Here is a 133162-nt window from a genome sequence, read left to right on the forward strand (position 1 = left end):
AGCAGTGAACTTGTTTTCAGCTGTTTGCATATGTAAACGAACCTGAGCTAAACAAAGAAAGTACCACGTATAATGTGTGTTATTTGATAAATCTACCAATATAATAACACCATGGTACAAGTGTATTGTTTTTAAAAGAACCTATGGTAGTCTGACTACTTTACTGCATGTCACCCTCAAATCAAACCATTGATTACTTTGGAGAATGAATATAGTCCTTTTTGAAGTATATGCATGTGATGCTGTATATATTTTTCACCTAATCCATGATATCTAATCCATGAGTCATGATAAAACTCTTTTGTATCAGGCGTAAAATCAATGATTTGACAACGGAAAAGAGGGAACTGGTTGGTGTCTTTGGTAAAACAGGGGCTGGAAAGAGCACTTTGATCAATGCCATCATTGGAGAGAAGAATCTTCTACCGACTGGAAGCGGCACTGCGTGCACCACAGTCATGATTAAAGTGGAGGCCAGTGACTCGCCAAAGTATGAAGCATACATTGAGTTCATTACACCAAAGGTGAAAATGTTTATCTTTTATTTTTGACTACTTGAAATGTTATATTGTTGCATTGAATGTATGGTTGTCACACATCACAGGCCATTTTATTCAACTCATGTCATTTTATTTTTAGGAGTGGAAAGACGAATTGTGGTCCTTTGAAAAATGTCAGGATGATGATGATGATGATGATGATGATGATGATGATGATGACGTTGATGATGATGATGATAATGATGATGATGATGATGAAGACATGGAAGAAAAGCTTACAGCCTTGTATGGACAAGATTGGAAAGGCAAAATAACCCACGAAAACTGCAATGAGAAAAAGCATTTCAAAGAAATTCCACATTTTCTAAAGTCAGATACGATGTGTTTGACATGTGACTCAGTAAGTAAAATGAACAAAAGATATTAGGCACTTACCTCCAAATATTACAGCCCCAAGACAAAGATTTTGGGACATAAGGCACAGAAATAGGGCCCTCATCATACTGTTACCTTGATTCTTCAGTGTGGGTGTTCATATTTAAATATCCACAGTAAAAAAGGCACCATGCACATGGACAATTTATAAAACAGAGAATATGTTTTAGAATAGAATAGAATAGCCTTTTATTGTCATTGTATTGTGTACAACGAAATTGGAGCGCAACTCCCTTTGGTGCAATTTACAGTCAGCAGTATAACATTTTAAAATTTTGTTAAAATTCAATTATAAAAAAAACTGTCCAGGAAGAAAAACTATACATAAATATATATACACCATTGCAGCAAACATATGTAAACAATTCCAGTGCCAACAAGAAAAACGGCAAATCAGGAAGTGTAAACATGAGCATAGAAGTGTAAACATGACCATAGATCAGCAGCGAGAGCTGGCAATGTCCTCCAGGCTGGGCAGAGAGCACCCAGTGATCTTCTGGGTTGTGCTAATGACCCTCTGCAGCGCTCTCCTGTCTGCTGCAGAGCACCCTGCGTACGACGCTGTTATACAATACGCCAGGATGCTCTCTATGGTGACTACAGGCGTAAGTGCAACAGGCCTGTAGTCATTAAGATAGTCATACTAAGATAATACTTGAATGACTAAGATAACTGCCAAATTATAACAATGCCAACAGTATTTAAAGTCAGACTTTCATCTCCACCTTCACTCTGCTACTTGGAATCATTTTTTTCCCCCTGTTTCTTTCAATGATAGTGTTTCTTGAGTGCTCTTTTATGTGCTATGTATGCCATTCTGTTTTTTATGCTATTACAATACATACATAATTTAATTCCATTTCATTTTTTTATTTTTTTCCCACAGGCTAAGGAGCTATCTGCAGAAATGGCCAAATATACTAGAAATAGTAGTAGAGCAGTGAAGAAGCAATACTGGCCATTAGTGAAGTGTGTGACTCTCAAGTTACCTAATAGAAATGACTTTCTCCAACATGTCACGATTGTGGACTTACCAGGAAATGGGGACCGCAATAAGAGCAGAGACAAAATGTGGAAAGAGGTAACTTATTCACATGCACTTCTGATTATTGTATATTTAGTATGATGTGTATACTATATTAGTTTCTGATTAACATTATAATCAATTATTCAAAATGAACTAGCTATTTTATTTCAACAGCTTGTTGGAAAATGTTCCACTGTGTGGATTGTGAGTGAGGCCAGTCGCTCAGCGGCAGAGAGTGAGGCCTGGGAAATCCTGAAAAAGTGCTGTAACTTCATGGGAAATGGTGGCGAGTGTCATCAAATTCACTTCATCTGCACAAAGTGTGATGACCCTGGTAACCTAGATAGGTAAGTGGTTTATGACACAAGTGTTTGTTGATCTGTTCAAAGCCTTTGAATGGGTTATTTAAGGTATGGTTCAGCTGTCCATTGAAGTTAATGATGATATGTTTTAAGGTTAGGTTGAGGTTAGGGTTAGGGTAATAGGCCAGTAGTAATTATGGTTAAGGTTTGAGTAAGTCACCAGGAAATGAATGTAAGTCAATGCAATGTCCCCTCAAGTCTTGTAAACCTAACATGCGTGTGTGTGTGCACAACAGAGGGAGAGAAGGAGCAAGAAAGAGAGAGAGTCACCTTCCTGATGTGTAGGTTGTTGTGTGTCATGTCCTGCTGTTCTCTCCCCCACTCTGCCTGGCCTGGTTGTCTGTCCCATAGACCCTCCTTGGCTTAATGTCTATGCTGTCTGTTATGTCCACAAATTCACAGACAGAATTCTGTGACACAGAATTCTGAGGACGTAGGCGATCCAGGGGAAGCAGCATTTCTGAGCCCATTCTTGAGGGTCTGGTTGAACCGCTCCACGCCACCATTAGCCTGGGGGTGGTAAAAGGCCATCTTAATGTGTTTAATTCCCCTCCCTGCCAGGAAGGGAGAGAAATCAGCCGAGATGAACTGGGGCCCATTATCAGTTGTGACGTATCGGGCACACCCCAACGGGCAAACAGAGAAGAGAGGAAACCAGTGACCACACTGGTAAGTGACGGAACCGGTGGGCAGCACCTCAGGCCACTTAGAGTGAAGGTCGTAGGAAGCGTTGGTGCTGAGGTACGCCATGAAGTTCACCGCAGATGTTCACCTGGATGTGGGTCCACGGTGTTGGTGGCCACCTCAGGGGCTGTGGAGGCGGGGGCAGGCCTGTCTTACCGCTGGTGAGGCAAGCTGTACAGTCTTTCACCACAGTCTCCACGTCCCTGTTGATGCCTGGCCACCAGACCAAGCCCCTGCAGCGTTGATTGTTTCTAACAACACCCAGGTGACCCTCATGCACCATGGCAAGGATGCACGCCCTCAAGGCGCTTAGGACCACTGTGCACAGCCCCCTTGCCACACACACATCATTCCAGCACGAGAGATCGTCCTTGACACGGTGAAAGGGCGCCTGTTCCTCCGAAACTTTTCTGGGCCAGCCCTCTCAAATGAAAGTGCAGAGCTGATTGAGGACGGAATTCTGTGGAGACGCGTCTTGGAGCTCCCACAGGGAAACAGCTCCTTGGAGTAGCGTGTGCAGCATGAGGACAAGCTCCGGCTGTAGGGTCCTGGGCAACATTTCCAACAGACTTAAGCTTGACTCTGGAGAGCAGGTCCGCCACAACGTTGTCCCGACCAGGCGTGAACTGTGTGGTGAAATTGTATGCCTGCAACCTCTCAGACCACCGGTAGAGGCGCAGTGGCTTGTGTCCCGATCCCGTCGTGGCCAGCAGGGCTGTAAGGGCCTGGTGGTCTGTCCGCAGCGTGAAGTGACATCCGTACAGGTACATATGCCACCGTTCACATGCCCAGACACAAGCCAGCGATTCCCTCTCACCGACAGAGTACTTCTGCTCAGCTGGAGTAAGTGACCTTGAAACAAACGGCACTGGGCGTTTGCCCCCTTGCTGAAGTTGAGACAGAACAGCGCCAACTGCGGCATTAGAGGCGTCACAGGTCACAAATGTGGGGCTCTGTAGATCAAAGTGGGCGAGCACCATTGGGGAAGTGAGCTGCGATTTGAGCCTAGAGACTGCGGTGCAGCAAGCAGGGGTCCAAGACCAAGCTGCATCCTGCTTGAGGAGGGCGCGCAGCGGTGCAGTGGTTTCGGAGTAGCGGGGAATGAAGCGCAGATAGATGCAGTCATCCCCAGGAATGATGATAGCTGTGCAGGGCAGGAGGGCTCAGGCAGGCTCAGGATGGCATCGACGTTTGAGTGGAGTGGGCTGAGGCCAGAAGCAGTTAGACGGAACCCCGCAAACTCGATGACAGGCACTGCAAAGATGCACTTCTCCCCGTTCACCGTGAGGTTGTGGCGAGCAAGCACATTAAGCACTCTGGAAAGGTGGTCGTCATGTGTTGCAGCTGTCTCCCCATGCACCACGATGTCATCCAGGTTCACGACCACACCCGAGATGCCAGCGAAGATGGTGGCCATGATCTTCTGAAAGCAGCTGGGGGCGGAGCTGAGACCGAAGGGCATGCGGGTGTAGTGGAAGACCCCCATGTGCGACACAAAGGCAGTGAAGTTGCGGCTGTCAGGGTGTAGGGTAACCTGCAAGTAGCCCTGGCGAAGATCAAGTTTGGAGAACGCCGTGGAGCCATGGAACTGAGCAGACAGCTCCTCCATCGTAGGCAGTGGGTAATTGTCTGGGATCACAGCTCTGTTTACCTGTCTGAGGACGACACAGGGGCGCAGGCAGCCTGACTTCTTTTTGCCACCACCAGGTTGGAAATCCACGGCGAAGCATCAATCCACTCAATAATGCCCGCTTCCAGCAGCTTCTGCAGCTCAGCTGTGACATCGTCACGTAGGGCGAGGGGTAGCTGACATAGAGGTTGAATGACAGGGGACACTGCTGGGTCAATGAGTGGCTGATGGTTGAACGTGGTGAGACAGCCCAGGCCAGCGAAGAGCGATGGCCAGTGTTGCTGCCAGGGCGTGGTCACCGTCAGTATGGTGGCGCGTGTGTTGTTCGTGATGGAGAAGCCCAAGGCGCAGAACAAATCAAACCCAAAGAGGTTGGCACCATGGCGGGACACCTGGAAGGTGAATGCAGGCAGGGACTTCGAGCCGTAGCGCACAGAGAAGGTAACGGTGCCCACCATGCCGATCTTAGTGTGGCCATAACCGTACAGCTCCTCTGCGCCCGCCCTGATAGTTTGTTGGGGGAAGAGCTGCCGGACTGTGGACTCGCTGAGCAGAGTGTTTCTAGGCCTCGCTGAGCAGAGGCCTAGAAACACACAATCGTAAATGAGGTTTAGCTCTTCTCAGGGAGGAGGGGTATGTTCAAAGCAGGAGTAAGTTGGTATTGATTGGGTCAAGTTTTTTTTTTTTACTGTTCTTCCACACGAGACAACCGCATAAATGATCATGACTGGCTTCATTGTAAGCCAATCAGAGGCAGAGTTGGGCAGGTGATGTTGACACACAACGACACAGGAGAGTAAACTATCAACAACAGGAATGGCGAGCCCAGTTAATCCTAAAGCTACCATCTTGAACTGGAAGTTTAGCCATTATTTTTCCGTATATAAAATTAAAGGAAAAAATTCATAGATTAAATGCACATTATGCCCTGGACAAAAGTGCTTTACCATGTCCGGGTCAAGCAATTCCGACCTAATAAAACATCTTTCAACGTCACACGCTTACACGAAATGAGTGGCCATTAACACCAGAGGAGATGAAGACAGTGCCACGCAATCAAAACAACTGAAGCTTGATTTTTTTTGGTCTCAGTCAAAGTTTAACAAACTGGTAGCCAGGTATGTTAGAGTCACTTCGTCCCACAGCAACATTAGAATAGTTTAGATTTAAGTACACTGTTTCTGTGAGTAGTTTATTGTATTAAGTGTTTTTTCATTATAATATTCAGATTTATCGTAAATAATTGAATGTGCACATTCATTTTAATTTCTGTTAAAGAGGGGGTGGAGGTGGGGTCCAAATTCTTTTAGCATTTAAAATGTACTTGATCGATCACTACCAAACCCTAACAAACAAACATACCCTGTCCTACAATTATCCAAAAGCACACCGTGTCTTACTGTGAATATTTATGATTCATAGTCAGACACAGTGTGCTTTTCAAATATAAAACACTATTCACAAACTATTCCATTTAATTTTTCAAATGTCAAACTTCCATATCGTACAAATGTACACAGCAAATTGCAGATATTACTGTTCAAAAACTATTAAAATCTCTTGTAGGGTAACTGGAACAGCACGTGAAAAGTTGCTTAAAAAAAACCAAGAAACCAAGAAACTAATGAATAGTAAAATATTGAAGCTCTTTGAAAAGGGAGAAAAGGTTAAGGTGAGTTATACACTGTAAAACCCCACTAGATTATCAAAGTCTTTACTTAACAGAATAATAAAAGTCTGAACTATCCCTTTCAACCCACACATCACCTGTTTTCAGAAACACTTCAATAACGACTGTTTCAAAGTGTTCACAGTGTGCGCCAGAACTTTTCGGAAAAAAACATACAAAAAGGTAGAAGACACAGGTAGGTTTAATTTAGAAGATGTCACAGTTGTCATGTCCAGATATGTTATACATAGTGTATATACTTGTGTATATAAGTGTGTAACAATAAAAACGTAACCTATTTCTAGAAATTCCAGCTCTTCAAGAGTTTCTGAAAAATCTTGATGACCGTCACTCAGAGACACTAAACTATGTGTCAAGAGCACATGGCATTCTCTCTCTGATCCAAGGGGCAAGAAACAGGAAATCAGTAAGTCATAAAAATCTTTGTTGTTTGTTGTATTTATTGGTTTTTATGCAGTTCATATTTCCAGAAATACATGGCATATATGAATACATATATATATTTATATATATATATATATATACACACAGTAGCTTACCGTGGGGTTTCAGTCAGGGCCTTCAGTAAAACAAAAAAAAACATGCACAAACACCGACTATATTCACGGGACAGTTGATCTGCAACAACCATAGCGCACACGCACACCACTGCGCATCTATAGGCTACTGCATCATTACCACCACATCTTCCGTTAAGTCACTCAGCAAATGCAATTTCCCAAGCCACTATATGACACAAAAACAAGCTTCCACATAAGCTACGCAGGGAACACGTGCCCGGCACTATTTATGATCAACAGTTTTGTCCTCACCACTTCTAAAAAATATTAAATTATAAATTTATCATTAACACTCGAACTACCGGAAATGATGTACCTCTTCGGTGTAGGTCTTCCTCTTGAAATAATTTCCTACTTTGCTCCAAACGATCGCCGTGAAAAGTGCACACGAAGGAGATCAGAAACATGATGGATCGGTGGTGTTACTGCAGTCATCATAGCTTACTTCAAAACCCACCAAAGGTTCAAACGTCGTTGATGACAACAGCGGGGGCTAGCGCCAGACACATCGCTGGGCCTGGGGCGTTCTGTCACTATGCATCACATTTTGATTGGCTGACAACACACGTCAGTCAAAGTTATAACCAAATAGGAAATGGCAGCTTCAACGAAAGGCCAGCAATACTACTAGAGCAGGTCCACGGAGCTATGATGCGTTTAATGACATCCAGGAAAATCCAGCTCAGCTTCACAAAAAATAACCATATTCTTTCTGGAAATATAATCATAACATACTAAAAAAGTAATTGAATTCAGACACGTTCAGATACACATTAATTTGATTATTAAAAAATAAAAATAATAATAATAATTAAAAAAAATACTTTTTTGATATTGTCAAAAAAATATATACCACTGTATATAGATATATATAGGTAAAGAATGTTCAAATGCTATTTAAATATTCAAATGACTGACCAACCTCTGGGGTAACTTCATTTTAATGCTATTTAAATACTGAAATAATCTTTTGTAATGGCAGCTCTAACTCACCCCTCGTGAATTGTGTTTCTTTTAGAAAGGCTACAATTCTGTTATTGAAGAATGATCAAACAACATGGATAAATGAGTTTGTTTGTTTACAGAAAAAGGACGTGTACAAAGACCTTGAACAAAAACTAAAGTCTAAACTTGGTAGAGTCAGCAAACCGATGGAAGAGGCTTATGCAGCGTTTGAAACTGGCCTTGAGGAGGGTGTGAAGAAGTCATGCAGCTCATGGAGAAAATCTGTGAAGAAAGCAATATGCCCTGTATGTAAAACTTTGATTAAAACAGCTTATTTTGCACTTCATGGACAATTTTAAATACATGTTTCTATTTTGATCCAGAAACCCGGTAAGGGTAGAGGTTTTCACAAGACACTGAAGTGTGTTGTAAACAACAGTGGTGCCTTTACATCAAAGAAAAAGGTCGCAACAAACTTAAACGTGATATTAAGTTCTTGGTTGACTTGCAGCATTGATGAGAAATTCAAGGAGACCTTCCCGTAAGAAATAACATAATTATTTGTACACTGTTTGGTCATATACATTTTTTCTTTTTCTTTTTTTTCATCAATGATGCATTATAATGTACAGTAAATATTTCATCTTTTCAGAAATGAAAGGAAAAGTGGACCATTCAAGAATGCCCTTAACGTGTTTACACTGGGCACAGAGAAGCTGATTCAAAAGTACAAAGATGATGAACTGCAGCTTATGTTTCTCAAGACAGAGGTAAAACAGTTGTGTTTGTGTATCTATGAGGAAGACTCGGGAAAGAATTTGGCATCAATGACTATTTATTGCTAAGATGAATAGACATTTGAGAGATTAGTGTTGCAATCATTAGGCTCTGGTCCACAGAAATGGTCATACGATAAGATAGATCTTCCTTTGCCACCATAGAAGGAGTGCATGTCAGGTGTTGTGCAGGCTTAAATGCTTGACTGCTACACTGAGGGGACACTGGTTGTGCTGCTGTCATGTAGGGGAATTGAGGTGTAATTTGGTCCACTTGTCACCATCGAGGAAGGAGTCACTTTATCCTTGCATTTATCAATAGATGTTGGTTTGTAGCTTTATAGACATGTTGTTCAAGTTCATCTACAATGTGATAATGTGTTGATCTTCCTGTCCTCTGTTTAGGAAGAAAAAGTCAAGCATAAACTCAACAAAACCATCCGGTATCACAAGAAGACAATCTACAACATTCTGACAGACACAATAGAGGAAAACATGCAAACATGTTATGATGGTAATAATGATGATCACAATATGTAGAGACTGTGATTGTAGTAAAACTATTTTACATTAATCCTGACTTTGTAGAAACATATGCCTGACAAGTCTCCTGTTGTAGCTGCAAAGGAGGAAGAAGGAACCGGTTCAATGAAAAGAATGCAGGACATTATCCTGGACCATATCAAGGATAATGAAGACACCATGTTTGAGGAGGCTAAAAGTGAAATGTTAGAACAACTGTTTAACTTGAAGGTTTGTAACATTTTAACACATTATACAAAATAACACTGGGCTGCACACCTCAATATTCAACCATTATATTAGGTAATTGTAACCATAAGCAAGTGGACTTTGTATGACTGCAACCACACACATTCTATTTGGTAAGATGTTGCAGTCAAACATTTCTGAACCAAAAGTGTTATAGTCATATCTTACAAGATGGTTTGGTGCAGCCTCATGGTTTGACAGCTTGGTCTTCTCAGGGGCCAAACACTGGCAACAGAGAGCCCTGAGTCAATGCTCAGCCCATGAATCTACAGTTCCTGCAAAGGCTATTGCATATACAGGTGTTGATATCCTTGATGTTGAGTTCCTTGATGATGTGACCAACTTTGTGTTGTAATTCCCAAGGCTGGCTAGGGGATGTGTTAGTCATCATTGTTGTTATATGTTTCCCAACCTATGATTTGAAGTTATTCTTATAATCTCTGGAAAGCTGGAAAACTGGTCACTGGCTGTCACTCAAAACAGCATTTTTGTTGTCAGAAATATCTGTAAGGAGGGCAGGGGGAAAAGTCCTCATGTTACACACCACCACTCCACCTCTGTGTAATTAACATATATTAAAAAAACACATTTACTCTAGACAATGCTCAAATGCAACATTTCCCATTTGCAGAAAAGTAAAACAGCAGCATTTGCTCACTTAGGTCAATTCCAGGAATATGTCAGTATATTTGCACCTAAATGCTAATGACGCCATTGAGACTTTTGGCTAATTTAAATACACATCTAAACAGTTGTTGCCAGTGTGACTCATTAAATCTTTATCACATTTTTTTGGTTAGTAATTAGTGGTTTTGACACTTAATTAGAGCCACATCCTGGTGGAACTGGAGGAAACCTTGAGGGAATCAATGGAGCTGGCACTCAAGACAGATTCAGACCCATTGCCAGGTATGAAAAATACCATGATAAAATAATTCACAGTATATTAGGCTAATTGAAAATGTTCATATTTTTAAGGTTTTCTGTTTGTGTTTTTCTTCAGATGTTTCATCAGAGCTTGACTCTGTGAAGATGTTCCTCAGTGAACTAAAAGGCAGCCCAAGTGAATAAACTGAGCAATCTAAAATGATGCTAAAGGTTCTACTGGTTGGCATCAGTCGACTTCTTGAAACTTTGAAAGGTAAAATATGGCTCAAGGATTAGTCCATTAACTTTTGGAGAGGATCTGATTATGGGGGTGGATACATACTTATTTTTACTTTTATCCTTGTGAGTTGTTGTTTTTTTCCAGCATCTTCATTTACTAAATGACTTTTGTTAAGTGTGTGCAGAATGATTTTTATATTTGTGTGGATGGACATTCTTGCCATGGTCTGATATAGAGGCAGGGGGCAGAAAGATTCTGTCTCATTCAATCCAAGTACATGTGGCTTATTAGTCTTTGCCACTGGGCCACTATTATGCCCTCAAAATGCTTTGTCTTTTTAAGGATTCTTAATGATTTAATGATTTATATAATACATTTAGATAAGGTGATTGATATATGAGTGCCCTTGTATATGTTATGGATGAACTTGAATACAAGCTTTAGGCTGAACTTAGTAGTTCAGCTAAGTTCTGTCAGGCCAAGCATGTGATCATGTCAAACAATTATTCTGGCTTTCATTTTCTCTTGGTCAACCCTTAATATTTTTGATTGATTATGTAGTTGTTTATGTGCTCTGAATAAAGACATAAAATGAATTGATTTGTTTGTTGATTAGGGAGGTCAGAGAATAATGAACAAACCAGTTGTCACAGCCACAAACCTTGATTTGGTCATGTTGTAGGAGGTACATGATGGGCCCATGGATCGTCCACACTTGAGCATTAAAGCATTAAAGTCTAGGTCTATAGCAGCATAACTAAGAGATGGTTCAGGTACAGTAAAGTTTTAAGTCTAACTTTAAATACAGAGAGCGTGTCCACCTCCCGAACAGACCAGACAGCCATACCTATATATGTATCATAATATGTATATTTTATCAAATGGAGGGGAAACAGTTTATATACAAACAAATCAATATGTAGGCCATAGGCTACACTTTATTCTAAATATTAGTATTGACCCTTTATTTTAATAAAATGTTTCAGTCCAGTGTACAGTATCACCTCCATTAGTTCAGTTCTACTATATGAAATAATATAAGGTCTCGTAAGGTTACTGCTCGTGTTACTTGGGCGTGCCTCTGGGAAATGATAGAGGTCAGCAAGTGTCTTCTGTCTTGTCTGTAAGTTTCACTTAACAATTAATTGCAATTTTTAATAAGCCTCTTTGTTTTGCATGTGTACAAAGTGTGCACATCACAGATACGCCTGTCATTGTGTGCTGCACCTGTACTTCTTGTATCTGTCACACACCAAGGCTCAGGACAAGCATGTGATGTGTCATACGATTCTCCTGGCTTTCATTTTCTCTTTCGCCTAAATATTTTCTCACGGAAAGATGTCTTGTATTAGTTAAGGTCAGTGATCTTTCATAGATGACAAGCATTTCCTCCTGTAGTCACCAAAGCATCACATTCAAAAGGTACACTTTGTCTTGGCAACATTTAATACACCATTATACAGCTGGCAGTTTATAGCAAAGTATATCACATTGAAAATGAGTTGTGAAGTAGTAAGTGTAATATTAAAAGTCATCTCATGTCATTGCTGACTAAATAACTAATGACTTCTAAAGAACAGAAAAAGAATTGCACTTAAAAACTGAGAACCTCTTCAGTGAATAAAAGTGTTTACATGTGACAGTGGACTGCTTGACTTAATTACTAAAACCATGTACAAGGCTCCCAACCTTTAACAAAATGAAGTTCACACACTGTTGTTGTTGTTGTTGTCACATTGTGTCCATCTCTGAAACAGTCCTTCAACATTGACATTCTTAGAACACAGAGCATTTAGGCTGCTTTTTTCCATTACTATGTTAAAATATATATACAGAGGCTATAAGAATATGTAATATTCTTAAACGTTATTCATCATCAGCACAACAGATGATGAATAACATTTTTTTTTTTCATTTTCACCAACGAAACACACACAAAATGTACTACATTTTTTATAAATCGGATTGAATTTGTGAAAAAAAAGGGTTGCCACCTGGATTTAACTAAGCAAATAGGTAAGGAGTTGCTGCAGTTGGTCAGGTCTCGGTTCAGCAACATTATGTGCCCAAAGAATGAGGTCAGCTGACTACCTGAATATAACGAATGACCAGATTATTCCATCAATGCATTTTTTTCTTCCCTGATGACATAGGCATATTCCAAGATGACAATGCCAGGATTCATCAGGCTCAAATTGTGAAATGAGACATCATTTTCACACATGGATTGGCCACCACAGAGTCCAGACCTTAACTCCATTGAGAATCTTTGGGATGTGCTGGAGAAGGCTTTGCTCAGTGGCCCGACTCTCCCATCATCAATACAAGATCTTGGTGAAAAATGAATGCATCACTGGACGGAAATAAATCTTGTGACATTGCAGTAGCTTATGGAAACAAGGCCACAGTGACTGAGTGCCGTTATCAAAGCAAAAGGCGGTCAAACGGGTGGCAACTTTTTTATTTTCATTTATTTAAATATGCAATTTAAAATTGATCCTAACTTTGACTGAACAACACATACAAAGACGTTATTTTGTAAAGCCTGAAGATGTGAGCTATAAACACACACCCCATTTAAGGAGTTGTGCATTATTCCCGTGGCAATTTACCAAGAGTGCACCACTAATCTGTGCCACGTGAGCACTAAGGGTTAATGCATTAGTCTGACTTGTTTTATTGTCAGATTGTGTTTTTTTTCTTTCCATTGAAGGGACAGCGCTCTGTCTATCCTGTGATTGGTCAAAGTCTCCCTTCACTCGTATTGTTTTTCTAAGGCTGGAAGCAGAGCCGAGGACAGGTGCAGAAGTCTAAATCTCTCTCAAATTACTTTTATTATATTATGCTGAAAGCGTTTTCTGCAATTATTGCTCAGTAATGCGAAAATATGCTGCCTGTCCAGATTTAAATGAAATAATGAGGTTTTGGGCTTTTGGGCTTATACTATCTGTATATATGTGTGTGTGTGTGTGTTAATCGTTTATTCTACTTTATTACTAGCAAACTAAACACCCAATTCTTGCCGTCTCTATTTCTATGGTTTAATTTACAATGCAGCTTCCCAGTGTGTAAACAAATACATTTCTTTATATTCTTTAAAGAAAAAAAAGAAGAGGTTTTCAAAGCCCTTGAACAAAAATACTCAAAATGTAAGAATTACACACACTTACATTTCATAAGCGTTGACATGAACCTGACATTTGTAAATTCACTTACAGTTATAAGTACTACAGTAGAGGCTCATAAACTCATACCGATAGATACAGACATGCTGAAAATGGAAACTGCGCCTACTTAATTACTCGAGCGACATGTACACTATAGCGATCAGTTGTTGGCACTAAAAGCTACAGCAGCTAAAACAATGGTACTGTGATCATGTTTACAATCATTTGAATTTCAGAAGGCAGATTAAACAACATCATACTATTAGCAGCGCTCCCTGGAGTTCAGAGGAGGATGCCCAACTGTTGACATCTCCTTGTTCATGTTTGGCATTATCTCAGCGCTCCTCAGATCTGAGCTGTCTTCAATAAAGAACTTTGTACAGAATTTGTACAGATTGTTTATAATAGTCGGCGCACTACTGCTAATAACCATAGGTTTTTGCAACACTAACCCGTTTCAGCTTTGAATTATATGAGCCAGCGCTCCGGCTAATGCAAGCTGCATGTCTGGCTCCTGAGGCAGCATGACAACCTGTTTACATCTGTTTACATGGCTCCCAATGAAAGCCTTTCTGGGCAAATATTTTCATGTCATGCACATCCAGAGTCAAGGTGACCATTAATCTGTTTTTCTGGATTTTTTTTTTTGTCATTTAAAAATAAATCTGTCAACAGGAAAACCCCAGACTGACAAGCATGGCTACAAATACAGACCAGGGAAATGAGGGGAAATGAAGTAAAGTGAGGTAAACACATGGTAAATAGAAGTGTTGTTTTGTCAGAATGAGCAGGGCACACCTGGGTGACTGGGACTGAGGCAGGTCCTGTCTCTCTTAAGGTCTTGAAGGAGTCATTGTTTGGCAGATTCTGGGTGGTGTTCCTTAAAGACCGGGTGCAGCTGTCACCATTAAGCAGGGTCATGGAAAGGTCTGGTCAGCTGGGCTTGAAGATGGAGGCAGGTGAACTGCGGCACTAATTTGTCACACAAATATACCGTAGTGCTAGTGGATGAGTTAACGTTAACCCCTGCAATCCGGCAACTTGGAAAGAAATACTAACTTTATGATTTTTTATATATATATATATATGGGGCAAAAATTCCATAAACTTTATGGTATTTATGTGGTGTCTTCCAACTGCTTTCAGCATATTGAAATATGTTTCAAATATTGTGACTGTTTTTTATTCATCTCAAGCAAAGAGGAACACAATTTGACCTTGGGTTGAAGTGCCTTGGTTGCGGTATCTGTGCTTAACTAGTCTTAAGATTCTAATTCTATCATCTTTAACAATAAAACAACAAAGATCGTAGCAAAGTAAGTGCAATAAGAAATCTAGCAGGATTCCTGTTAATATTCTGTTTCTATGTTGCTAAGTGACAAAACCAGCAGGGACAAAGCAACTGAGCATTCCCTTCAGTTTTGGTCTTCAATGAGACTCTGGTTGCAGCACAGTCTTCCATATTCCCATATCCCCAAAGTCATTTGGTGCTGCTACCCTGTTGTTACAGAAACAGAGGTGCTGTGGTCCATAATAACAAAATGAGAATGAAGAGTGGACCAACACTGCCCAGAAGACCAATGAGCTGGAAGACAGTATGTGAAGCTCAATGCTTATATGTTAACATTTATGTTAAGGTAGGCTTCCATAGCAATACAGTAACAGGAAGGTCTGCATGCTGAGAAAAGCCTGCTTGTCAAAAGACCAATGTGTCAAGATTATTGAGAAGTAGTGACATCTAATGGTGAAGCTGCAGAGTGCTACAAATGGAGGACAACTGGTCACCTATAGATTGTGTAAGGGAACTTGCCAGAAAGGGGAACTTACACACACACTTGCTACTATATATAATATACCCTGTTGTCAATGCTCTTGTTCTTCACCTCTTAGAATTAGTACAGGAATCAGCGCGCTACCTCTTTGTCTCTTCTCTCACCCGGGTAACATGTGGAAAATGTGGGATACACACGCAACCTCTGCAGCATTCACACCAGAATCAGTTTGAGGCGAATTTGCGAAAATCGCCAAGAAGTGGTTAAGCTTCCACTTCAAAATGTGAAAAAGTAAGTCCATTTGGATAAGATTAGTTCATTCAGATTATGCCTATAATGTCCCAACATGGCAGTTGGGACTGGTTTTATTGATGATTATTGTATATTTTAATATTGTATTTTTTAAGAGTTTTGCATGGTTTTATTCATCAGTGTGTTTTTTCAGTTTTTATTGCATGTTTTAGAAGTATCCCACTGCCTGTGAACGCACCTTAGATTGAGAATGTTTTGCACCTGGAGGTTTTGCCCCTCTCCTCAACAGGAACCAAGAGAGAGAGAGAGAGAGAGAGAGAGAGAGAGATTGATTTTTAAACTTCTTTATTTGCTCAGAAACATGAACAATAACAAAAATTAGTTGTGTTCTGCACTTAAACTTAGACCATGGAGAAATAAAGTAAAAAATACGAAAGAAAAGAAAAAGACTCCATTTAACTCAGACTGTTGCAGAAAGACAATTTTCCATCATTCACACAACACAACACGTCTTTCACTCCCCATGTTTCTAAAAAATCTTCCGTGTTGTTCTTTGAGCGGAAGAAAACAAAGTCAGTCTTTATCCTGGTTTTTAACATCCTAACATAAATCTGCTGACAGTCAACATCAAGTGAGTTTTCCACTTTGTTCCTCCTTGAAACATAAATAGCCAGTTTTGCTTGACCAATTAAAAAGTTCAGCAGTTGACATTTGGCCTTGTTTTTCCTCGTGTATTTAAAACCAAAAATAAAAACACAAGAGGAAAAAGTCTCAGTGAATAACGAGAACAAGTGAGACAGGAAGTGGAACAAAGGAGTTAGTCTGACACAGTGCAAGAAACAGTGGAAGACAGTTTCTCTCTGTGGACAGAAAGGACAAGTGTCTGTGACATTAGGGTTGACAATGGAGATGAAGGCGTTCACTGCTACAGCAGCGTGAAGAACCCTCCACTGTAAGTCTGCTGCTTTTTTAGTTAACGGTGGTTTGTAGAGTGAGCTCCACTCTGGCCTTAGATCCTCTGTGAGGGACAGGTGGTGTCTCCATGGAGTGTCCACTCTGTCTCTCAGTCTACTCTGGTTTAAAACCTTCACCATCACATAGTACATGACCTTCCCTGTTACACTGCACAGATTGTAATTGTTGGATTTGTTCATCTGCAGCAGAATGTTTACATCACACTTAAAAACAGGTGAGATGGTGAGTTCAGGGAAAGGGTCTGTAGAGTCCGGTTGCGTTTGTCCATTGCAGTAGTCCGAGATCAGACAGAGTTCAGAATCAGTCAACTGCTGCCTCCAGTCCTTCAGCAGGAGACTGACCACCCTGACTGACCTGGTTTCGAGACGCTGGGCCAGACCGATCTCATTGTCCAACCGCGGGCCGCAAACCTCCGCCACTTGACCCAGTGTCAGGATTTTTGCCGCGCATAGTCTCTGTAGCAGGGACGGACCCACTACACCACGGAACCGTGTTCCCAGAGTCACCGGTTCCTTTAAAAGCCAAAACAGAGAGTTAGCTCCTCCTCCTGCTCGCCTCTCTTTGTTGAGGAGGCCCCACACTTTAAAAAGTCCTTTATAAAAGGTGGGGAAGTTGTTCAGCTTAAAATCCCGTAGATCCATTAAAAACAGGGTCTCAGCCAGGCCTAGTCCACTGCACCGCTCCAGTAGGGTGCGAGCCACCGGTCTCCAGACTAAGTCCGTGGGTCCTGTTAAAAAACGCTGGATGTGTTGGAGTCTGAAAGCAGCTCTCCGACTCGCCACATGGACCAGGTTGTGACCCCCCTCTTCTTTGGGTAGGAAGAGGACGCTCTGTGGGACCCAGTGAAGACGGTCCCAGACGAAATCCACCAGAGCGGCCTGTACTCTGGAGAGCACATCCTCAGGGGGGTCCAAACACATCAGGCGGTGCCACAGCATGGAGGAAACCAGGTTGTTGATGACAAGAATCCGACCTTTAAAAGACATTTTTGGACGAATCCATCTCCACCTGTTAAAACGCCCTCGACCCTTTCGATAAAATTCTCCCAGTTCTTGGAGGTGTTGGTGACGTCACCAAGGTGAACCCCGAGGTATTTAAAACCTCCTCTCTGCCACGTTAGTCCTCCTGGTAAAAGCAGCTCCCTCTCAGGTCCATCTCCAACTGCCAAGGCCTCGCTCTTCTCCCAGTTGACCTTAGCAGAGGAGATTTTCTGGAAGTCATGAGCAGCTTTGCTCAGAACTTCGATGTCCTGTTGGTTATTTATAAAAACAATGACATCGTCGGCATAAGCAGAGATTTTAAAACAATGATCACAACCAGGGAAATAAAAACCACACAAGCGAGATCTCAGTTTCCGTAAAAAAGGTTCTAAGGCCAGAGAATAGAGCATGCCTGACAGGGAGCAGCCCTGTCTGACACCTCTGTGAACTTTAAAAGGAGCTCCCAAACCACCGTTAACCTTCAGCACACTCTCAATGTCATTGTACAAGACCCTGATCTTAGCTATGAAACCTGAGCTGAAGCCAAAAGCCTGCAGTGTCTGCCACAGGTAAAGGTGTTCAACTCTGTCAAAAGCTTTTTCTTGGTCTAGAGAAATCAGCCCAAGCTTTGAGCCTAATGAACCAGAGAGGTCCAGAACATCCCGAATTAAGGTGATATTATCAGATATCAGCCTGCCGGGCACACAGTAGGTCTGGTCTACGTGAATGACCTGGTCCATCACTCTCCGGAGCCTCGTTGCCAGGACTTTTGACAGCAGTTTGTAATCGGCACACAGTAGTGACACAGGACGCCAGTTCTTCACTTCCTGCAGGTCTCCTTTCTTCGGGAGGAGGGTGAGGACAGCCCTCCTGCAGCTCAGAGGCAGCCGTCCCTTGTCCAGGCTGTCCTGTAGGACACACAGTACATCCTCCCCGAGTATAGTCCAGAAAGTCTTATAAAATTCTGCAGGGAGACCGTCTATGCCGGCAGCCTTCCCGCTCTGTAGACTCTGCAGTGCCTCCTGCAGTTCCTGTGCAGAGAGCTGTGCCTCTAGCTGCTCCTTGTCTCCTTCGAGCACTCCGGGCAAGTTCTCCAGAAAAGACAGCGCCACCTCCGGATCCTCCAGGAGCTCTGTCTTGTAGAGATCTTGGTAGAAGGAGGAGGCGCACTGTCGAATCTCCCCGTCCTCCTGCAGCAGTTGTCTGTCAGCAGATCTCAGCGAGTGTATCAGCCTCCTCTGTCCACTCTTACGCTCCAACCCAAAGAAAAAGTGGGACGGAGCGTCCATCCTGGCAACTTTGTTAAAGCGAGACCGCACGAGAGCACCTTGAGCGTGAACGCCCAGCAGGTCTGACAGAGCTGATCGTTTTTCTTTGAGAACTCTAAACTGTTCTCGATCTCCTGTGGAGTCTGCTGAACCCTGCAGCTCCACCACTTCTCTCTCCAGATCTTTCATAGACCTGGTCAAGTCTCTGGTGACATTGAGAGTGAACTGTAAGCAGAGCTGTTTGATTTTGACTTTACCAATGTCCCACCACTGCTGCAACGAGCTGTACTCGGACTTGGTTTGTCTAAAATAAAACCAAAAATACGAGAGTGCATTTCTAAAACTGTTGTCTGACAGCAGTGCGGTGTTAAAATGCCAGTATGCACTCTTACATTTGATGTTTTTAATAAAAACCTTACAGTGCACAAGGGAGTGGTCAGAGAAACCGACAGGACAGATAAAACAACTCTTAAAAACACTGACATGGTGTTCATAACAATAAAAACGATCGAGTCTGGCCAACGACAGCAGGTTGTCTCTGCAGCGAGCCCAGGTGTACTGACGCTGGTTCTTGTGGATCGACCTCCACACGTCACAGAGCTCAAAGGTCTCTATTATTTTTGTTAGACACTTTTTTGAAGCAGCATTTGGTTCCAAGTGATTCCTGTCTAAAGCAGGGTTCACTGTACAATTAAAATCACCTCCTAAAAACAGATGTGTGTCATCATGACAGTTAAAAAGAGACGATTTTAAAGTATCTAAAAACACCAGTCTTTCTCCTGCAAGAACAGGAGCATATACATTCATAAAAACCATTTTAGTCCTCTCGAACTCTGCTGTGACTTTTAAAAGTCGTCCAGGGACGATTTCATCTGCAGAGTACGAAGAGGGGGTGAAATCTCTAGAAAAGAGAATCCCGACCCCCCCACTGTTGCTGTCCTTGTGGCTTAAGACCACCTCCCCATTCCACTCCCTCCTCCAGTCACACTCATTGTCTGAGGTGCTGTGCGTTTCTTGGAGGAAAATAACATTTAGCTTCTTAGTCCGGATGAGCGTGAAAAGTGAAGCTCTCTTCACGTCTTCACGTGCACCGTTAATGTTTAATGATCCCAGCTTTAACTCACACATCCTTCTATAAAAGCTGCATCCAGACAAAAACACACTCAGCAAAGTAAAGAAAGAAAAAGCAAACGCACTCATTCATTCTTCTCTTTCTCTAACTGGATCCGTATTTTACTTAAAATCTTTTTTAATCTAAAAATCTCAGTGTCCATAAAAGATGGCTGACCAAGATCTCCTCTGTTTTTCATCAGAGTTCTGACCGACTGATGGAAGAGTTTTAGGTCGGGGAAGAACTCTTCCACCATCACTCCCTTCTCTCCTTTAGTGTCGGCCAGAAACTTCCTGACACGAGAGAACGAGTATTCACTACCCACCTCAGTGTCTTCTTCACCACCCAGTGTGCTCTGTGTGTCTCCCAGTGTGTCCTCTAGTGTGTCTTCCTGTGTGTCACCCACTGGGTCTTCCTGTGTGTCCTCCAATGTGTCACCCAGTGTGTCTTCCCGTGTGTTGTCCTCTGACCCCTCAGAGGACACCTGTGAATTAACTTTCGACATTTTCTTGTTTTTTTTGGTGGTTACTTTAGTTTCAGGGTTTTTTCGTTTGATCGAACACTTCATTATTTCACCCATTGAGTCGTCAACAATGTCATCGTTATACTCCAGAGCAGCCTCTGCCACTCTGGTGACTGTCTGTCCTCTGGCTGCAGAGGACTCTGTCTGGACACTCTGTCCATCTGGGCTTTCCCCTGTCTGTGTGTGTGCTGCGTCACTCTGTGCCTCCGTGTGTGTCTGTGGTGTGTGTGTGTGCGGTGTCTGTGTCTCAGGTGTGAGTGTCTGTGTGTGCGGTGTCTGTGTGTGTGGTGTGTGCGTCTGCGTCTGTGGTGTGTGTGTCTGTGTGTGTGGTGTCTGTGTCTGTGGTGTGTGTGTCTGCGTCTGTGGTGTGTGTGTCTGTGGTGTGTGTGTCTGTGTTGCGCGGGGACCGTCGGCTCTGAGCGGCGGCTCCGCTGTAGCGACAGCAGCAGCAGCGTCAGGCCGGCGATCACCTGCTCTTCTCGGGCATGAGCGGACCAAGTGTCCCTCTGCCCCGCAACCAAAGCACCGGAGAGAATCTGACGTGACGTGAACTGTATAATCGTAATCATCTACTCTGAACTTCAGAGCCAGATTTAACTCGGATCTGTTGTCCTTGAGTATCATAAATACCTGTCTCCTGAAAGACATGACGTGCTTCAGGAGAGCAGATTTACAGCCCAGCGGAATCATCTTTATCGCGGACACGAGTTTCCCGTGCCGCGACAGTTCCTTCATTAGAGCCTCATTGCTCAAAAACGGCGGTGCGTTTGAAATAATAATCTTTTTTGCAGGTGTTACCAGAGGCAACACCTGCACCAGAGAGCCGTCCACCACCACGCCGCTCTCAACCAGCTCATTCACTTTATCAGTGCTGTCCAAAAAAATGACGACAGCACTGTTCATCCTTGAGGCGGATTTTACTCTGCTGTAGCCCACGACTGCGCCCACAGCCAGGCCACACGCCTCCACTGACACGCCGACATCCGGACACAGTCTTACGGCATGTCGGCGAGTCAGTTTCTCCAGCCCGGAGACTCCAGGTGCTGCCATTACCTGCCCGGCTGCAGCGCCGGCGGCAGCCACCGTCAAACACAAAAAAACTTTAAAACTATAAACTATTAACAACTCAAAATCAGTGGTCACAAAAGAAAAATTAAATATCAACAAAAAACCACCAAGCAGCAAAAAGAAGATTATAGGAAAAGTCAGAAAAGTTTGAAAAAACACTCACCCTGACCACGCTCTCAGCCACGCTCACTCCCAACATTCACTCAGAGAGAGAGAGAGAGAGAGAGAGAGAGAAACTTCTCTTTTAATGGACATTAATGCATTACCTGGTTTTACCGAGTTTTATTCTTGCATTGTTGACTCCTGTAAAAAATAACTTTCATTAAATGATTGTGTGCACCGGCATCTAACAAAAAAAGTGCTGACAAAATAAAACATGTAAACACCTAATGTGTCAGTCAAAAATACAGTAACTGTAATTCATTACTTTCCACTTCTGGTAAAAGCACAGGTGTTAGTGATAACATTAACGATGACTTAACGATGACATCATCATCAGGCAAGTGTGTCAGTGAGCCGTTAATTTGATTATCTGCACCTGTGCTTTTCCTTCAGTGACCTGCATGTCAACATGTCTGCCATACAAAAGGCCCAAGAAGATTATAGTTTTATTTATTTATTTAAGAAACTGTATTTGTATGAGATATATGTGGCAGCTGTTGAAGTGTATTGCATTGAGGGAAGAGGTGTATTCTTTGAACCTCTTTAAAATAACAGAAATATCTGGAAACAGCCGAGGCCCTGTCTGGTGAGTGAAATGGAAAATGACACTTGTTTCATGACTTGTTGCAAAACTTAGGTTAGACATTCACACAAACTGATTTAGTCCCTGTTTGAGAATCTTCCTGACTTTCTCTGTTGAAGAAGCATGTAATAAGCATATCTATGTGTATGTGTAAAGTAAGAAAAACAAACTAACTTTTTGGGATAATAAGTCCTTGTTTCAGCATGTTTTCTTTATCCAAAGCTATAGAACCATGTACAATATTTCCATTTTTTATTCAGTGTATTTATTTCAAAGTCATGTTGCCTGATAGTTCTCCTCATGGGGATTGGCTAAAATTGGACACTCTAAATTGACCGTAGGCGTGAGTGTGAGAGTGAATGGTTGTTTGTCTCTATGTGTTGTCCAGGGTGAACCCCTCGCCCTATGTCAGCCGAGATTGTGCACAGCTGCCCCCGTGTGTAGGATAAAGCAGTAGAAGATGGATGGATGGATGTTGCCTGATAATGTTTCCACAGAAAATACTAAAAATTCATATGATGTAAAAAACTTTTAAAGGCAAGTATATCAGTGAGCGAAACTTGATCAAATGAACATGAACAAGTATTTTATAACCAAATATCAACTATATGTTCTGGTTTGAAACTTTTATTTTTTTACATTTTTTATTTACTACATAATTCCATATATGTTCCTTCATAGATTGGATGTTTTCATTATAGATTTACAGTGTAGAAAATGAATGAGAAGGTGTGTACAGGTGTTTTGAATGGTAGTGTATATACTGTATATCTTTTGGTTCGAGTGGATGAGATGTTAAGCGTTAACATCTCAGAACAGAGCACAAAGTTCAAGAACACAACAGAATACATTTTGCCCTGATATGTACCTAATAGCTGACTTTACCCTTTTATAACAAAGTTGAACCCTTATTGAGAGTACAACTTATTGCAGGACTTGTGAATTTGCAATTCAAATAATCTTGATGAAAAACAACATAATTTAAATGGCAGAACGGGACATGACATGAACCTGCCCTGTGGGCAGGGAGTGGTTTCTGTAAAGGGCAGAGTCACAATAAAAGGAAATGCGCGATGTAGATCGAGCATTGGTGAGGTGCTGTTTGAACATTAAAGAGGAACTGACAGAATGTAAGTATTGCAACTAAAATACATATTTTCCTACTTAACTACTAGAAACATTGTGGAATAACCATCTTCTGTGCTATTTTTGCTTTGACGGTCCAGTCATAAATATGCTTAACATTGATTCAAATCTTTAAGTCACACATTTTTCACAGTGTAGAATCTGAGTGCGCCTCAAAAACCCAACCTATCTGTTTGATGAGTGGGGTTTTGATACTTTGATACTGGACATGTCTTATTTCAAACCACAATGTTGATTCAAACGGTGACAATAATTTAAAGCTTCCTAAAGTTCTGTGGAATTGTTATGGGACCATTACAATTCTTTACATTAACTCACAATCACAGTCACCAGCCCTGTAGGGGTTGCAGTTTTTGTCCTCTATTCAGAACCAACGTTTTTCTAGCCTTGTGCCTCGTAGCAGGAACTAATCCGTGATACACGGATTGAAACTGAAACCAATTTTTCTGATGCACAGTGAATGAATATGTTTGCACACTTGTTCCAGTTATTCAGCACTTACCTTAATCTATCCCCAACATTTTTTGGCTAATGTGTGGTAGGGAATATCAATTTAAAGATGTTCCAACCACACATTGCGTTGTTTATTTACAAAACACTATAAATTGTTTGTTTTATGTATTGATTATTCATGTTAGTGTACATTTCACTGGATTTTATTTCACTGGAATATTATGGTTTTTATACATGATATTTTCTGAACCGTTTTACTAAAATCAAGAATAAAATTGAATTAAATGAACTTATTTATTTGTCACTCAGTTGCTGCCGTTGGACATGGATGACTTTGTTTGTGATATATTAAAAGAATGGGGTCTCAGCAAATACATTGAGAAATTTAAAGGTAAAGTATTGTATTTCTTTGGGGAGCACTGGCACAATATGATTGAAACATCTTAATACACAACCTCATACAACTACGCTTTTAACTCTGTGAGCCTGGCCTCTTTGTTTGAATTTAACTAACATTTGCATCTTTATGCAAATGAATCTATAGCTTTCTATGTGACAGAAAACAGGTGGTAAAAATTATTTCTATTTGCTAAATGCCAGAATAATGAGAGAAGGATTTTTTAAGACAATTTTCTATTACTTTCTTCAAAGTCAGAAGTTTGCATACATTTCATTAGTATTTGGTACCATTGCCTTTAAACTGTATGACTTGGGTCAAACGTTTTGGATATCCTTCCACAAGCTTCTCACAATAGTTGGCAGGAATTTTGGCCTATTCCTCCTGACAGAACTGGTGTAACTGAGCCAAGTTTCTAGGCCGGCTTACTCGCACATGTCTTTTGCCATCTTCTGCCACCCCCGTATTTCACAGTTGCTTCTCCCTTTTTCCTCCAAATGTAACAATGGTCATTATGGCCAAACAGTTTGATTTTAGTTTTGTCAGACCACAGGAGATGTCTCCAAAAATTATGATCTTTGTCCCTGTGTGCATTTGCTAACTGTAATTTGGCTTTGTTATGTTTCTTTTGGAGTAATGGCTTCTTCCTGGCAGAGTGGCCTTTCAGCCCATGTCGGTACAGTACTCGTTTCACTGTGGATAATGACACACTCTTACCAGCTTCAGCCAGCATCTTCACAATGTCTTTTGCTTTTGTTCTTGAGTTGATTTGCACATTTCGGACCAAAGCACGTTCTTCTCTGGGACACAGAACCCGTCTCCTTCCTGAGCGGTATGATGGCTGGACATTCCCATGGTGTTTATACTTGTGTATAATTGTTTGAACAGATGAACGTGGCACCTTCAGGCATCTGGAAATTGCCCCCTGATATCGTGGCTGATTTCTTTTGACTTTCACATGATTTACACAAAGAAGCAGTGTGTTTCAGGTGTGCCTTAAAATACATCCACAGGTGTGTCTCTAATTAACTCAAATGTTGTCAATAAACCAGAAGAACCAGAATAAATCGGAAGCTTCCAAAGACATGACATCATCAGGTGGGCTTTCCCAAATTGTATAAAGGCATAGTAATCTTAGTGTATGTAAACTTCTGACTTTGAAGAAAGTAATAAAAAATTGTCTAAAAAAATCCTTCTCTCATTATTCTGGCATTAAGCAAATAGAAATAATTTTGGTAATCCTAACGGCCCTAAAACAGGAAAAGTGATTGTCTGATTTCATGTCAGACAGTGAGAAAAAAAAGTCAATGTGTCATGGGAATAAACTTCTTGAACTCTTGAATATTTTCAATTACAGATCATGAGGTTGACAAGGAAAGTCTTTACTGTCTTACTGATAAGTTGATTGATGAACTGATCCCAAAGGTGGGGCCAAAGGGAAAATTCATCAAGAAATTAAAACTGTTAAAGGTAACACTCTTCACACAAGTGCTGACTTACATACATGCTATGACATATAAGGTGTAACAGGAACAGCAGAATTGGCTCCTGGTCCTTCATTGATGGCAATTTTTATGAAATGCTTTAGCTATTATGGATGAGGAAGTTTTGGATGGTATGGATTATGAATGTTTCTGTCGTCACTATAGAAACAACAAGACTCAGCAACAAACCAGGAGGCAGTTCCAGTAAGTTGAATAGAGTTTTATGCACTTATGTGTAGGGGAGACCAGGGACAGTTGTAACAGGGGACGTTTGTAACACCTTGAATTCCTCCAATCAGAAACAACTTAGAGTGATGACACTCACTGTGCACATGCTCAGTGAGTGTCCCTCCATTCCTACTAAAGAGAGAGCCACATTTGAAACTTCCTGATGGTGTTATGTACAAAAGCTTGTTTTTTAGGTAAAAAAATTACTTTCCTGTCTGATGTCCTTTTTTGGATGCTGTTTTAAGATCAACTGTCTATGAATTCAAACAAGTATTATTAGAATCACTGTTTTGTAAGCTTAAAATAGAAATGGCTAACAAGTGTCAAACTAGCAGTCAAGCTTGCTCACATGAGATGAAAACATGGTTGGTGATACTGGGACGGTGTTACAACCGTTTCATTTATATTTTAAAAACTAATAATAATGCTTATTGTTTATTGATTGATTTTTACTTGATGTAAGGCGACCTTGAGTGCCATCAAATAAAATGTATTATAATCATTTTCTTGCATTATAATTTGACAGCTTCACTTCTTTTTTGTCATGTATATGAGAAAAAGGTAAACATTACTTAATTAATAGTCACAATGACATGACTGATAAATAATATTTTCCATTTTGACTATATGATTGATTCATTATGGATATTTTACACAAGTTTATAATAAAACAAATTGGTTTTTCCAGTGTAAATGGTTTTTGATGTATTGCTGAAAATAGCAAAAAGTGTTACAACTGTCCCTGGTCTCCCCTAATGTAAGTTATTAATTGCAGTCATACTGATTTTCACTAGCTGCCCAGATTTTTTACACAGCACTATACTTGTTTCCATAGTCAGGACGAGAGTATGAAGAAACAGAAGAATCTGCTCAGGTAAGGATGAAACTGGTTTTGCCAGACAAAGGATATGTGAATGTAATTCCCGGTCAAATACTGTCTTAAAAGTCTACAATCTATGTTCATTCTCAGGTTTTTCCATCCACCAGTGGCGCAAATGATACAGGTGAACTATTTTACATCATGAGACCATTTTATAGTGTGAGAGGCACATGCATCAAACAGTAATAAATATTATGATAATAATAATACTAATAATAAATCTATCAATAAGGAAAGCGAAAGGGCAAACAACTCTCACAAGCAAGTAAACGCAGATGTACACCAGATTCAGGTTTGTTACTTTTTCAACAATAACATTTGAACACCTTGCATTGTTAATGTATTTCAGTAATTGGCTGTAGTCATGTCTAATCAGACAATTATTTCATTCATTGTTCCTGCTTAACGTCTCTTTGCTCTCACTCTGACAGAAGAGAGCAAACTCTCTGTTGTGAAAAAAATAATGAATGACATCCAGCCGATGCTTCTAGACAACACAGATATCAGTGATTTCCTGATGTAAGCATTAACTGTTCTATTTTCCAGTACTGTACCTCCTGAAGGTAAAGCAGTGAACTTGTTTTCAGCTGTTTGCATACGTAAACGATCCTGAGCTAAACAAAGAAAGTACCACGTGTAATGTGTGTTATTTGACAAATCTACCAATGTAATAACACCATGGTACAAGTGTATTGTTTTTAAAAGAACCTATGGTAGTCTGACTACTTTATTACATGTCACCCTCAAATCAAACCATTGATTATTTTGGAGAATAAATACAGTCCTTTTTGAAGTATATGCATGTGATGCTGTGAATATTTTTCACCTAATCCTAATGAGTCATGATAAAACTCTTTTGTATCAGGCGTAAAATCAGTGATTTGACGACGGAAAGGAGGGAACTGGTTGGTGTCTTTGGTAAAACAGGGGCTGGAAAGAGCACTTTGATCAATGCCATCATTGGAGAGAAGAATCTTCTACCGACTGGAAGGCGCGATGCATGCACCACAGTCATGATTAAAGTGGAGGCCAGTGACTCGCCAATGTATGAAGCATACATTGAGTTCATTACACCAAAGGTGAAAATGTTGATCTTTTATTTTTTAATACTTACTAATACTGTGTGACAACCATACTAATGGATTCAACTCATGTCATTCAATTTTTAGGAGTGGGAAGACGAATTGTGGTCCTTTGAAAAATTTCAGGATAATGAACTTGAAGGCACTGAGGAAAAGCTTACAGCACTGTATGGACAAGATTGGAAAGGCAAAATAACCCATAAAAACTGCAATGACAACAAGCATTTCAAAGAAATTCCAAAATTTCTAAAGTCAGCTACGATGTGTTTGCCATTTGACTCAGTAAGTAAAATGAACAAAAGATATTAGGCACTTACCTCCAAATATTACAGCCCCAAAGAGAGAGATTTTGGGACATAAGGCACAGAAATAGGGCCCTCATACTGTTACCTTGATTCTCCAGTGGGGGTGCTCATATGTAAATATCTACAGTAAAAAGGCACCATGCACATGGACAATTTATAAAACAGAGAATATGTATTAAGATAGTCATATTAAGATAATACTAGAATAACTAAAATAACTGCCAAATTATAACAATGCCAATAGTATTTAAAGTCAGACTTTCATCTCCACCTTCACTCTACTACTTGGAATATTTTTTTTCCCCCGTTTCTTTTAAGGATAGTGTTTCTTGAGTGCTCTTTCATGTCCTACTGTATGTATGCCATTCTGTTTATTTTATGCGATGACAATGCATGCATAATTTAATTCCATTTCTTTTTACCACAGGCTCAGGGGCTATCTGAAGAAATTGCCAAATATACAAGAAATAGTAGAGCAGTGGAGAAGCAATACTGGCCATTAGTGAAGTGTGTGACTCTCAAGTTACCTGATAGAAATGACTTTCTCCAACATGTCACAATTGTGGACTTACCAGGAAATGGGGACCGCAATAAGAGCAGAGACAAAATGTGGAAAGAGGTAACTTATTCACATGCACTTCTGATTACTGTATATTTAGTATGATGTATACTGTATTAGTTTCTGATTAACATTATAATCAATTATTCAAAATAAAGTAGCTATTATATTTCAACAGCTTGTTGGAAAATGTTCCACCGTGTGGATTGTGAGTGAGGCCAATCGCTCAGCGGCAGAGAGCGAGGCCTGGGAAATCCTGGAAAATTCCTGTTGCCTCATGGGAAATGGTGGCGAGTGTCAGCAAATTCACTTCATCTGCACAAAGTGTGATGATTTTGTTGAACCAGAAATGTAAGTGATTTATGACACAAGTGTTAGTTGATCCGTTCAAAGCCTTTGAATTTGTTATTTAAAGGTATGGTTCAGCTGTCCAAATGAAAGGAAGTTAATATAAAGTAAGTAAGTAAATTTAATTTATAAAGCACATTTACACACAGCATAAGCTGACCAAAGTGCTGTACAGTGAAAGACTAAAAAGACACAAAATAATACAAAGTAATACAAAAAACATTTGACCAATAGTCATCATTAAATAAAACATAAATAGTGAAATAAGTAACATTCAAGACAGGGCACACAACACAGAAAATATAGAGAAAAGCATGTACAGGATTAGGGAACAAGAAAGGCCAGAGAGTACAGGTGGGTTTTTAGCCTGGATTTGAAGGCAGAAATGGAGGGGGTGGATCTAATATCCAGGGGGAGCTGGTTCCACAGACGTGGAGCAGCAATAGCAAAGGCTTTGTCACCCCGCTGTTTGAGCCGTGAGCGTGGCACATAGGAGCCCTTTGTTGGTGGATCGAAGGGACCTTTGGGTAGAGTGAAGCTGGACAAGATTGGTGATGTATGCTGGGGCCAGCCCAGTAAGTGCCTTAAAAACAAATAGTAAAACTTTAAACTGGACCCTAAAATGAACTGGGAGCCACTGTAAGGAGGCTAGAATGGGCACGATGTGCTCACCCCTCCTGGTGCCAGTTAGAAGGCGCGCAGCTGAATTTTGGACCAACTGCAGGTGTCTGAGTGAGGATTGGGGGAGGCCAAGGTAAAAGGAGTTGCAGTAATCCAGCCGTGCTGTAATAAAGGCGTGGATCACTTTCTCAAGGTCATTATGAGATAGGAAGGATTTGAGGCGGGAGATCATTCTGAGCTTGTAAAAATTATTTTTGACAACAGTGCTGATCTGTTTGTCAAGGCAGAGTTCAGAATCAAGGATGACCCCCAGGTTCCTAGCATGGGATTTGATAGATAGGGTGAGATGACCTAGGTTTTGCTCTACAGTGCATCTTGCCTTGGGAGGACCAAAAATTATGATTTCTGTCTTGTCACTATTCAGCTGGAGGATGTTGTTGGCCATCCAACTTTTGATGTCTTCAAGACAGACCAGGAGTGATTGTATGGAGTCCCTAGATTTTAGAGGCAAGTACAGCTGAGAGTCATCCGCATAAAGGTGAAAAGAGATGTTATGCTTTCTTATGATGTCACCCAGCGGGAGCATGTACAGGCTGAAGAGCATAGGACCCAAGATGGACCCCTGGGGGACGCCATAGGAGACGGGAGCAGATGATTAGGGGAACTGACCAATGGACACAGAAAAAGTCCTATGTGTGAGATCGGAATGGAACCAGAGTAGTGCAGTTTCCCTGATGCCCACCTGCTGATCAAGGCGGGAGGGAGGATGTTGTGATCAACGGTGTCAAAGGTGGCACTAAGATCCAGTAATATCAGGATGGCATTGTCACCTGAATCTAGAGTGAGAAGCAGATCATTGGTTACTTTAAGCAGGGCTGTTTCAGTGCTATGCAGGGGTCTGAAACCTGACTGAAAAGGTTCTAGTATATTGTGGATGGCCAGAAAGGGAGTCTGCTGTGACAGAACAGCTTTTTCCAAAACTTTAGAAATAAAGGGAAGCTTAGAGATGGGACGGTAATTTTTTAGGCATTTGGCATCAAGGTTGTGTTTTTTAAGCAAGGGTTGGACGACCGCATGCTTAAAACATGCAGGGACAGTGCCCGAGGCAAGGCATGAGTTTAAAATTATCTGAATGGAGGGGCCAACTGCATCAAAGAGATCCTTAATAATAGAGGAGGGTATAGCATCATGAGGTGATGTAGTAGGTTTCATGTGGTATACTACGTCCCTCAGCTCAGTGAAGGCGATGGGTTGAAACTGGTTGAAAGTAGCTGGTACACCTGAGCAATCAGGTGGAGTAACAGGAGAGGTGGGGGTAAACAATGACCTAATGTTCTCAATTTTGTTAGTAAAAAACTTGAGAAATTTCTCACAGGTGTCAGTAGATACATCAGCAACTGGGGAATTAGGGGGCTTGATGACAGAGTTTAAAGTACTAAATAAAATGTTGGGTCTGTTTGAGTGTTTAGAGAGTGGTCAGAGAGATGCTTCGCTCTGGCTTTTTTTGCTGCTGCCTGGAAAGAAGCTAATGCAGATTTAAAGAATTTCAAAGGAGACAGTGAGTTGGTCTTTTTTCCATCTCCTTTCGGCTTTACGAGAGGCTTGCCTGAGAGAGCGTGTGGCTTCATCTAACCAATAGTGAGATTTTAGTTTGGGGCGGGTGAATGTGAGAAGAGCTACAGAGTCAAGTATAGAAGAGCAAGAGGAGTGGAAAAGGGTAACTAGTTCATCAGGGCTAGAGGAGGATGAATCCGCTGTTATAATGGAAGAAGCAACAGTTTTACTCAGAAAGCTATCAGAAAACTGAGTTGCAGTAAGAGAGTGTATATGGTGGGAGTAACGGCCCTGAGCTGTGGCAGTTCGCAGGGGACTGGAGAGGGTGATGTCAAACATAGTAGGCTCATGATTCGAAAAAGTAGCATCCTCAATCACAATATTTTCAACAGTTAAACCATAAGACAAAATGAGGTCAAGTGTATGTCCCAGTTTATGAGTAGCTTTATCTATGTGTTGCATAAAGCCAAGTGCATCTATTACACCACAAAATTCGCTAACCAAAGGTTTGTCTGGACAGCAGACGTGGATATTAAAATCACCAAGTATGAGAAGACGATCATGTAGTGACACAAGATTGGAGAGAAAGTCAGAGAATTTGGTAATAAAGTCTTTGTCAGGCTTAGGGGGCCTATAGATCAGTGCACAAACCAGTGGGGACTTAACAGATTCCACAATTACGCATTGCAGTTCGAAGGTGGAGAAACTCCCTGCAGAGAGTGTCCGTAGTTTAAAGTTATTTCTAAAAACAAGAGCCACACCGCCTCCTCTTCCAACGCACCTCGGCGTGCTAATGAACGAACAGTTTGTTGGGAAAAGTTCACTGAAAACAGAAGACTGACCTATGAAATGGAGCAGGAGACCCACTAGTATGGGTCGTCCGTGCGTTTCTTAGGTGCAGCAATGTCTGGTGATCATAGGTCCATATAGCAGCAGCAGAGCAGCGCCAGCATAGCAAGAGTGCCAACACAAACAAACATAGTGCACATCGGACAGGTAGGAGTTGATGGAGCTGACGGCATCTTGCTCACGTCATTAATGCAGTGTGTGAGTCCGTGTGTGTGTGTGTTTGTGCGTGCAAAAGAGGGAGAGAAGGAGCAAGTGAACCTTCCTGATGTGTAGGTTGTTGTGTGACATGTCCCGCTGTTCTCTCCCCCACTCTGCCTGGCCTGGTTGTCTGTCCCATAGACCCTCCTTGGCTCAATGTCTATGCTGTCCAGCATCTCCCAGAGCTGATTGAAAAATAAATGGCGCACACACACACACACAGTACAAAACTGCTGTCACCGGTTGTATTAAATATTATTTGAAACACATAACACATAATATACCTTCAAGTAATACATTCTAGAAACAATACAAAAATAGAAATGTTCTTCCTTTTGCTCCAATTGACATATTCAAATCTACAGCGGTAAGGAGGATACAATTGTACAAATTGTATTTTTGTTACTGCAGATGGGTTAGTTTTAATTCAAAACATTGATGGGATCCATTGGGCCGAGTGTTCAGCACAGTATCAGATTGTTACCTCCAGAAGCACATAATCATAAATGAGGTTTAGCTCTTCTCAGGGGGAGGGGTATGTTCAAAGCAGGAGTAAGTTGCAATTGATTGGGTCAAGGTAAAGGCAGGTACAGGCTGTCAATACAGACTGGCACCTGGAGGAGCCAATACCAACAGCATGCTGAAGGGTGATCAATCGAAACTATCAGAGCAATATGTTCACTTTTCTGGACTTTGTTGTGTTTTTTTTTTGCTGCCCTTCATGACGGCCGAAACACAGTCAGCTATAGAATGTCTAGAGTACCATGTCATTCAGGTACATTTGACCAAGCCAGAAAATTATTGTTTTGTGGTAGTTATGATGTTATATATGATTACATTCTGTGGAGAGCGGAGTCCGGGGTCTGCATCTATTGGAAATTAGAGACCCTAGTCACATGTTAGGGAATCAGTGTGATAATGTTGCTAAGCTGCCTGGCTGGTTGGGACACATCATCATATTCTCTATGATGATGTGGAAGTTGGTTTGCTTTCACTGGGCATCTTCTTCTGATGAACTGAACCCCTGGGATGTTTGTGTTCCTGGTGCAGTTCATTTTATTTTGGCATAAAGATAGCCCAAGACCGAACTCTGCTTAGTTTAAAAAAGTGAACTCTGGATTGGTCCGAAGGTTAAACTCCAACTCATCCACATCCCCCAATGAAGGAGAACTGATGACAGAACTGAGAATGGCATGTCCATTTTTATGAGGGGCCGTATAGGCCATAATCCAAACTCACCTCTCACACATACTACTGAAACCTCTCGCATAGACTAATGAAACCTTTCACATATACTAGTGAAACCCCTCACATAGACTAGTGAAACCTCTCACATATACTAGTGAAACCTCTCGCATAGACTACTGAAACCTCTCACATATACTACTGAAACCTCTCACATATACTACCTAAACCTCTTGCATAGACTCGTGAAACCTCTCACATAGGCAACTGAAACCTCTCACATATACTACTGAAACCTCTCACATAGGCAACTGAAACCTCTCACATATACTACTGAAACCTCTCACATAGGCGACTGGAACCTCTCACATATACTACTGAAAACTCTCGCATAGACTAGTGAAACCTCTCGCATAGACTAATGAAACCTTTCACATATACTAGTGAAACCCCTCACATAGACTAGTGAAACCTCTCACATATACTAGTGAAACCTCTCGCATAGACTACTGAAACCTCTCACATATACTACTGAAACCTCTCACATTTACTACTTAAACCTCTTGCATAGACTAGTGAAACCTCTCACATAGGCAACTGAAACCTCTCACATATACTACTGAAACCTCTCACATAGGCGACTGGAACCTCTCACATATACTGCTGAAAACTCTCACATATACTAGTGAAACCTCTCACATATACTACTGAAACCTCTCACAAATACTAGTGAAACCTCTCACATATACTAGTGAAACCTCTCACATATACTAGTGAAACCTCTCACATATACTAGTGAAACCTCTCACATAGACGACTGAAACCTCTCTCATATATACTACTGAAAACTCTCACATAGACGACTGAAACCTCTCACATATACTACTGAAACCTCTCACATAGACGACTGAAACCTCTCTCATATATACTACTGAAAACTCTCACATAGACGACTGAAACCTCTCACATATACTACTGAAACCTCTCACATATACTACTGAAACGTCTCACATATACTACTAAAAATCAAACCTCTCACAAATACTAGCGAAACGTCTCACATATACTACTGAAAACTCTTGCATATACTACTGAAAATCAAACCTCTCACAAATACTAGCGAAACCTCTCACAAATACTAGCGAAACCTCTCACATATACTACTGAAACCTCTCACATATACTACTGAAACTAATCTATGCACTGTTTCAGATTAGCCCATCACCATGAAATCACTGCACACACACACACACTCTGTAAAGCCACACCCACACACATGCACCACAAAATCCACCACTAGTGTCACAAAATGTACACTCCCAGGCTCGACTGCTGGCGTCTGTATACAAGACAAAAGGAAGGTCAAAATCAGCATAAGCCAGTATTGGTGTAGAGGTTAGGGCCCTCTTTAGTGTGTTAAAAGCATCCTGACAAGTTGAGTCCCAGTTAGCAATTAGTTGATGATCTGACTCTCTTGAGTTTTTTGGACTGGTTCCTCTTAAGAGTTTGTTGTGTTTGGCTATTTTAGCAAAGTCTTTCACAAACCTGCGATCATAGCCGGCTAGTCCCAAAAAAGACTGTAGTTGTTTCACTGTCTTGGGGGTCGGCTATTCTTGAACACACGTCACCTTCTCAGGGTCTGGGGAGATCCCCTCTGCTGACACGCGATGTCCAAAGTACTGCACTTCTTTTTTCAACAGGTGGCACTTGTCAGACTTTAATTTTAGGCCATGTTTTTTCATCATCAAGGTAAATCAACAAAGACTGTAGGTTGTGGTCTTCTAAACAGGTGTGCATTAACCTTTGGAATGTGGCAGGCGCATTTGACAAACCAAAAGGCATTCAGGTAAATTCAAGTAACCCCATGGGAGTAACAAAGGCATTTTTTTCCCTGTCGGTGGGGGCGACCTCAACCTGCAAATATCCACTTGCCAGGTCTAATGTGGAAAAATACTTTGCTTTGTTCAAGCCAGCCAATGACTCAATTCGAGGGAGTGGGTAAGCATCTTTGTGAGTTACTGCATTGAGTTTACGATAATCCACACAGAATCGTGGTGTTCCAACCTTTTTTGCGCACTAATCCGATGGCGGCAGCACAAGAACTACCACACGGTGCAGAGTGGAGTCAACCTGGCCCCCGAAGCGGACCACCAAGGAGGAATCGACCCAGGCTAGTTTCAGCAAACCGGTGTGATGGCCAGGGTAATCCTATTTGTAACCTTTGCTCTCAATCAGGACATATAGCACGCTCATGTACAAACAGACAAAGGTCAGCATCGTTAAACTAGAATACACCACTGTGGCGGCCCAGACAGTGGGGTGTGCAGAAATGAATGGGCCTCTGCATGAAGACACGCACAAATTAATTGGAGATGTCCCTAAAGTTAACCTCCTGTTTGGGCCCTGTTAATTGCATCCTTGATACAGGGTCAAATGTGTTGTTGATTAGGAACAGTTTTTTCATGGAATTTGTCTTTTCACTGATCTGACCAATTGTCGTGGAAGAGGTTGCTACAGATTTACGAGTGAATAATTCTGTCACAATAGTATAGACCCAAACCCAAGGGAAGCCCAAGGGCAACAGTTAATGATACACCTGTTAATGGTGTGAATGTCAATAATACAACTGTTAAAGGTGAAACTGTTATGGATGAAGTGACCGATTTCAAAAGTCATAATTTATTTGATTCACAGTCGGACATGGTGTGCTTCTCAAATATAAAACACTATTCACAAACTATTCCATTACTACTACTTCCATATCGTACAAATGCACACAGCAAATTACTAATATATCATCCTTATGACCCAGCACATCTCACAAGTACAGACATTACTGTTTAAGTTACAAGTTGAAATCTCTTGTAGGTCAGCTGAAGAGGTACGTAACACGTTGCTTCAAGAAAACCAAACAACCAAGGAAACAATGGAAAGTGAAATATTGAAGAGCCTTCAAAAGGAAGGAAATGTTAAGGTGAGTTATACACTGTAAAACCCCACCAGATTATCAAAGTCTTTACTTAACAGAATAATAAAAGTCTGAACTATCCCTTTCAACCCACACATTACCTGTTTTCAGAATCACTTCAATAACGACTGTTTCAAAGTGTTCACAGTGTGCGCCAGAACTTTTCTGAACGAAACATACGAAAAGGTAGAAGACACAGGTAGGTTTAATTTAGAAGATGTCACAGTTGTCATGTCCAGACACGTTATACATAGTGTATATACTTGTGTATATAAATATGTAACAATAAAAACGTAACCTTTTTTCTAGAAATTCCAGCTCTTCGGGAGTTTCTGAAAAATCTTGATGACCGTCACTCAGAGACACTAAACTATGTGTCAAGAGCACATGGCATTCTCTCTCTGATCCAAGGGGCAAAAAACAGGAAATCGGTAAGTAATAAAATCTTTGTTCTTTGTTGTATTTATTGGTTTTTATGCAGTTAATATTTCCAGAAATACATGGCATATATACTTATATATATACATATATACATATATATGTATATATGTATATATGTATATACGTATATATGTATATATATACATATATATACACATATATATGTATATATATATAAGTAAAGAATGCTCAAATGCTATTTAAATATAGAAAAGTCAAATGACTGACCAACCTCTGGGGTAACTTCATTTTAATGCCATTTAAATATTGAAAGAATTTTTTGTAATGACAGCTCTAACTCCCCCCTAGTGAATTTTGTTTCTTTTAGAAAGGCTACACTTCTGTTATTGAAGAATGATCAAACAACATGGATAAATGAGTTTGTTTGTTTTCAGAACAGGGACGTGTACAAAGACCTTGAAGAAACACTAAGTTCTGAACTTGAAAGAGTCAGAAAACCGATGGAAGAGGCTTATGCAGCGTTTAAAAATGGCCTTGAGGAGGGTGTGAAGAAGTCATGCAGCTCATGGAGAATATCTGTGACGGAAGCAATATGCCCTGTATGTAAAACTTTGATTAAAACAGCTTATTTTGCACTTCATTGACAATTTTAAATACATGTTGTTTCTATTTTGATCCAGAAACCCGGTAAGGGTAGAGGTTTTCACAAGATACTGAAGTGTGTCGTAAACAACAGTGGTGCCTTTACATCAAAGAAAAAGGTCGCAGAAAACTTAAACGTGATATTAAGTTCTTGGTTGACTGGCAGCATTGATGAGAAATTCAAGGAGACCTTCCCGTAAGAAATAACATAATTATTTGTACACTGTATGGTCATATACATTTTTTCTTTTTCTTTTTTTTTTATCAATGATGCATTATAATGTACAGTAAATATTTCATCTTTTCAGAAATGAAAGGAAAAGTGGACCATTCAAGAATGCCCTTAACGTGTTTACACTGGGCACAGAGAAGCTGATTCAAAAGTACAAAGATGATGAACTGCAGCTTATCTTTCTCAAGACAGAGGTAAAACAGTTGTGTTTGTGTATCTATGAGGAAGACTCGAGAAAGAATTTGGCATCAATGACTATTTATTGCTAAGATGAATAGACATTTGAGAGATTAGTGTTGCAATCATTAGGCTCTGGTCCACAGAAATGGTCATACGATAAGATAGATCTTCCTTTGCCACCATAGAAGGAGTGCATGCCAGGTGTTGTGCAGGCTTAAATGCTTGACTGCTACACTGAGGGGATCTGGTTGTGCTGCTGTCATGTAGGGGAATTGAGGTGTAATTTGGTCCACTTGTCACCATCGAGGAAGGAGTCACTTTATCATGAAATATTTCTATAATCAGTCCCCATAGTAAGTCACCCAACAAGTTTGAAGCCTGTCAAACAACTCATTTTACAGTTACGCATGGGAACAGATTAACAAACATGTTCCTTGCACTTATGTTGGTTTGTAGCTTTATAGACATGTTGTTCAAGTTCATCTACAATGTGATCATGTGTTGATCTTCCTGTCCTCTGTTTAGGAAGAAAAAGTCAAGCATAAACTCAACAAAACCATCCGGGATCGCAAGAAGACAATCTACAACAGTCTGACAGACAAAATAGAGGAAAACATGCAAACATGTTATGATGGTAATAATGATGATCACAATATGTAGAGACTGTGATTGTAGTAAAACTATTTTACATTAATCCTGACTTTGTAGAAACATATGCCTGACAAGTCTCCTGTTGTAGCTGCAAAGGAGGAAGAAGGAACCGGTTCAATGATAAGAATGCAGGACATTATCCTGGACCATATCAAGGATAATGAAGACACCATGTTTAAGGAGGCTAAAAGGGAAATGTTGGAACAACTGGTTCACTTGAAGGTTTGTAACATTTTAACACATTATACAAAATAACACTGGGCTGCACACCTCAATATTCAACCATTATATTAGGTAATTGTAACCATAAGCAAGTGGACTTTGTATGACTGTAACCACACACATTCTATTTGGTAAGATGTTGCAGTCAAACATTTCTGAACCAAAAGTGTTATAGTCATATCTTACAAGATGGTTTGGTGCAGCCTCATGGTTTGACAGCTTGGTCCTCTCAGGGGCCAGACACTGACAACAGAGAGCCCTGAGTCAATGCTCAGCCCATGGTTCTACAGTTCCTGCAAAGGCTATTGCATATACAGGTGTTGATATCCTTGATGTTGAGTTCCTTGATGATGTGACCAACTTTGTGTTGTAATTCCCAAGGCTGGCTAGGGGATGTGTTAGTCATCATTGTTGTTATATGTTTCCCAACCTATGATTTGAAGTTAGTCCTATAATCTCTGGAAAGCTGGAAAACTGGTCACTGGCTGTCACTCAAAACAGCATTTTTGTTGTCAGAAATATCTGTAAGGAGGGCAGGGGGAAAAGTCCTCATGTTACACACCACCACTCCACCTCTGTGTAATTAACATATATTAAAAAACACATTTACTCTAGAAAATGCTCAAATGCAACATTTCCCATTTGCAGAAAAGTAAAACAGCAGCATTTGCTCACTTAGGTCAATTCCAGGAATATGTCAGTATATTTGCACCTAAATGCTAATGACGCCATTGAGACTTTTGGCTAATTTAAATACACATCTAAACAGTTGTTGCCAGTGTGATTCAATAAATCTTGATCACATTTTCTTGGTTAGTAATTAGTGGTTTTGACGCTTAATTAGAGCGACATCCTGGTGGAACTGGAGGAAACCTTGAGGGAATCAATGGAGCTGGCACTCAAGACAGATTCAGACTCATTGCCAGGTATGAAAAATACCATGATAAAATAATTCACAGTATATTAGGCTAATTGAAAATGTTCATATTTTTAAGGTTTTCTGTTTGTGTTTTTCTTCAGATGTTTCATCAGAGCTTGACTCTGTGAAGAAGTTCCTCAGTGAACTAAAAGGCAGCCCAAGTGAATAAACTGAGCAATCTAAAATGATGCTAAAGGTTCTACTGGTTGGCATCAGTCGACTTCTTGAAACTTTGAAAGGTAAAATATGGCTCAAGGATTAGTCCATTAACTTTTGGAGAGGATCTGATTATGGGGGTGGATACATACTTATTTTTACTTTTATCCTTGTGAGTTGTTGTTTTTTTCCAGCATCTTCATTTACTAAATGACTTTTGTTAAGTGTGTGCAAAATGATTTTTATATTTGTGTGGATGGACATTCTTGCCATGGTCTGATATAGAGGCAGGGGGCAGAAAGATTCTGTCTCATTCAATCCAAGTACATGTGGCTTATTAGTCTTTGCCACTGGGCCACTATTATGCCCTCAAAATGCTTTGTCTTTTTAAGGATTCTTAATGATTCTTAATTATTTAAATAATACATTTAGATAAGGTGATTGATATATGAGTGACACTTTATTCTAAATATTAGTATTGACCCTCAAACAGGCTATTGATATCTAAAAAAAAAAATTTAATAAAATGTTTTAGTCCAGTGTACAGTATCACCTCCATTAGTTCAGTTCTACTATATGAAATAATATAAGGTCTTGTAAGGTTACTGCTCGTGTTACTTGGGCGTGCCTCTGGGAAATAATAGAGGTCAGCAAGTGTCTTCTGTCTTGTTTGTAAGTTTCACTTAACAATTAATTGCAATTTTTAATAAGCCTCTTTGTTTTGCATGTGTACAAAGTGTGCACATCACAGATACGCCTGTCATTGTGTGCTGCACCTGTACTTCTTGTATCTGTCACACACCAAGGCTCAGGACAAGCATGTGATGTGTCATACGATTCTCCTGGCTTTCATTTTCCCTCCTGTAGTCACCAAAGCATCACATTCAAAAGGTACACTTTGTCTTGGCAACATTTAATACACCATTATACAGCTGGCAGTTTATAGCAAAGTATATCACATTGAAAATGAGTTGTGAAGTAGTAAGTGTAATATTAAAAGTCATCTCATGTCATTGCTGACTAAATAACTAATTACTTCTAAAGAACAGAAAAAGAATTGCACTTAAAAACTGAGAACCTCTTCAGTGAATAAAAGTGTTTACATGTGACAGTGGACTGCTTGACTTAATTACTAAAACCATGTACAAGGCTCCCAACTTTTAACAAAATGAAGTTCACACACTGTTGTTGTTGTTGTTGTCACATTGTGTATGCATGTCATGATCTTGATAAATGCTGCAAAAGGTTGTTTGTTTTTGACGTTTTTAAATTTCAAATATTGTATATGATGGCCGTGCAGTGCAGACACAAAATACAGACAGACAGACAGACAGACACACTACTATTATGGTTAAAGAAAGCAATTGTATGTATCTGTATTGTTATGTTTTATCAAACGGAGAAAAAAAAAAACATAATCAGCCAAAATAAATCTGTAGGCCATAGGCTACAGTGATTTTTAAATATTAGCACTGGCCGTAAAAAAAAAAAAAGTTTATTAATAGTTCCAATCCAATCCAACTTTATTTGTTAAGCACTTTAAACAAACCACAATGGACCAAAGTGCTGTACAGAATAAATAAAAGGCATAATAAGTAAAAGGTTCAAAATTAGATAAAACAGCTTAAAATAAATTAGAATCATAAAAACACAATAAGAAATAGCAGCCATACAATAAAAAACAATAAATTCTATTATAATTAAAATAAGTAAAATAAATAAAAACCAAATGTCTCATGAAGTGTCAAAGGCCAAAGAGAAAAGGTGGGATTTAAGAAGGGATTTAAAAACAGACAAGGACGAGGCCTGTCTTATGTGCAGAGGCAGATCATTCCAAAACGAAATGAATAGTTTCATTTAACAATAAATTGCAGGCCTTCTTTTTAATTAGTGTCTTTGTTTTGTTTTGTGTACAAAATGTACAAACCACAGACACACCTCATAGTGTGCTGCTGCATGTGTACTTGTATCTGTCACGTGTTTCAGTGTCATAACTGCTCTCTCAGTAAAGTCTAATTAACTGAGTTTCCCACAGAAAATTGACAACAGGAAGAGAAAAGTGAGACTAAAATTGTCTATTCTGATCATCTTGGTCCCTGTAAAGAGGTCAAAACTCAGTCTCAGCATTTATCTATATGGAACCTATAACTGCCTTTTGTTAATAGTCCATGGTGGTGGCAGTTTTCTATTCCCATGTGGTTGAACTCTAGTTTGTGATGGGGGCTTTCTTTCTCAAGCCCCTCCCATCAGCTAAAGACTGAACAACACATGTTTGACTCATGACAGTGTCCATCTCTGAAACAGTCCTTCAACATTGACATTCTTAGAACACAGAGCATTTAGGCTGCTTTTTTGCATTACTATGTTAAAATGTATATACGGAGGCTATAAGAATATGTAATATTCTTAAACGTTATTCATCATCAGCACAACAGATGATGAACAACGTTTTTTTTTTCATTTTCACCAACTAAACACACAAAAAGTACTACATTTTTTAAAAATCGGATTGAATTTGTGAAACTTGGAAATACACAGGTCTAGGTTCAGCAACATTATGTGCCCAAAGAATGAGGTCAGCTGACTACCTGAATGTAATGAATGAAGAAGCAAGATGACAATGCCAGGATTCATCAGGCTCAAATTGTGAAAGAGTGGTTCAGGGAGCATGATACATCATTTTCACACATGGATTGGCCACCACAGAGTCCAGACCTTAACTCCATTGAGAATCTTTGGGATGTGCTGGAGAAGGCTTTGCTCAGTGGCCCGACTCTCCCATCATCAATACAAGATCTTGGTGAAAAGTGAATGCATCACTGGACGGAAATAAATCTTGTGACATTGCAGAAGCTTATGGAAACAATGCCACAGTGACTGAGTGCCGTAATCAAAGCTAAAGGCGGTCAAACGAGTATGGGACCCTTTTTTTCAGGTGGCGACTTTTTTATTTTCATTTATTTAAATATGCAATTTAAAATTGATCCTAACTTTGACTGAACAACACATACAAAGACGTTCATTTTGTAAAGCCTGAAGAGGTGAGCTATAAACACACCCCCCATTTAAGGAGTTGTGTATTATTCCCATGGCAATTTACCAAGAGTGCGCCACTAATCTGTGCCACGTGAGCGCTAAGGGTTAATGCATTAGTCTGACTTGTTTTATTGTCAGATTGTGTTTTTTTTCTTTCCATTGAAGAGACAGCGCTCTGTCTATCCTGTGATTGGTCAAAGTCTACCTTCACTCTTCACTTGTTTTTCTAAGGCTGGAAGCAGAGCCGAGGAGGACAGGTGCAGAAGTCTAATTCTCTCTCAAATTACTTTTATTATATTATGCTGAAAGCTTATTCTGCAATTATTGCTCAGTAATGCCAAAATATGCTGCCTGTCCAGATTTAAATGAAATAATGAGGTTTTGGTTCTTTTACTATCACATGTAAACAATGGCAGTAACTTTTACAAGCCTGTTGAAAGTCCTTGCATGGCTTACTGTGTCAAGCGAGTTTGACATAACATATAAATTCAATGTACAGTATCATGAATCAGAAAAGTTCAAATAATTGCAGAATTTATTTTTGTCTTAGAAAACATGACACTTTTGGCATTTTAAATACAAATAAATAAAGAAAAAAGATAACAGCAGAGTCAGGGAACGACGTCGTCACATTACACAACTTAGTAGAAAGTGAATGTGGCATTAAGTGAGTGAACCAATAATGTGGCTTGACAATCAATTCACATATGTTAACATATATATAAGACAAAATGTCCTTGTATTCACAGTCTAAGCCTTAGTTTTGAAAATTTGCATGCACTTTATATATATATATATATTTATATGTGTGTGTGTGTGTGTGTGTTAATCTTTTATTCTACTTTATTACTAGCAAACTAAACACCCAATTCTTGCCGTCTCTATTTCTATGGTTTAATTTACAATGCAGCTTCCCAGTGTGTAAACAAATACATTTCTTTATATATTTTTTTATATTAGGCATCGATTTCAGTCAAATCCTGAAAACTCACTGTAGTGTCTGAGAGCACTGTAAATCCAGCACCATCCGATAACGAGAAAAGAAAAAAAAGAAGAGGTTTTCAAAGCCCTTGAACAAAAATACTCAAAATGTAAGAATTACACACACTTACATTTCATAAGCGTTGACATGAACCTGACATTTGTAAATTCACTTACAGTTATAAGTACTACAGTAGAGGCTCATAAACTCATACTGATAGATACAGACATGCTGAAAATGGAAACTGCGCCTACTTAATTACTCGAGCGACATGTACACTATAGCGATCAGTTGTTGGCCCTAAAAGCTACAGCAGCTAAAACAATGGTACTGTGATCATGTATACAATCATTTGAACTTCAGAAGGCAGATTAAACAACATCATACTATTAGCAGCGCTCCCTGGAGTTTAAGTGGTGCAATTGTTTGTGTTAAAAGACTAAAAATTCAAGTTTACAGGTCAGGTGATGTTGAAGTCCTCCACTGTTAACCCAAAGAATGCTGCTTCTTCAGGCTGTCTGAGCGCTTTACTCTCTCCTCTGGGGTCTTTCTGTGCCAGCTCCTGTGAGGAAATCAAAAGATAATTCTTTTACACTTCATTTAAATTAACAAAATGTCACCTAGGTTAGCACTCTTGCCTTTGCAGCAAGGAGAACTGGGGATTAGGCACACACTAATTTGACCATAGGCGCGAGTGTGAGAGTGAATGGTTGTGTGCCCCTAGATGTGGCCCTGAGATGCAGCATAAAGTGGTAGAAGATGAGTGAGAGGGACCTTTTCACTTTCCATGAAGTTTGTTTTTCCTGTCAAAACGTTTTTGGTAGTTTCCCCTCTCTGTTGTCGTCGTTGTTGTTGTGAATTTGAGGTTTAAAATGAAATAAAAGGACCGATCACTCAACTACGCAGTCCTCCCCAAGGTTGACTCTAGGTATCAGCAGAAGGCGGCTCTCGCCTCTCTCTCCTCTCCTCCAAACCAAAGACATACCTTAACACTGAGATTCAGAGGAGGATGCCCAACTGTTGACATCTCCTTGTTCATGTTTGGCATTATCTCAGCGCTCCTCAGATCTGAGCTGTCTTCAATAAAGAACTTTGTGCAGAATTTGTACAGATTGTGTATAATAGTCGGCGCACGTACTGAGTGTTTTTGCAACACTAACCCGTTTCAGCTTTGAATTATATGAGCCACCGCTCCGGCTAATGCAAGCTGCATGTCTGGCTCCTGAGGCAGCATGACAACCTGTTTACATCTGTTTACATGGCTGCCAATGAAAGCCTTTCTGGGCAAATATTTTCATGTCATGCACACTGCCAGTGTGGCCCAGCCGCTACTGGTAGCGAGCAAGTGTATCAACTCACCCCTGGTGGTTCAATTGGCCTGGGACAGGAGCATTTGAGCATTGACTTGGCTTAAGGACTCTGGGAAAGAGAAAAACAAGAATGTAATGATTAAAGAAACTGTTTTCTGGGCATATTAGCACACTAAGCAAAAAGTGGAAAAGGGTGAAACAATACACCTGTTGGTAGTGGGGCTCTTTGGCTTCTGCTGAATCTTCCTAGTCTGTGCTGGGGATTCACCAACCCTGGAGGGGATGTATACATAAAAAAATACAGCCAATACCTGGATCTGATCTAACAAACTAAGCAATAACAACTGAAACCGGAACCCATACACTGTGGACGTCTGTGTTCCTCATCCCCATCTTACCTCTTTTTCCTGTCCAGGGACCTCTGTGTGGCAGCAGACAGAACCACTCTCTCCTTCACGCACTTGGCTTTTTCCTGCAGGTTGCACACATTCATGTGAGACACTGTTTGTGATAATCGACTAGTTGTCATGCTGCAGCAAATCTAGATGACCCAAACAAATTCCGTTCAGGTCAGTATATAAAAGAATACGTATAAATGTCATCTTTGGAATGTTGTCATGCAAATTCTTGTTACCAAGTCTCTGAGCTTCTTCTCCACACGGAGCTCCCTGTCCTGCCGCACCAGCGCTAATTGATCCCCCACAGGCATTTCAAAGAAGATGTCATGGATGTCATAAAGGGCTGCACGTAACTATGGCACAAAAGACATGCACACACGTAAACACAGAGCAAGAGGGACATCTGCTGTCTATAGACCGTCATTTCACATTTATACCTGGGCTTTAACTCTCTCCTGCAGGGAAAGATCTTGTGTGGAGAGTCTGCATTTCCTCTGTGGCGCTTCACTCTGGAACGAGCGGATGAACTCCTGTGTGTCCTATGGATGCATTTATACAGTACACATTATCAAACACACATTTTCACAGGCGTCACTAGCATGAATTATTTGATGTGTTTGAGTGCGTAAGCGAGAGGGAGAGAAAGAGAGGGAGAGTAACCTCACCGCAATGGTCTGCCGCAGGTGTTTGACTTTCTCTGTTTTGAGCAGTCTGCGTGTGAGGAAACCACGAGCGATGGCCCCGAGTCGATTGAGTGTCCTCTGCTGCTCTGCTGTCAGAACCTGCGAATTGTGAAGACAGAAATATGCAGGGGGCTTATAAAATAATAATAAAACCCTTTTCAATTGTGTGGCAGTGGGGTGTGGTTAGAGGAGTGGTTAGAGGAGTGGCTCAGCCGGTGATCAGACAGCTGGACAGAATCAGGTAATCAGTCAGCTATATAAGCACACTTGTAATCTACGTGCAATAGTACGTGCTTGGTTTTCGTGTCTGTAGGTCAACTGAACGTTTACTGAAGCAGTGTCTGTCTGTGAGCTCTGTCATGTCTTTAGTTGCTGTATTTCTCTGATGAACTGATATAGATTAGCTGTTTGGGTTTCAGCCATAAATCATACATGAAAAGGCAAAACACACGGAGGATGTCTGCTTGGTGACAGCCGATCATGAAAGGCACAGACTTATTAAACACTGCTTTGCCTGTGTTATGACCCTGGGTCATAATATATTTTAGTTTGCCTGTTCTGCTGTTATTTCTGTTCTGCTGTTGTTCCTCCCTGCCTGAGGGTGGTGCTACTACCCTTGGTGTTTCTTTTCATAGGTGCAGGTACTGACTGCTGATTGGAGAAGGAAGATTGGGAGGAGTATAAAATGGCCGCCGCTTGAGCTGTTCTTCCTCTTCTCTTGACCCTACTCCCAACAGCATCTGGCTTTGTTCTGTCTAGTTGGTATTTGTATTTATTGTTGAAGCTTTTGGGTCCAGTAATCCAGGTAACGGTAAGGCTGGGTAGCTCTTTCCTTTAAAGCTTATTTTCTGTTTATTTTATAGGGAGTCAGATCAGAAACCTGTATTTTAATTTTCTTTACTTTTGATAGGGAAGTTAGGTTGGGATATAGATTGTTTTGTTTGTTGTTTTGAGCCACGCTCACCCTGACGATAATTGCTACCATTGTCTACTTGGAGTATTAAAATAAATGATTGTTTGTGAGCTCCAGCTTTGTGGCCTTGGTCGTCCTTGGGAGTGGGGAAAGAGGAGAGCAACTTTTTATGTTAGGCACGGTTCCCCTAGGCCCCCTGTACTCTTAAAGGTGACATCGAATGCTTGTATCGCACATATATGTAAGTTATGGAGGTCTACTTACATATATTAACTTGGTTAAAAACCTCCTAGTCGCTGCAAACAAGCCGATCAAAATATCTCCTCACTGACGCTCTTGTCAGCCGCGCTGTTTCAGACCAAAATCACACCCCCAGAACATGGACTGTGTTGTGATTGGCCAGCCAACGAGAGCTTTCCCACTGTCCTGTGATTGGCCAGGTACCTCGAAGTGACGTAATTGGTAGGCCAGCTCTCAGATACACAGCTCCCCCTTTGGCACGGTGGATGCTCTGCATCTCAGCAGCTACAACGAGAGTAGTTCTTCTTCTTCTGCGGTTGAATGTACGCAACCGGATGTGCCCGGACTAGTGCCGCACCAGGAGGCGCTACAGTGGTGAGGTTTTCTGATGACATCATTAGCATAGGGAAGTGCCGATCCGCTTCGCAGAGCCCAGGAAAACAATAAAACCCTATTTTCTCAGCAGTGGCTGAACTGTTTGTTCTGAAACTTTAGGGTTTCATAAACGAGGTAATGACGCAGATACACACACATACGTAGCGTTAATTGGAGCTTCCGGTCTATGTCGCCTTTAAGAATCATTTGTTAGTGTTAGTTTTCATCTACGGAGGTTAGAAGTCCCTGGTTAGTGCATTTGATCTCCTCATGGCACAGCGCGTAAACTGGACATGATGTCACACAAAATGTGACAAAAAAAAATATGGCTTAGGTTTACAAGGCCTCACAGAAACACAGAAACACTCACGTGTATACCCACCAAACTTAGCCTTCCTCGAGGTTTGCCAGCTGACCGAGAGGGCCCCCACAGATAAACTGGAGGCTGGACAGAGGGAGTGCACACACTGGAACTAACAGGGCTGGGAAAACCTTTAAAGAGAGTAAAAAACAGATCACCACTGCCACCATGTATGACATACAGGCTCTTAAGCAATTAGCGATAATTTGCTGTATGACAACAGCAACAGTTACTGCAATAAGTATGTGTATTGTACAAAAAAAAACATCTCAGAATATACATTAATATTTCAATCATAAAAACATGTTGTTCATTTTCGTCCTGCCTTAACTACTTTGCTCTGTGTAAAAAAATAGTTGTTTAAATGGTAAATTTAAACAAGAGTGCGCGTAATGAAGTTGTACCTATACTGAGTCCCGGTGATCGCTCAGATGGTGTGTGGGCAGGGCTAAGAGCTGGGCAGGAGGGGCTCACGATGGGGCAGCTGTCACTTATAGACCTACGCTTCCACCCACAGCCATCCCCACTCAGAGGCCGCAGACACTGCTGCTCCTTCAGCCTTCGCTCTGTCTCTTCAAGTTCCTAAACATATGTATGCAGAGGTACAAACACAACTCAGGTTATTTTAAAGAAATCTTCAACAGATAATACTGCTTATTGCCTAAAATGTTTGTATCTGCTACTGTGCATTATGTGTGTGATTACGTGTGCTGACCAGACGGAGGCACTGTTGCTCTTTCTCTTGCTCAGCCAGAAGCAGTGACATCTGCAAAGCATGCTCCTCCTCCAGAAGTCTTTGCATGTCCCCGAGAGCCTGCACTTGCCTTTGGGGTTGCTCTGTTGACAAGTACAAACAAACATGTACATACAACTACATTAAACCTAAAAGATACAGAGAAAGGGACGGAGATCTCATACACGATAAAACTGTTGTGTTTACTAAAAAACAACGTAGGAGAGATTCACCTGTCTTGCTTTCTTGTGTTTCAGGTGCATTCCTGAGGACTGTTGATGTGATCCTTCCATTGTGTGGGCCCTGAGGACCATCAGGCTCCATTCTGACTGTAACGTGGGCCATGTCAGGGGTCACATGGGGCCTCAGCAGAGACAGGGAAGGATTCTCGACTTCATATGACTGGGTTAAGGGGGCTGCAGGGCTGCGCCAACCTGGAGCCAACAGTGGAACTCCTGCCATAAAACGAGGGACCCTTTCCTTGCTGCGATCTATGTGCCCGACTCCGGAGCAATAGTTCTGCAACTGGCTGTCCATGGTGTGGCAGCGCCGGCGAAAACCTGCACCCGAATGGTCATGATGTCCCATTAGACTGGGCATTGAGGCCACAATTGGGCTACAGGCCTCGCGCACAGGACTGGTTCCACAATGACTGGATAGATGATTCCCACTGCTGCTAACGTTACCCCCACCTTCTCTCCCCACTTGGCCACAGTGATTGGAGGACTTTGTGGACCCTACGAGGGCTTCCCCCCAGTCTGCCATGCTAGCACCTTCCCGTGTCCTTTCTGGGCTTCGCGGGACAAGGTCTGCTGGGCTAATGGGAAACGAAATATGGATGTTGCCTGCAGAAACTGGGCGTGGTCTGCGTCTCCGTGCACATGGACTACCGCTGGACTCAGGACTGCGGAGACGAGCATACCGGTCAGGTAAACATGGTGACAGGCAGCCAGACTGTTGGAGAGTGGGTTCGAAGAAGGTTTGGTGCAGGCTTTGGGTCTGAGGTGTGCCAGTAGGGCTATGATGCAGACTGAATCCAAACTCAATGCCTGTCCCCCCCTTGGAATGACAGCTTTTATTCTCCTTGTCAGAGACAGTCTCAGACTTGGCTATGTGGGTGAGTTTTGACCCTTGCTGGCTCTGCTCTTTCTTCACATACTCTCTTGATTTCTTGAGAAGGCTGTCTAAGCTAATGTCGTCGTCGTCCTCCTCCTCCTCTTCCTCCTCTTCACTCCTCTCTCCCCTCTCCACCTTCAGTTCCACCACTGCATTGCAGCCACTGAGACTGACAGTCCCAGAGCACTGAGTGTTAAGCTGATCATTTGTCTGAAGCCCAAATCCAGGTTCGCTGGGACGTCTAGATGAATCAGTGACCAAGGTGTAGCCACTTACTGCCACAGATGTAGAAACTGGCAGCTTGTTAGCCTCTTCACTCTGCACTTTGTGTGTCTGTATATAAGCAATAATAACAAATATCAACAGATTTCAGCATATCTAATGCAACAGAAAAGTCAGATCCACTGATGGTTATACTATATGTAACCTATTATCAATGGACATTGGTTTATAGCACTGACATACAAAGGAACAAGTGCCTATAGGATATTTGGAGATTTACAAATGGGCAAATTAGCTTCAGAGGATGAGATGATAAAATGGGGCCATGATCTGGTTAAAACTGCACAGCTGGCTAAACAGAATGCCCTTACCAGAGCAGTACCAGGTCTGTGAGCAGGTTCAATGTGCTACTCACCTGAGTTTGATCCAGTACATCCTGAACTTGAGCCAAAAGCTCATTCCTCTGCTGGTTCTGCCTGTTCACTTCCTGCAAGACTGCTCTTTCTCTGTGGCGACACATGTCAGTGCGCTGCTCTGCACTCAGCTGTAGACAGACAATACACACTCAATTTAAAGAAAAAACTTTGAGGCTCATCTTTTGCACAAAATCAAATCTGCTGTAACCTGTAAAGAAAATGTTGTTTGTTATCACTTATCACATGAAATAGGAGATGAGACGTGGATCTTGATGCATATTATAATAATAATAATAATACACAGTTCAATTTCAGAATACCATCCTAATCCTGCAGCCCAGCTGGCGAGTCAGTAGTTGAACTAACAGCACATACTATAGTAATACAGCCAGCCAGTGCATGTGTCTGTACCTTGTATTATTTACATATATTATTTATTTACATATATATATTATTACATATGTAATATATATATATATATATATATGTATATGTATATGTATATATATATATATATATATATATATATATATATATACCTTTTAACTGATAATCTCACAACTGATACATAATTGCATTACAACAAATGAGCAGTTATTGTTGCCATGTTCCAGCAGTTTCTAAGCTTACAAAAGCAACTTATCACAGTATAGTGGACAAACATTAGGCCATATTTATTGAGAGTATTTTTTCAGTTAATTATAACTACTGCTGGACCACATGGGAAAAAACAAAACAAAAAACAAAACCCTATACTCTGACCCCACTATAACATAATATATGTATATTATTCAGTGGCCTCTGCACCACCTGGCTGTACCTGAAAACGTATTTACTCAGCAGTCATCAGCAGATTGGATTCTCCTGACTGACATCAGACAGGCTCGATGAACCTCATCATCTCCTCTCTTTCCCATGCCTACCACAGATCTAATTACCACTAATCGGCCCACCGCTTGAAGATGTAAGATGAAATGTGTATCAAAGCCTCCTTTTTAGTTACTACACTAACTGTTTCTATGCAGCACAGAAATACAAACACACAAACAAAACATTGTCCAGTGAAACCAACCAAACATTTTGTCAGTAAAAAGCAGAGACTTGTTTGTGATTGAATATTTTGTGTCATATCATGCCTTCCATTAGCATTAGTTCTCATGCCTGTTTTTTTCCTCCTCCCCTACTTACCAGTGGCGAAAGCACTGCTCTTCCATAAAATCGAATGACCGAACAAGCTTTCAGGGAACACAGTGGCTCACATGTCGCCTTCTTGAATTTCCCCTCCTCCTGCAGAATGGCCAGAGTCCGCAGGCAGAACTCCTCATAGCTTTCCATCTCTGGACACCCGCACATCTGCACTCACCGTGTAGCCTCGTGCTGTTCAATTAAATGGAGAGCGTGGAGTTAAAGGAACTGTCAGCACATTTACATGCACAGCTTAGTCGAGCTAATGCCGTAGTCCGACTGAGATAGGCAATTGGACTACTGGCCAATTTGAGTATACACGCAGAGGAGAAAATCGATTTATTGGCCGTATAATGTCTGACTCCGCCTCCGTAGGTGGTGCTTTACATCACAGAAAAACTGCTGTACATGGTAATCGTACAACAAATTAGATCGAGCAAGGCTCTTGTGGATGCTGTGTTGTCCGAAAAAAGACTCCGCCAACATATGAGAGAACTTCCGGGTCAACGACCGGGGAGTAAGCGTATACATGCAGGAGTAATCGCACTGTGAATTGCATTATCCAGGTATGTTAGTCCAACTAAGACTAGCTCAATTTTAGTGACGTTAAGAAAACCAAATTACTATCGGTATCTTAGTATCTTAGTCTAAAATCTAAAATTGGACTTTTAACATGCATGTAAATGCACAAAATATAAATGCTTGGACCAGACTGGGTCATCTTTTACTAAACATGTATGTCTGAACGACACCTTTCCACCTTCAGTGGAAGTTTCAGTGTGTAAGTACTAGTTACATGTACTGGTGGGACTGCAGATTATGACAAACTCCTTCCTTTCCCAATGGTGTCAGGGAACTACGTACCAGCAAAATGGTTGAAAATTATCTTCATTTGCATATTAAAGCCCCTTTTCCACCTATGCTCACAGCTTGACTCAAAATAGTACCTACTCAACGTGCATAAAACATTCGTTTTACACGTGACACACACAAACCAGTCACTAGTGACTTGTAAAGCAGTTGTTTTCAGTGTAACTAAATCATTAGAATCAGTTAGTTAAATATTTGGTCAGTACTTTCTCCATGACCGGAGCACGGACGCCATCTGACACAGTCACGGGACAGGTAAAGAAAGACCCTTGCCTTGAGTACTTAAATATTACTAAATATTACACGCTGGACCTTTAATAACCTTTAAAGAAATGTCTGTTGGGCTCATTCAATAAAAGGTCAGCCACGTAATCTCCTATGAGATAAGCCAACATGAAGATGCACATGAACAAACCCCTGCTTTGTTAACAATAAAAAGCAAAAGTAAATAAACAAGAGTAAAGTAAAATAACAAGAGTAGAGCTAAAGTTAGCCCAACTAACACCACTGAGGCCAAGTGGAAAATACAAAATAAAAGACTGAAAGCTACACCCAAAATGCATGTTCTATTTACTTATATATATGTATATTTTTTGTGTGTATATATATATATATATACATATACATATACATATATATATATATATATATATATATATATATATATATATATATATATATATATATATGTATGGTTTGGGAGAGACTTGGAAACATTGGAAACCATCCGGACTCATAAGAGTAAAACAAATCGCCTGCAACAAAAGAGGCTCTGTCTCGCTTTAAGTGTTTTTATCGCACTCATCACATTCCTGTCATTCCTCCTCTACAGTCAGTTTGTTCCTGTCTGCCATTTCCTTGTGTCACTGAAATAAAAGCCTAATCGATACAGTTTCTATTTCTGAACAGTGGGGGCCGGGGAAGAGACCCTGAGCAGAGACTGGGCGTTAGCGAATGCGCACAGATGTTGCAGCCTCTGGATGCAATTAAAAATACAATTTATTTTTTTTAAATATATTACAAATTAAATTCCTAGTGTAGCAGGTGTGATAAAAATATCATTACAAAGGTTTTAATTCAGCCTGGTGTCCGCATCGGTGCAGCTGTAACGCGGTGACAGTTGCCTATAGTTACAGCAGCTTTTCTCCCCAGATTCCCATTCAGATTTCAGTGACAGCACGGCACATGTATAGCACCGATTGTCTCTTTGAACGCAGCGATAATAGACGAAGCTTTTACTGCGACAGGATTGATGGTGACATTCACAAGAAACAATCGATTTTTTTCGGAGCCAGAGAGGCGCTTGGGTGCAGATGTGGCTTACTGGCGCGCGGTCTATGGCGCGCTGTCATTCTCTTACCTTCACCATGGAGGAGGAGAAAATGATCATAACATTTCATGTCCTTTGTCCCGACGACGAGTGTTGGAAATCTGTCGTAAGATATATAATAAAAGAAACAATTCCTGTGGCGGTTATAACGTGAAGACCGTGGTCCTTCCTCTGAACCCCGAGCCCCTGCCCATCAACATCATCACCCTCATCCTCATTTTCTATCGTTTCCAACTCTTCCGGGCTCCAACAGCGCCCCCTAGCCACGAGTGAATCCAGTAAAACCCACAATGCTTGACAAATGTACCCAATGTAAGGTTTGTGCCCAAGCTGCCCTACATTAACAGCATTGGTAATTATCAAAATCATTTTCTTATGTTTCAGTTATGTGTTTTTATGCTAAAAATATAATTATTATTGTTATGCATGAATTTCCAAATGTACTGTTTTACAAAAAATAGTAAATCACATTATTTCTTGATTAAGAAATTATAGTTATTTTCTTGAATTCCTGAGCAGAAACATTAGTTTTATTGCTTGAATGTTTTGCTTGATTAATTTCTGAATATATTCTATATTATATTATATTATATTACAGTATATTATCTGTATAGCTGTGGTGTATGGCCTTACATTTAATTCTTTGTTATTGCATAGCTGTGGGGTATTTTCCTTCTTTTCTTTCTTTCTTTCTTTCAAATTGTGTAACATCCTTGCTTGTTTTTCAGGATTTGAATTTGGAGGTTTTTTCTTAGAGCCACACACGTTTAGGAAGCCTTGTACTTTTATTTTGAAGTATCATCAAAACTCTTTACTGGTTTTACTTTTATAGCAGATTCATGCATATCATCACATGCATACATTCCTGAAAATATAGGCCAATTGCATATGGTGGATATCTTTCAATGTTTTCTTTATTATGAGACTCAAAAACACGGTAGCGTTACAACAAGTCACCACACCTTCACTCCATCTAGAGAACAAAAATGGCGTCGCTGCTCTCACAACTCATCTCTTGATGGTAAATCTTGACGTATAGGCTGAGCAATGCGCATATTTTCCTTGTTCTTCTCAAGTAGCGCGTCAATGTCACTTTCTCTGAAAATGCCTCTGGAATCCTGCCGGGGAAAAAAGAAGTTCTCAAAAGAGCAAGTTGGATTAGATATTAATGTTTATTTGGACACGTCCTACCTCAAAAGACTGGCGTTTGACCCCAACACATGCTTTGGACTCCTCATAGCACAGGACAATACCCAGATTCTTTGGTTCTTTATTCACCAACGCTTCGCGAAACTGGGCATAACGAGAATCTGTATGGGGATTCAGGGATGGAGTTTTGTAAAAACTTACAACACTATACAAATCTTCTAACAATATACCCCTGACCTTACCTAGCAGTTGAATGCAGGAGGACACAAGTTTGTTATTGGTTTTGTGGTCATTTTTGAATGACGACACTTTCTTACACACACCACCACGGATGAGGTTTTCGACTGCCGTCTGTCTGTTCTCATCTGGGGCCTGCTTCAGTGCTTTCTCAATCTCTGGAAGGCAGTATGTACATGTTTTTATTTAAAAAGCAAAACCTTCACATATAAAATGAGTACAGTAAGTTGATTGTCTGTCCACCATACCTTGTGCCATAGTCAGACAACTTTCACAATAGGTCTCTGTTAAAAAAGAAACCAGTTTGAGCTGATGACATCCAACAGAAACCAAAACTGAAGCCAAGTCACAAAAACTGTCATGACATTTCATTTACTTACGGCGATCTGTCTCTTTCGGCTGCACAGGAAGGAGGAAGCATGTACACACTAAAAATATTAAGATCTCCATAGTTAATGACTGCAGAGCAGACAGTGACACATGTGAACTGGTAGTTTTCTATAAAAGTCAGAACAGTGAACTGTGCACACTGTCATCTTCTCTTTCACATAATGTGGTCACGTGAGTCCAGGAACAATAGGATCACATCATTCCACAAATGGTACATGTCCAGTTTTTCAGGTTTTCTCCCACTGTCTAAAAATACTTCTCAGAGACTGGAGCTGTTGTTCGCCTTTCAGAACACAACATAATACTGTGAACTAAAAAAAAAAAATCTTTACCATAGTTTGACAGACTGACAGACTACATCTTGGCTCCTCCTTTCAAAAATTAAAGTTAAAAAATACTTTCTTACACTGCAATAAAAACTAAATTGTCATTTGTTGAGCCACTTGAACCTTTAATTGAAGAGATTTTCAGTGTTTTCACCAACAAACCTTATTTTATTTCGCAAATATCCAATAAAAATAGAATGTGACAGCTGCAACAAACAAAAAAAAATGTTGGAAAACTTTGCAAGACTGAAGCGCTCACATGAGTAACATTGTTCCACAGTTAGCAGGTTAACTGATAATAGGTGACGGTGTGAAAATGGGTATAAAAAGAGCATCTGCCTCATGCCATGCAGGGATGGATCGATCAAACTTTGTGAGAGAATTCACAGTTAGTTCAAAACAATATTCCTCAGTGCAAGATTGCACATCTAAAGTACATAATACTTTCAAAAGACAGCAAACACACTATTATAATATCTCCGTTGTCCTTTTGCCTGTTTAACAAATGTTCATTAATCGTACCTGTGTATAAGTCATAATTCTTATATAATATTTATTATTCTCATTGTCGTAATTAGTATTATTACTATGATGTTGTTTGCATCAAAGGCCACTAAGGGACGCTCTTTTACATAGAAAGCCAGTTTACCATAGGACTAGCGGATGTGACGTCAGGTCCCAACGGAAAATATTACCGTGTGCGGGAAAGGCGAACGTTGGAATCAAGTTGTATGAAAGGTGAAGTACGACGGGCCGTGACTGTATACACACTTACACCAACTGACAGTTCAACAGCGGTTTCCTTCATGTGACGCATGTGAGTATTTGTCCTAACGTCTGCGCTGATGATAACTGTGTCTGTTAAATTCACGTCGTGTGGTGAACTGTCACAAGACGCTGTGGTTTCTTTAATTTGTCAGTGACGTTTTCCCGTGGTGCCTTATTTCTCCTGGTAAGATGAATATCACTTTGAAGGACGCACTTAACGAGGACGAGGGACTGGCCTCGGACTTAAGTGTTTCCTTTACCCGTGCGGTAGCAATAAGCTAGTAAGCTAATGGATTTATTGATTAAAAAATAAAATAAAAATGGGTTAAATAAACACGCCGCTTTCACAGGCCAGAGTGTAATAATAACGATAGTTATTACACTCTGCCACCTTTTCAATTGACAGAGCTGTTATTGTGTTGTAGTGACTGTTTTCGTGAATCTCCCATCAGCGAAACATCCATGTGAAACAAGAGGCGTCACTCCCGTGTACTTCCGCTTTTGTGGGAATCTGTCACGCACGCGCATGTCTGGGTAGCCATACAGACAATTTTCTAATATTTTCATGAGCTTGTGTTTGTGTGAACTGTGGTTACAGCATTCTTGCACACATTTTCGACATGTTTTTCCTTGGTCATTGTTATTGAGTATTGTAGTATGGTCACATGCCCTTAAAAATAATAAATACAGTACAAAATAGACAAATACTAAAACTAAGAAAACATACTAAAATACATTTGACCGAAAGGCATTTTAGCCAGTGCATCCATCTGGATGAATGGGAATACAGGTAATTTAATTGACTGAATGTGGCATGGTTGTTGGTGCCATAAAAGCTTAAGATGGTTTGAGTATTTCAGAACCTGCTGATCCACTGTGATTGAAGAGACTAGTGTGTAAAGAAAGAAAATATCCAGTGAATGTCAGTTTTCTGGGTGAAAGTGCCTTGTTAATGCCTTTGAAACATTTGACTTTACTTGACACTTTATTAGGTACATGTAATACAAGTGATCAGTGAGTGTATGTACTCCTGCTTAGTTTTCACATGGACCCCTGGCGTTTTATTATTATTATTATTAATAAATTATTATTTTATATTTATTTTTACACAGCAAAAAAAACAAAAACATTTAATGTAGTGTTTTATTTTATCTCCTATATCTATGTATATGTATATGAATGTATGTATATGTATATATATATATGTGTGTGTGTGTGTGTGTGTGTGTGTGTGTGTGTAGTCATTTATGGATTTGAAATGTTTTTGTTGATAATTCTGGTGACAGAATAGAAAGCATATGTTTTTTTTCTTGTTCACCTGAGTGCAAACCAGTTTGTCCATCTGGGACAAACAATTTGAAGGCAACTTAGTGGTTAGCACTCTCGCCTTGCAGCGAGAAGACCCGGGTTCGAGCCCCGGTTGGAACAAGGGCCTTTCTGCATGGAGTTTGCATGTTCTCCCCGTGTGTGCGTGGGTTCTCTCCGGGTTCTCCAGCTTCCTCCCACAGTCCAAAAACATGCAATGTGGGGATTAGGTAAATTGGACACTCTAAATTGACCATAGGAGTGAGTGTGAGAGTGAATGGTTGTTTGTCTCTATCTGCGTGTGGCCCTGCGATGGACTGGCGAACTGTCCAGGGTGTACCCTGCCTATCGCCCGATGTAGCTGAGATTGGCACAGCACCCCCCGCGACCCTCTGGTGGAGGATAAAGCGGTAGATGATGACTGACTGACTGAGTCTTGCAGTCTATGGCAGAGCTTTTGCTGTGGACTGCTGTCCAGCAGATGGCGCACCACATATAAGTTTAATTGTAATTTTTAGATTTCTCCTAATTAATAAGACAATGTAATTTCCTACCTTTTTAAAATTTTACTTGAGTAATAAAAGTGCAGATGAGCTGTTACCACCAAAATATTTGCTCCATGTTAGAGCCTGCCACATCCTCAAGAATGATATTTTTAATCTTATCTACATTAGACATGTTTTTACACAATAGTTATTATCATGTGCAACAAGATAGATGATCAGCCTGCATCTTGATAACTCTCCTGTTCCTTTGAGGTTGGACAGTTTACATTATTATTCTCCTTAAAACATCCATGTATAGACCTTTTTCATGGAATGAAATAGTAAAGACAGGTGTTACTAATGCTATTAATGAAGGTTCTGTTCTATTCAGGTACAAAACTTTATCTAAAGAGTTTAATAGCACCTAAATTAATTCAGTATTTCATTTAAAATTTACTTGTGTGGAAATGTTTGAAGTCTTCCTGAACATATGGAGAATAACTGAAGCTACAAAAGTCATGTTATTGATAGTTCAGACTGGATTCTTCCAGAACAGGACATTTTCGTTTTTGATGAGCCATAGCATTGAAGCAAGTGGTGTGTCATGATTTCTAATTGTTAAATGCACATTCCCTTTGGTTTCTTTGTGGGTTCAGCATGTAGTCTGGTTTTGAGTTATGTTCACATGACTTGCATGTCCATGTTTAACATGTGCTATCCGTGGATGAGCTGTGCTTTGTTTACATCGTGTCATCTTCACTCTTATGTGGACGTTTCAGATCAGTAACCTAATGAATGTGAAGCTTGATGCAATTGTGCTGAGCAGACTTTAATATAATTGTATACTTTCTCAGAGCTTTATCTTGAATCCACATCAAACCTTTTAATGGTAAATGCACTATAATGTTTTCTTAGGATTCCATGAGGAAATTGGTGTCAGTGATATATATATATATGTATATATATATATATGTATATATATATATATATATATATATATGTATATATATATATATATGTATATATATATATATATATATATATATATATATATATAGGGCTGAACAATTTTGAATAATATCTAATTGCGATTATTTTGACAGGAATTTATGGACAGGAATATGATTTGCGATATCAGAGGGAATGGTAATTGTGAAAGTTGTGCAGATCTGTGAGAAACTATATTTCTCTTAAGTTTGTAGAATAAGATGTGTATTGATCAAGAAAATAAGTAATCTAAAATTATAGTTTGACACGATTTTGGGGAAATGTGGAAAAAAACCAAGGTGTTTCATCTTAATAATCCGACAAATGCTTGGTCTTCTACTATACTATACTATACTATACTGGATTATATTTCAACTCTCTTTTCATATCAATTGAGTGATGGTTGTTATTGTTATAGTTATATAATAGTACGTTGTTATTCATAACAATACCAATGATAATGTTGCTGTTACAAATGTGCTGTAAGTCGTTTCTAACATGTCATCCCTCAGTATCAGTTGAACCCTCCAGGACATGGGTATCTCAGTTTAAACAATGGTGTAGAATAGAATAGATGATACTCTTCGTGCACCAGCTGCACTCCGGTGCATGCAGTTGCAGCAGCGCTGCTTTCGTCCAATAGGTTTGAAATGTGCGCTCTGACCGACAATGGAGAGCCTGGGAGTGGGAGGATCAGCTCGGCAGCGAGCCTTGTGGCTTTGTTACGCCAGGGAAGCCATTTTGGAATTCTGCTTGTTGTGCCCTAGCATAACAGACACTTGCCACACTTGCGAACTTTGTTTTGTGTATTTAAACGAGAATAAATAGTAAACGGCGTGCTAGTCCGCAGCGGTGTATACCGTTTGGCTCTCTGTGCGTCGGGATGCTGGTGGAAGTTGGCGCATCTTCCGTTTCAGTGGATCTTGATCTTTTTGGATTACGCTCTTGGAGAGTACCAAAAACATACATGGACTCCCGTCACGCGGGCAAGTTGACATCCTAGCAAGAATAACATTCCTCATGTCTACGTAGCTGTAATATAGTGGCGTGAATGTGGATTAATTTAGTCATTGCTGAGCTCCTTTAACCGCAGCTGTCAAGTGGCAGCGAACGCAACCTCGGGCCTTACTTTCCAGTGATATTTTTTTCCAAAACAAATGTACAAATGATCAGACATTCAGTCTTACAATTGTTGACAGAGGACAGCGATTACGCTTTATAAATTGTAATTGTTTAATGCGCCTTTCCTGACATTAGTGCGTCGTTGCTGCAAATAAGTGTTTTCGTGAGTGACGGCGTTCACTGAATACGTGGGGTCTAAATTTAGCACTAGGCGATGTGAAAATGTTATGGCTTACATGTCATTTGGCCAGACACTGCACTTATTACTAAAGTAGATATGCCTTTTAGCACGGTGCCATTAAATGCGCAGTGTTATAACGGTTGATTTAAGCTCGTTGCAGTCGCAGGTGGTTTGCGTAAAGGAGTCAGCAAACCTGTGGCATATATGCAGGGGCGTTTCAAAGGACTTTGGGGTCTCAAGCAAATGGGATCTGAAGGGCCCTACATTAGACCAGACCTCCACACCAACACCTAATACCATACACATCATACCTAATAAAACAATTCGTATGTATAGCCAAATATATTTGTAATTTTTGCATTAATAATACCGTCAAACGCTACTCATATGATACATCAGAGGGAATGGTACATTTTACATCATTATTCTCATTTTCATTTGAATAACGTGAGAAACAAAGATGTTTTCTTCAGTCAGAAAATGATGTGTATAGGTCGGGACAATACTTTTTCTAAATGGTAATTTGAGACGCATTTTATTATTTATTATTGCGCCTTCTGCGATTTGAAAATTGCAGTAGGTCCTACTGCAATTTTGATAACATTTCAATTAATTGTTCAGCCCTTGTATCCATCCAGGCTTTTTTTATGTGCAAATCAAGAAATGCGCATAAAACCCACCTATTGCTCTGGTCTAATGTAATCCGTCATTCTGGGGGGGTCCCTGCTTAACTTCCCTGTTGCATCGCCACTGTGTATGTGTGTGTCTGTGAGGTGTTAACGTGGTCTGCTATTGTTCATCCTGTCTCCTCAATGATGAGCTCAAGTGTTCTACACCAAAAAGATTCAGACACATGCTCAAGTAAAAGCTGCATTGCATTACTTGCTTTATTATTAAGATATGTAGACAGACAGCAGTTTAGTTGGGTTTGATTAGCCCTTCTCTCCCTTATTCTTAGGCCATCCAGCGATTATTCTGGCTTAGTGGATAGAGGTTGATGTTTAATTTTTGGGTTACTCACATGGAAGCTTCACCGTGATACCTTGATTCATTGGATATTCATTTCTCTTCACCCCTCTTTTTGACAAGATGCACATTTGAATCATCATAAAGATTATTACGTAGGTTTTGGTGGTGGTCTACTCAACTGGGTTGGATTGGACCACTTAGTAGATGTTGGAGCTTGAGGTTTGCTGTATTGTTTTTTTTGCTTATGTTCCTGATAAGGAAAGAATGGGATGTAGTGTGGTTTACAGGTTCTTAGGACTATAAATATAAAGTCAGTTATACAGATATTCCATTCTTTTTGAACAGAACATGGGCCAGACCAGGATTGAGAAATACTGGACTGGATGACAGAGGCCCCTCTCACTACTACTACCTCAAATGGAAATAGCAGCATCAAACTGAAACTTAAAAAATGGAACATTATAACCTAGATGAAGATTATTTCCAGCCTGTCATGTGTCTGCATGTTGGTTTGCCAGGTATACCTAGTAAACTGCTTGTGTTATGGTAACACAGTATGCTTCACTATTAGACACACCACTCTCTAGCCAGCTGTTTCCCGCCCATTGCTAAAACTCAGCCCAACCCCTCACTGTTTCACTTGGTTTCATAATACCGCCTTCTCTGTGTGGCAAGCTTATTCCAGCAGTCACTGAAGGAGTAGTAGCTGTCCTTGTTGAAGAGTCTGTTTAATTCAAAGGCGTGGGAGGATTGTCACTGTAGCCGTCCCGTCTCCACCAGCATTTTTAACCAGTGGCTGCCCGTTTGACGACTGCGAGAGAAGAGACGAGTCATTCATTACAGCTTTACCAGCGTCTGTGGCCTCCGGCAGCTGCAAGCCAGGGCCAACATGCAGGAAGAGGTTGGCCAGCTTTTGTCCACAGTAGTATTGTTGTGTTCCTGGGGAAAAGGAATTTCCAGCAGCTCTCATTAGGGGCTGCCGTTGCTGGGCTTTTTAACATGACTGTACTGCGTAGCTAACTGGTGGTTGTGTTTCTTGGAAAGCAGCCCGTGGAATATTGCAAGAATTGATTTTTGGTAGAGGAAGGGATTTGACAGATTTTTATTGTATTTAATGTGCAGATATGGTTCAATCCAGGCTAAACTACTCTACTGTACTTAGTGGCAAAGTGGCAGAACTTGAGCTCATTAGCAGAACTTATTTTACCGCAAGAGACAGGTTGGACAAGGCAGTGCATGCTTTTTGAGTGAGTGAGTGTGTATGAAAGTTACTTTGTGTTTCTTATCCCCGTTTGACATGTTAGCTTTGGCTTAAAAAGTCCTATGCCTTGCATTTTGACTCTTGCAGTCTAATCAAAGAAGAATGACCATGGATTTTTCACAACTGCACACATATACGCCGCCACAGTGTGCTCCAGAAAACACCGGTTACACCTACTCTCTCAGGTGAGACGTCGCTGCTATACACTGGCTGCGGGATTTTAAAAGTCAAAACTATGGTATTTCATTTACACCTTGCCTGTCTGTCACCAGGCAATAGAGCATTAAATCCTAATGAATAAATATTGTGATTGAGACCCTAATGCTGCATTTTATTCAATTAACCAAATTTATGATGGTTTGTTTTCTGTTTGAAGGCAGTTTTAAGAGCAATGACTCAAGACTTGTCTTGGATTGTCTGTTTCGTCTGACTCATAGCTGAAATATGTACAAATTAGACTTGTAGTTATGTATAATTTACTCTTTTTACATAATTGTTTTTACTTGGAGAATTTTGAAATCCATTACTTGCCTCTTGAAAATACTGTGGTTTAGTGACACTTTTGTGACAGGTTTGTATGTTTAAAAGTGAGCAGAGAGCCTTGCTCGGTGTAGAAACAAGGCACTGTACTCTGGGAAAAAATAAAGTTGCCTTTGCTTATTTCTACTTTTCTGCAGCATTTGAGAAGTTAAAGAAGTCAAAATTGCTGTTGGATTGTTGCTGGTAAATATAATGCCTGTAACACCAGCCTTTCCTGACATTTTCCTCATTCATGCACTATTACCTTTACTCCTTATTATAAGAAATTTAACCAGTATCATAGTTGTGGGAGACGGTTCACCACAAAAGGTCTGTGCATGTGTAGGTATGTTGTTGTCTCCAGCGCTGTCACCAATTTGGTCAGCATTTTGGGTGTGTAGGTCAGGAAATGAAATATCACCTTCGCTTTTTGCTTGCCTCACTTTCTGACTTTAAAAAGAAGGGTTATGTTTTAACTTTTCTGAACAGATTCCTCCTGTCAATCAAGTGAGCATATAAAAATGTTTGAACAAATGCCTTTTTATATTTGTCAAATCAAGTTTGAACAAATACCTTTTTATATCTTTTGCAAAAATGCAGTAAGCAGGTTAATGGTACTTTAAACTCTTTCTCACCCAGCTGAACAAGTTCAGGCTGCTGTCTGAGGAACACTGTCACAGTATTATACTTATTTTCTCTTTCATGTGTCAGCAACCTATATTTTGTTATACGTTGTTGGAATGTAATTGACGCACAGTTAGATTTTGCCTGTTGGGTGTTTTGCATGTTGAGATAAGAAAGTTCATAAGGTTGAGCTTGTTGATTTTATAGTATAATAGAAATGTATGCTATTAGGAAAACATGTAATGTTGAATATTGTGATGAAAACGTGGTCAATGTGGCGTGTTTGCTTTCCACCAGTTAGATTAGGGTTTACATCTAGAGGAATAAAAGTTTGCCTTTTAACTGTCTGGTGTGATACATTTGAAATGTCATGATCCATAAGCAGTAGCATCATGACTGTAGTTGCACTCTGATTGTGGATCTACTGTATGTCCTAGTGAAGGTGATACAGCTAACTTCACTTTCAAGCAGCTGGACTTTTTCCTCCTGTTAATTAGTTAGTACTTTGGTTGATGTCCGCCCACTGCTGGCATAAGTCATAGCTGTATGCAGGGTCCAGAGAAATGACACACAGACAACAAGAAAGGGATATTGACGATTAATAAATGAATACATTCTTAATTGGTTAAACAGTTATTAACATCCCTTACTACAATTGCATTAAGCTCAAGTATCAAAGTGTTGAAGACTTGCAGAGCATGAATGCATGATTTATTGCAGTTCGAGCAGTCTTTTATGATATGAATATTGAGCATGTTGACCTTGCAGTGATGCTACATTTGTGACATATTGTGTCGGCCTACTTGATACCCATATGATATTAGTGGTGTGATATCAAGTCTATTTGGGTTATTTAAAATCCAGTTTCAGTAATTAGTCTTATAAATGACACTGTGGAGGGAAGGAAAGTGAGGTGAATGTTGTGACACCTGAATGGAATCTGCCAGTTACACTGACTGACTAAAGAAAGCTTGTCGTGTTCCTTTGAGTGAAGTCAGCCACAACACTATTAATGAACCACACCGTCACAACCATGGCCCTGATCCCAGGATTACACTAATGCTGTATGCTTCTTGACTAGCTAGTTGAGAGATTGTTGTTTTTTTATTAGCCTGTGTCTGCTGCAACTGAGGAGCTAAAATAATAAATTCTCAGCTCTCACGAGAGCTACACTAGATCAATTTGAAATGTGTTGGCTGAAGGCACTTGCTGTAAATGTTTTTGTATTGGATTGTATTCTTAGTAAATAGCACAACAGCCTGCAGTTAATATTTGTTTTTTGTTCACATAGTTCAGTTCAGAAATATCAACCCTTCAAAGTCTAAAAGCTGATTGTGTGTGACCTAAGTGTGCGTGTGTGTATACTGTTTGAATGAAGTGAATGTCCTACAGTGGATCCAAGGTATCAGAGCAGAGACGGACAGAGTCAGGTGACGGAGACCGTTGGCCCATCTGTTGTAAGCGCTCCAAAGAGCAGTGACAAGTTTTGTGGCACTGAATGGTCTGAACAGAAAGAGACAGAGGAGGCCAGCCAGTCACATGCCGCTTCTATCCACACTCTGAGCTCTTTAGGGACTCCCATAAACCATTGAAGCTGGACCACCAACCTGGTGTTAATTGAATAAATACTGTAAATTAAGCCAGAGAAAGGCTGTTGTTTTCTAATATGTGAATTGAGAGAGATCTGTGCTCTGTCACTTCCTCACAACTGCTCTCACTCTTGTCTTGACTGGCCTGATGCAGTGATTTCAGTAAGTTTACCGCACATTTTTGACAAGTCTTCTAGTGAAGATGCAGGACAACATTCGTTATGCTATCTGTTTCATATTAAAGATATGAATGTTTTACTGTGCACTTTCTGAAGGATTTGAAAAGCAACTTGAAATGTATATTTTAAATAATGTAGATAGTTATTGCAAAACATTGATTTCACATTTTCTGCTAACTAAGAATAACCTCAGGTCCTGCAGACAAGAATGTTGAGGGATAAAATTAAGTATGCATATTGTAATTCAAAGTCTTATATACCTTTGATTGCATATACAACTTTGTAACCTTGTGATTTCTCCTCCAGTTTTCTTTGTTATATACAGACATTAACTCAGTGATGCACCCTGGGTGGACTAAAAGGGTTTAACATTTAGAAACTACTGCACTGACAATATTTTTGTGCTATGCTACCCAAAATATTCCCGTGCCATTCTGCAGTGTTGAGCAGTATAGCCCCTTGAAAGACAGGTTGACAACACCCAGGTCTTCACAGATCAGGTCAGGTGTGTGTGTCTGTGTGTGCACTGTGCACTCACTCAGATCCTTCATATTTTATGATGGTGGAAGTGGGTCAGTGGTGCTGGGGCCTCTGGAGTGTTTCTCCCCCACAAGTGATGACCTGAACTGTGATAGTAGCAAGCAACAACAGGGATCATGATATCTATGTACTATACTGTATGTAGCTGGTCAACTAGTAGCAGCCGATAACACATGTAAAAGATGTTCAAGAATACAAGATGTTTTTTTTTAGATAAAAAGATATATTTTTGTGACTGACTTTAACAAAAATAATAATAGTGCTGTATTAGCAGTTTGTACATGTCAGTTATGCTCTGCAAGGCAAGGGTCAGAGATGCATCTGGCCTCCTGCTGAATGTCCACTAGACAGTTGTTGCTTGGTCACACTTGTTTTGGCATCTAGTCAGTTTTTTTGCAGTATGTGCAAAGATAATGGCAGCTGCTGGATATTGGAGAGTTGTGTCTGTTATAGATGTCGGGGGTATTGCACCTTAAACAGTCAGACTTTTGTTTTCTGATTGTTAGAAGTGGTGTGTGTCTAGCATCTTCTCCAATCATAGCTCCTCTCGAGTCAGTGGGGTGTTTAGAGTGGTCTCTATGGCAACATGAAATGGCACATAGCTGTGCAGAAGGGAAGTCGTGTGAGGGTGGGCTGGAATGATCCCAGTCACGGTTTCAAATCCTACCCACCCAGAGATATTTGGATGGAAATCTAAAGGCTTTCTCCATTTGAAAGGAAATTCTCATTTCCATGACCTGTGGTTAATATAGGCCTCAGCACCAATTGGAATGAAAACTCTAACTCTGTAGTGGTCTGAGGAAACAGATGTTTGTTTAACGTTTGGGCTCTGATCTTATATTTTCCTCGTAGATGTCCAGAAGCTCCCTCTGCTCAATTTTAGCAAGACAGTGAGATAAAATTCCAATAAATGCAGTGTGATCTCAGAGTGAGGTAGGGAGGCCATCTAAATCTATTGTTCAGGAAACACATGTCCACTGCTCTTCTGTCAGTTACAACATTCCATGTCCCTAAAATGAATTGTTGTTTGCACTTTTGTGTCGTCACAACCCTGAAAATTTAAATACATTTGCATCAAATTTGCACTATTCTCCTCTATCATGTTCTGTTCCGTGTGTAAAAAGAGACATAGGAGAGCAAAACTAAGTAATGATGTTGCACTTGGATCAAGGAGCCAACCAGACAAATTTAGTTTAATGATTAGACTGGAAGACAATGTCACAAATAAAGATCTGATGCCTGACTCCTGGCTAGTTAGTGGTGTAAAATTGAGTTTGTGTGAAGATGCATTTCTAACTCAAGACAATACAATAAATCAGGGTTTCACTTATTTTTGTTCTCTTTCTTTGGTTACACCACTGCCCTTTTGTGAGACTGGGCTTTTGTAATTACACTTGCACTTTAGAAGCTAAGATTTACAACCCATGTGGTTTCTATAATCTCTACTTGTATGTGTGAGAGCGTGTATAGCACTTGGCTATACACGCTTTTGGCTTTTGAGCTCTCTACAGTAGATGTGCATCCCACAACTTCTTGGGATCCACTATAAGATAATTTTCTGTTAATGTAACATAATTAGCAGGTGTTTTCTGATATCAGCAAACACACTGAGATCCCCCGATGTAACAAATGACTAAAGCTGTTAAAATAGGGCGCTATCTTCTTGATTTCTATGCTGGCACCCTGTTTATTTACAACTGTTGTGACATGTGTATGCAAAAATGTATGTTCATTTCACTAGAAAAGAAACTAAATGACCTTGCACATATCGTACCATTGCAGCAAGGGTGCTGTTGTGCCATTGTTGATGAGAATGCAATACAGGCCCGTATTCATATGCCAGAAAAAAAGCTTTTAATCAAATGACATTAGAATCAGATTTATAGGATTATTTATAGGTGCAACATACAACATTTCTCGGTCTTTAGAAGCTACAGCATTTATCAACTATTGGAATGCAGCTCATACTGTGCTTCCACAGCTATTCTAACTGAGACCCTACTGCAAACTTTCTCCTCCACTCCACTTCATTCACCACTTCACGGTCACCTTTCAGCCACTTGCTTGTGACGCAGTGTGGTATTCATTGACACTATGCACTAGTAGTTGATGTCTTGCAGGTGATGATCACAAGTAGCTAGTTAATATCGATGGTATGCCATTTAAGTGGTGTTGCTAATTACTCTATTAATGGTGGTGCACTACTATTGAATAAATATAGATGGATAACTGACATCATTTTCTTTGCCTATAAACCTATGCAAGGCAGACAGTGAGTGGTTGGATCTTAGGTCCCTTTAGTAGCAACACAGCTAGAACTGTAAACTCATCAGAAAAGATGTTATTCGAGTTAGATTGTTTTTGTCTTTGTTGTGAAGGCATTTGTCATTGGTGAGATGATGACAAACTGGTTTTGCATCAGGATTTTTGGCAGCTGTTGTGAGCCTCGCATGTTTCACCCAACATTGTTCTTTTACCCCCACAGGCAGATATTTTTCTACAATGAAAACACATTCATCAAATAATGCATGTACTTTCTTTTAAGTAATTAATATTTTCCATAATCCCTGTTATAAAATATATACATTTATATTAGTTTCTAAAGATTATTGGAGTGTTTCCTTTTCATAATTTGTCAACATCCCCATTATAGCCACACCTAAAAAAATTATGTATCAACATTTCCCGGAGCTCATTCTGAAATACCTTGTTTTGACCTTGTTTTGACTTTGTTTTGGCAGTGGTCACCAACCTTTTTGAGCCCAAGATCCCTGGCCTCGACTCTGAACAAAGGCAAGATCTACCTATTGAGGCATTGAGAGAGAGAGAGAGAAAAAAAGCCAAAATACCTGGCATATTAATCACGTCTTGGCCTCCTCTTTAAGAACTGTGCATCACACCAACATCAATCATCATCAAGTTGCATTAAATTCATAACAAGACAAAGAATGAAGGTGTGCTATTTTCTATTTACATTACAGAATTATGTACACAGTAGGAAAAACAATCAACACAATTATGTACACAGTAGGAAAAACAATCGACACATTTTATAACATGTGGATCATATCTAGTCATTGATAAGACTTAACTATGACATGTATTATGCAGAGATGCTTTCAAGAGCCTGTGTATGTGTGTGTGTGTGAGACAAGTGAAGCACCTTCTGCTCAGAGCACGTTGCCATCCATAATAACGTGTGAGAACAATCAAATAGCAATACTTAAGCTACTAGCATGTGGGTGGCATTTTATGTGATTTGATGCTTTGTGTAGTCCTGTGTTGTAAGAAATTGTGTTGTGCTCACTGTGGGGCAGCTCAAGTGTTACATAAGGAGGGAAGCTTCTACTAACCTGAATGTCAGGATGGGACACGTGCATCTTCTTCACTCACCTCTGAAAGCTCAGTGTCCGTCTCTATTTATGTTAGAGATTTGGACTGTGGCCACCTAGAAGAGAGCGGCGCACACATCAAATGGATGCAAGTGAAGAGTTAACTGATTTAATTTTGCAGCTTGAGCGACATTCTAGAATCTGCATTTTTTTGGTTTCTAAACGTTGTTGTAGTTTATTAATGAAGATATGTTTGCTGACCAAATACGGTAACCGCTGTGTCAAGTCAAATTGTACACAATAACACGGGTATAGATTTTAACTTGATTAAACATTGCGAGCACAACTGAAGTCTAAACCAGTACACGGGTATACAGGTGCTGCTGGTCAAGTGTTGCCTCATCTGGTCATTTTGCATTACTTCAGTAAATAAAAAAGTTTTCAAACACAGAAGTCACAAAACAACACAACTAGACCTCTCGATCGATGCAGCAGTGGATCAATAACTCCACTATGGAATTTGCTGTGGGAGAATGAGTCATTTACAAAGTGACACTTACAAACTGCGGTGTCCTGTTCAAAATGGCTAAAAGTTAAGGTTGCAAATATACTGTAGTGCTGATTATGGGAAGAGGAGGCCAACCGTACAAAATTGCTGCCTGCTACCATTGGTAGAGCACTGTCTTGTATAACCCACACCTGTCTTAAATATACATATACGGTGAATATGGTTCTGTTCATGAGATGTCACTTAGGCACATGGGCTGCATTAACACGGATACCTTGTTGTAAGCCACACAGATAAAGTGTGTTTTTGTTCTCACACACGCCCTGACCTGCACAGAGCTTTATCACCCCCGACACTCAGTGATTGATCCTGATAATGCTGATCCATCCATACAAAAGTTGTGTGTTTTTGTGTGTGCACAGATGAAGGAATGTCACAGTGAAGTTGTTTTTTACTCAGTATGTAAACTGTGAGCAGTCTATTATTGCAGCTGTGTATTGTAAATACCTTTCAGCTGAACTCACTGGGTTGATTGCATTTCAGTCAATTGGGCCAACAAAAATAATTTAGCAATGCAGAAATTAAAGCACTGTGTGAAGAGCAGACAGTAAACTACACTACACAATAAACTGAGTGGAGTCGAGCCATGCTACAAATGTATAGTGGAAAAGCACCAGTAGTGTATATCTAATGGTACCACTGCATTTGTTTATTCCCCCTGGGTGAGGAATGTTAACTCACAGGGAACTGGGAAACAGCAGTAGAGGGGTGTGTCACACACAGGCACAAATACTGACACTTGAGGCGTGGTGGCACAGAACAGTGTTGTAATGTGTAGTACAACACTGCAGTTTTTTCATCATTAATTCAATTGTTAGTCTTCCATCTCAAGGGTGGTTAACAACAAAGTTTAAGGTCTTGCTCTGGCCATGTGCTCCGTGAGGATCCAGTTGGAACAAGAGGCAGAGTGAGGACTAAAAGGCATAATTGGCTTTTGGTGGGAGTATAATCCCTTAGGCCTTAGAGTCAGAGGGAGGACCAGAGAGCAACGTGTACAAGAGCACATCAACATTACATCCATGTATTTGCCTTAATGTGCACACACTGTGCAAGAGCCTCTGACAGGGACTCTATATCCTTGTTCCTTGAAACCAAACAGCCCTTGTTTAAACAAGGAAGATCCTTCCTTTCCAAGTGTCAAACAGGAAGTTTATTCTGTCCTCCAATGACAGTTAAAATGCTTGCCCCCTTTATCCACTGTCCCCTGTGTGTCTGTTGAGTTATTCTGCTTGACCTAGTTAAATGACATGCAGATATGTGTACTCAGTCTGCAACACGATCAGATTAGCTCAGTTCAAGTTGTCATAAAAGTGATCTCACACACACACACACGCGTAAATATAACTTTATGCCGTCTGTAAAATATTGAAGTAGTGAAAGAGGACGCCAGTTTTGTTTTTAAACCAAGTGGGATTATTGAAATAGTTACTCTAAAGGCAGCAGTGAATTTCACAGTTGTTGCCCTGTTCCCTTATGTTACTCATGTGTGAATGTTGGCCTCCTCTGTGAGGTGGGTGTGGCCCTGTGACTCACAGCTGCATGTTGAAGCCTAAATTTATAACGCTCATGGTGTGTTTCCACTTACTGTTGATTATGGATGGCAGTTGGAGTAGATTTTTTTTTCTCTTCCCAGTTTTGCATAGTTTGGGATGTTTACTTGACTTGTTTTTCAGTTTGAATTTCAAAGGCACACTGCTTTTTCCTTTTTTATTATTTGTATCTTCCATGAGAGTGAGTCACTTCCTGTTAGGCCCACTGCCAGGAGCAAGCGCATCACAGCTCTCCAAAGGCTCTGTCTACTGCTGTATTTTGCCTGTTTTTGCTTGAAAAAGGAGGAAATGAAAACCTTTGTGTTTGACTGCAGAAAATGATACACACACACATGCATCATGAAATGCCTATTTAGAATTTTTGTGGAGCAAATTTCAGGACCTCATCATCAAACTTTTTTGTCACACCTTTTTCCTCTCTGCTCTCCTGTCTCTCTCAGCTCCAGCTACTCCACAGCAGCATTAGAATTTGAGAAGGAGCACCAGATTGCTCCTGTATACGAGTCGCCCAGGATGTCACGACGGAGCCTGCGTCTGCAGACCAGTGCTGGTCACTATGACAACGAGAGCCTGGCTGATTACTCTCAGAACCACAGTAGCAGTACCAGTTACACCAACACCAGGAGAGAGACGAGGTAAGACTAGAGATGTGTAATAACACTCTTGATGTCCGCTTACCAGAGAGTACATCGGGCACATTGAATGTGTTTTTATCTGTTTGTGCTTGAGTTCATATGTTTTGCTTGTCTCAACACGCAGCAAAGCTCTTAAACTTCACCTGTTTCCCGTCTCTCCCAGGACACTACGGAGCAGAAAGCAACAGTCCAATGCCAACACGTTGTCATTATCGCTAAGCCAGGCTTCCACACCGAGGAAAGCCCTCTCCTTCTCAGCTGTCAGTACTCCAATTAACAATAGCAGCAGCGTTCAAGAAAGTGGCACTGTTTCTGGTGCCACCCTTCACAGCTCCACGTTGGACCAGTCCCGCCAGAGACGCACTGTCACCACAACCACCACCACTACTTCTACGTCTGTGGGTGGACACTGGGGTTAGTTGAAAATCTATAATCTTTAAGTGATTGCTCCATATGACAAAGGAAGTTTTATGCTTTTAAGTTAGTCATTCAGAAGTTCAAAGGAAATGGATGATGATAAATAATTACATGAATTCTGAATAGTAAAACAAAGGAGGCTAAATTATAACCTGTATGTCAATCCTTCCACGTGAAGTATTAAATACATAAAGGTATTTTCATTAAAAAACTTAACTCATGTACCTACGCACTCAGAATTGTACCACATGGCACTTCCTGTCACAATTTAATTGTCTTATTAAGCATAGTTTTCACATTCCTTTCACATTGCATTGTATTTAACTCCAGCTGTTTGATAATAATTACCTTTTTTTTTTGTGAATTACTATTATATTTAGGTCTTACACTTTGTGTTGGTCTTTCAGGGAAAAGCACCACCACTGACCACGGTTTCTCTAACCTAAATGGCGACACCAGTCTGTCTGAGTCCCACACCTTGCTCGCCAACGGTTACATCTGCAAAGACTGCTCTTTACACTCTCAGGAGATGGACTCATTTATCACACGGTCGTCATCGTCATCATCATCATCTCAGGCTGCAGAAGCTTACGCTGACGTTCACTCTCCTTCAACTGTACCTTTCACAAGCATATACTCCAGAGACAGGAGGAGGAACAAGACAGGTGAGGCGCTGACACGATTCTCACTTGTCAAACCCATACTGCTGTACTTTTTATATTTGTTGAAAATACTAAAAAAATGACTGCAGAGGTTGAAGAGCTATATGTTTATACAGTATATTAATTCAACTGCGATCATAATATAATTGGTAGCGGTGTCTCTTTCCAGGCGTCCTGATGTCTATGTCTAACACGTGTATGCGCTACAGCAAACGAGTCCTGACCCCCATAGTGTCCTTAATCACCCTGCTCTACAACAGTGTGCTCTGGCTGGGTTCAACTGCCAGGAGCCTTCCAGGAAAAGGTATACATGAAGACATACTCTGTGCTTTTCCTCCATTAGCTATAGTTATCTTTGCTTTTTTTTTTTTTTTTGTTGCATTGACAATATTTTCTGACACATTTCAGGTTTTTCCTATATCTCCACTCCTATGTGGTTTCTGCCTCAGCAGGCATCTTCCAATCATTCTTAAAGTTTTCACATTGAGTCATGGTCTTTTACTATTCCACATAAACCTTTTTATCTTTCCTCTATCTATCAAGGTTTCCACAGCTTATTGTTGTGTCTTCTAGTACTTTTACTGTCACACACTTCACTTGCCCTTTACCCAGTCTCACCCTTATTATTTGTAAATAAGTGTGTCTCCAGCCATGCTTTAAGCATTTTGACTAACAGTTAGTGTGGACGGATGTGTCACCAGGTGCATCAGTATCGGACTCAATGAGACGAGCAGTGTCTTCCAGTTTGTCCCAAATGTGGCTGTTTAAGCAGACCACTCTCAACAGGATGATGGGCTACAGAGCTAATGGCTATGAAGGACAAGGTACCCACTGTTGTTTCAATGGGCAAAGGTCAAGGTTCATGGCTCCTGACCTCCTTTGCTGCTCTCATATTAACTGTTTTCTTACAATTTCTCTTCTCCTTTCCTGCTCTTACTTACTTTTTTACTTTCTTGCAAGTGGGAATCCCCTCTTCATTTCCTTTTTTTTCTTTCATTTCTCTCTCCAACTGTCACACATTATATTTCTATTACTCAAGGAGGAGATATACCAGAAATGAACTAAACACTAAGCACCACCTGAATCAAAACGGTCACAATCATTCAAATGAGTTTGTAAAGTCTGCTTAAATGACCAGTTAAGCAGAATTGGAAAAACGTCCTTACATTTCAAGGTTCAGCTAACATGCACCTACAGTGTTTCCATGTGCCACAGTGCCTGACACCTTTATTTCTAATGTACTCCTGATTCAAGCTGGTTTCCTTTACAGTTGCAGAAGAATTGTATCAACTTTATAGCTTGGGTTTTCACTACTCTTCTTTTTCCTCACGTGTAGCAGTCGTCTTTCTGTCCTGTCATTTAAAAAGACCACTCGTCTGACATCACCGTGATGCATATTCCTTTACTCTCCCTCTTTTACCCACACTTTTTTGGTCATAATTTCATCAACATCATGCTAGTGTTTTTTTTATTTTTTTATTTTGTAGATAAATGTGTTGTGTGTACTGTATGTTGCAGCTCACTCGAGTTTCTGTCGAAGCATGAATGTCAAGGATCTGGTGACTGAAGAAACATCACAACTGGATCTCAATGGTTCTCTGTGTAAGCAGATGCACACACACGGACACACGCATTCTCTCTTGTTCTTGTGGTTGCCATGATTGACAAGCATTAATAATGTGCATGTCCTATGTGAGGCCAGTGAGCAGAGGTAGTGTGAACTACAGCATGTTGACTGTTGTGACCTTCAGGGTTTTTTTTTTCCCACTCAAATTTGCAGCCCAAACCTATTTCAAGTTTAGCACCAAAATTAGAAATCATTTTAAATGTATAAAACTGAGAAAAACTATGAAAAGCATGGGGAAATGAAATGCACCAAAGCAGTGTCAGTAATGAAAAGCTTTTTGGTTCATTAGGTGATTTTGAGAGATGAGGTTTTTTTCACGTTTTGCATGATGTGCAATGTACATGCTATCATTTCATTAAGTTGTTTTATTATTATTATTATTATTATCATCATCATTATTATCATTGTTATTATTATGTACTATAAATATGATTTGCTTTGGTTTTGGTTTTCAGTAATTTCAGCTTGTTCATTCACAAGTTTTTGATTTATTTATGTTTATATTATGTTCTCATGCTCATTCAGACATCCTTTTATTATTCTGTTTGCTTCCATCCATGATTTTGGCATACACAGGTGATGACTGTAAAGGGAAACAGTATACTGAGACACACAGCAGCATCCTCAAACAGTCCTCCAGGCCTCGAAGCCTAGGGGGGCCACTGTGGAGCATCCTAGCTTATGCAGGTTAACCACCACTTTATTTTGCTGACTGTAAATATACAGTACTATTACAAGGATGAAATTAGCACCTGACACAGACATGAAGTAATCACTAAATCTAAAATGTCCTCTCTTGTCTCGTCGCCCAGGTTACTGCCTCCTCCAGCCAGCATACTGTGTGCTGAGTGTAGGCAAGGCTTTGGGCTCAGGTGTTGTGGCAGCGGCACAAAACTTACTGTCACTGTTCTGGGTGCTTCTGTCAGCGCCAGGTTAGTAGCTGTTTTCTGACTGGCCTTTGAAAAAGAAATTGTCATCCTCTCGTCTCCTGGGCAACATGACTTTAATGTAATTTTCTTTCTAATCTACCCAGAGAAGGCAGGCAGAGGACTTCTGTGGTTTCTTGCAACAGGATGGTACCAGCTTGTGTCTCTCATGTGTCTTCTTAACGTCTTTTTCCTGACGCGGTAAGAATGCCTTCTTTTCTGCAGAGCACAAGGGTGAATTTTGACCTAATATTTTAAACCAATGTTTTTTTTACATTTCATATTTTTATAAGTGTCATGCTTTATTGATTACAGTAGTTGTAAAGACAGTTACATATATAATGCACCGAGTGTTACGACACAGTTGTTTCATGAAAAATACCTGTCCTCTCAAATTGAACAGCATAGTGTTGACTTGTGTGTTAATCTGACCAATATGGTACTTTGTGTTTTAGATGCCTTCCCAAACTCTGGAAGCTCCTGCTGCTCCTTTTGCCACTTTTGCTCTTGTTTGGTGAGTTTAAAAGCACAAACTCTTAAGTGCTCGACTCATTTGTCATATGTGTAACCCAGTTAGTGACCACATGCAGAGAAATAGCCATCTAGTAAAGCAGTGGATGTTCAAACCAGCACACTTCCCTAGAGCATGATACAAATCCAGTACCAGATTCAGGTCAGTCATTCTGGGTGTCTAGTGTGTTTTTGTTGTGTAGTATAGTCCTGCTCACATCTATTTATGCAATACATATGACAGATCTAGTGTGTCTATTTCTACCCGAGTCAGTTTTTATCTTTTCCAACTCACACAGCGTTTCCACTTTGAACCATATAAGGGTTATCTAACATCAAGTAAATTATGCCCTCTCTCTGCAGCTTTATGGTGGTGGGGTCCATCCACATCTGCCCTGTTTGCCTACCTCCCTGCCATTAACCTAACCCAGTGGCGTCCTGCGTCTCCCTTCACCCTCTTGTCCAACTTGATACCAGCTTCTGCTCCAGTTCCTGCATCTGTCCCCACACCAGAGACTCCACTGGAGCAGACTCCAGCCACCCCAGTCCCACACGCTCTGGTAAGACAAATAACGTTATGGATTATTAGAGTTATTAATGACGACACTGCTTTTCTACTTTTTCTATTTTATACAACATGTGTCTGGTGCAGTTCAGATATTTAGTCAGTTCAACCTTTCTCCTCTCTCTTCACTTCCCTTTCTTCTCCTCCTCCTCCTCAGCCTATCCCTCCACCAGTGGCAGTCTCCACTGTAGACTTGGAACGTCTTCTACATGTCGAGCGGCAGCTTGCCCTGCTGTGGGAGCAAGTTCAACTGGGTGATGAGAAGGAGAAGCAGCATCATGGGGATGTTCTGGTTCTCTATAACACCCTGACGGAGCAGTTACACACTCAGACAAACAAGGAGAGCCTGGGACTGTGGGTTTCCTCCCTGCTGGACCAGAGGCTCGGTGTTCTGCGTGGAGAGTTTGAGCAGGATAATGCACATCGGGCAAAGGTAGGGGAATGAGAACATCTATTGTTCCTCAAAGGGTTGAGTGACATAAGGAAACATTTATGCTTAAAAATGGAACATTTTTCTCTCTTCATCTATGCTACATGTAGAGTGAAGAGAAGCAGAAACAACAACACGAGAGTCAGGCATTACAGCTGGCTGATTTAGAACTGCTGCTCAATGCTCTGGCTGTCAAGACTCAGGTATGTTTTTTATTTATTTATTCATTTATTCATTTATTTACTGTGATTTTGACATAGCACTTATCCAATATACATGATTAAACCTGCCACAGTGTAATGTAAATTCATAGCAAAATTAAGAGGATGAAAAGTAAAGGCAGGCAAAATCTAGCTGCTAAATGTTAGGAAATGGGTCAAATGTCCTTTGTTGAAAAGCTTGGCATGAGGGTATCTGAATCATGAAAGTGAGGGTTTCCTTTTGTGTTTGTTTTGCTTACTTTAATTGGCCTACTTTATCCTCTGTGATGCTCATCAATGATATCTGTTGCATAGGAGTTGCAGCAGAAGCAGCAGCAGTATGAGCAGGAGAAAGAGAAAGAGGTCGACATTCCACCAGCAGACACGCCGTCAGTCAGGTAATAAAGACAAACGCAGTGAAATCCATATTGCTATAAGGTCTTGTACAGTTAATTCTTCAAGATTATGGCAACTCACATGGAGGTTCTGTCGTTCACCCAGTGTGGGTGTAAAGCAGGAGGACCACGATGCTCTGCTCATTGAGGTGCAGAGGCTTGAGGTGGAGTTGGCTAAAATCAGACAGGACCTGCAGAGTGTTGTGGGATGCAAGGGCAAGTGTGAGCAGTTGGATAACCTGCAGGAGATGGTAAATAACCTCTTTGTCAGCATCTTATTGTGAAGATTTTCAGACATAACATTTAAATAACATTACTTATATGTATGTTTACCTGTCCCCCAGATATCAGGCCAAGTGTCCTCTCAGGTGCGCAAGGAGCTGCAGGTTCTGTTCTTTGGCAGCGGAGGGTCAGGAGAGGAGCAGGGCGCGGTGCCCGAGTCTCTGATCAACTGGCTGTCCCAGCGCTACGTGAGCTCACCTGACCTGCAGGCCTCACTGGCTGCACTGGAACTGAAGGTCCTGAGAAATGTGTCACTGCAGCTGGATCTTAGCCGGGCCCAGACCCTGGGTGAGGCAGAGTCTCAAGCCCAGAGTATCGTCCAGACAGTAACTGGGACTGTCCGACACACCGTCTCTGCCGAGGGACTGACAGAAGAGGTAATGACTTCCTACCATCAACATGGCCCAAAAGGAGCTGTCTTTAAGAGTTTGTTTTCGTGTTTGAGCTTGTTTTTTTACACTCCTTTCATCTTCTCTATTGCAGCAAGTGAAGCTGATCGTCCACAATGCGTTAAAACTCTACTCCCAGGATCGAACAGGCCTGGTAGACTACGCCCTGGAGTCTGGCGGTAAGAAGGAAGCCTCACATTGATGTCACGACGGGTCCATCCTAGGGCCTTTATTCTTTAAGTTTAAGTTAATTGGTTAACCTTGTAATGCTCACATCCAGATCTAGATCCAGATCTAGATGCCTCACTCTCTGGACGTAAAATGACAGAATTTTCATTTTAAGTGTCACTGTTAGTCTAGTCTTAATGGCACTGGACTCTGTTGGCTGTCAGTAAATGAGATACATACTGTAGGTTAGGGATGAGTAAACAGAGCGATGTAATTGGAGAAACGGGAGGAAGTGTAATGAAGGTGGGAAAGAAAGAGCTGTTCAATTATTAAGATGTGTTGAGATTGTTTGAAATGTGAATAAGTACGACACCACCTTGCCTTGTTCTTTAAATACGTATTACTCTATTTTAAAATTCTGTTGTGCGTATCATGTAAATTGGTTTGACTGCTTTGAATTTCAATATCAATATTCAATACCCTTGACATAGTGGTTAGAAAGGGTTAGCAGGCTAGCTGTTCCACATAACACTGTGCTTTGCTCTAATGTCCCAAGTCTTGTGTAACAAGGGCACAGGCATTAGCCAGGCTGGAGGACAGCAAGGTATTATTGGTTTGGCTTCATTGTCGGATCTCTTACTGAGCGGTCTGTTGACCTACTTCACACAAAGTGTGATTATCTGTGCTAGCCTTATATACACACACACACACACACACACACAGCTGTGCAGTATGATCATGTTTGAAAGCTCAAAAAAGCTTTTCGAATTTGCCTGTAACACAAACCTTTGTCCTTTATGTGTGCAGGTGGCAGCATCCTCAGTACCCGCTGCTCAGAGACATACGAGACAAAGACGGCCCTCATGAGTTTGTTTGGTCTGCCGCTGTGGTATTTCTCCCAGTCTCCACGAGTTGTCATCCAGGTGAGCTCATCATGTGATACCCAAAAAAAAACCACCTTTTTCCAGGAGTGGTGTCTTATATGACTGATTTAAATACTTTAGTGAGTGAGAAATAAAACGTGTTTGTAAAAGTTGCCTCTGTGGCTCTACTTTGCCTCGTCAGCCTGATGTGTACCCAGGTAACTGCTGGGCATTTAAAGGCACTCAAGGTTATCTGGTGATCCGACTGTCCCTGAGGATCCTGCCCACATCCTTCTGCGTGGAGCACATCCCCAAGGCCTTGTCCCCAACTGGAAATATCACCAGCGCCCCACGCAACTTCACTGTTTTTGTAAGAAATACTAAAATGAAATCTGTTACATACATGCCTTTTCAAAGCAAGCAGATGTGATGAATGGCCTTTCTTTTTTTTCTTTTTTTTTATCTCCATTTACATTCAGGGTCTAGATGATGAATACCAGGAAGAGGGGAAGCTGCTGGGACACTACACATACCAGGAAGATGGGGAGTCACTGCAAACTTTCCCAGTTACAGTAAGTGTAGAGGCACTTCCTTATTAGATTTTTGCATACTTTCTGTGCTGAGTTTGCATTTTCCCAAAGTGAAAAAATTGATTGGAAGTCAGTTGTCATTTAACACTTCAGTGTAAAATTGTTTAATGCAAGATTAATGTTTTTTGATACTAATACATTTCATTAAAAAAAAAATCTAAACTCATTGAAAACCATTTGAATGTCTGCAACCATATGCTGAATCTTGTCCTTCTCGTTCAGGAGCAGAATGACAAGTCCTTCCAGATCATTGAGGTGCGGGTGCTGTCTAACTGGGGTCACCCAGACTATACCTGCATGTACCGGTTCAGAGTCCATGGAGAACCTCGGCCTCAGTGAACCCGAACCTCTACCATATACACTCGTATGACATATCGCCCTATCTGTACATAGCTCTTGTCAACGTCTTTCCAAAAACATGCGGGGGACTTGGTGGTACTTTGTGGACTTTTTTTGTATGGAAGCCATGGAAGCACGAGGGTTGTAGATTGTAAAAAGAATGTGCCCAGACTGAATCATGAACTGTTTTTTTTTTTTTTTTTAATATATATATATATATATATATTGAAAGAATTGCAGGAAAGTGTAGGTGGATTTTTGATGTTTGAGTTGAGGAGAAGAGCCACGGAAGAAGCTGAAAACCCCCAGTCCCAGTTTTGTAAAATGCCTCTTGCACTGAATTAGCCTGTGAGGAAGGAGACCCTACCAAGCGGACATATCCATTCTCCCCCGCACCTTCCTCATCTGTAGAAAGGTGAATGCCTGAAATTGGGGAGTTGACTCATTTCCACCATTTCCTCACACACTGGATCTCAGTGTAACTTGGTTTCTGTCGTTAATCATCCTTATTCAACTTTATTTTTCCTGGTAGAGTCACACTGCATTCTTTCTTTGGTGCAGTCCGGACATGTAATCGTCTTCATTGCTGTCACATCTTTACAGTAATGTTAAGTGAGCTGGGTGGACGGTCTGCTGGACTGGATCACGCTCACCAGTGGGTTCATACTGGACATGTGAGATTCTCAACATTTAAGGCTTGGCATCATGCATGGCCATATTTAATTAAGATTTTTTTTTTTCTTTCTTGGAACTCAACATGCTGCCTGTGGAAAAACTCTGAATGTTTTCTCAAGTGGAAGCTTGATGCAAGTCGACCTTTAACTACACTGCAACACTAATGTAACCTCTAACCTGCTGTGTGTGCTGGGAGTATTAGGAGGTTCATCACAATACTGTCCATTGGACAAAATGTATGTATGGTTACGGAGGACTCGAGCATGTGTCTCCTTCAAAATCATGCTGTTACTCTTTTACATGCCTCGTGGATTTATGGTAGTTTGCGTCCGACGTCTGAGGTCACAAATTACAAATCATTGTTGGAACCTGAATATTAACTTCTGCAGATCAGTGTGAATTTTCTTTTCTGTGATTCTTTTTCATGAGGAGATTCTGTCCCTCGAGCGCAAACGTCCTCAGCCGGGCTCCCTCTATTCTGAAATTTTGAAGGAATGTAATCTGTACATTTTATTGTTGATAGTTGGTCCTTTATATCGGCTTTTATCAGTGTTGCTTTATAAGAGGAAAAAAATCACCCTGTCATTATCATTATTATCATTGTTATATTACTATTATTTCTACTGTTACCCATGATGATGTTTTGTATTTTTTTGGGGGGGGGGGTGTAATAGTGTCAGAGAATGCACTGCAATAACTTGTTAGACGCTTGGCACAGGTCTTCACGATTTGTTTTTAATAATGGGGTGGTCACCACTTTTGGCTGCAAATACGGAGAAGTCTAGAATGCTATGTATAAAAAAATGTTTTGTTCACAAACCTATTTATTAACAAGTCAATTAGTTCCTATAATATGAGTTATTGCAATGTATATTTTGTGAAAAGCTAATTGGTGCATTTTGGAACCATCTTGGGACTTTTTTTTTCTTTTTTTTAAAAAAAAATGCTATTTTTGTTCAGTCATGAGATGACTTAACTGCTTTGGAATATATTCCAATAAAGACTTTAATTTTGAAGAATATTCTCTCCTTATGTAATTATGGTCAAACGCCCATTTTTTTTACTAGCATTTTCACCAATTTTTGCTGAAAAAAGTAAGATAAACTAACCCTTAATTTATCCCTGTAATCTCAGGTATGTCTGGACCCCAAATGAAGAATTTTGAATTGAGGCAACGGCTTGATCTCACAGCTGTAGTGCATGGGTCGTAAATATAAATGAACCTCTTTTAAATTCAAATCATTGTCAGATGGGTTCACACAATGCTGATGAAGCGTATTGTCGGTATATACCGCTTTAAGTGTCCATGAAAAGTTTCAGACATGGATTCTGCTTCTGCTATACTCAACATTTATTAGGACTTATTAATTGTGTTTTTATTCTAGTCTTTGTGTCTGATTTAGAACATTTGTGCACCACCAACAGCGCTCCTGCCTGACCATGTGCTAAACTATGTCTGCAAGTTTCCTGGATGCAGATGGGAAGTAAAAGACGAAAGCCGAACAACAACTAACTTAGTTATGCATCTAGTTGAATTTGTGAAAATCTTTGGCATTTTAAAGGCCTCTACAAATGAATTAAAATGGCAATTTAAGGTGTTGATTTAACTGTGCACAGTTCTCTGAGCTATGGAAGTAACAGCAGTAAGCAGTAAAGGTTCCACCATTTTATCACAATTGTGGAACATTTTGCACTCAAAACCTGAAGTAAAATAACATTAAATAACAATGGCACACTGATGTGTGGTGAGGTAAAGTGTAAAGTATATTACTATTCTTAGTAGTAATAGTATAATACAAGTATAATCACCCAGATTACTTTGTTCAACCGGTGTTATTGATTTCTTGGGCTACTTGTTTAAAAAATAATTATATTTCTGGTCCTGACGAAAGTTTATAGTGGATTTAAGTGACAACAATTCAAACTGCAGTATCAATGGTGAGTCACCAAGTGCCCTCTAGTGGCGAATGCGCGAAACTAAGAATTAATAGATTGTAATCTGGATTTTTTTTTTCCACACGAATATTTTTGTTCGTTTTTTTTATAACACATTGCAGAGGAACACCGTTAAATTATCTGATCGTTATAATATAATATAATGTGACATAGATCATCACTCTACTGCAGAACACCGTTAAACCGTTCGAATGCGTTCAGTAACGTTTTATTCAACTAATAACGTCGCAATAATGACTTATGTTATGAAAAAAGAAAGCGATGGCTGTGAATATTATCTTTCTGTCCATTGTTCTGCCTTCTGTTTTTAAATGTTGGACTTCACCGGAAGTCGTTATAGCGACGTCTTTTAACTACTTCCTTGGCAACTAAAGAGTCCTTGACGACCACTGGAGGGAGCGAGAGGAATAATGGCGGATGAATTCGGTGCCCAAAAATCACTTTGGCAACAAGTGTGTGAAGGTAAGCTGACTGTATTATGTTCAAATGTGTCGACTGAATTAAATTTAACTGAAAAACCTCGTTTTCTACCTTGTGTTTGTGTAGAGTTTGAAGCGGAGCGGCCCACTTCTCCCAGTGCTGATGAGATGATGAGTGACAGCAGCTCAGTCAGCTCCCACTTTTCCCAGTACAGCGTTAACACACACTTCCCACTCTTCCACGGACTCACCACAGACGAGGTGAACAATTCTGCCACATGAGGAAATGAGGCACAGATTTCTTTGATTTCTTCCTAGACAAAACTATTACAAAGGATGTCACACTTTTTCCATTCATGTGTGTGGGGTTTGTCACTACAGATAACCTTCATTCACTTGTTAATATCTACAATGTGAAATGTGTGCAGCTCAGGGCCGTTTCTAGCTTTGTGTCAAGGTATCTTTTATTCCTGTTGTTCTAATTTTTTTTATATACCAAGTATCACCTGAGAAGGGTTAGGGTTATTAATCTCTTTATTACATTATCATCACCAATGTTAATTAACAGTGGTGTAAATAGACCATGCAAAGTCAGCTGCACACTTTTCACAGGAGGCAGATTTTTTTCCAAAATGATAATTTGCTCTCTCATCATCCTCATCTTCCTCACACATAGTGAAGTTAGATTAGGATGGAGCGAGAGATAAGGTGACTCTAATTATTATTATTATTATTTAATTTATTATATTTTTCTGGTTGTTTCATTTTCTACGCACAATTCAAACTTCCTCAGCTCCACTCCGATCACATAACCTGGTGTATACAGTAGAAGGTGTATTTCTGATTTTCCTCCCAAGTACCACCAGAGGGAGCTCGTGTACCACTGGTTTGAGAACCATGGCCTGCCACTTTATTAGGTACACAGGACACCTAATGGTCTGCTGCAGTAGTCACTTTACTTCATTTAAAGAATAATATTTGATCAGAGATAGCTTAAATTGGAGATCATTTTTAATTATCACTCTGCTGAGTCCAAATGTAATTACAGATTTACAGCTTTAATTACATCGGAGCAAAGCTCTCGTGACCCATAAATTCCTTGATGATAAACTATTTCATAACTATCTTATCCAGAACAGCGTCCGTCGTTTCTCCTACGAACACTGATTAAAAGCGTTGTTTGCTTTGGTCAATAACATATATCGTCACAATTGATTGAATGATATTAAATGTTGTGACTCTAGTCTCTGGTTTCGTTAGGTTTCTGTGGATGACGACCCCCTGAAAGACTTTGACCCACTTCTTTCCCACTCTGCTCTTGCTGACGAGACGGTGTCAGGGACACAGAATTGTCCATCATCGCCTACACAAGTCCAACGTAAGCACCGTCTCCAATCCCTGGTACTGAATACAATGTTTAAGGCTCCTGTTGTGGTGCAGTTTCATTAAGTTCTCACTAACTGTGCAATTATCTGTCCATAGGAGGTGCAAAAGTGACGTTTTGTCACTCAGATCACATGGGTGTACATTGAGTTGACTGGTTATTGTGGTATTATTGATTAAATAGGGGTAGTATTTTTGAAAAAAATTGTGCTTCCCAACTTCAGTTTCCCCTGAGTCGAGAAATATCTTCATTTTTTTTTGTTACAAAGAAAAGAATACATGCAAATGCAAATGGGGGAAGTTTTCCTTGAATTATTTGTCAATTTATAAAGCAAAAATCACCCGCTGTCAAATTCCCGAACAGAGTTTCCCTAGTTTTATTTGATACACTGACAAATCAATTGATTATTACAGTAAAGTCAATAACTGTCGGATGTATTGATTGAGACGGGGGCAATTACGAATGAAAACAAATTGAGGAAACACTTGACCATACAAAAATCCTGAGCGGTAAAAATGTAGTCGATATTAAACAGATTTGTTATTATTCCTGCAGAAATACATTCAACTGAACCTGGTTGTGTTTGGGTGCTTTTACTGTTGCAGTTTCCCACATGGTGAGATTGATGGGTTAAAAATCTCTCTCTCTTTCTGTGCGTGTGTGTGTGTGTGTCAGATCCTGTCACATGTTTTATGGAGAGGAAGGTGTTTCCTGTGTTGTTGCCTGGACTGGAGGCTCTGCTGAGAGAAGCGCAGAAACACCGCTGTTTCCAGGTCTTAATTTCATCGGCGAAGCTTCCAACGACTTTACAAACTAGAGGCAATCGATATTTCTACATGATCACAGTTTGTTTTAAATCCTGAAATGAAAGGCAGTGGTATATTTGGTGCAATTTCACCGAATACCGAATTACGTGTTTACAGTTTGTATTTTTTATCTTAATTTAACCTCAAACATTCAGTCCACACCTCAAAGTCTTTTTTTTTCATAATATACACTTCATGTACAAAATTAAAATCAGTAACTCAGTGACTTTAATTGGTAGATGTGATGGTTTTGATAAAGATAAGGAGGATAACTTAACCTACAACGTAACTTTAAACGTGATTTTGATTTTGTGTAGAAAAATAACCCTCATTTGTTAAAGTATATTCACTCAAGTACAATTTGTATTTAACGGTATTGTTTCTATTTAGGACTAATTCATACTTTTCTGTTCTGTTCTTTACAAAACAGCTGATTATCTTACTCTACTGATCATATCATCATTGAACAAAAACATTGAAATGCTTATGATGTGTCAGTAATAATAATGTGATGACATGGACCAAAAGAATTGAATCATCGTTGCGTTTGAGTACATTTTTCTTTGCTTTTACTGGACATTTTAAATGCAGGACTTGCTCTGACTGTTGATTCACCTTCTTTATGTGTTGCAGAGGAAAATAACAGCGTTTAACCCATGTGACTTCCTCGCTGAATGGCTATACAAGTAAGGCCATCACCTGTCTCAATAACTACCTCTTGACTTTATAATACCCACTTGAGTTCAGAGATTCTCTTCATGGTCATATTCTAAGTGTTGTCTGTCTGTCTGTCTGTCTGTCTGTCTGTCTGTCTGTCTGTCTGTCTGTCTGTCTCGTGGGTTTTCATTTCCTCAGTCATAATCCTCGCAGACGTGGACACTCCCCAGTGAACTTCTGTGACATCCCCTTTGTCCAGGACTGGCTCAGCATGCAGTGAGTGTCTCCTCAACCTGTCAATTGTCTCCACCATGCTGCTTGTCTCTCTATCTTTTAAATCATGTATTTATTTTTATTTTTTCTACTATTTTTCCTCTTCTTTTTTTCTCACTCTGTCCCCAGTCCCAGGCGTCCCATTCCTCTGTTTCTACGCCTCAGTGAAGATGAGGCTGCTCTGCTCATTCAGGCTTTCTGGAGGGGATACAAGGTACAGTGGACATAACAAGGGGGAAACAAATGCTTAGAAAACTAGAACTTTGGTTGTTGACATGCAGTGTATATAGAAACTTATGGAAACTATGTTTATGGCAATACTACTTCTACTACTACTACTACTACTACACCACTATCTTGGCTCGATATAATAGATGTCTTCTTAGGATCAAGTCAAGACAAGAAATTGGCACAATAAAAACATTAAGGTGGACCTCAGCCAAGACAATAACCTCATCTATGTTTGCTTGGGCGCTTATTTCCACCTCCTAAAGTTACAGTACACTGTAGGAATGGATTTGAAGTCATAAGCATGAAGGAAACCTGTTATTACTGCACAAACCACAGTGTGAGTGTGCGTTGGGATATATCTTGTATAACACTATTATAACTGCTGAAAACCCCTTCTCCCCCTAAGGGGAGTGCATTTTCATTTAGCGGCTCGATTATGTCATCAGTGATCCTGGGGTTTAATTCATTCCCTCCCGTGTGGGAGCGTCATGGTCTGAATTGCTCTGCACTGTGGTAAAAATAGACATACAGACAGTGCCAGAGGAAAACATCCGCAGTTTCTCCACACGCCGATGAACCCAGTCTCCTGTCGTGTAAGGATGCAAGCAGGGGTCATGTTTTGCTTCGTCTCACCACAAATGTTTCCTTGTCCTTTCGTGAGGATTAGACTCAAGTCTTTCTGACTAAACCAGTGAGAGGTGCTGTGCTGCCATGACTAATTAACGCTGTCAAAGTATCTTCCTGTATGCTGTGTAGTTTGTGGGTGTGAGCTTGAAATGACATGCATCCAGATTTGGAGCACTTGTACACCAGCAGAGGGCAGTATTTCCTCTTGTATACTGTAATGGGAAGAGATGAACTCATGCTGACATGAGGTGGCAGCAGAGAGCCAGCTGTCTGTCACCTCCAACTTGAAAGAGGTTCAGTTGGGCCAGTGATGGCACTGCAGCAAGCACCACAGGAGATTTAGACACAAGACAGAAACAGAGTCACACGACAGAATGGGAGGATAGACAGTCTCCGGAAGGACAAACCTCAGGTTGTGCTTGGAACACTTTCAGGTGGATGGATGGATTAACAGCAGGGAGGCGAGATGATGTTGCAGAGTGGCCTTGGAGTAGGAATGGGGCAAAATGGAAGGAAGTGCATCATTGGCAACCTCTGAGAAGCAGAAGGAGGCTGAGGGCGCAGCACACTAAGTTGAAGTTGCTCTCTAAAAGACCTAACATGACCTATTTAAAAGACACTTAGTTGGAGCTACTTTGTTATTTTAGGCAGGCACTGAGGCAAGGTCGTGTCGTGGCTGCTGCTGCTGCTGCTGCCATGGCTTAAGAAACTCTGTAGTTAGCAGCACAATGAGCAGCCGAGTAGAAACGAAAGATCAGCACAAACAAACTGTGTGTAGCACTGGTGCACTGTGAAACCTCATTTGTTTCTGTGTGTATATTTCTGTCACAGTGTTTGTGTGTCTGTGTGCGTCTGTTGCTATGATGACGATGATGTCACAGGCCAATTATGTCATCTATTTTCTCCCACTATGAATGTATTCAGATGAAGATCTCACGTCAACTTGCTGTTTCACCAGAGTGACGTTTTAAGTATCTGTGGATTGTTTCTGTCTGTTTTACAGACAATAATATGTGGTTGTAGAAAAGACATTACAACATTAAATACAAGTTTTCTTGTTGTTGTTGTTCCTCGTCCACCTCCTGACTCTTTCACCCTCTGCTGTTATATAATCTGTCTGATGCAGCTCTGACTGCAGAGTGTGCGTGCGTGCGTGCGTGAGAGAGAGGGGGAGATGGGTACCAGGAAGGAGAGTTGGAGTTATGTCCCTCCATTTAGTTTTCATTGGAACATATTGAGGACTGGAGAAGAGCAGCAATATTAGGACAAGGCATTATCCCCAAACTTGCCCATAAGCAGTTATTGCCAAACCCCAACTAACTAGAACTGACTAGAAATCAGGTTATGTCTCACAGGGACCAGGTTTTCGGTCTCCATGAGGACTACTGAAAGTCTTCTTTCAAAGTGTGTTTCCTAAAGAGGTAACGACACACACACACACTAATGATGAGGCTTTTATCAATGCCATTGTCTCCAGTTGCAGATTTGTTAAGTGTGTGCACACACTGCGGTCGGCACACACATCGTGGCAATACCAATCAAATTCCAGTCCAACTTCTGATGTCTGATAAGTGTGATAAGTGTTATCTTGTTGTCACCTCGGTTGTCATGTCACTCCATCTCTGTCTGTCTGTCCGTCCGTCTGTCTCTTAAGCCTCACATCTGTTAAATGTTTAGGATGACAAAGTCAACGCAAAGATTCTTAATAAAGGAATTTTGAATGAAACCTAGAGTAAATTAGAAAATAAGCCACTGTAAATGACACCAACAATGTAGAATATTCAGTTAGAAATGCAATATGAAATGTTCGAAAAAGCATCGTTTACAGGTTTATGAATAATAAGTAATAAGTTAAGTTTTTAATTCTTTTTCACTGCTGTATATCAGCATGTCTGAGGAAAGTACATGTGGACCAGCAGGCCCAGATATTGTCAAGAAGTGGGTCACTGACATTGTTTTTTCAATAGGGTCTTACCATCAACAGCAGAAGTAGGTCTGCGATTCCAGCTCAACGATCAGAGGGCACAGATTAATGAACGGTTTGGATTCACGTCCAGTGTTTAGTCGATGACGGGTCACGTGGATTGGCTTTCATGCAGCAAATGTGTCACATACACTCATGACATCCAGGAACCGCTGGCTCTGCTTCCTCCTCACTTCCCCAGCCTACAGAGAGTCTGTGGGGTCAATGGTGTTCCTGACTCAGACTGGACCACCATAAAGGATCTACACTAGTGGCCCTAATAACCCAGGGTTTCTCAATCCTGGTCCGTGTTTTCACTCCTATTTACCTTCACGTTGTCTTACCAGTAGCAGTGGGGTTAACCGTCTCCAGCAGGAAAACCAATTACAAGCTGCTCCAACCGTGATGTAAATATTGACTTTTAAATGATGTGGATTTGTGGGTGGATGGAGTGTGGAGAGCTTAAAGAACATGGTGGCTATGTCTTTGTGCAGCCTGTCAGTGTGCACGGTGATCTGACTGCAGCAAATCCCCCAGAAACAGAAGCCATTGTGCTGCTGCAGAGTGTGGGACTGGGCGAGGAGCTCAGTCTCACAGGCAGCTTTGCACAAAAAGGAAAACAGCTCAAAAAAAAGGCCGTGCAGTGGGATTGAAGTGTGTATGAGACGGTGAGAGAGAGAGAGAGAGAGAGCGGGTGATGAGGGCATGCTGTGCACAGTTTGTGTTTCTGTGTACTTGTTGAGTATCGGGCTTGTGCTTGTGCTGCTGATGGTGTGGGCACTGAAAGACAGAGGAAGATACAACCCCTCTTTTTTTTCTTTTTAGCGTTTTGTGCCGCTCTTGTGCATGTGGCTGTGCTTTTGCATCGTCAAATATACATGTGTTTCCATACAGCTTGTCTCGCTAATGTTTTCTAACCACTCTAATCTCCACACTGAGTCACGTGCACCCTGAAACAGACTCTGCTATGTGTGCCGAGATTATGTCGAGGAGATATTGTATGAGCAAAGGCTCCGTCAATTTTTGTCAGAATAGATAACAAATATATAATTTGGTGACAGATTAAATGTCCTCTTCGTGAAACCGAAACACAATCTCGGCACGCAGACAGGCTTCAAATTGCACACATCTCTTTTGTCTCCTGCTATCACACACAAAGTGACAACATCCTGTAGAATGCTTGTATATTCACAGCGACAAGCCAGCTTTCCAAGAACTGTGGAAGAATTGTTTTTTGTCTTGATGTGTGGTGACACTTTGCTCAGCATTGTCTCAGGATTTCCCCCTCAACCATCACATATTTCTGTCATTTTAGGGAAACACAAACGGCAAATGAATCAAAACATAAGGTTTTGGGCAGAGCTCCGCGGTGACACAGAGTAGAAACGGCCACGTGGACTTTATACATAAGAAGCGTGACAGACTCCAGATTCCCCCCACCCCTCATTTGTATGCTTCCCTCCCACCAGCAGAGGGGCTGTTGTGACATTGTGACTCACTATTCCTCAACCAATCACCAGGCATCCATACAGGAACCCTTTCAAAGCCACTGCTAATAGCAATAATGCTGTTATCACACAAGCAGCCGCTCATGGGAAAATGTTGGGGTTGAATGAAGGAGGAGGAGCAAGAGGAAAACCAAATTGGGCAGAGGAGAGGTGGAAGAGAATACAGAGTAGCGAGGAGAGTGGATGGAGGTGGGTGATGTTGTCTCCGGGGAAAGGCTCACCTTAATAGTGGAGGAGAAGACGGGGAACGCAAGAGTTAAAAACCAGGGAGAAACAAAAGGGAAGAGGAGGAGAAGGAGGCCCAGTTACACTGAGTTAACACTGCAGGAATATGTTCTTTTAATCTGAAATAGCAAGGCTGTTTAGTAATGTTCCTGGAAAGACACAAACACACCTGTTTAAAACCGGAAAAGAGATGATTTTGCACACATCATTTCAACAACACACAAACACTCCCAGTCACACATTGAAACATCATTTATGACCATCTTCAGAAGATGCAGTGGTGTTCTTCAGACTCTTTATGAAGATGGTGCAACAGCAAAAGTAAAGCTAAATCATTAGTAATAATAATAATAACAACTATATAGTTAATATTATAATAATGCTTATGCTGTAAGGATGTCACTGCTTCTGCAAACCTCAGGTCCTCAAAAGCAGGGAGGTCCAGAGGTGAAGAGCATGTGACAGCAATAACCTGCTGACAGTAAGTTCCAAAAACAGTTGCTAGTGTCACAGCCTCATCTCAAAGGCTCAAAGGCTCAAAGGCTCGTGGTTGTCACCAGGGCTCCTACACAAATACACAAATAACAACAGCTCACTCACTACTCACAGTGAGTGGAAGTCGGCCGCTGATGTTTACCTGACGCGCACGGGCGCACATCCTTCATTTAAGTCAGTCCACAGGCCATCGTAGGCAACGGAGGGCACTTTATATCATCAGCTCATTCAGATCACACTGGTTAGAACTAGCTTACTACTTAGTTATTAGGTTTAGGTTAAGGTTTAGGGCTAGGCATTTAGTTATGATGCTTGAGGTTAAGGTAAGGGGCTATGGAAAGTAATATGTCATCAATATGATAGATGAACAAATGTGTGTGTCTGTATCTGGTATTCCTTATGTTGTGGGGACCTACATCTGTTTACACAATCACATTATAGGGACTTGTCTTCCTTATGGGGACACAAATCAAGTCCCCATAACATAAATGAAAACATTTCAGGGTGAAGACGTGTTTTAAAGTTAGACTGAGGTCTGGGTTAGGTTCGGGGGAGTAGTAATTATGGTTAAGGTTAGTGTAAGTCTCCAGGAAATGAATGTAAGTCAATGTAATGTCCTCACACCAGCGTGTGTGTGTGTGTGTGTGTGTTATAGATCAGAGCACGTCCAGATGTGCAAGAGCTGCGCCAGTGGCAGAAAAAACTGAGAGAGAACCACGATATTGTCAGAACTGTGGAGGAGTTTTGGGCCCAACAAGAAAGCCGAGGTGAGGTCACACATGCACACATACACACACGCACACACACACACACACACACACACACACACTAACAGGGATAGAGAGCTGATTACACATGAAGAAAACAGAGAAAATGTGAAAATGTCTGCAGGCCTCAGGGTGGGTTTAAGTGTTAAGATGTGTGTGTGACAATATTTTGTCTCCCTGTGTTTAATCCCACTCAGTCACACTGGACATGGATCTATGCTCTGTTCTTCTTGCATGCATGCACACACACACGCACACACAAACAAACACACACATGCACAAGTGACCCTCGTCTTAGTCAGTATTCTGGTTAATATTTATTCCCTAAGCATAAAGTAAATGAGAGGATGTTGCCATAATTCAGTTATTTTAAAAAAACAAAAATGCTATGCTCTCATTTTATTGTGCGTACATGACTGAAGTCTGAAAGCACGTCTACTGCAGGTGACACATCTTTGTTTTCTACAAAAGAAAAGGCTAAATGATACACAGTTGAAATTTTGCAAACGAGACCGGGTCGACAACAACAAAACAGAGACGGACGACGGTGTATCTGGAGAGAACTCACGTGCACACGGGGAGAATATTCAAACTCCTCTCAGAAACTGGGATTCACACCCGTGGCCTTTTTGCTGTGAGGCAACAATGCGAGCCACTGTACCGCTGTGTGAACCGCTGAGTTTAATGTATCTATGTGTTATTACTAGCACACAGCGCATGCATGCACATCTATTCATGATGTCAACAAACAGCACTATCATAAACAGGCGCGTTTCCACACTGACACATTCCACACAAACAAAGGTTTGCTGGCTCGCAGCCACCGCAGCAGCCTGGTGAACATTCTTCCACTCTGGGTGCCACAGCCTCCCAGTGCTGCTGCTGCTGCTGCTGCTGCTGCTGCTACACATACTGCACCAACACTGCTGACCTGACATTCTAGCTGGGGGCCAGTATGTACGTGTGTGTGTGTGTGCGGTGCCCACAGAAGCCATGTTTTTTTGACACCATTTTAACAGAAGCTGAAATGTTTGAAAAGAGTGAACCAGAAATGTATGAGTGAGATCAGCAGAGAGGGGGATGAGATGAGATGGTGCTTAAGCTGCTGTTTGTTTTGTTTTTAATGTAATGAAGACACTGCCCTGCAGCAGCTGACACATGCATGCCCCCGTGTTTGGGGCAGCCACAGAGGTAGAGAGATGGAGAGTGAGAACTTATTTAGGGAAGCCATGCTGTATATACACACACACACACACACACACACTATGAGTCAACCCAACAACAGCTGCACTTGTCTCATTTGACCTGAGGAGACCAGCATGTGATACCTTTCACGTTTCACTGTCTAAAATCAGAATTAGTCAGCGGTAGACAACGACAATAAAGCACAGAACACAGCCACTCCTGGTGGTACGTTAAGGTCAAATGGTCACGGCTCACTGGACAGGTGCAGCTCTCACCAGCTCATGAATCTCCACATGACTGTCCTTGACTGGAGCTTGACATCTTAGATGTTTACCCTCAGTGCAAGCAGTCACAGCAACTCATGCTGCCATCAATAGTATGCTGCAAAATTCATACATATATACTGTACTGAAATAAAAAAAAATAACACAAAATGTGCTTACCAACAAATTACATGTCACATACACATACATATATATATACATATATATATCTACATATATATATACATTCCTTTTTATTGCCATTTCAATAACAACTTATAGCCTCTTATTTAGGCTGTAAGAATTCTGGGGATCACAAGAGAATCTCCATACAACCAATCTGTGAGTCCTGATCGGGTCTCTGGTAATGTCTTTTTTATATGATTTAAAAAATAGATAGAACGTAAATGTGTAGATTAGGTAATAGCTGTAATTAGCCCATTCATACATACGCAGTGACAGTCAGTAGTTGAAATGTCACCATACCATCATTTGTAATTGGTCCGTTGTGGATCTTGTTGCGGTATAAAGACCAAATACAGGAGTCTAATCACTGTAGCGCCACAAACGTAATGTCAAAGTCATTGTCTTTCACTTGCAGGTCACAAAAGGTCACAACAATAGCAACAATGAGCAAGTAAAGGCCTGTACATGCAGAGAACAAAGACATTTGTTTCCAGGACTGCGAGAAAAGATAGACGTCATTATTTTCTTGCAGCTTGTTCTTGGAACATTGTCTGAGCAGCTATTGTGTGACTGGCCAGATATTTGACGTGGATGTGGTTAATGCAGAAATGTTGTCATTCCCTATGATGTGCTGGCCAGAACAAATTTTCCTCTTGTTCTTGCCACCTCGAGAAAAATAACACATTCGTATAGGCAGGCCTTTAGTGTCAGTAACTGGCACTAACTCATAAGAATATTATTTAAGTTATTAAGGCATTGCATATTGAGTGATATTTCATTTCCAGAATCCAATTGGACAATTATTGAACTACCTTTAGACATAATGTACCTAATATTTTGCACCATTTTTTGTGTGAAACACAAAAGCCTCATCTACCCGACACAGAGCTTCACTTCTTTCTATTTTTTACCAACACTCGTTCAGACAGTGCAGAGTGCAGAGGAGTGTTTTTAACATTCAGTGCCGCCAATGTACTCGATCATATTAACGATGCACCTCTTGTTTATCTGCAGTGGGCTCAGCTATGCTACATCTCCCAGAAAGCCCCCAGCCTGGCAACTCTGACGTGTCCGTCCAAGTGGTTTCTCCAACCCCCCAGAGCACCGTGGTCCACACCCCCACCACCACCCAGACAATGCCTGAGGCTGGTGCATGGCTGACCCCCGGCCTGTGCGTTGTGGAGGAACCGCCACGGAATAATCTCCTGACTGCAGTGTCTCCATCATTACTTGGACTTCACAACCTGAGCTAAAAAATGTGTTCTGGGTACAATGCTTTTCTGGCACGTACAGGCTATTAAACCCTATTAGGTTGATGTCAAATTGACCAAAGCGATCAGTCAAACAATCCATTAAAATCGCCCGTAAGCAGTTGGATATGTAAGCAGGGATTTATGGCGAGAGAACCATTTCTAATTAGTTGATTGCTTTCATTGCCTTTTTGATGAATTGCTCCCTCTTCATGGGTCTCGTCCAAAACATGAACGCGGCACTGTGCCGTTCACATGTAATAGTGTCAAACCTCTTTATTTCCTCTCAGTGCCTCTGGGTGAAAGCTCACTGGGAGACAACCAGTCACATTTCCTTGACTTGTCATGTCCCCTTTCTACATATCAGGAACAAGTCAGGAACTGAGGCCAGAGTGAAAGGTGTGAGGGCGTGCACAGACGCTAGGAAAGGAAATCACATTGTCATGGGAACAGATAGTGTTTACCACTGTGTGACTGTCATATTTAGTCACATATCATCTCACTATAAGTGATAATAACTCTGTTATATATCGCACAATGCATCACATTATGTGCTATTTAATCATGCGAATGTAATGGACAAGATGAAAAACATTATTACACATGTTTACTGAACTTGTTTACTCGTTACTAATCAACAAACATTTACTCAACATTAGCTGAGATATTTCTGAGATATACAATACATTCAACTGCAACTATAAGAGTTTGTGGCGGCGTCATCTTATTTTATGTATTTCCACCTAACACAGTCGTCAAATTTTGTATTTTATTTACATTTTGCAGTGACCCTGCTAAAATCTTCAGTCTCCTGCTCTTGTGGCAGCTTTTGGGACCAAACGTGGTCGTAAATGTCACCGATGATCACCTTTGGAAAGTTTATTTACGTGAAAATTCTGGATTAAAAGAAAAGACGGAATGCTTCTCATTCGATGGTAGTTCATTGTTTTCCTTCATGTCCACTTTAAAAAAAATATAAACAGATATCTGCCATATTCAAACCATTGTTACAATGAGTTCACACACTCCCCGTAACTTAAAAATATTTAATTCTTTATGCTGATGGAGTATTAAATTCAACTCAGGCCGCCTGGATGTATTTTGATTTCATGGCTATAGAATTGTCAAAAAAATGTTCAATGAGTGAGTGATTTCTGCAGCCTTTTTCCAAGACAACTTTCACTTTCGCTATCCAGCAGTTATTCAACCGTTTAGGAATTACGGTACTGAGAAGCTGACGGTACTGAGAAGTTGACGTCACAAATGTGTGGCGCGCCGGGAAATCTCGTCTGTGATCGGACGAGTCGTTCTGCGGAAGTCCTGAGGACCACCGTAATGGCAAGTACTGTATATGGACGCAAAGCTCTATTTCTCTGCTTTCCTGTATCTTTATCCTCCACATGAGGTTTGCGCAGGGTTCAGTCTAGCAGTAACAGTAACACAATAATTCATTTTTTCCTCTAATGTCACGGAAACGTACTGAATGATGAATAAGCCCATTAACTCCACAACTTCCAAGTCAAGACAGACAGAGGCAACAATTGCATTGTGCTAGTACAGTGAGACGGCTGTGAACCAGTTTATTGGGAGTATGACTGGAAGCAGAAAGAGGCGACCACAGAAAGTCCCAGAAGTGCAATCTACGGGTTGTTCATCACATTGACGGGGTAAATAAATGCTACTTGTCTCTAGCCACCAAACGCTTCCTCAGTCAGAGCTGACTTTATTTGCACAGCCCGTTCCGCGGCATTCAAATGATGTGTCGTCGTTTCTGTTCACCAAGACCAAACAGAAGCGGAGTAACAACATCAACAGCCAATGTCAACAAAAGTTACGCACTGCAGCTTTAAAGATTACGTCTTTTCCTGACAGTGTTTTGAGTTAAACTGAGTCAAATTAAATGCACTGCTGGCACTTTCCCATCCCTTCTTGAACTTAGTGTGTTTCCTCCCTAGTGACTGTGGAGCAGTGAGGTAAAGGGGTTTTGTGACAAATGTCTTTCCTGACCCTCTCAGTCAATGATGCACATCAGCCCTCAGTGAGGCGTGGGACTGGGGAGGGTCATGTGTCTTCCTTTGCAGGTTTGTAGATTTCTGCGGGACAGCTGCCACGGGGTAAGGTTGATAAAGCAGCACATTTTCTCTCTGCAGACATCTGATAGCACAGCCAGCTCCACAGAGTCTGGCAGCATTGGGCCGGGGCTGAAACTGGATCACACCGCAGTGGTTGCTAGTCTGTCATAGCAAAGGCAGATAACACCTGGTTCTGAGTAGCAGGCTGAAGGCGGAAGTGTTGAATACAACTGTGTTTACACACAGACGTCCTGACTTCAAATGATTCCAGGTCTGTGTGGACTGAGAATTAATATTATAATTATTATTATTGTTGTTGTTATTATTATTAGTAGTAGTATTAATAAAAGGCAAACGACAACTATTATGTCTTTGGTAGTTCCCGTCTGATCGCTGTAGCAGAGGCAGTAGAATGACAGCAAGGCTGATAGGGATTTTAAATAACATGGATGTTGGCATTTATTTTATTGTTTTTTGTCACTGCCACACTGTGTTATTAGTTTCAACACCATAATGACAGGTTCAATTTTTTTTAGCTATAAATCAAACCACTAAAATATACAGTATGTAGTAAGACAAGAACATGAGCCTGATCTTGGTCAAAAATAGCCTGGTGCAGTTTACAATTGGTTAAACGCAAATTGATGGCAAAATGCATTTTTTTTTTTTTTTGCTTTGTACCAAATATCAGATTTTCTAAGCATATGGAAAACATAAAGGCCGTAACAAAATCTGCCTAAAGTGTCAGCTTTAAAGCTCCTCATCTGTGTTTGGCTGGGACTAGTAACTTCCTGTCACCTCTAGTTGTCTGCTATGATTTTGTAGTCACATTAAAGGTCCAGTGTGCAAAATTATTTTAAATCATTTTTGTTATTCTATTATTATTTGGCAAACATTGAAAATATAATAGGTGTACAATAGGGCATTAACAGAAAAGCCGATTTTTTTCCTCTCTCTGTGCGCTTGCGTACACAATGCAATCTCTCTCTGCAATCTCTCTGATTTAATGGACAGTTGGGCACACGGTTGGCGCAGGGGTCACCGCACCGCGCTGGGGTTAGAGGTTCCGAGTGTGGTAAGGGGTGAGTCCAGTAGGGGTGTGTACCCGGTGGTAGGGGCCCCCTCGCCGCCTGCAAAGCACCCCGCTGCCGAGGCCATCGGCCCTGGGAGCAGGTACGACGGGGATGCTGAGATTTGGTGGGGGGGGGTTTGGATGAGCGGATCGGGGGGAAGCACACTTCCGGGTGCGGACGTAGCCAAGACTAGTGCCGGGTTTGTTTGTTTTTTTCACTACCCCAGAATGGGCCTTTTATATTTAAATCAGGAGCAGTTCTACAGTAGCCCACAATGGACAGACTTAACATCTTGTGAGTTTTGATGCTAACTAAAGGCTACATATCTTCTCCAACACACTTGGAAGGGAAAGCGTTAAGCTGATGACGTATTTTAAATTGATGAGATTTGAAAGTGCCGGGTGGAAGATATTACTTTAATGTTTCCCTGTTAATGATTAAAGCTTATAGTCAAAGATTACAGTTTACACAACAAACATGTTGATGAGTTTATACTTCAGATGTACCGTTATCATTAGCAGCTCTCAACAATCCAGCATTTATTTGAATACTCCACTATGAACCCAGATAAGAAAAAAAAAAAAAAAACTCACCACCACCATTTACAGTTAACTACAAACATGACACTTTTATTGAACTTTTTTATTTGAATCAGTTACAGAAACAAGAGATTTAACTGTTTGTTTTTTTGTCTTCTTTTTTTTTTCCATTTTCTAATCAGGGGAATCAAGTTCTATACATAGGCATGCTGCGTAACTGCACAATCACAGCAGTGAAAACCAGTATCGCGCCCCCTGTCAGCTGCCCCACTGGAACAGTCTGAAGGCAAGACAGATCAAGAGAGGACAGGCAAGGAGGACATGTCAAACCCAGGGCGGATGAGTGTTCAAACAGGCTGCCAAGGGATGACAAAGATAACATATAGAGTTTTTGTGCAAATATCACCACAGTCTATTTGATTTGAAACACAGAGACAATATCAGTCAAAAGATTCTCTCTTTTTTTTTTTATTCCCCTAAAGTCTTCCAACAAATAGAGGAAGGTATTATTAGGTCCAGTGATGCTGGCATTTTGTTTCCTATTTTGGACCATGTTTCCCCTGCCTTTAATCTCTTTGCCTCTCTTTTGTGTTTAAGAAAGCACAGACATTAAGTGTGTGTCTTTTGATATACACCAACAGTATGATTGCTGTCACATGAACTTTACATAAATAGAGTTAGTATTCAAAAGTACAGTCTGAGATAGGTCTTACATGTAGAAATGGTGATAAGCATGCACAGATAGGTAGTTGACGAGTGCAAAATCTACAAAGTCACATGTTATTCTTTTTTTCTTTTTTTTTGTACTCCACAGTGAGTGAAAACGTCACAAGAATTGAAAGCTTCCCTTTCAGACCATTGAGCGACCGTTCCAAACCCTGATGACACTTCTGTCTCATGGACTATGAGCCTAAAGTTTGTTTTGTGGACCAAACAGAGCCGTCTTTGGGCATGGAGCTACCCTGATGCCACCAGTCCTATTATATAACAGCCAGTGGGTAAGACATTAACATACAGCAGCAGTCAAATATCAACCCCTTAATCCTATTTTCTTTTTTGTTGTCAATTGATTTTGCCCACCCACTAATTGTTATATAACTGTATCACAGTTTAAGTAATGATTTACTGTATGAAGTGCCAAAGGTTATTCCTTTTATGATTTTTTTTTTCTGTAAAAAAATAAAAAAATGTTATGTATCCCCATGACTGTGACAGGATGGGCCACTGACTAAGAATACTGCGCATGACCACATATGTGTTTCCTCTTCTTCTTCTGCTTCAAAAAAATCAAACAAAAAATAAAAGCATATCTAGTGTTGGCAAAACATTTCCAAAATGGTAATACAAAAAAAAAAAACGAGACAGCAGCATGAGAAAAATAAAAGGATAATGTAACGATCAAGCAATGTATTAACACATAGCAAACCAATTTAAAAAATATATATATAGATAAAAACAGTTTGCAGTAGTCAGTTCCCTCAGTGGGTCTTATGACACTGGTGTTTAAACACAGCCTACAGTTTAAAAAAAGAAAAAAGTGAGCATAGCTTTACAGCACTACTATGTACACAGCTCCTCGGGTGAAGGAGAGCTGGTGTCACGATGGAGGGGAAAGGTTTGTGAAACGGAGACACCAGTGAAACAAGTCTCTTTCTTGGCACGGAGACTTTAGCTACAGCCGATCACAACGAGACAGGGCGATGATGATGATGATGATGATGAGGAGGAGGAGGAGGAGGAGGAAGGAGGAGGGACGCTTCCCCAGATAAAGATGACAACCACACTGAATGGAGGGAGCTGCATGGCCGCCCTCACAGCACACACAGAAAAACACACAGACAGAGCAGGGAGCCATTTTCTCACACAGATTGAAGAGGGTCACAGTGATTTCACTGTCACATGGACTCCCTTTTGGATTGTGTCACACCCTCCACACTCCACCCTCCCTTTCCTCCCTTCTCCTCCCATTACATTTGATCTTCCAACCTCACACTGTAAATCTGATCTTCCCCAAAGCTATGGAATATCTCTGCACAGCAGCCACAGCTCTATATATAGTCTGTCACTCACAGTTTGACTACAGCCCACACCAGTGCTGCTGCTCCTGCTGCTCCTGCTGCTCCTGCTGCTCCTGCAGTCCTGCGCTTCACTGCAAAGTTGTTTGGAGGAATATTTAGCACCAGAGCGCAACCTTGACTTTGAATTGTCCCCATCAAGTCTTGACATACCTCAAATACGCACAGCGCTGATGTACGCGCCACACAATAGCACAGATAAAGGAACTAAGAACAGAAGAAATTTCCTTGCTCTGTTTCCTGCTGATATAAAGTGATATTTTCTCCTGGTTGGCTCAGGGGCCACCAGAGATTCATGAACCCAGTGCCTCCCCGTTGACTGACGCCCCTGTTGCCCACTCAGAACCCACTATATTCCATCACATATCTAACAACAGCTCATTAACAGCTTGTAGTCTTTCTCCTCGGGTGCTTCACGCTACGTTTGTTGTGTCTGTGGTCACAGAGAACTTGTTTCCCCACTGCAGTCTGGGGATTCACAGTTTGTTTTTGCAAAGTGTCCTAGGTAGTAGGTGGGAGGACGAGTCAAGGTGAGAGGAGAGTTATGTGTTATATTGACAGAGAAGTGCAGACCAGACCAGAGATGGAGGAAGAGAGTAGCAGGCAGGAAAGGGAAGGTTTGTTTGAGATGTAGGAAATGGACCAACACTCTTTCCTCTCATGTACTCTACATACTAACCCACAGAGGCTGGATTCTTCTTTTTTTTTTATCTTTCTTTTTCTTTTTTTTTTAAGCAGGCAGTGCTCAAGCTGTACAGTTGCCCATGTGCTATGTCTTCACCTATGCTGTGGATGGATGGAGGACAGAGCAAAATGTTTCTACTTGAGCAGCAGCAACGTGAGGCTTAGCAGAGAAGACATACTGACCGTCAGGGAGAGAGATGGAGCAGCAGCAAGTGATTTATTTTTCACAGTTTTCATGGATGCTTACAGTGCTCCAGTCTCAGGGAAGTAAATTCAAAAAACATAAAAAAAAAAAAAAAAGCAAAAAGAAAGAATACTGCATGTTGATATTCTCTGATCTGAGTTGGCATGTGTTTTATTTTGCAATTTTCTGGTCACACTTTAAGTTTGTACACCCAAGAGAGGGAGAGGGATGTGTGTGTGCTCTATGAGCTTTAGCTCTGTCCTCCATACCCTGTTTTCTTACACACACACGCCCATACATCATAGTCGTTGATTGGCACACGGTCAGTGTTAAAGTCTGTACACAGAGTGATAGTGCCCTATTGCCATCCATGTCCAATCCAACCAGGTGGTCCCTTCATCCCAGACTCCTCCCTCAACACCCGCTCATCCTCTTCTTCTTCTTCTTTTTTTCATTTTCTACAACATATTCTCTTCCCAGTTCCTGTCACTCACCACAGCTGCCTCCCTGTGTAGGTCGGCGGAGCGGAGGGCACCTGTAGTGGGGGGGGGGGGGGGGGGGGGGATTGAAATCAAGCTATAAATATAATAACATTCTGGGTCAGATCATGTAATCAGACTTGTATCTTTGCACACATGCATACAGCAACAGTCCCGTGCATTCACAGAGATTTGCATATACTGTACATTGTGTTCACACATACTATGACTGCAGTTTCATTCATTAACTGAACGTCCACGTTGGTCTGGTGAGCCACGTATTGATCCCACATTCTGTTTCCAATCCAAGCAAAGCAAATGTTCACATCGTGTCCATGCAGATTGTTGCAGACATAGATTATAATATACATGATATAATGTATATTACTGTAAAATAATATACATCATGAGAATAGTATTCACATATTGATGGTTTTTGTTTTGTTTAATTTGTTTGTTGAAGAATCCCAAACTAAGAAAGTGTTCTCTCCTCTCACCTTGATCTTCACTTCATGAAACCCTTTCTGCCCCACATTTTAAGGCAAACGATGGAGAGGTAATACCTGCTTTGACTCTTACCACCTTTAAAACCAAGTTGTGTGCCATGCTCACAGTTCCTTTTAAAATGACGGTTTAAAGTATCAGGAAGTGAGTGTATCTTTTCCCTTAGCCAGCTATGTTCTATTTTCTCCATCCATCGCTCTATAATAAAGTGGAACTACTTAAACTATCACACCAATATACTGAAATCCTACACCTCCTTTATTTTAATTCATTTTATTATTTACATCTATTAACATTGCTGTGTTAAAATTATTTATGTCCTTTTTATGCCTTTTTATACAAAGCACTATGTTTTACATACAGTACACAATAAACATAAATATGCAGATCTTTTCTAAATAAAAACAGATGCACAGAAAAGCTGCTCTGCAAACTAATGATATTTTATGCAGAGCAGCCAAAGGAGAAGTCTGCATTCCTTTTTGGCTACATTGGCCAGATTTACAGCAATCTTTGGCGAAGATTTCTTTTTTTATCCTATAGTCGGTAGAGAGTGTTGCTTCAGTATTTTATCCTCTGGTAGTATATGTGCGATTGTGACCTTGATTCATAACACTGGATCACTTGTGCCAATTCATCCTATGTGATAAGGAGCATGACAGGCCAGGCAGGCAGTCGCATCTTCCATCCATCCATATGTGAACATTTATGTGAATAATCCAGACGGGCCCACAAAATACAATAACCGCAGGCGTATGAACATGCACACACAAAGTGATGACGCACACTCACACCTCTCCCTCACTCTTGTGCAACTTCATATGGTCCAGAGCGCACAAATGTTCATGCAGTCTCGCCGGTGTGGTGGAATGACTAAGTGGCGGCGTGTACCTGTGACTGGGAGGATGTACTCACCGCTCCCCCATTCAGGATCATGGTCATCTCAGTGGGCTGGTAGACGTTGCTGCGGAAAGGTGCGCTGGGTCTGGCAGCAGTGTTACTATTGTGTTGGCTGGCACCACCACTGCTCCTCAAGCCTGCCATGGAATACGCGGATCAGAGATTACTGTGACTCAACTCCGTCAACCGCGGAGAAAGAAACACTTGCTATGTTTTCCTGCACCGTGTACTTTTCCTCCTGTTGTTATTTCTAGAGACACATGCATTTCCTAGATACACATGTTCTAATGCTGACTGTAGCCCTCATCCTTTGTGTGTTGCACGTTTGCTTCGATAGAATTTACCTGCAGTGTTCTCGTCGCTGTATCCATAGCCCTGGTTCTCCACAAACTGTCTGTGAGAGAGAGGGATGTCTTCATCAAAGCTGGTCCCCCTCCTTCGTGTTGAATTCTGGGAGGTGTCAAAGTAATTGGGTGCACTTGGCTGCGGAGGGGGTATCAGGCAGTTTTTGGATTCAGGGATGGCATGAAAGATTATCAGCAACCAGCCCTGAGTTACTAAAGCAAAGGCTAGTGTCGGGTCATTCCAGGCCGGGGCCTTGTTTAGCCAGGCATTTGCATACAGATAGAAGCCCACCCAGGTCACCCACAGCAGCACTGACAGCCCGCAGGACACCAGCAGCCAAACGGCATTGCGCCGCCACTGCTGTGTCTTCCCACACAGGGCTATGGCGGCTGCAGTCATTGCAGCCAATAGGAGTGTTAGCACGTAGCTGCAGGCAAGAGCGAAGTCCATAGGTGTGTACTGACAGGCATCTTGTCCCTCCCGCAGCACGGTGAGAAGTAGCCACTCCGCTGCGATGATGCCCTGCACAGCACTCAATCCCAGTGCCAGGCCAGTGAGGGTGCAGCCTCCAGGGCTTCGATGCTCCTGACCAAGCCTTCGCAGACGAATACCTTGCACCAACAAACATGAGAAACAGACAGCAAAGAAGAGGCCCCACAGGGCTCTACGGACCAGACATAATGTCTGATCTTGTGTGATCAGGTAAGCAAAGCTCAGGCCAAATAAGCCAAGTACGCCGAGGAGCAGCAGGAGGATTGGTCCCACGCCGCTGCGCTTCTCAGCCTCACTGATGTGGCTTAAACGGCCCAGCAGGACTAGGACTATTATGATGCTAACTAATGTCCCAGCAGCAGCCAGAGCTTCAACAGCTATACCCCACATTGCGTCCATGTCACAGAGGAGGATGTAGGGTTCCTTAAAGCCGATGCCACAGCCCCTTGGAGTGACCTCATTAGTGGCATCTTGACTCCTGGCGTGATGAGCAACAGTCAGCAGCAGCAGGACAATCGGGAGGAACGCCATTTCTAAGAGATGAACAGTACGGATGACAAAGAGGGAGATGATGAGCGCAAAAATGGAAACATCAAATAAATTGATAAGGGTAATATAAAAAAGATAAAAGGAGTGAGTCATTGTGTTGTCATCAATGTTTGAAAGGCTACACAGAACAGCTCACTACATCTGCCTGAAAGTGACAATGCAGACACAATGTTGAACAACTGAAGACTTCCTCGACACTAAACACACAAATCCTTTTTTTTTTAATATAACTACTTTTGTTCCAGCATTTATAAACAACATACACATGGAAACCAGAAAAAGCCCAGATCAGCTGCCTTTCAGGTGTGTTATTTGTCCAGAAGCATCCACCAGCAGCCAGAGCAAAGCTGCAGCTTGATGTATATTTTTAATTAAAGAGATACAGAAACATAAGAGTACAGTAGACCATTAGGAACCTTAGGACATGTAGAAAGCTGCAAAAAAACGTGTATAATGTACACAAATACACGTGTGTATTGAATTAATTGCCTATTATTTTAATAGGCACAAGTACAAACTCTTACCACACGTGCACATTTGAGAACTGTGTCCCATTTAAAAGAAAATCAGCAGCATGAACGTCAAATCAATACTGGCTCAGTTCACCTTTTTCTTTATTCATCACAACTGCCAGACACACACACACACACACACACTCACACATTTCCTTTCAGAAATTCTTTCCAATTTGAGTCAGACATTAGTGCAACAATCAATATTCACAAAGGGCAGACATACTTTTCAATGCTCTCTATGCTTGACGCCACATTCTGGACTATTTGTATTAAAGTGCTTCTGTGAGCTTATAAATACACTGCAGTATTTACATACCATAATATAGCGAGTGGACACACAGGTGCCTCATATCTCTCTGTCACTTAGAGATAGTTACGGCACATAGTCAAACCATCAGGGGGGAAGAGAGCTAGTTTTTAAATACACACCAGACAGCAGCATAGGTCACAGCGCTTCCAGTGTGCAGTTTATTAAATGGAGCAGACACAGACCTGAGACACGACTTATTTTATCACGAGAAAAATAGGAACACAAGTGGGAGGAAGTGCAGTGGACTTACAGCAAGTAGACTGGAGTTGTTTTTGACAATTCATCTACAAGTGATCGGCTACTTAATGAATCGCCAATTATGATTATGATTTCAGTTTTTTTGTAAATCGCTGCTCTTCTCTGTGGACAAAACATTTTCAAGTTTAGATATCGAATCTGTTTACTGAGAAGACGATGAATCAACAATGAAAATAATCCTTACTTGCAGGCTTACATCTGAGTTTGTGGGCAACTATTGTTATCTTAAATCTTCAGTAGGCAGGAGAGTTGTAATAACAGTTGCTTCCTCCATATTTTGGGATTGCGGCTCTCTGTCCTGAGCCCCCCGTTATTTATTAGATCCACAAAAGCTGATGCGAGACGATCTCTCCATATCTGAACGTCTTTGCCGATGCTAACGTAGGTTGTTACATTCCTTATGCAACTCTTCCCTTGTTTTTCACGTTTCTTTGTAGCGATGTGTGTTAGCCTGCTCGCATTCGGAGCTGTGCTGTCATCTGATTGGTCCAAACCTGTGATGTTTTTGTACATTGTGCTGAAAACTTTTAGTTATGGAATTATTGATCTAAAATGCCAAACAAAATCCTACCTACTGTACCTTTAAGAGCTGGGGCAACTCACTGTACCCTATCTGCTCAACACCAAATAACACAGACACTATTAGCATCTACCATTTAGCAACTAATACGCCAGATGTATCTCCCACCAGGAGATACAGAAGTGAAAATAGGAGCACGGTGGCACAAAAACACAGCAGACTAACTCCTCCTCTGTCTTCCCTCGTCGTCGTCTTTGTCACTTTCTGGTGCAGAGTCGGCACACACCAGAGTAAAAAGACGTGTCCTGCACATTGGTGACTTTTTCACCCACTCCCTCTCACCCAGTCACACCCACTTGCACAGATGGCATCCCTGGCTGCTTTTTGAGTGAGACTGTGTGACAGCTGAAGGATGTACACCGAGAGCTGCCATTAACCGCACATGATCAGATGTACGCAGTCAGTCTGACATGGCACATGTATGTGCAGAATCACTGACGCTCATGTGAACAGGCACACAACACGCATACATAGCGCACACATGCAACACACTGGAGTCCCTGCTTCTGGAGTCATGTGATCTCTTCTGCCGAGATTACGATGCCAGCGCAGGCTTTCAAATGTGCTGCGAAAGATGCACCTCACACATTTTCTCCTCCTTAATCCCTAAACACACCCCTCTTCCTTCCATTTTGGCTTGCCCTTCTTCCTTTCTTTTGCTCCTACCATCTCCTCCTCGCTCATCCTCACCCAATTCCCTCCCCCTGCTCGCTTTTATTCTTGCTGTGTATCTTATGTAACTGGAAAAGTGATTCAGCCCCTGCCAGTTTTGGTGCATGGCCGCTGTTTCTCAGGCATCATCTCGCTCTGTGCCGAGCAGCGAGGAAGAAGTCGTGTCTTAGCTTGGTGTTCTACACGTAGCAGGTTTACACACGTGTCACTGTCATGCACGTTTACACAGACTGGCACAACAGTGCTCGATGCAGGCGGGCTCGATTTGCATATAAATATGACTTGCGGTTTGGTGGCATGCATTATGGATGTGTGTTTGTGAAGGCAGCACATTCTCACACAAAGCTGAATGTGACAGGTATGCAGCGTGCATTCCTTATAATGGTGCTCTTAGCACACAGCACAGTGTGTGAGAGTGCAAATGTGCAGCACTGCGGTTGTTCAGATGTGCTCCAGGCTGGACAGGCAGGGATTCATCAACCCATCCTGTGCAATTACAACCTCTAATAATGATTATCAGACACAGCCCACAACCAAATAACATGGTGATAATTGGGAGGATCATTGCATTTTGATGACTCCTCTAATGTGTGATTCATAGAGAGAGAGAAGGAGAGAGAAGTTGCTTTCAGACATGCACTGAATTCCGGAGGTTGTCCAGAAGAGCTCTTAGTGTGAACACAAATTTTCCAGAGATCCTCCTGCCTGCTGCCTAGTATATTTTCCGGACACAATGCACTTGAACATATCCGTCGTGTTCACATTTGACGGTGGACAGAACTGACACTTGGTGCCAGAGGCGGCTATCCAAACTTTGCGGCGCAGTGCCTGTCATGGCTGACCTCATAGTCTAATGTTGCTAAAGGGAGAGCAATGTTTTGTGCGCTGGGTCTGGTATTGTTAGGCGCACTCTGACCAACAAAACACCAGTACCAAGGAGAACAGCTTTGTCCAAAATGTTCATTTGGACTGTGTGCAGTTTGTGTTTGATTGGCTGGTGCCTTAGCTGCTGCTTTGGAGGTTCTCTCAATTTCTGCCGCGCACAGCTCATCTGCAGAGACAGATATGTTTATGTGCAGCAAGCTCAGCTTCCTCTAAACTGTGTTGTATTTAGAATTTTAATACTAAACTTGCACTAGAACACGATTAGAACTAGTTTGTTCAGATTCAGCTGTGCATGAAGCTCAGCTTAATGCCTTAGAAATAAGTCCTAAATAAACACACTCTGTCTAGAAGTCCTATTAAAAACACATCTGTGCTTCAAACAAGCTTGTATGCTCAAGCACAGTGACAATGGTCACTGGGGCCTGTTTTGTTAACTGTTTTTGTCCTTTGCTTTTTAAAATGCTTTGATAACATCTGTGTCAAGCTTTTCCAGATTTCTCTCAGTGAGAATAATCGGCTTGAAGTACCTTCCAGAGTTGACGTGCGGTCTGAAAGAGCATTTTTAAGAGGAGATGAAAGAGAAGATGTTCACTGGGTAAACTATGTCTGTCTCACACAAATATATACCTTTAAAGAATGTCCTCTTTCACACTTCTGACGTCACAATCCCAGCTTTTTAAGAGTTATCTGCTCGAGATCAGAGACGGGCTGAGTTTGGTTGAAGACAAAAACACAGGTTTGTTTGAATTCAAAAGCCATAATGTCTATTTCTCAGTCAGGGACACTTTGGCAGGACACATGATTGTTATAGACCCTGAACTAATGACTTTCAAGGGGCAGCTCTCGTGGCACAGATATTTCTGGTGCAACCAAATTAGTGATCCGTATTGTTGATAGTTGTCATGGATTCACACTAGAAAAAAAACTACTCTCACTTAGATCTTAAGTAGATGCCATTGGTTTCTACTTATGCTTCATTTACCTCACTAACCACTAGTTTCTGCCACTAGGGGTCTCTCATTCAAAAGAGCCTGAGTTTAATGATGGGTTGGGATCATGGGAATTGTTGTCTTGTTTGTTGTGCCTGTACATTGTGCTTTAGCTTTGAAAATACAGCAAACAGCAATTAGTAATTGTTATCTATTAGTGGAAAACACACACAATTAAAAGATAGTGTGAGTGATAGTGAAGAGATAAAACGGTCCATTAGCTTGAATATAAATAAGGATTTGTTGAAAACATTTTGGCTAATGTAAGTACCCTACTGAACTAAATATATATAACACTGTTCTTGTCTTGTTTTAGATGTTTCAAAGCAAAAAATGCTACATAGGATATACATTATATGGACAAAAGTATTCGGACGCCTGACCATTACACCAACAGGGACAGTAATGACGTACTCAACTACAGATACAGTACTTTAATATGGAGTTGTCCCTCCTTTTGCAGCTGTAACAGCTTCCAAACTTCTTGGAGTTCTTGGACTTTCCTCAAGATTTTGAAGTGTTTCTATGGGAATTTGTGTCCCTCTCATTGTGTAGAGCATTTATGAGTACAGGCACTGATGCTGGACGAGAAGGCCTGGCTCGCAATCTTTGATCCAGTTCATCCAAAAGGTGCTTAATAGGGTTGAGGTAGGGGTTCTGTGCGGGTCAGTCAAGTTCTTCCACACCTAACTCGTCGAACCATGTCTTTATAGTCATTGCTTTGTGCACTGGGTCACAATCATGTTGGAATAGAAAAAGGGCCATCCTCAAACAGTTTTGGGGCCATCTTAACGGGTGTGGCCAAATACTTTTGTTCATAGAGTGCACTTCAATAAAAGAAGCAAGACGTGTCACCATCCCTCCAATCCCTCACAACTAGTCATGACAAAAATGTGAATAAATGGCTAAAAAGACAGATGGGGAGACATTAGACATCAGAGTGGGTGTGCTAAAATATTCAAAAGAAGGTGGTAAGGATATAAAAAAATAGTCTTGCAGATATAGAGGGTGGCAAACAGGCCTAAAGGGGAAAAATAGATATCGCACTGAATGGTAAGACTGAAGACGAGTGGTCCTTTCACTGCATCATCCCCCAGGGTGTCTTTGTGAAAAAAGTGACAGTGGAAATATTTTTCACCAGCCTCTTCAGACATTCCTGGCCATCCATCCTATTCAGGCCTCATTATCATTTCTTCAGCTCACAGCAAGACCGTATGCTAATTGACTTAGCAATTCACAGAGCCAGAGTTTAATATTAACCCCCTTCCTCTCCTCCTTCTCTCTTGCAACATCAACAGCCGAGGGGGTGATGGGTCAGATGTGAAGGTATCCCGAGCCCAGAAATGCAACTGGAAACCACAGACACAGACCCTTCGGTGTCGTGTGTACTGCTTCCATGTCATGCCAGCAAGCATCTTCCATTGTAGATGGAGGAGGTGATCACAAGAGCCCAGAGAGATCAGATTGTGTTAGTGTGATAGTGATCAGAGGAGCGAGAGAAACGGAGAACAGCCGGATGTACAGAGGAAGAAGTGGAGCGAGCCTTGAGCCTGGAGCCGTGTGTGTGTGTGTGTGATGAAAGAGCGGTGAGCATATGAGCACAAATGCACACACAAAATTAGAATCTTGCAGTTTCCATGCATCTACATTCGAAATGACATAGTCAGCTGTGTGATGTACGAAAAAGCCAAACATAAACACACACATTTACTCAACTATCCCTTTAAGGACTCGCATTGATTTCCAATTATTTGAATAGCCGAACCAAAGCATTATTCCTAACCTCAACTATAACCAGTTAATGCTTAACCCCCAAAGTTCCTCAGAAATTAGGTTCTGCCTTGTTATTAGGGCCAGTTTTTGGTTGCCATGAGGACGACTGGTCCTGACAGGGTCAGTGTTTGTGCCAGAAAAGGCCCCAGAGAGGCAACAAATACCATACAGGAAAACACACACAGAGGTTTATGCAGCTATTCTGAGCACTGGATGGATGGATCCACTTGCACAGCCTAACCTAAACCTTATTCCTAACCTTATCCATAGTTGGTGTCCAACCCTAACCATAATCTAACAATTCCCATTTCATATCTTACCTCTAACTTTAACCAGAGCCTCAGAAATGAGGTCCTGCCTCATTAGGGCCAGGACTTCTTGGTCAAAATGCGGATTACTGTTGCTGAAAAAGTCAGTGCTCGTACCGAATAAGGTCTGAAAGAGGTAACAAAAACAAGTAAACACACACAATTTGATTGTGACAATGGTCCTACTGCTGCTGCTGCTGCCTCAAACAAACACCCTCTTCTGGAACCCCCTGGGAACCTCTTCCCATGTGACCAGCATTGTTGGAAGAAGGGGGTGTGTGGGAATAAAAAGAAAAGAAAAAAAAGAGCATGCACCCATTGTGTGTGTTTGCATTAAGCTGCTCCTAAGGTCAGCTAAAACCGAGGGTGTCCCTTTACAAGACGTGTCCCTCCCACACTGGCCTCCTAAACCAGAGGCAGAGCCATGCATACTGCCAGAAATTGTACTTAAATGCCCACTTGGGTCCAAATTAGACAAAGGAGGTTAGTTTGGAAATGGATGTTAATGGATTGGTCAGCAGACAGATGATACATGAGCCCAGAGTCATTGTCAGTGAAGTACGTATGTACTCGTAAAGCTCCCGGGCCTATTTTGGAGTGTTCTGTTTTCCATCATAAATCAATATTCACAGTGGAGCTGTTTATTCTCAGCCATTGAGTTAGTTAGCTTCCTCTTGGGAAAAGAGGATGTGATACAGTCCCTCCTCAGGGATGATGCCATAGGTGCTATTTTCTCGATGTGGAAAATGATTTATGTGTATTACCTCTTTAGGACTTTTTTCTGGTATGAACACTGACCTTGTCAGGACAACTTGTCCTAATGGAGACAAAATCTTGATCCTAACGAGACAGAACATCATTTCTGAGGCTCTGGTTATACATGTGTTATAATGTGGTTTGCAGTTAGATGAAGATTAGGGTTCGATATTAGGGATAAAGTGCTGGTTAGCCCGGGTGGATACAAGTGAACACAGTGTCCAGAATAGCTGCACAAACCTGAGTGTGTGTGTGTGTGTGTGAGTGACAGAGAGACAGAGAGAGATCCAAAATAGTAAATGACATCTAAACGACAGAACATGAGTGACTGGAGCTCCGAAAATATCCCACTGTATTGTGGGGTAAAAATGGAGACGCGGCCACAAGCAGAGAGCAGCCGTTTCATTCCCGTGAGAAAAATGTGCCACAGCCTAATCAGCATTTACATTTGACACAGGTCAAAGCTCCGTTTTTATTTAAGCTTAACGAGTCTCTGTCAAATCCTCCCTCGAGTCAAGTCCATGTGTAATTAATGTGCCCATGTGCAAATTGCTGTAACCTGTCTATATACATCAGGTGCGCGTCCTCTGGTTCACACATATGCATTTTGGTGCATCGGCGTCGCCTTTCTCGCAGGGTTGTCCGTGGTGCAACTTCCACCTCCATCCTTTTCACTAAGCACACCGCGAGGTGCGTCCTTGTTAATAGATATTCACACCACAGACACAACAACAACAACAGTCAGTCCTTGCAAAATCACGCACACATATGATCCCACACTCCCTCCCCCTCCCCCCTGTCCCTATCAATCACCATCATGTGGTGAGCTGCACGTACCTTTAACGATGTAAACAAATCCGATCAAGAACGAAGACGGTCGCACAGTTGTGAGGGTTAATGGTAGATCGAATAATAATGTCACATTTCGGAGCGAGGCGCGTTTGCCTTTTCACTCTCCATCCACATGGACGCGATCGGATTCCTCCTGCTCCAGGTTCCAAACCGGAGGAGCCCGGTTATTCAGCCCGTGCCCGTGGTCCTCAGACGCGGTGTTGGCATTAACCCTGAGCTCCGGCAAGTCCACACTGGAGAGACTATAAAGACACCCGGGTGTCAGGATTGAAATGTGCGAGAGTTTCTTTGTCGTTTCCCCCCCTAAATCCTTTGTTCAGCCGTGCGCATCTTTGACTTTCACGTTGGCGCAGTCATCCAATCGAATAAAACACACAGTTAAATGAAACCATGTGACGCGCTGCAGCGATGCAAGTCTTCAGCTGTAATGACTGGACTGTTTATGTCGCCGAATGTCCGCTCCCGACTAATGCTTCACCAGGGACTGTGCTCCGCATTACGCGCGTAATGGTAATCCCTCTCCGCACACACACACACACACACACACACAGAGCGAGAGAGAGAGAGAGGGGGTAGAGCACAGTCGCTACAGCGTCTCTCCCTTTAACTGTTCTCTCACATAAATTGTGTCTGACAGGGGGGCCACCTATTCATTTCTGGATCGACGCACAGGCTATATATTTTACGCACACACACTCAAACACGCGCAAACTGTCTCGTTCTCACTGTCCCCATGTGATACATGCACACTTAGTTGGAGTGTCTAAATTCTGTAACCCCAGTTTCTGTGGTACTGATTCTCACTCATTCATAGCGTCATAGAAAGTCATAGAACATAAGCTGATAGTGTTCAGGTGAACTATTGGAACTTGGTTTCCGGTTGCTTCTGTCAGAATAAAGTTATATGGGCGAGTTCATTCTCACACTTTTTTATAATAAAAATCAATAATATTACATTGTAAAAAAACGAACAAAAAAAAACTCCATAATTTCCACCATGACTTTTTGACTTACATGGAGACTTACTCCAACCTACTACTGACCCGAACCTTAAGCCCTTACTTTATCCGAACCACTGAACACATCTTCACATTAAAATGTAATAATGTACATCATGGGGACTTGCTTTGTGTCCCCATAAGGAAGACAAGTCCCCATAATGTGACTGTGTGAAGAGATATATGTCCCCACAACATGAGTTATACCTGGAACGCAGCTATTCTTCCTACGACTGCACTGACTTCCATTCATAATCCTAACTAGGGCTTGGCGATATATCGATATTACATCTATATCATAACATAGATTTTGAATATTGTCATATCGAGATAAGGTATCTGTGATCTGTGATGACATGTCCTGGTTTTAAAGGCTGATGCGTTGTTGCATAATTATGATTTTTATGATACTGAATCAATTAGCAAAATACACTGAATATTACATATTATATTCATTAAAAAATGCATGAAAAGTTATATTTTAATTTAATTTACCACTTCTTTCAAGCCTTATTATTTGTGTCATAGCAGGCAATTATATTGTTTCTAACACAGGTAAATATCCTTTATTTAAGGTAACAACTGTATTTTGAGCATGTAATACAGATCATACACATTATATATATACATATATATTTTAGTCTTTATTTTATTTTGTAGTATTTACAGTGTGTCGTCGCTCACCTTTGGGAAGTGCAAACAACCTCAAAATAAAACTTTCCATGAGCCCAGAGAAACAACCTGTGTGTAGTTTTATATCCCCATATATCTCTAAATATTTATAAGCCATATTGCCCAGTCTTACCTTTCAGTGTGACAGAAATATTGATTTGATTTATATTGTGATATGTATCAAATTGTATAAAAAATCATATCCAGACATGACTGTGATGTCACACAGTCATGCACAGTAATAAAGGTGTACACATAAAATTATCCAACAAAACCATCCAATATAAAGTATGCCATCACGCCAGTGTCAAACAAATATTATTGTTTGACGTCTTTGCTGCATTTATCGGAATATGATCATACCTCAAATTCCCCTGCAAATCGTAAACATAGTTTTGACTTTTATTTTGAAAAGAATGTTCCCTCCTTTCTGGGTTATTTCTGAGCACTTGACACAAACCGCTGTGGCGTTAGTTATTTCTCCTTCATGTCAAATGCTTGTCGCTTCAGCTGCTCGAGTCCATCTAGCATGGAGGCTTTCAGGGATCCCCCACCAGACCAAACCAACCCCCCGCTCCTGCTTCCACCCTGCCTTTATCCTTGTGCATGGTGATGTGAGTTGATGGAAGTGATTTGTGGCAGTGATGTCACCGTTTCAACTGTTTTCACTGCAGTCTCAAGAGAAACAGGAGCAGAGCATGTCAGCCATGACACAATTAAACCAGCTGCATGTGTGCTGCTGAGCTGCACAGCCCCCCCCCCCCCCCCCCCCCCCCCCCACACACACACACACACACACACTCACAGATGTACATCCCATTTTAAGGGATCGTGAACAATCCAGTGTCAATCTCCATTTCAACATTTACCTGTTGATGGTTGTTTTCCGGCCAAATCTGCTCCATACAGTAAAGTAGGCAGTGGGAACCAATAACAGGCCACGCTTGCCTTCTTCTTGTTGCCTCTTCTGAATTTTTCCCACGTGCGCCAAAAAACGCATACATATACATGCAAAGTGAGATGGCATGCAGGCTCTGGGCAGCAAGGAGGCGTATCATATGGAGTGGCAGCTGAGGACGTGAGACTAATCTGACAGGTGCAAACTGGGAGAGTGACAGCATGAGAAGTGGAGGAGGGGTCCCTGCCTGAAACAGGACGACTGGGGAGATTAATGGTTCTCTCAGTCTGTCAGCAGACACATCCAGAGCATATTATCAATACTGTGCTTTGTCAATACGGTGCTTTGTTCTTGTGAGTGATGAGATTGTGCACAGGAAAGGGAATTACTTTATTCCACATAGTTAATCATAATATATGGATGGGGGGGGGGCACACCTCTCTAAAGTCCTCATCAGGAATTTATCACTTGTATTCGTTGTGTACGGCCCCACCCACTGATTTGTCGACAGAAAAATATAACTCCGATAAATGTCCCATGTAAGTGGAGGCAAAGGCCTGCAGCATATTCTCATACAAAGCTTGACGTCTTGTTGAGACAAACAGCCACAAACCGAGCAGGGAAAATGTTCTCCTTTGTTGTCTGTTGTGCCACATTAGATGTCGTCATTTGTTATCACCCTGTCTACCAAGTAAAGGTACTGTTCTCAGTCGAAAAGCAAGTACCTTAAAGGGATACTTGAGTAAAAGTACAAATATCTTACCAGAAAATGACTTTGGTAGAAGTTGAAATCCCTTTTTTATGTTTCTAAAGTACATTTATGTGAATTTATAGTAACAAAGTATTCCTACTTGTTACATTGCAACACTGCTCGTCATATTGTTGTGATGTAAGACTGGTGCCGATCTTCTGATCTGACACACAGAAATCGTATTTTCCAAGTCAAACTCACGCATAAGTGCGAGCAACAGATTGAGGCTGAGATCAAAGCAGCCAATGGAGGACTTCAGTATTTAGAGAGTGTGACAAGGTAACCGTGGATCAGTGTGATCATGAGTAGGGCTCAGTCGCTGACTAATATAGCTTTACAGATACAGACAGTGGCTAACTTTAGCTCTGCCTGGTGAGTTGTTGTCCTTTAATGAGGAGAGTACATGCTCTGACAGTGTCATGTGTCTGCAGGAACATGAGTCACGGACACAGTCTGTCATGTTTCCTTTTGGCGTATGAAGTAAATATGTTTGCTCTGTTCTTTGCTCTCCCTCATCCTTCCTTCATTACGTACCTCCTCAGCGCTCGGCGGTTGCCTCGCCTTGTCAAGATCCCGCTCGGCTCCACACAATAAACCTCCCAGTGACAGCAGGGTGGCTGACATACAGGCCGCACGCTGCATCTGTTTCCAGAGACAAGCAGCAGAATGAAGGCCTTTGACCTCACAGGATGTATTAACTATGACAGGATGCAGGTGCTCAAAATTAGCAGGAAGAGAGTCTAATTTTAAAGAGGTTTTTGTGTGTGCGTGTGTGTGTGTTTTGTTTTAGTTATATATCCCATATTTTAAAGGAAAACGGCTGCAACAGAGGCAGAGGATGTGAAGGTGAGGTAGTCATGTTGTGTGCTGAGGGGACGGACACAGGATAACTTTTACATAAATATCACAAATAATAATGAATTAGTGCTTTAGACTGGTGCTGTGTGTTTGTGATGGGAATGCTGTGTTATACGCATGTGTTCCCCCTCCTTGTATTGTCACACCAACAAAGACTTGCCATATTCAACTCACTAAAGAAATCGTTTGTTTTCGCAGACAATAGATGAAGAGTGTTTCCCAGTCCCGCACTATTATTATCAGCAATGCCAGTATTTCATTTGAACATGTTTCATTAATCTCTGATGACATCCATCCATCCGTCTTCCACCGCTTTATCCTCCACACGAGGGTTGCAGTGTCAATCTCAGCTAAAAGACAAATAAACAACGTACCAAAGTACCGCTAATCCATCATAGGGCCCACACATCGAAACAAACAATCATCCACTCTAACACTCACACCTACGGTCCATTTACAGGGTCCAATTTACCTAATCCCCATACTGCATGTTTTTGGACTGTGGGAGGAAACCGGAGAACCCGGAGAAAACCCATGCACACACGAACATGCAAACTCCATTTGTTTGTGGTATGAAATGTTCTCACAAGGTCAGTAAGCTAATAAAGGTATGTTCAGTGGCATAGTCCTGACCTCATCTGTTCACAGAAGGGATTCAAACTCTCCTGCTGCTCAGGGTCCTGAACCTGCAGGGTCCATGACCTTTTGAAGTAGCATAGCCCCCTCAGAAAGAGCGTTGATATTAAAGGTCATAAGGATGTGACCCTGTCAGGTCAGTGTAAGGTATGCCTGCAGGACTGTATCTGAAAGACAAATGCAAAGAAGCACTCACACACAGACACACACAGAGAGAGAAAGAGAAAGGAAGCGACACAGAGAGGATGGGGTTTTATCTGGGCTCTTCAAAGGCCACCACATGGACCAGACGGCACTTGTTTTCATTCACTGAGCCTTTCTGTCAGTTCCCCCGGTCTCTCAATGGCACTGAACAGGATTTAACCCCCGGAAGGTCGAGGTGAGGTCAGTGGAATAAAGGCAGCTCCGGGACTTACCTTCCAGCGCTATCAGGCAGTCATAGCATCCACATGCTGAACGTGGCATTGTTTTTTTTATGTTGTCGTTTTTACTGTCTTGAGCCTATAAGGCCTGGTTTTGGTCCTAGGTGGAAAAGGTGATGCTGAGCAGAAATGTCACATAACACAGATAAGACCACTGCTTAAGTATTGATCTGATTTATCAGCAGGGATTAGTCCCACTTAAATCACTCTTGCCTGACTTTTTGTAACGCTTGTATAAAGTTGTTGTGGTTTTGTAGGAAGTGTTTCTATAGCAAAGGGATAGACTTCCAATACAATCTGTCAAATCATTCTAAAGAATAATTATTTCCCACAATCTATAGCTATAATTTGTTTCTATGTCAGGGGAACAGGGGAAAAACTATTAAAAACTACCTTTAGATGTGTCCACTTTTGTACCAGATACAACAGTGCAAAGTTCATTTTAAAGCTGTACTGCATAACTTTTGATTACAAACATTTGGCTCACATTTCCACACTGCACACAAGAAGTGATTTATTTTACTTTAAGACAGATGAAGACAACAGCAACATTGTGCTAATAATAAAGCAAGATGGCTGCAAACAGGTTAGAGTATGACTGAAAACACACCAAACAAAGGCCCTGCTGCTGTACACACATACACACTCCCTCGGTCAGGTCTGATAGTATTGCAGCACAGAGACCAAAGGAAGAATAATAACATTAGCAACAAAAATCACTGCACTGCAGCTTTAAATGAGCTGATTTTATTTCAGTGTTTGAAAAAGTCTTGTACACTTAGTTCAGGTGACAATATACTTTGGTTTTCTTTTGATTACTTAGCAAATTCTAGCCTGCTACACTCAAATCACCACTGTGAACTGAAATGTATGTGTAAGCTCACAGAGCTGCTTGAGTGGCTTCAAACTCTAAATCTGAGTCCCATTAAAGTCTACAGCCTCGCTCACTCTCATCTCCTGCAGCCCACTTTTTCCACTTTCCAGTCCCTCATTTCTCCAGGTCCTGTTTTATGTCCACTCTCCTGCACAATTACCCAACCGAGTGGAAGCAAGTCTGTCTGGCATGTTGGCAGAGTTTGAGAGGTGGCGGGGCAGCGTTGGGTGGCCACCCAATCTCACTGAAGAGCCCCATGTTTGCAGGGTCCTAAAGGGGGGACGGGACGCGATATGGGACATGGATTTTTAGGAAGTGGAATTACTGTACAAGATGTTATCTTACAGATAACCGAGTGTGCATAACACATATCAAGCCTGCATAGTGTCAGACACCACACAGACAGACGAGTCTGTTGTTTTATGTGCTTCCCAGCCCCAAATCACACACGTGCATGCAGCTGTATTTTTTGGACTTAATTAAATGATTATTGATTAATTGGGGCAGTGGGTTGAGGTACATTCATTGTAGTAACATTCAATGATAGCAACACTTGTCCACCAAAAGTGACATTTGATTTGCTTGCTTTGAGTACTTTGACTTTGAGTTCTGTACTTCCTTCCGTCAGTAATGGCCTCGCTAATGTGTCTCTGCGAGCCCTTTTCATTCATGACCAATATACTGCAGCTCCATCAATCTGCAGACACAATAACTGATTTCTCCTCTGTGTCAACATCTCTGCATCCCAGGTCTCTTGGTGTGTCCCTGTTCTTCATCTGTGGACCGATCATTTTTCCATCTCTGCATCCCAGCCATTTGTTTTCGAATCCTGTCAAACATCTCTCACTCAGCCACCTTTTCCTGTCCTCTGCTTTATCCCCCCCCCAAGCCATTACAGCAGTTGTGTGATATTTAAGTGAGACATTTCGTGGCCTCAGTATAGACAAAACTGAAGTTCATCTGAACCTGTTCATCTGAGTGTGTTTATATATGTAAGCTTGAGCATATAAATGGAGCTGGCAGGACCAGAGAGCGGGAACAGACTCAGGAAGGAAGGAGCTCTGCTCATATTAATCTCCACTGGACGGCCCAGTAAAGGAGCAGAGCCATTTTTGGGAGCGTGGAACCATCTCCTAGGTGAGCACCATGGCAACAGCCAAAGTGGGCCCCAGCTTTCAGCGCTGTCCTTTTCAAACGCCTGATCAAAAGTGGCAGGCCAGGTTTTTTTTTGTTTTGTGGCGTCTCTCACTCCCCCTCATGCCCATTCTTCCGCCTCTCCTTTTTTTCTTCCTGTGTGACATGGTCCTGGCCTTGTTCACCGGGGAGGCTGTGAGAAGACTGCAGAGGGCAAGTGTCTGTGGGAAAATATTGCCAGACAACACAGGGGTATGTGACAGGGAGGGCAAGTAAATATCTCCTGTGTGGGACAAATTAAAGATATACAACTTGTTTACATAGATGGTTTTCATTCATCAGCATTTATCAAATGAACATATGAGCAACAAACAAAACAAAATGCACTCAGGTCTATATTACTTTTCATAACTTTATTAGGCTTTATTGCTTGATACCTGCAAACAGGCCTTGAATTACTTACAACAACTGGTTTTATTTTAAATATAATGTCAACTTTGAATATTTGTCCATGCACCAATGACTTGTTTGTTTGTTATCCTGAATGTCTTCAAATGATGGATTTTGATGAAGGGTGATGTATCCAGATGTAGAACAACATTTTTGGGGGGGGCATTTATCTTGATAACTCGATAAGAAGTAATAGTACCTCATGTAGGTCTCTGTTACTGTGTCATTAACTGTATTAAGTGTCCTTGGCAGAGATTTGTACTCTAGGTCTCATCTATACCTCCACTATGTCATATAATAACATTACTTCCTAATGACACTGAACCTCAGTAACTTTTTGCATTTTCATGAAATACTATAAAGCACAACATTACTCACATGTGGTGTTGAGTTTTTATTACATTCAGAGAGTAGTGATCACCAGGAATGTTACAAGGAGCATGTCACCCAGTACAGTAGTCACAAAAAAAACAACATGACTTAAAGGTTATAAGGTATTTCCACATCACAAAACATACACTGAATAATTCACTCAGTCTCATGCTGCTGTGTTTGTCCCTGCGGTTTGACGCTCATGCAGTCACATTCAGTGTTTATGTTCACAGAGAGCCACCTTGTGGATAAATGAGGATGTCCATGGAAAGCAGTGGATGTTGTTACCATAATTCTAACAACTGAGCTTCGACTAAACCCCGCCCCCTTAGTTCACTCAAACAGGCCACAATTAAAATGGTGACAAAAGTGAGGGGGAAAAAAGTGGGACATAATTTATGTACGACGAGTGGATGTTGTCTTGTCCCAGTGTAGGACTATTAAAGGATTATCTTATCTTATTAGGCTATAGCTTGGATGGAGCTTAGTGGTCTACTTGTCTAGATCATTTGCTTGTGTACAAGTGCAGGCATTTCTAATGATATGATGATTCAGTTGTTTGTGGCATTTTCATGTTGATAGAACTGGATGTCGTCTATGACCCGGTGTGTTTTGAAAGTGTTTTAAAAGACGTCGTCATGATGAGCAGTGTGCAGTTTCTGAGCTAATGATACATCCCTATCGACACTAATGTTGGCATCAGTGCAGTTAGTTAACTTTAGCAAGATAGCAGAGTCACCTTTGACCCTATATAAGACATGTCCTGGATGTGTCCTCAGATCTGATCACAAAAACCATGTTCAGAAGTGGTTTGAGGACACATGCGGCCACATTCCTGAGCTGCATGACCGCAATCGGTCCTCAGGGCGGACCCGCAATAACTCCACAGAAACTTTATGATCACCATAGCTTTTTTATGGACTTGCTATGATTTGCCTGGCTGCATTTGAGGGCGGGGCTTAGCCACAGATTAATTGGGAAATGGGTAATGGGTATTATCACAAGACAATAAAAGGAAACACTAATAAGAAGATTGAGCTACAGGTGCACACATGGAGACATTCACCTGATTAACTTTTTTTTTAATGATATATTATCAGCTGCAATATCCTATATATGTAAACCAAAAAGCTACTGACTGACTCACGCTTAGCGGGTGCCCATGAGAGACTGCAGCCAGCCACTGTAGCGTGACACTTTCTGGAAGATGTAACCTTTGCTGCACTCAGCCCCAGGCGGCTGGCTCACCACCCCAGTGAGGAAGAACACCTCCCTGTGTAAGGTGAGCAGGGGGCTTCCAGGGCTCATGGCACAGTCAGCATTAGTTTGAGGAACAGTGCAGCCCATTTTATTGGTAATCAGGTTTGGGTGAGTCTCCACACACTGAGGTAGTTGCTTGTATGCCAGGTGGTTAAGAATGAGCGGGCCCTGGAGAGCAGATACTTCTTGTTTGGATTCTTTCCAGCCGGTGATCACAGCGGGGCTCTGTCCTGTCATCAAGACGCGCTCTGCAAAGTCTTTTTCCGGCAGACAGGCGGCGATCACACCCTTCTTAAAGACGATGCGATCACGGAGCTGGACCACGGCCAGGTCATTTTCAGGGCGGCCCTCCACATAGCGCGGGTGGACGTGGACTAATTCTACATGCAGCGTCTGCTCTCCCTCTTCATTGTCGGTTCTGACCTTGCCTGTGGAGGCGCAAGCATGGATGGCATCACTCAAACTCATGTGCACATGCTACAGTATACAGTAGCTCTGCAATGATTTATCAATTAGCTGATTCACAGATAATTAATCTTCACAAAATTAGTGATAAAAGTTATGACAAATATTAACTCTTAAACTGTCGAGACTAAGACTCTAATCACAAATCACAACAATCATTTCACTATTTCATTCTCATAATTAGTCTTGCCATTACTACACATTGAGATAATTTGGCAGTGAAAATGGAGAATTCAGGCCAACATGTGTATTTTCCCACTCACAGTAATGTCAGTACCTGAGCTATGTACTGTACATTAAGTTCACATAAAAGGTCAAAAATGTTCATACATTGTAAACTGCATCAATTCAGAATTAGACATAAAAAGCCTTTCTATTTATATAAAAAAGATAACCTTGTATTTATATAAAACCATAAGAACAGTAAATTGTGACCTTCGGGAGCCACACCCAGTTGAACACTATCCATCTTCTATACTTTTAATGTTACAATTAAATTATAATTGTGGTTACTTGTTGATGGACATGTGTGATTTTGTGTGTGTTTTTTTTTCCTGCTTACCAACAGCCACTTGGAAGGTAGCGTGTTTTTTGCCACACTGAGCTGAGGTCAAAACCAGGTTCTCCTTCAGAATGACTCCACTGCAGAAACCTGCTGAATCTGAAGTCTTTAGAAGAGCCTGCAATCAGCACAATTCAACTTTTTGTTAGAATAATTACCTTAAGGGGCGCCTGTAATGTTTATTGTGTGTGTTGCTACCTGCCAGGGACACTCTGAAGACATACAGTTGAGTCCCTCATAGTTATTTTTCTGGTTGAGTTGCTGTCTGTCATCCCACTGACGCAGAGAGTTCACTTTACCACAGGCATAACTGACTAAGAGAGAAATGCAAAACAGTTATCTTTTTTGTTTTGTTTTGGCTCATTTGATTATTTGTCCGTCTTCCATCACTGGAAACCGACCTACCTGCAGGCTCACACTTGTTTCTGTCTCTGCTGAGCTTCCATCCATGGGCACAGGAGCACTGATAGGACATGTAGCTTGGTTTACAGAACTGAGAGCAGCCCTTGTTCTTTTCCAGGGTGCACAGTGTCTGGTCTGCATCATGGAAGCAGAGAGAGGGGAAGGTTGCAGAGCTCACACACCACACAAGCAAATGTACAATTACGGTCACACACACAACTTGCGAGCATCTCCACCTCACCATTTTCACAGTGGACCCCTGTGAAACCCGCCTTGCAGACACAGTCGTATCCTCCCACGCTGTCCGAACAGAGTGCTCCATTCTTGCAGGGTTTCTCCGCACACTGGTCTCCGTCTAAGCACAGACGGCAAGTCTGAGGTGACCTAATGCAACACTAATAACTGTGCAGAGATGGAAAAATCATTTTTAATCGAGCACTTACCAACGTAGACCGACCAGAAGATGTCCTGCAAGAGTAAACATGTGAGATAAGTGCACAGTTCAAGCTGCACAGTGGCTGCGAGGTCATAGACAAACCGCTCACCGTGCGGTATGTGTCGTCGAAGAACTTTTTGGCTTCATCATAGGAGCACACCCTCTCCATGCAAGCCTGCTCCAAGTTGGAATACTGGGAAGGGTTACTGTCATCGACGGCCCTCTTCTGACGTGAGATCACCGCGCTCGCCTGCTGCTTATCCAGAAACACTGAAGAAACAGTGAATGTGCAATTTCAGCCACTAGGTTTTCTCTCAGTCAGTACTATTACAAAATAGGTAATTTGATGATATCAGGAAGAAGTGTCGAGGAAATTGTTGTCTTGTTTGGTTCCTCACTGTGTTCGCACATTAAAGTGCATGATTTTTCATAGAGGATTAGCCCCAGAATTTATAGCAGGAAAACACAAATGACATCATTAAAATCAGTTTCCTTGAATAGAATTTCTATAGATTTCCAGTATGGAAATGTATTGACTAATGTAAGTGCACTGCTCCACAAAATGTGTTATTTACGTATATCGTCAGCCATCCAGTAAAAAGCTGATAACTAAATCTGAGCAGTTCAGAGTTTGCAAAGAAAAAAAAGTAGCATTTATTTATTTAATTATCACAGATGTCAAAGATTTACAGTGCAAATACTACATTTGTTTGCTTATTTACAATATTTGTCTGTGTGATAGGGATACGCCATATATTTAGTTTCATCATTTAGGTATTTCAATTCCAAATTCCAAAAATTCAGTTTGCCATATGTGATTGGACGGACTATTGGTTAAACAAAATGCATCTTATGTAAAAAGATAGATTTTGTGACATTTCACAACCCACAAATGTTTAAATTACTTAAGAAAACTAATAAATTACACTAAGTGACAATGAAAATAATCATCAGCTGCAGCCCTGCAGGTTATCAAGACTAATTTAAAAATCACAATATTTAACCATGTACATCATCTGCAGCCTGCTGCGTCTCTGTTGAACTCAACTGCTGACATCTTGACCTCACTTGTTCCTCTCTCTCTGCATCACTGGCTTTTGCTCACCTGTGTGTGGGACCTGAACGGCAGCCACTGTTCCCACCAGCAGACACAGCAGAGCGGCAGAAGTGCTGGAAGAGCCCATGGTGACACTGAGGTGTGACACAAATGCCAGTCAAGTGGTCGCTGCTACAGGGAATCGATGAGTACACCTAAAACAAAATCATTTGAAAAAGATGATGACATTGAAAATGAATGAACTTTTAGTGCCCTTCATTAGGTTAATCAGTGAGTGCCTCTTTTTTTTTTTGGGCAACAGCTGTTTGTTAAGTTGATTAAATGAAACTACAATTCTTCAACACTAGCTTCTTAAATGTAAATATTTTCTGGATTCTTTGCTCCATACAACAAAGAAATCCTTAAAACTGAATCATTTTCATTTGAGAACATCATCATTTCCAGGTTTGACAAACATTGATCAACATTTTCTGACATTTCATGGACCAAACAATTACTTGACTCAGCTCTAATTTTTTTTGTATGGAAATAAATAAATAAGGGCTTTTAGCAGCAAATTATTGTGTGAAAAACAATTTGAAACCATAGATGTGTCTGAGCTTATGTGATATGCAAGCTTTGTCAGAAATTACATTTATGTGCTGTTATATTGAAGTGGAGATTATTAAGCTACTACAGATATATATGGTGAAGTGTTTTGTGTCCACATCATAAATATCAGGGCTGTGACGAGATGCTTTGGTAAAATCATAAAACTGACTTATTATTAATTAAATTAAAATAAAACAAGATATATTTGCCATATCTTCCAGTACTAGATATAAATCAATGGTTTCATTAATAACAGCTTATACACTGTTTATAACCTATGCCTAAACAAGACAGTGATGCTGAAGATGACTGTTGCTGCATCATCATGGGGCCTGCCACAGGCCGTTTGTTTGTTTGTTTGTCTGTTTATTTACTTACCTGGTAGTCAACAAACACAGTGTGTCTCTTCAACATAAACAGGGTTTGAAATAAGGCGTTGGCCCAGCATTGTTTAGGAAGCTAACGCTGTGTGTGACCGCTCAGACAACGTTAGCTCATGTGGTGGTGTAGCAAAACAAAGATGGAGCCACTCACATCTGCTGAGCTAAATGGTACGCAGCTCTTTTTTCGTAACGGCCGTTTATGTGTAACATGAGCGAAATATACAATAACAACAATAACAGCAGAAATGTTTGGTTCCTACCGATAAAGTACGGAGTGAGCGCAGCTTCAGAACCGGCCTTTACCCTTCCCTTGTCCCGCTACAGTCTCCTGTAATGATCGGGCATGAAGACCCAAACTAACGGATGATGAGCGCGGCTGTTTACTGCTGCTGGGAGATGTAGTTACAAAGGTTAGCCATTAGAGGGCGCCATCATACAAAGCTGTCTCTACTGTGCAGTACAGTGGCGTTTATGTTGGCCCGCAAGTACAATCTAATAAAAACAAATACAAGACAAGATAAGATGATTGTGGGATAGAAGTGATTCTTATTTATTGAATCTCCAAAACCAAAGCTTATGTCTTGATGAAATAGTAGCAGCATCTTATTCAGTCACATAAATGTAAACAGCATGAGCAATAACATAATAATACACAGCAGAGTCTATAAAGGCACCGACACAAGCGCTTTATGCCTCATTGGTCTTCTGTAGTGAAGTGACTTTTTATTGGCTTGTAACCTTATTTGCCCTATTTATTAGTAAACCATATATGGGAGTTTATAAACATTGGATTTCTCATAATAACCGACTTTACTGACATTGCAAACGGCTTTTTTCTGTCAAAAATGTTTTGAATTGAATTGAATTTTTTTTCATTGATGAGTAGACTATTATAATTTCCCTTAGAATTGCTGTTATCTATTAGGTTTAATAGATATGACCCCCCCCCAAGGTGAAAACATGGATGGAGCAAGCCAAGATTAATTTGTACCAAATTTAATGAAACTTGGTGGGAGCTTGTAGTAGCCCAAGACGAACAAAAAGTACATTGGAACCACAGCCTTTTGGAATAAAAAAAAAATGTTTAGAGGATACTAATGGTCTTTAGGTATTCAAAGTCAAGCTATGTTTTCCGTTAACATAGTAACAAACAGTGTATTTGTGTGACAAGGTCAGCACTGACATCACCATGTGCACAACCAGCGCTTTGTTGTTGTTGTCAGGAGGCAGCCTGAGACACGGACACTCACCCTCACGCAATAAAATCTACACTTGTGCAAGCGTATGACATCTGAAGAATATTTGCCACTTTATGTCAGCGTTGTACCAAAGCGTGTACCAAAGTCGATAGAGAAAATCAGTGATTTTTTTTTACTTCATGGCACAAAACTGCTGTTGATCCACTTCCATCAACAAATGTAGGTGTTTTATGTTTTATGTTTTATGGCTTCAGATTTTCAGATTCCTTGTTTGGATTTATCTAAGTGACACAACCTTACTAAACGAGGCAGCAGTAGACCAGCTCAACTGTAAGACTTACATGTTGGAAACTTTTACCCCCAAGCCGCTATGTAATTAAAATAAAAACAAAAGTATTATGGTAAAACTAGCCTCTTAATCTTTATGGTGTATTTTCATGCAGAAATCTATGAGCCCATGTCTGGAAAGCCTGTGCTCAAATACTTAAAGACATAGAACAAATATTTAGGAACGACACTTCTGTGCTATGGTGCTGGAGACTGGGATGCCATTGGCTGTGATCGATAACAGCAAGCCTAACTGCTCACAAACACGCATGAGTCCAGACAACCGCAAACAACCAACGGGCAGATTGGAGCTCTACATAAATCAACTAAAGCAGAGACAAGTGAAAACCAAAGTGAGCAGGGGGATTAGATGGAAATTGTTGACAAAACCTGGAGCAGGGATGCGGGAGTTTTTGGCAATATGTGGAATAATTAATATCTACACTGAGAATGCAAAAACATTTGGATCACACAGGGAGAGTTATCAGCCACAGAGCCAGTATTTACAGAAGTTGCATATTGAATACCAAACTGTTGGTGGCAAAGTCCTCAAACCTAAATGATAAGAAGGTCTGAAAGTAGGTCATCAAAGACACAGCTTCCAAAGCCAAAGTTGCTCCTCAGTGGCTTTATTCAATAGTATTGTTTGTGAGAACAATGCAATTTGCAGACAGGGCCTTGGGGCTTTCGACTCAGCTGCAGCCGTGTTAACTGTCTCCATTTCCCAAGTCAATGATGTAGGTATTACGAGAACTTGCTCAGACCGGCTGGTCTCATGGTGCTGGACAGGGGCAAGAGCTGGGCTGCCCAGTCCAGGGAGACTAACTCGGGGGTGGGGAGCGTGGAAGGACAGCCTGCCCCGGCCTGCACAGCACCAGCTCAATGTGTAAATGACCAAGATTGTGGTAATATCTGTTTTGAATGGTGTGGTCTTGAGATGAAACCCAGAGTTATTGCTGAGTACATACACATGTTCATACATGTTGACACTGGTAACACTGTATACACTCATCATACAACAACATATTAGGCACACAGGTCATGAAGTGGTCAGTGTACAAATACTTTGTTACTGTACTCAAGTACAAAATTCACTGCACTTACACGGCACTGTAAACACACTGTACTTTGTTATCTATATTTCTAGCAACTTTTACTGTTACTCCACTACATATCCTCTAACTGTCTTTGTTACTCGTTACTACCAAATAAAATCAGTAGAGAAGAGTTCTAGAGTTGGTAATGGTCTGTATTTTTATAGAGCTTTTCTAGACTTGAGCTGGGAGTGGTAACCAGTGTCTGTTGTAGTAGATTTGAATGGGTTTCAATTAGCACATTTAGCACATGAAGAGCCAAAAACACACAAATGTGTCTGAGTGTGTTTAAGGGTTAGTAAAGTGACAGGTGAGGGTATGTTGTACGTTGTATGACTCTTGATAAAGATACCACTGTGTTCAGCACGTGCTGACTTGCCAATCCTTCATCCATGTTGTGTTTTATTCAGCATTCTGCTGTTGTATTCTCTTTCCCTCTCTCCCTCTCTGTTGCTCCCTCTCTTCTCAATCCTCTCATTACTCTGTGAGCACGGGCTCATAATTGGAGGAGAGCTGGAAAGAGAGAGCAGAGCGGCGCTCACGTGTGACCTTGATGAACCAATCATCTTCAAATCCAGAGTCCAATTTTACAAGCTCGCAAAACAAACAGCTCAGCCATCAGAGGAGACATCCATAATTAATGTCACCTGATACTTGACAAGTTTCTGATAGATTTAACACGAGGGTGAGACAAAATACCAGGGACTCCCTGCATGATGCCTTCAATACACTTCAATACTCCTTTCTGTGTAGTCACTTGTTTCTACTTTTTTTTTGCATGTCTATCAGTCCATCACTCCACAACTTTGGTCCAGATGGGCATTCCTCAACAACTATGGGATCAATCCCAATCACTCTGGTGACTGTTTGTCATTATCTGTCGTCTTAGACAATAAACGCCCCCAACTCTCTCGGCCGTCTGGTGTGGCTGTTCAGAAAAGCTATTTCCCTCGATAGCTCATTTTTAAGAGCAAATATTATAAGAACAAAAATCAGCCTTAAAGCTACCAGTATGTTTCCTTTTTCCTCAGAAACACTTGGATAATTGAATCGCTTGAGGAGGCCCGTCCCTTGATACCTTTTGGGGGTACTTCTTTCATTTCTTACACAAACAACATCAAAAGTCACCTGCCAAGGGACCTGTCATGCAAAGAACAGAAAGATGTGGTCTCATAAATCCTATGTATTTTTCAATTTAATTTTAATACATTAATATTATAGTGCAGCACCCGTTCAATGCATTTCTTGTCCGTACAATGTCGTTGTTGCCACTGCACACACTGGCGTGTTCTTTTAGCAAAAGAACATTCAAGTGTTGTCATTTTTACTACCATGGTTGCCACGGCAACCCACATACAGATCAAAGGAAGGCGAGGGTGGCCTCTGTCTCCTTTAATTTCTCCACGAGAGACAGGTGAAACAGGACATGAAAAAAGTCTTGTGTAGGGATACATGTCACATTTCTCCCCCAAACATCGCCAAAGTCACCAAATTTGAAGCCTGTCAAACTAATCGTTGGACAGTTAGGCAATTATAAGACAGACAGATGTTCCTTTAATTAATATGGCGATGATTAACTGCACATATAGTTTCAATAGATGCCCAATTCTTTTGACACACAAAAGCCCTCACCTTAAACATAACCATTCATTCATTTAAACTGGGTTGGAGGCACAACTTATAGATTCTATAAGGAACGTCCACCTGGACATAGTTTAGTGGAGTTGGTGTGACCACTGTTAATTTAGCAATACGACAAAATAAGCTGTGACCAAGCGTTACTGCTGTGTAACTGCTTTGACTTTTTCCACTTGTTGACAGATATTCAGTAGTTCTCATCTTCTCAACGGTGAGACTCACCTCACCATTTCATACTGCGTCAGGTAACTATGTGTACTTTGTAAACTAGAAAGGATCTCATTCTTCCAGTAAAATAATGCACACAACCAGAACTCAAGATTTTTCCCTTTTGTTTTACATTTAATGAAGTATCATTTTAAAAAACATAAAATGTAGGTATATAATTTCATGAGAAAAATTTCTGCACTGTTTACCATTAACACATGTTCATTATATCTTGCAGATCGCAGTGGATCTACAAAGGCATAAAACACTTAGTCACAGGTATCTGTAACTAAAAAATATAGTATTTCACATTATGATTACAGGCCGGATTGGACCTTCTGGTGGGCAGATTCTGGCCCGCTGGCCCCACGTTTGACACCCTTTCCATAGACTGTAAATAAAAAATGGACATTTGAAAAGTGAAGCCCAGGAGGTTGGACAGAGGTAGCTGTTAACCACCAGGGGGCAACGCCACTCAAACTCAGTTTGAGTGGGGTCTATGGGAAAATGAGCCCACTTCTCACGTATAATTTATAACACCAGTAAACATTCTCCAGTTAGTGTAGTTTCAGGTCCTCCTCAAATAAAACATAATGACAATTTTATAAAGTATGTCCCATTTAGGGCAACACAATGGCACAGCTGTAGAAACATGGGGCTTGACATAAGGCGTGAAGTGAGTATAGACCATAAATGTTTCACAGTAGCCCTTTAAACAGATCCTCCAACGACAGCATAGATTTGTGTTGTCCTGCTTAACGATAAGCAGTCACTCATACAAATCAACTAACACAATGACGATGTGTGGCATTTCAAGCAAAAAGGTCACAGCACGTATTCGCTTTCACACATTTGAGCATGTCCACATGCGGTGGTTCAGTTCAGTGAGGAGCTGCAGTGTGAGGTCCCCACGTAATATGTGTCACGATGATGTAATGGCAACACACACACACACACACACATACAGACACACTAATGATCTGCATGGATCTGTACCCTGACCTCATACACATGTGTCGCCGCAGGTAGCAAAGAGGTCAGGTGGAATTATGGCCACAACACATAACACGTGTGACCTGGCCTGGTTTGGTGCGGAAGAGCAGCACCACGTTACCGTTACATATGAAAAATGCTCGCACACATATACAGTCAACGTATGTTGAATCCAACTGCACACAATGACCGTCGCACAACACAATCACGCCTGCATCGAAGCACGGGCAGATTGTGTGTAATTGAGTTTGCTTGACAAGGACCAATGATGATGTTGTATTAAGTACTGGAGAGCAGGCAGGCACAGCCCCTGTGGGGGTCTTTCACAGGTACGTGCTCTGCTCTTGAAGAATCACCTTCCCCCTGTCCCACATTTCTCTGTGATCAATTCACGTCAGCAGGACATATTTTATTTAACACTTAATCGTGGCGCTCCCCTTTCCCCGCGTCCCCCGCAGCTCATTTGTTCACAAGGAGGAGAAAAGAATTAGGAGCGTGTGATTGCTCCTTTTCACTCCTAGATAACCTCGCCGCTTCCCCATTTTCTGCCACCATCCTAA

General features: G+C 41.2%; 7 protein-coding genes across 17 annotated transcripts in view; 4 read left to right on the forward strand and 3 right to left on the reverse strand.

Moving 5' to 3' along the window:
* Positions 1-11406, forward strand: part of LOC131475085 (nuclear GTPase SLIP-GC-like) — a 12554-nt gene extending 1148 nt beyond the window's left edge. For all 3 annotated transcript variants that reach the window (XM_058652934.1, XM_058652932.1, XM_058652933.1), the window contains exons 6-19: positions 311-524; positions 640-900; positions 1822-2016; positions 2137-2309; positions 6205-6310; positions 6416-6503; positions 6613-6734; positions 7974-8138; positions 8217-8374; positions 8486-8603; positions 9015-9123; positions 9229-9362; positions 10208-10289; positions 10384-11406. In XM_058652934.1, the coding sequence (XP_058508917.1) occupies positions 311-524; positions 640-900; positions 1822-2016; positions 2137-2309; positions 6205-6310; positions 6416-6503; positions 6613-6734; positions 7974-8138; positions 8217-8374; positions 8486-8603; positions 9015-9123; positions 9229-9362; positions 10208-10289; positions 10384-10451 (1993 nt within the window). In that variant the 3' untranslated portion in view covers positions 10452-11406. The remainder of the gene's footprint in view (positions 1-310; positions 525-639; positions 901-1821; positions 2017-2136; positions 2310-6204; positions 6311-6415; positions 6504-6612; positions 6735-7973; positions 8139-8216; positions 8375-8485; positions 8604-9014; positions 9124-9228; positions 9363-10207; positions 10290-10383) is intronic.
* A 12024-nt stretch (positions 11407-23430) lies between these two features.
* LOC131475084 (nuclear GTPase SLIP-GC-like) lies at positions 23431-41119 on the forward strand. The gene is made up of 22 exons (XM_058652931.1): positions 23431-23479; positions 24258-24339; positions 25703-25815; positions 25995-26033; positions 26893-26931; positions 27028-27061; positions 27170-27229; positions 27369-27456; positions 27803-28016; positions 28107-28301; positions 28752-28943; positions 29062-29234; positions 36507-36612; positions 36718-36805; positions 36916-37037; positions 37443-37607; positions 37689-37846; positions 37959-38076; positions 38588-38696; positions 38802-38935; positions 39780-39861; positions 39956-41119. Exons 2-22 carry the CDS (start codon positions 24273-24275, stop codon positions 40021-40023), a joined length of 2364 nt encoding a protein of 787 aa, XP_058508914.1. The 5' UTR covers positions 23431-23479; positions 24258-24272; the 3' UTR covers positions 40024-41119.
* Positions 41120-43563: 2444 nt separating this feature from the next.
* On the reverse strand, positions 43564-54399 carry LOC131474819 (centriolar coiled-coil protein of 110 kDa-like). The gene is made up of 14 exons (XM_058652508.1): positions 54211-54399; positions 51984-52172; positions 50795-50923; positions 49275-50490; positions 49024-49145; positions 48713-48890; positions 48330-48439; positions 46402-46518; positions 46174-46275; positions 45973-46089; positions 45737-45810; positions 45546-45611; positions 45388-45447; positions 43564-44590 (listed from the first exon to the last, which is right to left on the reverse strand). The coding sequence occupies exons 2-14, from the start codon at positions 52146-52148 to the stop codon at positions 44515-44517; spliced, it is 2532 nt and encodes an 843-aa protein (XP_058508491.1). The 5' UTR covers positions 52149-52172; positions 54211-54399; the 3' UTR covers positions 43564-44514.
* Positions 54400-56955: 2556 nt separating this feature from the next.
* Positions 56956-82953, forward strand: sun1b (Sad1 and UNC84 domain containing 1b). 7 transcript variants are annotated; one of them, XM_058653190.1, is made up of 23 exons: positions 60524-60813; positions 63448-63545; positions 72702-72896; positions 73060-73310; positions 73721-73978; positions 74145-74279; positions 74677-74799; positions 75494-75577; positions 76179-76289; positions 76415-76534; positions 76636-76729; positions 76984-77042; positions 77402-77598; positions 77761-78036; positions 78144-78236; positions 78549-78631; positions 78735-78879; positions 78973-79287; positions 79394-79478; positions 80275-80390; positions 80533-80700; positions 80810-80902; positions 81143-82953. In XM_058653190.1, exons 2-23 carry the CDS (start codon positions 63463-63465, stop codon positions 81257-81259), a joined length of 3201 nt encoding a protein of 1066 aa, XP_058509173.1. In that variant the 5' UTR covers positions 60524-60813; positions 63448-63462; the 3' UTR covers positions 81260-82953. The 7 variants fall into 7 exon arrangements, with proteins under 7 accessions (XP_058509176.1, XP_058509173.1, XP_058509175.1 ...); XM_058653189.1 differs by lacking the exon at positions 60524-60813 and adding an exon at positions 62617-63000; XM_058653194.1 differs by lacking the exon at positions 60524-60813 and adding an exon at positions 69553-69765 and having other exon boundaries at positions 63458-63545.
* Positions 82954-84276: 1323 nt separating this feature from the next.
* iqck (IQ motif containing K) lies at positions 84277-99042 on the forward strand. Its single transcript, XM_058653135.1, has 9 exons — positions 84277-84352; positions 84437-84570; positions 85570-85687; positions 86369-86466; positions 87133-87185; positions 87355-87432; positions 87559-87643; positions 93134-93245; positions 95894-99042. Exons 1-9 carry the CDS (start codon positions 84301-84303, stop codon positions 96130-96132), a joined length of 969 nt encoding a protein of 322 aa, XP_058509118.1. The 5' UTR covers positions 84277-84300; the 3' UTR covers positions 96133-99042.
* Positions 99043-102605: 3563 nt separating this feature from the next.
* Positions 102606-116568, reverse strand: gprc5ba (G protein-coupled receptor, class C, group 5, member Ba). Of its 3 annotated transcripts, none has more exons than XM_058653132.1 (4): positions 116463-116568; positions 104984-106009; positions 104631-104776; positions 102606-103291 (listed from the first exon to the last, which is right to left on the reverse strand). In XM_058653132.1, exons 2-4 carry the CDS (start codon positions 106005-106007, stop codon positions 103247-103249), a joined length of 1215 nt encoding a protein of 404 aa, XP_058509115.1. In that variant the 5' UTR covers positions 106008-106009; positions 116463-116568; the 3' UTR covers positions 102606-103246. The 3 variants fall into 3 exon arrangements, with proteins under 3 accessions (XP_058509115.1, XP_058509114.1, XP_058509117.1); XM_058653131.1 differs by lacking the exon at positions 116463-116568 and adding an exon at positions 113909-114483; XM_058653134.1 differs by lacking the exon at positions 116463-116568 and adding an exon at positions 113909-114480 and having other exon boundaries at positions 104655-104776.
* Positions 116569-121997: 5429 nt separating this feature from the next.
* On the reverse strand, positions 121998-127538 carry proza (protein Z, vitamin K-dependent plasma glycoprotein a). Its single transcript, XM_058652491.1, has 9 exons — positions 127405-127538; positions 126219-126364; positions 125223-125383; positions 125121-125145; positions 124919-125032; positions 124681-124812; positions 124474-124589; positions 124276-124393; positions 121998-123676 (listed from the first exon to the last, which is right to left on the reverse strand). The coding sequence occupies exons 2-9, from the start codon at positions 126295-126297 to the stop codon at positions 123138-123140; spliced, it is 1284 nt and encodes a 427-aa protein (XP_058508474.1). The 5' UTR covers positions 126298-126364; positions 127405-127538; the 3' UTR covers positions 121998-123137.
* Between the last annotated feature and the right edge of the window lie 5624 nt (positions 127539-133162).

The sequence above is a fragment of the Solea solea genome, chromosome 16 (assembly GCF_958295425.1).
Source record: "Solea solea chromosome 16, fSolSol10.1, whole genome shotgun sequence".
NCBI classification, from domain to species: Eukaryota; Metazoa; Chordata; class Actinopteri; order Pleuronectiformes; family Soleidae; genus Solea; species Solea solea.

Coding starts and splice junctions, on each gene's coding strand:
- gprc5ba (XM_058653132.1), bottom strand. CDS start 106,007: ATGGCGTTCCTCCCGATTGTCCTGCTGCTGCTGACTGTTGCTCATCAC. Junction 104,777..104,983: donor CAGCGACGAGAACACTGCAG/GTAAATTCTATC, acceptor ATTCCATGGCAG/GCTTGAGGAGCAGTGGTGGT. Junction 103,292..104,630: donor GTACATCCTCCCAGTCACAG/GTACACGCCGCC, acceptor CCCCCACTACAG/GTGCCCTCCGCTCCGCCGAC.
- LOC131475084 (XM_058652931.1), top strand. CDS start 24,273: ATGGATGACTTTGTTTGTGATATATTAAAAGAATGGGGTCTCAGCAAA. Junction 24,340..25,702: donor ATACATTGAGAAATTTAAAG/GTAAAGTATTGT, acceptor TTTCAATTACAG/ATCATGAGGTTGACAAGGAA. Junction 38,697..38,801: donor CATGCAAACATGTTATGATG/GTAATAATGATG, acceptor CTCCTGTTGTAG/CTGCAAAGGAGGAAGAAGGA.
- LOC131474819 (XM_058652508.1), bottom strand. CDS start 52,148: ATGTGCGGGTGTCCAGAGATGGAAAGCTATGAGGAGTTCTGCCTGCGG. Junction 48,891..49,023: donor AGCAACAGTGCCTCCGTCTG/GTCAGCACACGT, acceptor ACATATGTTTAG/GAACTTGAAGAGACAGAGCG. Junction 48,440..48,712: donor ATCACCGGGACTCAGTATAG/GTACAACTTCAT, acceptor CTCTCTTTAAAG/GTTTTCCCAGCCCTGTTAGT.
- proza (XM_058652491.1), bottom strand. CDS start 126,297: ATGGGCTCTTCCAGCACTTCTGCCGCTCTGCTGTGTCTGCTGGTGGGA. Junction 125,033..125,120: donor CTTCTGGTCGGTCTACGTTG/GTAAGTGCTCGA, acceptor GTCTGTGCTTAG/ACGGAGACCAGTGTGCGGAG. Junction 124,394..124,473: donor CTTCAGAGTGTCCCTGGCAG/GTAGCAACACAC, acceptor TGCTGATTGCAG/GCTCTTCTAAAGACTTCAGA.
- sun1b (XM_058653189.1), top strand. Junction 76,730..76,983: donor AACGTCTTTTTCCTGACGCG/GTAAGAATGCCT, acceptor TTTGTGTTTTAG/ATGCCTTCCCAAACTCTGGA. Junction 80,903..81,142: donor TGCAAACTTTCCCAGTTACA/GTAAGTGTAGAG, acceptor CTTCTCGTTCAG/GAGCAGAATGACAAGTCCTT.
- iqck (XM_058653135.1), top strand. CDS start 84,301: ATGGCGGATGAATTCGGTGCCCAAAAATCACTTTGGCAACAAGTGTGT. Junction 85,688..86,368: donor ATCGCCTACACAAGTCCAAC/GTAAGCACCGTC, acceptor TGTGTGTGTCAG/ATCCTGTCACATGTTTTATG. Junction 86,467..87,132: donor AGAAACACCGCTGTTTCCAG/GTCTTAATTTCA, acceptor TATGTGTTGCAG/AGGAAAATAACAGCGTTTAA.